At 42.3% G+C, this 144179-nt stretch overlaps 3 protein-coding genes across 3 annotated transcripts; all 3 read left to right on the top strand.

The window, feature by feature from the left end:
- The first annotated feature begins 844 nt into the window (after positions 1 to 844).
- LOC140724504 (extracellular calcium-sensing receptor-like) lies at positions 845 to 9976 on the top strand. Its single transcript, XM_073038948.1, has 5 exons — positions 845 to 1129; positions 3488 to 4324; positions 5295 to 5519; positions 8834 to 8957; positions 9063 to 9976. Exons 1-5 carry the CDS (start codon positions 878 to 880, stop codon positions 9974 to 9976), a joined length of 2352 nt encoding a protein of 783 aa, XP_072895049.1. The 5' UTR covers positions 845 to 877.
- Positions 9977 to 58546: 48570 nt separating this feature from the next.
- Positions 58547 to 74387, top strand: LOC140724609 (extracellular calcium-sensing receptor-like). The gene is made up of 5 exons (XM_073039032.1): positions 58547 to 58819; positions 64793 to 65629; positions 66480 to 66704; positions 73251 to 73374; positions 73480 to 74387. The coding sequence occupies exons 1-5, from the start codon at positions 58562 to 58564 to the stop codon at positions 74385 to 74387; spliced, it is 2352 nt and encodes a 783-aa protein (XP_072895133.1). The 5' UTR covers positions 58547 to 58561.
- Positions 74388 to 96736: 22349 nt separating this feature from the next.
- On the top strand, positions 96737 to 117022 carry LOC140724502 (extracellular calcium-sensing receptor-like). Its single transcript, XM_073038947.1, has 5 exons — positions 96737 to 97009; positions 97789 to 98625; positions 100265 to 100489; positions 115882 to 116005; positions 116109 to 117022. The coding sequence occupies exons 1-5, from the start codon at positions 96758 to 96760 to the stop codon at positions 117020 to 117022; spliced, it is 2352 nt and encodes a 783-aa protein (XP_072895048.1). The 5' UTR covers positions 96737 to 96757.
- The last annotated feature ends 27157 nt before the right edge of the window (positions 117023 to 144179 follow it).

Genomic DNA, 144179 nt, shown 5'->3' with positions numbered 1-144179 from the left:
CGAAGTGACACTTTGCAAAATCTTTACGTGCATGGATATGTTTTAGTCAAGGCTTTTCATTTGCTGTTCCTCCATAAATACCCTTTTCTTTGAAACGCCTTACAGACTGCAGACGTCATCGTCATTTGCAGCCATTGACTTCGGAGGCTCACTCAGAGTGATTGTTGACATCACAGTATTAGCCCTTACAAGTACCACTGTCCACTGGCCTCTAAGTTTAGAGAGACCCCGTGACCTATTCAATTTTGCTGTGTTTGCACATTTGTTCCACTTTCCTATGAGAAACTACACTGAGATCGGTGTTATGCTCAGTAACTTTGATATGATCTTGTACCTATTCCGAGATTAATGCTTCTCTGGTATAATATCCCTAGGTTGTCTTGAATACTCTCTTGCGTTCATTTTCTTTTGGTCTGTTGACAATTTACCACACTGTTTGATCTTACATAGAGAGCGTATATTCATTTAGGTAATCCTCCAATTTTCTAGATCAGCAAAATTGGGTAAGTTGCTAAGGTAATAATTATCTTATACCCGAGGAAAGATAATGTAGTAATTACAAGGGGGGGGGGGTGGACATCACATTTGCATCCCAATTTTAGTTTTCCAACTTTCATCAACTAGTAAACTGCTGACATGTTTTATATTTCTTTTTTGTTTTGATTTGGCATGATGCGCAGTTTTGCAGGAAAAAAAGAATGTAGTGAATGCAGTGAATGTAGTCGAGGGGTCTGAATTCTTTTTCAATGTAAGGTATACGTGGCGTGTTGTAGTTCTCATATTTTGCAAAACTAGCAATATTGAGAAGTTCTTTGTAGATACACAATTTTTTTTTTCCTGCAGCTTCCGGTACAGACTTTTCCGTTTCGCAATAACGATGATCTTTGCGATTGAGGAGATTAACAACAATACGGAAATTCTTCCAAACGTTACGTTGGGTTACTCAATTTACGATTCTTGTGGCAAGCCTGATGTATCCTTAAAAGCAGTCTTTGAGTTTTTAAACAGACTGGACACAACGAACTCCAACTGTATAAGAGCTCCCATGGTTCCCGCTATCGTCGGGGATTCTAGATCGTCATTGACTTTAGGGATCGCGTCATTAATTGGTCCCTTTAGGATCCCTGTGGTAAGTCAGTTGTTTAAGCACTATTGGCTGGCTGATGCGTAACACTGTGCACCTGTTTCGTAAACCTGAACAGACTTCCAGAAATAATGTCTGGAACAATTCCTGATTTGGAACATTTGCGCAGGGTTTTTTGGAAATATAAATTAAATTGTTATTTTCACTTCAACTAGGCTGCTTTCTCATGTTTTTTGGTTCAGATACGAATGTGAATCGGAATTAAGTTTAATGTGGCCAACATAGAGCAACGAATGTGTTATTTTGCTGCAGTAATAGAGTGTAATACATAAAACAAACTATGAATTTGAATAAAACATAGTTAAAATAGAGAGTAGAACAGTGGCTAGTGTCCACATGTTGGTTCATTTTCTGTTCAAAAATGTGATGGTCGTGGGGAAGTAACTGTTTCTAAAACTTTGTGTGTCTTCGGGCTGCTGTACCTCTTCCCTGATGGTAGGAAGGAGGCAGGGCATGTCCTGAGTGATTGGAAACCTTTATGATGAACGCATCCTTATTTATGGGAGGCGACGTTTCCAGATGTCCTCGATGCTGGGGATGGATCTGGCTGTTTACAACCTTCTGCAGCTTTTTTCGATCCAATACAGTGTCCCTTCCATACAAAACGGTGATGCAACCATTTCTAATGCTCCTTACGATAGATCTTCAGAAACTTGCTTGAGTTTTTTTGTGATATGCTAAATCTTGACAAAACTGTCATCGATGAAATATATAGCCAGAGCTTGGATCGTGGTGATCCTTATGGTCTGGTCGTTTTCTGCTTTTGGAAAAACCCATTGCACTACTGATCCCTCGTCGAGGTCAGGTGTGTGTTCGCTTGACTTCCTCTTCCTCAAGTCTGCAATCAATTACTTTGTCACGCTGACGTTAAGTGCAATGTTTCTGTTACGACACCACTCACCAAGCTAAAAAGTCTCACTCAATTGCACCTCCCCGTCACCACTGAGAATCTGCCAACAAGCGTTGCGTCATGGGGAAATTGATACATGGCGTAAAATATATGTCTGGATGGTATATTTAGGCAAACCACCGATCATTATTACAAGGAGTAGTTATATCTATGTTTGCGTTTTTCACTAAAAGTTACCAAAGGGATGGGTGATGTGGGTTGTGGTGGCTAATAAAATTGAAGTAAACATTTGGTGCCTCTCAAGGTTACTAGCACAAATTTGCAAAGGATATTATTGTAATAAGATCACTACTTACAAGGACGATCATACCCATATAAAATAGTCCTTCGGCCTAACTCTCCCATGCCCACTGTAGGTCCCATTTGCTTGCGTTTGGCCTATAGCACTCTACACCACTCCTATCCAAGCACTTATTCAGATCGGACCAGCTCATTCCAGATATGCACTGCCCTTTCCCAGTCCTACTCTGGGTAAAAAAGGACGGTGTGTTTTCTATCCTGTACAGGGCATTCAGGATCTCACGTACGCTAAACAGGCAGGATACAATCGGTCTCAAATAGCTATGTTTCGATGTCACACACATTGTCAGGGATTAATTAAGTTTATTTTCATGCGGTTCAAACTGTTAGTTTTTTTCCTGTAATTGCGTAAATGATTTCAATCGTTTCAGTAGTTTTGAATTGTCCACTTAATCTCAAGGAATGTATAGTAAACCATGTAAAAGAATTGCTCATCGCAGACATCCACGAAAACTGAAGAGAACACCAAAGAATTTATCATAATAAAAGGACAGAACCGCAAAAGTCTCTTCTCCTCTTTCTGCACAGAAGCAGCAGCAAAGCATCAAGCAAACTCCAAGGAAGCAACAGCACTTCACACCTACCAAGCAAGCAATAGCAAATCCCACCGAGAGATGTCAAGATCTGCCATCCAAGAATTAAAGAAAAGATCGCCCTTCAATTCGGCGTGCTGCAGGTTCTTCCACTTTCTAACAAGGGACAGAGAGATGCCATCACAGCGAGAGAGGAGACGAACAGATTTTCATATTTATATGAAAAGCAAAAGCAACACTGGAGATTCTGGAAAGTAAAAGTGACGAAAACCTCCAGAATTCTCAGGAATCAAAGAACGACAGTCAACGCCGGCTACACAACTCTCCACAACCCCGAACCCGACCCGGTCTCGTCCGGCAAGTCTTCCGTTGTTCCTGTCCCTTTGTCCAACCACAACAATGTCTCAGTCCCTTTTCGTCTTCCATAAGCTGTTGACAAAGATTTTCAGGATTTCCTCTTTCCACTTGTCTAGCGCTTTTCAAATCACTGTCAGGGCTTACCGAAGTATTTTCAATCCTGTGCCAGCGGGCTATGAAGTTACATTGCAGAGCATAAATTAACAATTATAATTTATCGATTGTGAACTTGTCTCCCTCTAGGTTAGCTATATCGCCACGTGTGCCTGTCTGAGCAACAGACGTGAATATCCCTCGTTCTTCAGAACGATCCCGAGCGATTACTTTCAGGTGAGTGCCTTGGCTCAACTCATCAAACATTTCGGATGGACCTGGATCGGAACAATTAGGAGCGACGATGACTATGGTAATTTTGGGATGCAGGCTTTCAATGAAGCGATGGAAGAGATGGGAATTTGCATTGCTTTCTCTGAGGCTTTTCACAGAACGTATCCAAGGGTGAAATTACTGCAAATTATAGACGTCATAAAGAAATCTTCCACAAAGGTAATATTAGCTTTCCTTGCACAAGCGGACATGAGTATATTACTACAAGAAGTTGTACGGCAGAATGTCACTGGTATACAATGGATAGGAAGTGAGGCTTGGATCACCGTGCCGGTTCTACACCCCAAGGAGAGTAAACTGTTTGTAGTCGGTTCAATTGGAATAGCGATCCGAAAAGTGCGAATACCAGGGTTGAAAGAATTCCTCATGAACACTCACCCGTCTCTTTATCCCGGAAACCCCCTGATACAAGAGTTTTGGGAAAAAGCTTTCAGTTGCAAGTTAAGGAACGCCGCAAGTAACACAGTGGACTCCAATCGGGATTTGGGGATTCGGGAATGCACAGGGAATGAATCTCTACTTACAGCCCACAACGAGTTCAGTGATGTGTCTGAGTACCGAGTGACGTACAACGTATATAAATCGACGTACGCTATCGCCCACGCTCTCCATAATATGCTCAGCTGTCAAGATGGGAATGGACCATTTGCCGACCAGAGTTGTGCCAATATTTCAAGTTTTGAACCGTGGCAGGTAAGCACTAAATAGACTGGCACAATAAGATCGATTCTTGACTTTAAAATCTACCATATGACGGCCTTGCACCTTGGGTTTTTTGGCATCACGGCAGCTTTGCTGTCAGCGCAGCGCTATTGTAGCTCAAGGCTCGAAGCTTTAAGTTCAATTCCGGGGCCATCTGAAAGGTTTCTTTACATTCTCCAGTGACTGCGCGGCGTTTCTCTCGGTTCTCCAGTTTTGTTACACAGTTCAGTGGTGACGCGTTTAGAAAGTTAGGCGGTCATTGTAAATTGTCCTCTGCATAAGCTAGTGTTTAATAGGCTGATGTTAGGGTCAGTTCTGTCCCACAACTCTAAATAAGGTAAACCCAACCTCCACTGCAGATGCTCTGCAACTGTAACTTTTTTTTTGCATCTGTTACTGTTTTCCGTTCAACGCACTGACGTGGTGTAATAATCTATTTGTATAGCACGCAAAGCGAAGTTCTATGTGACAGCAATAAACTAATTTGCCCCTTACCCTAATGTTAAAGTATGAATCTGAATGACACGTTCAAAGGCAAGTATTTGATTGATTTCTGAGCATGTTTTTGCAATGAAATCTGCATATAAAAACAATAGAAAAACTGCAGTTGCTGGAGGAACTCAGCAGGTTTTGTCCTGCATTTTTGTGCCGCTTTTCAAAATTAGTACATTTTCTGCCTTGCCTTTTCAATTGTCCTTCTCACTCACTACCTGGACCCAAATATCTGCTGCTAGTTCTAGCTCCACTCCTCTCTTTACACCGCCCTTCGCTCCTCTATCTTTTATCTCAGATTAAAAATCTCGACCAATTAGTGCCTGTGTGTCAACTATTTTCTGCCGAGTCCCTCCAGCAACATGATCATTTTTTGTTCATTCAGCGAACTTGATTGAGAGATTACTTGTTCATCTTGAAGCCAGTGACTATGCATTAATTCTCACTGCACTTTAAATTTCTGATTTAGCTTCTACATTACATGAATACAGTAAATTTCACTACAAAGATTGGAGAAAGGATCTACTTCGATAGCAACGGTGATCCGGTCCCAATATATGACATCGTAAACTGGCAGCCGACAGATAGCGGCGCTGTGACTGTAACAGTGGGACAGTATGATGGAGCGGCGCCCAATGGACATAAATTTATATTAGACGAAGAGTTAATCATATGGACGGGAGGACAATCCACGGTAAGATGTGTGTGCAAAGACCAAGGATGTTACCGGTGATTTTTCGGCTCAGTCGATCACTCTGACGTGAGCTTATATTAAAAACTGTGTGTCATCACGGGAGTGACGGATTCAAAATGAAAAAGTCAATATCTGTACAATTCTTTCTTCAGACAATAATCACGGACATGTTACAGCTAGAGGTGCGGTGGCAGCAAAAGTCCTTCACCTCGATTAGATTGATTCCTAGAGTGAGAGAATTGGCAGATCGGTATTTTTTTTCCAGTTTAGAAAACATCCCGAGAGGACACAACGGCAGTGTAGCTCTTAGCACAACGCTATCAAACCTCCATATATTCTGGAGATCTAAGTTCACCGGTATGCTATATTTTCCACCTGACTAGATATTCCACCTCACTTGTCACCCATGGATCCTTCATCCTACCATTCCTTATCTTCCTCACCGGGACACATTTATCCCTAACATCCTGCAAGGAATCCTTAAACATCGACCATATGTCCATAGTACATTTCCCTGCAAAAATATCATCCCAATTCACACCCGCTAGTTCTAGCCTTATATCCTCATAATTTTCCGTTCAGCAATTAAAAAAAAATATTGTCCTCTCTGGTTCTATCCTTTTCCATGATAATGCCAAAGGCCAGGGAGCGGTGATCACTGTCCCCAGATGCTCTTCCCACTGAGAGATCTGTGACCTGACCCGATTCGTTACCTAATACTGGATCTAGTATGGCATCCCCCCTCAGTCGGCCTGTTAACATACTGTGACAGGAATCCGTCCTGGACACACTTAACAAACTCTGCCCCATCTAAACGCTTGGAACTAATCAGGTGCCAATCAATATTAGGGAAGTTAAAGTCACTCATGATAACAACCGTGTTATTTCTGCACCTTTCCAAAATCTGTCTCCCAATCTGTTCCACGATATCTGTGCTGCTACCAGGGAGCCTATAGAATACCCCCAATAGAGTAACTGATCGCTTCCTGTTCCTGACTTCCATCCATACTGACTCAAAAGAGGATCCTGCTACATTACCTACCCTTTCTGTAGCTGTAATAGTATCCCTGACCAGTAATGCCAGCCCTCCTCCCCTTCCCCCCATTCCTTTTAAAACACTGAAATCCAGGAATATTGAGAATCCATTCCTGCCCTGGTGCCAGCCAAGACTCTGTAATGGTCACGACATCATAATTCCATGTATGTATCCAAGCTCTCCGTTCATCACCTTTGTTCTTGATGCTTCTTGCATGGAAGTGCACACACTTTAGCCTTTCTACCTTTCTACATTTTCATCCATTTTTTCTGCTTCTCTTTCCCCAAAGCCTCTCTATATGTTAGATCTGATTTTACTCTATGTGCTTCTTTCACTGCTCTATCGCTCCTGCTCCCATCCCCCCTGAAAATGAGTTTAAACCACCCCCCCCCCCCGAACCATGCTAGCAAACGCACCTGCAAGGATATTGCTCCCCCTCGAGTTCAGTTGCAACCCATCCAATCTGTACAGGTCCCACCTTCCCCAGCAGAGATCCCAATGATCCAAAAGTCTGAAACCCTGCGCCTTGCACCAAATCCTCAGCCACGAATTCAATTGCCATCTCCTCCAGTTCTTCACATCACTATCACGTAGCAATGGCAGCAATCCTGATAACGCCACCCATAAGGTCCTGTTCTTCAGCCTTCTGCCTAGTTCCAGAAACTCACACTGCAGGACCTCATCCCTCTTCCTGCCTATGTCGTTGGTACCAACATGTATCACAACCTCTGGTTGCTTTCCCTCTCGTACCAGGATGTCATGCACCCGGTCAGAGACTTCCCGGACCCTGGCACCCGGAAGGCAACAAACCATAAGGGTATCCTTCTCACGTCCACAAAATCTCCTGTCTGCTCCCCTGATAATAGAGTCTCCAATAACTACAGCTCTCCTCTATTCCATCACACCCTTCTTCACCACAGGGTCAGACTCAGGGCCAGAGACCCTGCCACCGTGGCTCACACCTGGTCTGTCGTCCCCGCCAACAGTATCCAGGACAGTAAACTTATTATTCAGGGAAATGGCTACAGGGGTGCTCTGCACTACCTGTCTACTCACCTTCGCATTCCCCCCTCTGACTGTCACCCAACGACCTGTTTCCGGCAGCCTAGGTGTGACTACCTCCCTGTAGCTCTCATCAATGGCTGCCTTATTCTCCCTTATGAGTCGAAGGTCATCCAGCTGCTGCTCCAGATTCCTCACACGGTCTTCGAGATCGCCCAGCCGCATTAACCTTGCAGATGTGACTCTGCGGGAGAGCAGAGTTCCCCCAAGACTGCCACATCTCACAGGAGAGGCACATCACCGTCTCAGGAGGCATTATAAAGACTAACTGGGAAGAAACTCGTCTTCTGCCTCTTCTCGTCGAAGCCTCAAATTTTCACTCCTTCACTGGCCCACTCACTCACTGGCCTCTTTTCACAGACCGTTCCGTTTGAGCTACTTCCCAAAGCATCCTCTTCTACTTTGGTGAGGCCTAACGTAAATTTGAGCAGCTCCCAAAAGCGTCATTTTTCGGTGGCCTCCTCTTTCGCCACGATGATGGTTAAGGAGCAACATCTCATATTCTGTCTAGTTGGCCTGAAGCCGAATGGCACGAACATCGATTTCTCCTCCTGGTAATGCTTTCTCTTCCTGTTCTCTCTTTCTGTTTTCCCAATCCTTATGCCTTATCTCTCTCACCGACCTATCACCTCCCCTTAAGCCCGTGTTTTCAACCTTTCCCCCTGATGCACCATCAATAACTCACACTGAGACGCAAAGACGAGGTATCGGCTTTTCTTGACTGGAGAAGGAACAAGCAGTGATTGACCACCATACTACATCCTGGAGACAGAGAGGCCGGGCTCAGACCTCAATCACCTTTATACAGGGGTCTATGGGAGGAGCCACAGGAGCAGTCAGCAGGGGGCATGTCCAGACAGGTATATGTAGTTCACCACACCCCCATTTTGCCTTCTCCTTTCCTAACATATTCTTCTTCTCTAGTCCTTTACATTTCCCACTAATCTAGCTTCACCTATCTGGTGACTCCCCATTTTTTTTTCCATTTTCGAAGTGACATCGGTGCCCGAAACACCGACTATTTATACAGATTGCATAGATGCTGCCGGATCTGTTGAGTTCCTCCAGCATTCTCTTTGTTGTCCTGAGAACCTGACTTGCAGTGCTCTTTAAAGTAAGTCCATGGGTTGTGGAATGAATTCATATTTGGTTCAGTAAACCATTTCCTCCTATTTCTACTTGTAATGGGCAGGTCCCGTGTTTAAACTCTCCATAGGTTCCCCGAGCGGTCTGCTCTGAAAGCTGTGATCCCGGAACACGAAAAGCTCTCAGAAAAGGACAGCCTAAGTGTTGCTTTGATTGTATACAATGCCCCCAAGGAGAAATTAGCAACACCACCGGTAAGTTATCTCCCGGAAATTCCATCAGTTAAATGCCAGTACAATAGCATTTTGAAATATGGACTTGTGCCCCTCCCTGCCCAATATTAATTTGTTTCGTTTTAGATTCAACCGGTTGCCTTAAATGCCCACGAGAGTACAAGTCCAATGAGAAACGAGTGGAGTGCATACCAAAAGAGATTGAATTTCTATCATTCAATGAAAGTTTGGGGATTATCCTGGTGACGCTGGCATTAGTTGGATTCTGTATAACAATGCTAGTATTTGCAACGTTCTATACTCACAGGGAGACGCCGATTGTTAAAGCTAATAACTCAGAACTAAGTTTCCTTCTTCTTGTTGCTTTAATGCTTTGCTTTCTCTGTTCAGTTACATTCATCGGAGAACCGTCAGCATGGTCTTGCAAACTTCGGCACACGTCATTCGGTATTATATTTGCTCTCTGTGTTTCTTGTGTTTTGGGTAAAACGATAGTTGTTGTCTTGGCTTTCAAAGCAACTCTACCCAACAGTTATATAATGAAGTGGTTTGGCCCAACCCAACAGCGACTCACTGTCTTGAGCCTTACTTCGCTACAATGCTTAATATGTACCGTCTGGCTCGCTACGTCGCCGCCATACCCTCGGAAGAGTACTGAACATTTTACCGATATAATATTTTTTGAATGCAACCTTGGGTCTGAACTTGCCTATCACTGCGTACTGGGTTACATTGGATTTCTGTCCTGTGTGTGCTTTGTGGTCGCCTTTCTAGTTCGGCAACTTCCTGACAACTTCAACGAAGCGAAACACATCACATTTAGCATGCTTATCTTTTGTGCAGTTTGGATTACCTTCATCCCTGCCTACGTGAGTTCTCCTGGGATGTACACGGTGGCGGTGGAAGTGTTTGCCATTTTAGCGTCCGGTTATGCGTTGTTGTTCTGTATTTTTGCTCCCAAATGTTACATTATACTCTTTAAGCGTGAACAGAACACAAAGAGACATGTCCTGGGCAAAATGCCTAGCGGAAATATTTAAGGATAAATACGGAAGTAGCTATATTGTATTGTTGAGTGCTTACTTGCTTAAATTGTCAGTGTGCATTGTTTTCATAAATTTTATAAGTCTCCCTTTATATCAAAGCAATGCTCGTTGGTTTAACCATATATAACGTAAAACACTACAGCTCTGGAATGGGCCGTTTAGACCACAATGTTGTGCCGAACAAATTAAGTTAGTTATCAGATGGTTAACTAAACTAATCTCTTCTGCGTAAACAATATCCTTTCAGTTTGCTGACATGCGTGCGGCTATCTAAACATCACCTCAACGTTTCTAATCTTTCTGCCTCTACCACAATCCCAAGCAACGCATTCCAGACACGCACCGCTTTGTGTAAAAAACTTGATCCTGCGACAACGTCTGACGTGCATGCGGATACTGGTTCGTTGATTACTGTGTCTAAAGTGGAATTCTATATTAATAAAGAACAAGCTGAGAAAATATAGCAAGCGCTAAACTGGTCATAAGTGTGCCAGAGGAATTGACACCAGAGTGGAAATTGTTGACCCAAGTACTACCTCAAGTAAGATCCCACCAACGACAAAATTATAGAAATGTCAATATAGCCATAGTAACAAATAATTCCACAGAATCCCTCAAAGCTGGACTGCTGAAACAGATTTATCCACCGTTTGAATGAACAGTCTTCACACAGTCTAAGTGCTTCACAGTCTCTGGCATACTGGTACCACTCTTTTCTTAACGCTCTGCTCACCACCCTCTAATGACAAATCCCAAATACACCATCCAACCTGCAGACACAGGCAAAAATGTTGCATTCTGGAGGACTGAGTCCTACTTTAAAGCCACTAGCGGTAGTTCCTGGGCGCTTCTTCCTACCCCTGGACTGAAACCCCAACCACAAACGTTAGGTCAACGTCCCCCATACCAGTAGAGATCCTATCAATTCTGTAGCTCTGACTTCCATATTCACCAAGCTGATCAGTCCGCAGTCCTGCACCCCTCCTTTCGCACTGCCCACTTTGAAGTCCTTTCATACAAACATCCCCTGCAGGTCCATTGTCTCTTTCTTCTCCTTCTTCACTGAGCTTATCTTGCTATCTTTTTCCTTCACCCGCAAATCCAGTCTATTCCCTCGCACATCCGGCACTCAGAGTCAGTAATTAAAGCTCTTGACGGTGGCATGTACGATAATCTGTCCTGGGGCAAGAAGACCATCATAAATAAGACATGATCGCATTTTTTTAGAGCTATGTCTAGATTCGGCATGCCATATAAAGCTGACGAACTGTTACAGATATGCATTGGAGAATGTCGTCACTGGTTGCAACATCATCTGGAATGGAAACACTTATGACCAGGACTGGAATGTTCATATTTTTTCACCTTCAAGGTGTCTGCAATTCTTATTCTCCGATTTGTTACTTACATTTTTTAAGCAGGATTTGTCTTTTTTAATTGCACACTGGTAGTTCGTCAGTCCTTGTTTTCCAGTAAATGCCTGCAGGAAAATGAATCTCCTTGTAGTATAAGCTGCCATGTATGTAGCTGGATATTAAATTTAGTTGAACTTTGAACTTTCAAGGCCGCATGGCCAAAGGCACTTCAACAACCTTCAATTCCCCTGTTCCTCATCATTTACTTTCTGCATGGACGTCCAGTATTCATTTATTATCCTTTTAGAGATCCCCCAGCCCACTCTACTTATTTCTGGGACACAGACTCAACCGGCACCCCTCCACAAACGTCCTTATTAACGTAGCAGCTCTCAGGAACATGGTGAAAACTTTGCAAACGTACATAAACCCAGATATGAAAGTTTCGCTTGTTACGTGAAGCAAACCATATGTGCGCTTGTGCCATGCTGGTTAGTGTCATCTTCGTAGCTACCAACTTCAAACACGCTCACAAATTCTCTGGATCTATATCTCTCCACTCTATGCCTATTCCTGATCTCACTGATCCCTAATGAAAACTCACCGATTCACACAGACAGCTTGGCAACAAATTCTACTCCCTCACATTTTTAAGGATTCATTCCTTTTCCTTAGTTATTACATGTTCAAACCTCAATGTGAATATTTTATTAAACAACATTTCTATCACCAGTTTCATTGTCTTGCGATCATACTCAAGAAATCCGTAGAATAATACTAATAATCCACTACATCTACCAGAATTTTATCTTCAAGGGCTTTGTTGTTTTCATACTAGGTCATAATGCAGTCAGACAACATGTTTACCACTACACATCCATAAACGATTGCCAAAGGTTTAGGTGTCCTTCAGACCATAAGACATAGGAGCAGGATTAGATCACCAGCCAATCGAGTCTGCGCGCACAATCCATCATGACTGATGCTAGATCGCACTCAATCCCATACACCTGTCTTCTCGACGAATCCTAGATTCCCTGACCGATCGGAAATCTATAAAATTCCTCCGTAAATATACCCACGGACTTAGTATCCTCCACATTCTTTGGCAGAGCATTACAAGATTCACCACACTTTGGCTAAACAAAAAATAAATGCCTTCTTACTTCCTTCCTAAAAGATTGTCCTTCTAGATCTGGACACCCTCACCTGAGGGAACATCCTCTCCACATCCACCTAATTCAGTGCTTTCAACATTCTGCTAAATTTCAGTGAGAACAGGTCGAAAAGTTCCAAAAGCTCCTCGTGTGAAATCCTTCATTACTAGAATCATCCTCGTGATCCTTCTATGGTGTCTCTCCAATGGCAACATGTCCTTTCTGAAATATGAGTCCCAGAACTATTGGTCATACTCCCTGCGGCATAACAAGTTCCTTATAAAGCCTCAGAAGTATCACCTTGCTTTTATTTTCTATTACCCTTGACTAAAAGTCAACATTGCATTTTCTTTTTTTTTTCCCCACAGATTCAACATCTAAATTAGAGTTCTGGGAGTCTTGTATGAGTCTACACCTCTGATGTTTGAAACTTCTCCCTATTTAGATAATAGTCTACATTGGCGTTCCTTTTGCCAAAAATTGTACATTTCCCAACAATGTACTCCTTCTACCACTTTTTTAAGATTCTGCATGGAGGTTTTAGAACCTTAATGTCCCGCAGGGATCTTTCCTGTGACCGCTCTTCTTTGTGATTTTTTAAAATATAAATGACCTAGATCATAAATTGGAATGCTGGTTTGGTAAGTTTGCTGATGACATAATGGCTGTGGCGCTGGTGTGTTCTGAATAGTTTGTATGGTTGTCAAAGATTACAGTGGGACATCAACAGAATTCAGAACTGGTCTAAGAAGTCGCAGATTGGTATCAACCCAGACAAATGTTAAGTGGTTCATTTTGTGTGGGTTAATTTTGACGACGGAATATAGTATTAATGGTAAGAGTGTGGAGTATCAGAGAGATCTTGGAGTGTGCTGTGTACGTTGACGGTGTTGCTAAGGTGAATAATGTGTTGGCGTTCATTAACCGTGGGATTGAATTCAAGAGCCTTGAGTTAGAATAGAAACTAGAAAAACTACAGCACAATAGAGTCCCTTCGGCCGACAGAGCTTTGCCGAACATGCCCTTAATGTTACTGCTGTGAGTAATGCTACATGTAGACCCCACTTGTAGTACTATCTTCAGTTCCGGTCACCTTACTACAGCAAGGATGTTGGTACGATAGAATGAATCCAAAGAAGATTTATAAGGATGTTGCCTAGATGGGAGACCGTGTCTTATGTAACTAGGTAGAGTAAACTTGGCCTTTTCTCCTTTGAGAGACGGAGGATGAGAGGTGACCTGACAGAGATGTATAAGATGATGAGAGGCATTGATCGCGTGGAGAGTCAGAGCATTTTTACTAGGACTAAAATGGCTAACACAAGGGCGCAAAGATTTTCGTTGGAAGTAGATACGGAGGAGATATCAGGGTACACTTTTCACACAGAGAGTTGTTGGTGCGTGGATTGCAGCCAGCTAGAAAAGTCCCCTTTAGTCCCATTCGTTACTTCCTGCCTGTCAGTCATTTCTCTATTCATGCCAGCATCTATCCTCTAAAACCCAAGGATTTTATCTTGCTAAGGAGCCTTATGTTTGGCACTTAATGAAATGCCTTCTGGAAGTCCAAGTACATGACATCCATTGCCTCCCTTTTTTCCACCCGGCTTGTTACATCTTCGAAGAATTCTAACAGATCTGTCAGTCAAGATTTTCCATCGCAGACTTTAACTAATGTTAACTTTAATCTCCAAGTACCCCAAAACTTCGTCCATGATAATGAACTCCAACACTTTCCAAACCACAGAGGTTCAGCCAACTCGCCTAAAATATCCTTTCTTTTGTCTTCCCTCCCTTCCTGAGGAGTGGAGTGGTATTTGCAGTTTTCAGTCCTCAGAGACCATGACTGAATCAAACGATTCTTGTAAGATCATGACAAAAGTATACGTTGTGTCTTTAGCAACAATTTTCAGGCCACCGGGATGTAGTCCATCTGCTCAAGGTGATTTGTTCACCTTAAGACCTTTGAGTTTATCTGTCATATTTTATTTCGTGATAACAATGACACTCACCCCTGCTCGTTGACACTGATGTGCCTCTGGCACTCTGCTAGGGTCTGCCACAATGAGCCATGATGCCAGGTACGCATTAAATTCAACTGTCACTTCTTTGTCCCTCATTACTCTCTCACCTGTATCATTTTCAGTGCACTAATATCAACGCCGACCTCCTTTTTTTCTGTTCATATAACTGAAAATAAATAGTATCGTGCTTTATGCTTGTTACGCAAACTCCAAAGGAAGCAGAGACGTGTCGACGGTTTCTTTGTACCTGTACTGACGTGCCGTCAAAATAATAACACCGCGGAATTTAAATTTGCTAACCCCACCCACCTCTGATACTCCGATGCGGATTGATTCAAGGTCCTCTTGATTCCTTCTCCGGAATTCTATAATGACATCCTTCGTCATGCTGACATTGAGTAAGTGGATGTTATCGTATTACTGAGCTAGATTTGCCTGACTATTTGTCTGAAAATGCACTATTCACAAAGCCTTTGCTTTCCTCGTTCTCCTCCTCTGCCAAGATGGGGCTAAATTAAGGGATCATCACCAAATTATCTTCGTTAGTGGTCTATAGCCAACAGGCGTTAATACTAAAATCTCCAGTTTCTGGTGGACTGCCCAATTTCTGTGCATTCGCATTCGCCTTCTTACTGGTCTACCCAACACCATTACACTGTCTCGCTTTCCTCCTTTATCGTGTCCGTCTTTCCAACACCCACACACAGGAACCTCTATTCCTGTTTCCCCACCGTCCCCAACTGCTCTCCCCCACCTCTCTCCTTGAATCTATTAACCGCCTTCCTCTCATGTCAGAATCTATCTTCCTCACATCAGCTCCGAAATTATGATGTTAGTCTGCATCCATCGTCTTCCTATCGCTTCTCCTTATCGTTTGTTCTACCAGCTTCAGTTTTGCTTCAGGCAGGTTTTTTGAATATAGAAGCTGGAAGATACTTATCGGCTCGCGATATTTCCAGGTATTCAATTGTTTAAACTGCTTTACTGCTCCGACATGTACCATGGTAGAGTGAAACACTTACTTTTGTCTGAATTCCCCACCGATCATTTCATCAGATCAGAACATGGAGGTAGTTTAAAGATCCAAAAATAACAGAATACAGAATGCGAAACAGCTGCAATCTAAATGCAGTCCAGGCTGAAAATTAAGTGCAAAGGCTGCTTCGGGTTAGATTGTGAGATCAAGGAAACAAGATATTCAACTTGAATTATCCAACTTGAGACTCGTTTCATATTCTACTTGTACTGGGATAGCAGCTGCCTGGCATACTCCTTCAGCGTGATGCGAAATGGAAGTGAATTTCCGCTGTGGGAAGTAATATTATTCTCGCTTATATATTCAGTCAAATAAAAGATAAATTTGACTACTTATTTATTCCAGCGGGTTAGATGACACTCCTATGTTAATCCTGCGGGTCTGTATCCTCTTGCTCAGCAGTTTGAAGTCTATCCGGTTTATATATCACTGCACATAATATGTGCAAACTGTTATCTAAAGGGCATACGTCCGTCTATACTAGCTCTTCCCACAGGCTCTTGACTCTTGGCTCTTCACTGACAATGGAATTTTAAGCATAAGTCAAAATTCTAGCAAAAATCAACGAGTCAGGCAGCATCTGCGGGCAGTCGACCTTTAAGGACGAAATCCTTCATTTGAACTAAAACACTGAGGGTGAAATAAAGGAATTTTAACGATGTTGAGGGAGGTGCCACAGCAGGATCTGGCGGATGATTGGCGGACTCAGTGAGGAGTCAAAGTCAAAGTCAAAATAAGTTTCTTTACTCCTTGCAAATATGCTCAATAGTGGGGAAGTCTTTGCCTGAGAGAAATGGACGACATGCATCACTTTCTGCAGAATAAAGAACTTAAAATTTTATAAAGCGAACAGTCTTTTCTGCCCACAATGTGTGCCGATCGTTTGTTCCTTATCAAGGATTAATCCAACATTCTCACGTACTTATCCCTCTGTCAAACAGGTGCCTATCTAACAGTTTCTTTAACCACCGAAATTTCTTAAATTCCCCAAAAGTATATACCTCTGCAAGACCCGCTGGAGGCTGTTCCACGCGCACACCAGAATTTGTGTACATAACATACGTTTCTTTATATTCCCCTCTATGCTTTTCAGCAAGCATCTAAAAACTATGCCCTGACTCAAAGGCCAATTGCTATCCATTTCATCTGCACGTGATATCATATTATTCACCTCTACCATGTGACCTCTTTTCCTCCTTCTCTAAAAAAGAAAGAGTCCTAGTTCGCTCGATCTGCCTCCATAAGACATGCCCACTAATCCAGAAAACATCCGGGTGAACCTCTTCTGAATCCTCTCGAAAGCTTCCACAACGAGGCGAGCAATTCTGAACACAGTTTTTTTTAAAAAATATATTGGCAAAATCACTGTACGATTTCTTAAAAAGAAAACCCTATTTGCGCGCGGTAACCTTTACGAATCTATGGTCGTGGGTTACAACTCGCTTTAGTTGATTCTCACTTTCAGGAACCCCAACACTAACCCTGCATTTCAAATTAAAATACAATCTTCCAAAGTGAATAACTTCCCACTCTTCTGGCTAGAACACCCTCTGCCACATATAGACAATAGACAATAGGTGCAGGAGTAGGCCATTCGGCCCTTCGAGCCAGCACCGCCGTTCAATGTGATCATGGCTGATCATCCACAATCAGTAACCCGTTCCTGCCTTCTCCCAAGAGCCCTTGAATCCGCTATCTTTAAAAGCTCTATCTAACTCTTTCTTGAAAGCATCCAGAGTATTGGACTCCACTGGCTTCTGAGGCAGAGCATTCCATAGATCCAGAACTCTCTGGGTGAAAAAGTTTTGCCTCAACTCTGTTCTAAATGGCCTACGCCTTATTCTCAAACTGTGACCACTGGTTCCGGACTCCCCCAACATCAGGTACATGTTTCCTGCCTCTTGCGTATCCAATCTCTTAATAATCTTATATGTTTCAATCAGATCCCCTCTCATCCTTCCAAATTCCAGTGTATATAAGCCCAGTCGCTCCAATCTTTCAACATATGACGGTCCAGCCATCCCGGGAATCAACCTCGTGAACCTACGCTGCACTCCCTCAATGGCAAGAATATCCTTCCATAAATTTTGAGACCAAAAGTGAACACAATACTCCAGCTATGGTCTCACCAGGGCCTTGTACAACTGCAGAAGGACTTCTTTAGTCATATACTCAGCTCCTTTTGTTATGAAGGTCAACATGCTGTTAGCTTTCTTCACTGCCTGCTGTACCTGCATGCTTACTTTCAGTGAAAGATGAACAAGGACAACTAGAGCTTGTTGTACTTCCTATTTTCCTAACTTGACACCATTCCGATATTAATCTGCCTTCCTGTTCTTGCCACCAAAGTGGATAACCTCACATTTATCCACATTAAACTGCATCTGCCCACTTAGCCAACCCGTCCAAGTCACCCTGCATTCTCCGAACATCCTCCTCATATTTCACACTGCCACCCAGCTTTGTGTCATCTGCAAATTTGCTAATGTAACTTGTAATCCTTTCATCAAAATCATTAATGTATATTCTAAACAGCTGCTGCCCCAGCACCGAGTCTTACGGTACCCCACTAGTCATTGTCTGCCATTCTGAAAATGGCAGGGACCCGTTAATCCCTACTCTTTGTTTCCTGTCTGTCAACCAATTTTCTATCCATGTTTGCCACAAGTGGGCGTTGGGAGTGGACCCAAATGCAAGAGACAGTCACTGAACTAACAGGAACAGGACTTGACGTGAGAAGGAGGCAAGGAAAGTGGGGAACAAATGACGTTGAACAATACACAGACCCGGGACGAGAGAAGGATTCCAGGACTGGGCTAGAACTTGACTAGGATAGCGGAACCAGGACATGGAACTGGGAAGTAGGAGCCTGGACTTGGACTCTGAATCAGAAACTGGGCAAGGATCCGAAACCTGGGTCTTGACTTGGGTTCGGACTACAGAACGAGGCGAGGGTAAGACGTGGCCACAAGACGAGGAGAGGCAACAGGACTGGGCGTGAGACTCCTGGACAGGACAAGGGAACCACAGCACAGGACGAGGGAACCCCAGCACCGGGCTAGACAATGCACTCCTGGGCTGGGCCAGGCACATGGACAACATGAGATCAAAAAGCCGTGGCTTGAACAGGACAAGGTTCTTGGACGTGGCTAGAACTGGATGTGAACCCGGACCCTTGACTTGGTCGAGGAAGAGACAGGAACGCAGAGCTTTGGTCGAGGAAGAGACATGAACATGGAACACAGAGCCGGGACCCCTCCTTGGGTACAGGACGTAGGGCCGGGACTCGTTATACAGAATGCAGAATACGACGAGACAGTACCCAGCACAAGGTAGCGGCAAACGGCCGGGTCTACCTATCGAAGGCGTGGGCACAGACAGTTCCTAATACTAGGTAGCAGCAAACGGCCGGACCTACCTAGCTAAGGGGTGGACACAAAGGCAGTTCAAAACAACAAAATATATTTCCTTATCTTGCTCCGGTGGTTGAACTTGACAGCAGAAAAGGCAAGGGTTACAGGCGAGGCAAGGCTCCATGCGAGGCAAGACTCCAGGCGAGGCTCCAGGCGAGGCGAGGCGAGGCGAGGCGAGGCGAGGCAAGGCAAGTCTCCAGGAGGAAGGTGAAAGGAAGGGGTACAGACAGGGGGTTTGGACAGGAACAATTCAGCAGCCAAGTGTTAAATCCTGAAGCTATTTATGAAGTCAGCACGAAAGGGAATCAGCTGCCTCAACAGAAACTGGGGAAAACCAGAAAGCCTGGAATAAGGAACTGGACCGGACCGTGAACAGGAATGCGGATATCACGGACCGGATCATGACCATGTTAGTACCCTATCCCCAATACCATGTGCTCTAATTTTGCCCACTGATCTCCTTTGTGGGACCTTATCAAAGGCTTTCCGAAAGTCCAGGTGCACTACATCCACTGGCGCTCCCTTGTCCATTTTCATATCAGCCCAGTTCTTTATCCTATCGATTCCCCGTTGTAACCTGCAACAACTCTTTAAACTATGTACAACTCTGCCAAACTTCGTATGATCTGCATAATTACTAACCGTCCTTTTAACTTCCTCAGCCAATTAATTTATTAAAGCCACAGAGAACAGAGATTGCTTAACAGCTTGCTGTGGTCTCCGAACTCAAGGCAGAGCACTTCCCGTCTAAAACAACCTCCTGCCTTCAATAGGCAAGGCAATCGTTAATCCACACGGTCACGTTTCTCAGTATCCCATCCGCACAACCTGCTGAATGAGCCTCACATATGAAAACCTGTCAATAGCCTTACACCATAGTATACCATATGTGCTGCACTATATACATCAATGTGCTTTCTCTTATCCTCAAATAACTTAATCAAGCTCACGAGGCATACGATGCTTCTTAGATGGCTGTACTGACTAGCCTAAATGAACTATGTTTCTCTAAATGCTCGCAGTTTTTGCCTCTAAAATATTTTGCAATAACCTCAGCACCATTGAAGTAAAAACTTCTGATCTCAATTTCCGGGGTATCCCCACCCAATTTCTTGAGCAAAGGAAGAGCATCTGCAGCCAGCAATAATCTTCTCCAACACCCGTAGCCAATGAGGACGCAAAGATCATCAGTGTAGCCAAAAGGAAACGTTTCCCTTCCTTGACATTGGTGTTTCCAAACAATACCGGCATATAACCAGCCTGGATACTCTGCACCTTGCATCTATATGAATCTGTTAATCTTTTTAGATGACATATCAAATCTAAGCAAACCTTTAAGAAAGTACAGGTGATGTACATTATTTGTGATGCTACTTGCGTGCTACTGCCAAGATAGATCCTCCGATATGTTAAGGCCAAGTAATCAGCATTTACTGATCTTCTCCGCGTCCCATTCCTGAACGATAATAATTAACCTGCGGATAATTTGTCTTGTTGTTAATCAGCTCTTTGGTATTGCTGACGGTGAGTGACAGCTTGTTGTTGAGGCACAATTGAACCAAGTTTTCAGGATCCCTCCTATATGCGCATTCATCACCAACTTGTATTCGCCCGACAATATTAGTATCGTCATCAAATTTGTATGATCATAAATAGAACGCGACCAGAGCGCGGAACTAAGCATGTAGCCTTGCTGTGCTAAAAGGGAAGGAAATACTGTTCTTAATCCGTGCTTACTGGAATCGGCAATTGAGGAAATCGAGAATTCATTTGCACCGCGTGGTATTGTGCCCTTGGTCTAAGAACACAGTGATTAGATTCCAGTGCGGAATTGTAGCTAATGAAGATCATACTGATGTATTGATGTTCATTGCCCATATGGTCCAAATATGAGTGAAAGACGAAAGGAACTCCAACTGGCCGATCGAATTCACTGCCCAAGAAAGAGCTGAGACGCCTCAGTGCCTAATGTCTGACCTGTATAATCTTTCACCATGTCTCAGGTTCTCAAGTCCTACAGCAGTTCTGCACTCTTTCCCGGAGGTAGGTGACCAAAATTGGATACTGTCCTCCAAATTAGGCATTCAGAATGTATTATAGAACTTGAATATAATATGCCAACTCCTGTTCTCAATACTTTGATTTATGACAGCGGTATATCAAAAGCTGTCTTCACAATCTTATCTACTCGGGTGCCACTTTCAAGGGGACATGCATATGTATTCTCAGATCGCTGTGCTGCACTGCACATCCCAGAGTCTTGCCATTCACTCCCGAAACTGGAAACAACCTTTCCGTATCCACCTTAGCAAGACCTTGCTTCATTGGATAGTTTTCAGTTAGGTATCATTCATTATTCTAAATTTCAGTGAGAAAATGCGCAGAGAATTCAAACGCTCTTCATACGACACGGCTATTCATTCTGCCGACATTCTCTTAAACCACCCTTAATCGGACATAGTTTCAGCACATCCTTTAAAGAAAGGGGGCCCAAAAGTGCACACAACACTGCAAGCGAAGCGACAACATTCTTACATCCTGGCTTTTAAATATCAGTTCTCGTGAAATGAATGATAGCATAGTATTTAGTTTTCTCACAACAGACTCAACCTGTTTTAACCCTTAGGGAATCAGGAACAAGGAAACACAAACCCTTTTGCACCTCAGATCCTTGGATTGCTGTCCATGTAGAAAATAGTCAATCCATTTATTTTTCTACCAAACTGCACGACCACACACTTCCCGAAACTACATTCCATCTTCAAATTTTTGCTCATTGCCCTAACATGTTTAAATCCATGCTTACGTTCCATATTTCCCCAAAACGTTCTATCCCTTCACCTATCATTGTATTGCCTCCTAACTTTTCAAAGCCATCAACTTCATCATTCACATCATTGACATATAACATAAAAATAATCGGACACAACGTAGGTCCACTGTGGAATATCAATAAACACCAGCAGCCAAAAAAAATGCTCCCTTTATTCCCACGCTTTTTCTGCTATCCATCAGCCACATCTTTATCCATGCTAGCATCTTTCAAGCAATATCCTGGGCTCGTAGCTTGTTAAGAAGCCTCATTCGTGGCACCTTGTCAAAGGACTTTAGAAAATCCAGGTTCTTAACATCGACTGACCTTCTCTTGTTTATCCTGCTTGTTAATTCCCCAAAGAATTCCAACCGTTTTGTCAGGCAAGATTTTCCCTTGAGAAATACATGACGACAGCGGCCAATTATATTACGTGCCTCAAAGTAGCCCGAAACCGCACCCTTAACAATCGACTACAACATCTTCCCAACCACTACCTCTCCCTCTTCTTGAGTAGTGCAATGTCAATCGCAATTGTCCAATCTTTCGGAATTATTCCTGAATATAGTGATCCCTGAAAGAACATTACTCATGCCCCCGCAATCTCTTTAGCCACCTCTGTTTGACACCAGGTGTCTGGGTATTTCCAAAAATACTCAATTTAGTAATGGTGACTTCACACATTTCATGATTCCTGACACCAGGAAATTCTACTCGTGTCTTCCAGAGTGAAGACTGAGTAGAGTAGGTATTCAGTTGATCCAACCGTTCCTTGACCCCATTACTTCCGCTCGATGATCGTTTGCCAACGGTCCATGATCCACTCTAGCTTCTCATTTACACTTCATCTATCTCAGGAAACCTTTGTTATCCTCTTTAGTATGATTGGATATCCTACTTCCGTATTCGATCTTTACCTTCTTACTGACCGTTTTAGTTGTCTTCTGCTTGCATCTAAAATCTGCTCATACCCCTGACCTTCCACTTTTTTTTTCTTCTTTTTTTCTCATTATATTGCCTCTCTTTGACTTTTTGTTGGCTGTGAGTTCCCTCGTTCACAATAGTTGTGTCGCCTTGCCTTAAGAAAAAAAGATTTTTTTAAATTCAGAAATAAAAAAAAGATGCACTGTTATGAGAGAGAATCAAGAGGCGGCTCTCGAGAAGGATTCCTGGAATGAAGGGGTAAAGCGTTTAACTGCTTTGGGTCTGCACTCATAGAAATTTAGAAGATTGCGGTGTAATCTCATTGAAACCTACGGAATGTTGAAAGGATCAAATAGTGTGCATGTATTGAGGATGCTTCCTATGGTAGGCGCACCCGAACTAGAGTGTACTGCCTCAGAATTGGGGGGCGATCCTTTACAGCCGAAGTAAGAAGGATTTTAATCACCATAAAATAGTATATCTGTCGAAGACTCTGCCACAGACTGCGGTGATGGGTAAGTCAGTGGCTAATTTTAAGGCGGAAGTTAACTGTTTACTGCTTGGTCAATACATCAAAGAATATGGCGAGAAGGTAGGTATATGGGGTTCAGTGAGGTTTGGTATTAGCCGTGATGGAACAACGGAGCAGACCTGAATGAGCTGAATGGCCTAATTCTGCTTATATGTCTAACGGTCTTATCTTCGGTGAATAAAACAAACGACAATGTAGACGAAAGGACCAGGTATTTCAATACTGGACCCGAAAATTTAACTGTCCATTTGCCTTCATAGATGCTGCCTGATCCGTTGACTTATCCCAGCATTTTATTTGTTCCTCCAAATTAAAATATGTACATTCGTTTGTGTTTGCATTAAAGGGTATGACAGACGCTGTCATATTTGGTTTAAAAATGGTTTTGGGGCAAGATATAGGATACACCGCTTGTATTGCACAACTAATTGGATAGAACGACGAAAAAATAAAACTTACCAAAAATAGTCTGGCATCACAGTCCATGGGTTGCTATCTGTACAAGTGTACAGTATATATGCACAGGTTCAATGGAAACTCTCCGTATAGCAACATCGCATTGAGATAGCGCTTGAAACAAAGCATCAAGCTTAAAAGAAAACAAAAAAATACATACATATATATATATATATATATATATATATATATATATTTATTATTCACAGTTTTGTGTTGGTGCATGACCATGTGGTTAAGGCGTTCGTCTAGTGATCAGAAGGTCGCGAGTTCGAGTCTTGGCTGCGGCTGCGTGCGTCCTTGAGAAAGGCACTTAACCACACATTGCTCTGCGACGACACTGGTGCCAAGCTGTATGGGTTCTACTGCCCTTCCCTTGGACAACATTGGAAGCGTGGAGAGGGGAGACGCAGCTTGGGCAAATGCCGGTCTTCCATTAAAAAAAAATATGTTGCCCAGGATTGCGCCCTGGAAACATTCCAAGGTGCAAATCCATGGTCTAACGAGATTAATGGAGGCATACATTTACAGTTTTACAAGAATTTTAATTATTTCCTATTCATGTAATATGAGTTGTTATAAATGGGGGAACTATCGGTCTGCTGGCCAAATTTAATCCATCAAGGCACACTGCTAAAGGAATCTGGCTTAAAATACTTACTGTCTGTGAGAGGTTGGTACCGAGGCCCGTACACCTACAGAGAGCTTGCGTTTAGTTGACCATTACGCAATATATGGCTGTATTAGATACAGATAATCATACATGGCTCAGAAATGGGGTGCAGGAATAGTCTATGTTGCTGCTGCGCCCTTGTTCTGCAGACGGATACATGGGTAATTTCACTTTGTCTTCTTATAGATCAAAGCTCGAAACTCCGTATAGCAAGGTCACTCAGCAGACATCTGAAATCAAAAATAGAAAACATTAACATCACACAAATAAACATCGAACATAGAACATAGAACAATACTGCCGAGTACAGGCCATTCGGCCCACAAAGTTGTGCCGACCCTTAAACCCTGCCTCCCATATAACTCTGCACCTTAAATTCCTCCATATGCATATCTAGTATTCTCTTAAAAGTGGTAATTGTCCCTTGACCCTAAAAGTATCCCTGGATTCACTTTCTGTTTGCCTGACCTTGAACTGATTCCCTCAATCTTGCACAAAGCCAAGATATTATCAGTATGGAGCTTCCCCATGTCCTCCCCCCCCCCCCCTCCCACAGAGTGGGAGAATCAAGAATTAGAGAACATCAGTTTCAGATAGGAAGGAAACAAATTAAATGGAATATTGGAGGAGTTTTCACACAGAGTGCAGAGGATATCTGGAGATATAAACCATAAGACCATAAGAATTAGGCCACTCGGCTCACTGAGTCCATTCCGCCATTCAATTTCAGGTTGATCCAATTCTTCCAGTCATCCCTGGTCCCTTGCTTTCACTCAATACCCTTTGATGCCCTGATTAACCAAGAGCAAATCTATCCCTAGCTTAAATGCACCCAATGACTTGGCTTCCTCAGACGCTCGTGGCAACAAATTACCCAGGATTACTATCCTCTGACTAAAGTAATTTCTCCGCACCTCAGTTCTAAAAGGACGTCCTTCAATCTAAAAGTGGAGTCCTCTTGTCCTATAATCCCTTACCTTTGGAAATCACTTCTCCATATCTAATCCGTTCATGCATTTTAACGTTAGGAATGCGTCTAAGGGATATCCCTTCATTCTCCTGAACTCAATGGAATATAGCTGAAGATCTGCCGGATATTCCTCATACGGTAACCCTTAGCCCTGGAGCCATTCTCGTGAATCTTCTCTGAACACTCTCCAGTGTTAGTGTATCCTTTCTAAAATAAGGAGAACAAAAACTGCACACAATACTCCAAACGTTGTCGCACGAGTACCTTATACAGCCTTAACATAACATCCCTTCTCTTGTGTTCTATACCTCTAGATTAGAATGCCGACATTGCATTCGGATTCTTCACAACCGTCTCCACCTGGCGGTTAAGTTTTAGGGTATATTGCTCAAGAACCCCAAGCCCCTTTGCATCTGTGCATTTTGAATTCCCTTCCCATCTAAATAATAGACTGCCCGTTTATTTCTTCCAGCTAAGTGCACGACCATACACTTTCCCATACTGCATTTCATTTGCCACTTATTTGCCCATTCCCCTAAATTTCCTGTCTCTCCGCAGGCTGTCTGCTTCCTCAACACTACCCGCTCCTCCACCTATCTTTATATCATCGGCAAATGTAGCCACAAATCCATTAATACCGTAGTCCAAATCATTGACAAACATCGTAAAAAAAGCTGTGTTCCCAACACCTAACCCTGTGAACTCTACTGATAACCGGCTGTTAGCTTCAATAGGGTCCGTTTACTCCCACTCTCTGTTTTCTGCCGACCAGACAATGCTCCACCCACGCTAGTAATTTTCCTGTAATTCCATTGGCTTGCCAAGACCTTCTGAAATTCCAAGTATATCATGTCTACTGCATCTCCTTTATCTAACCTGCTTGTAATTTCCTCAAATAATTGCAGGAAGCTTTTCAGGCAGGATTTTCCATTTAGGAAACCATGCTGGCTTTCGCTTATCTGTCATGTGCCTCCAGTTACTCCGTAATCTCACACATTACAATCGATTCCAACAACATCCCATCCACTGATGTCAGGCGAATAGGTCTACATTTACCTTTTTTGGTTCCTTCGACCTTTCTTAATAATCGGAGTAACAATTTCAATTTTCATGTCATCCAGTACAATTCCAGAATATATGAATTCTCGAAAGATCATTGTTACTTCCTCTGTAATCGCTCCAGCTACTTCCTTCAGAGCTACTTCCTTCAGATCCCAAGGGTGCATTCCATCAATTTCAGGAGATTTATCCACCATCAGGCCATTAAGCATCCTGAGCACCTTTCCAGTCATAATTTGCACTGTACAAACTTTACTTCACTGACACTCTTGAATGTACGGAACAACGTGGACGTCTTCCACTGTGAATACTGATGCAAAATATGCATTCAGTTCCCCTGAAAGCTCTGCATCTCTGATTACAATATCTCCAGCGTCAATTTTGATTGGTCCAATATCTACCCTCGACTATCCTTTGCCATTTATTTGCTTAAACAAGCTTTTATTATCTCCTTTGATATTTGTCGCAACCTTCCTCACATCACCCATCTTTTCCTTCTGAATGGCTTTCTTACTTTCCTTTTGCAAGTTTTTAAAAGCTGCCCAATCCTCAATCTTCCCACTAGCTCTGGTTTCCTTGTATGCTATCTCTTTTGCTTTTACTTTTGCTTTGACTTCACTTGACATCCACTGTAGTGTTCTTCCTCCTTTGACAATTTCTTCTTATTTGAAATAATTTTTTCTTGCACTTCCCTCATTTTTCGCAGAAACTCCAGCCATTGCTGCTCTGTTGTCCTTTCTTGAAATATTCCTTTCCAGTCAACTTCAGCCAGTTCCGACCTCCGGACATTGTAATATCCTTTATTCCACTGAAATAACGACACATTGTATTTTTCCCTCTCAAATTTCAGAATGATCTGGATCATATTGTAATCACTGTTCCCTAACCTTAATCTTTAACCTTAATATGTTTTATCGCTTCCGGATCAGCGCACAACCCCCAATCCAACACAGCCGATCATCTACTCAGCTCAACAACAAGTTATTCTAGAAAGCCATCCCTCAGACATTCTACTAATTTATCTCTTGGTGTCTAGTACTGACCCGGTTTTCTCAATCCACTTTCATGTTAAAATCCCTAACAATTATCATGACGTTGTCTTTCTGACGCACCTTTTCTATCTCCTGCTGTAACTAGTAAATTATATCCCGGCTACTGTTTGGAGGCCTGTATACAACTGCTATTAGGGTCATTTTTACCTCTGCTATTTCTTCACTCAACCCATAGATATTCCATACTTTCCAATCCTATGTCTTCTCATTCCAATTATTTAATATTGTTTCGTATACACAGAGCGACACCACCCCCTCCGCCAACTAACCTATATCTCCAATACACCGTTTATCCTTCGCCGTTCAGCTTCCAATAGCAGCCATCCTTTAGCCAAGTTTGAGATGACCACAACATCATATTTCCCAATATGTCGCTGAATTTCAAGATCATCCATGTTGTTCCTTATGCTGTATGCATTCAAATATAACATTTTCAGTTCAGTATTTTTTGCTTTATGTTTAAACTGTATCACTCATCTGTTGCCCTGTAACTCATGCCATTGGTTTTGATTAAGCCGCATCTGCTGCCTGTCCTTTCTATAATCTCTGTAGATTTATTTCTGTTTTCCTCTTCCTCAGCTAGATGCGAGATGAAGTGTTTGAGCCAGGTAAAATTAAAACGTCTAAAAGTAAATTCGACAGGTACAACGGTTTAGGCAGATAGAAGCTAAAAACAAGTAAGTGGGACTACTTAGTCGATATATAAGTTTGCATACTGGAACGGGACCTAGAAGCCATGGCCCTATAACTTCATGGAATAGGCTAGTTGTAGCACTCGTTACATTAAGGTCTTTCACCGGACTTTATAACCTAAGATCAAAATATTTTTTCTGTTTTCTTTTTATTTTTTTCAGTGTAGTTTTTAAGCAGATTAGCCTATTTCAGTTACTGACGAGACTCCCCCCCCCCCATACTTTCATTCGAACGTTCCCAAGCGATTACCCCAAGGCCAAAGCGTTGGCCTACTTGTTAAGAACTTTGGATTGACTCAGATTGGAACGGTAATAAGCGACACGCATTCCGGTAACTTTCGGGTGCATGCCTTTACTGATTCGGTTCTACATCTTGGAGCTTTTAAGTTGCCTTCTCTAGTCTTTCCACAGGACTTTTTCGGAGAAAGGTTCACACCCGCGTTATACGGGCAGCGTCCACAAAAGCCGTGTTGTTTTTTTTTCTCGCTCAACGCAATATGAATTTCATTCAAGGAATTAGATCGAAAAAAAATATATTTGACAACTAGTGGGTCTGGAGTCTTCGCTTCTGTCTCCAGAGATGAATAGAATATTCGTTAGATGTACGTCAGGGTTGCCATACGTGAATATTCCGGAGATCAACGACTTCTTACTCCGTCTTCATTTGTCTGTCTCTCACGTGAAACCATTAGTTCAAGAATGTGAGAAAAGAATTCCGACTATGGTCTGAAAGAATACACAGTAACACAGATAGCAAAACGTTTGTCACGCAGCGTAATCAATGTACAGGAGCCGAGATAGTAAAGACTGTCTAATACCAACACAATTTCTGAGGTTAGGTACGCCTTTGCTCATACACCTCATATCTGGTTTCGGTGTTAAAGCGGCTAAAGTCTATTTGTCAAGCAGTATTGCGCAAATATTTCAAATTTTCCGCCTGTTTACACCGCACCATCCTCTGCGACCAGCCTGTAATTCTCCAAACTTCTGCTACCTCCAGTTGGATCCTATCATCAACGACATCCTTCCTTCAACACCCACACACCCCTCCACACTTTCGGCTTTCCACTGGGATCGTTCCCTACGTGACTCCTTTGTCCATTTACCCTTCCACGCAGATCTCCCTCCTAACACTTATCGCTACAAGTGGAACAAGTGCGACATCTGCCGCTACATCTCCGCCCTCACGACCATTAGTGACCAGAAACCGTCCTTCCAGGTGAGACGAAATTTCACCTGCGAGTCCACTGGGGGTCATATACGGTGGACGTTGCTCCCGGTGTGCTCTCCTGTAAATCAGTGAGACACAACGTGGATTGGAAGATCGCTTCACCGAGCATATACGCTCCGTTCGCCAGAACATGCGACATCTCGCAGTGGCCACCCAGTTTATTTCCACGTCCTATTTACTCTGAGGTATAGCCATCTAAGGCCTCCTCCACAACCGTTATGCGACATACTTAAGTTGGGAAAACAATTTATAGTTGTTAAAGTTGTTATATAAACACCTTATATTCCGGTTGGGTAGTCTCCAACCTGATATCACAGACGTTAATTTCTCAAACTCGCAGTAATGCCCCCATCTACTTCACCATTTCCCTATCTATCATCTGATGCTCCTTCCACTTTTTTTTTCTTTCGTCCATGATCTGCTATCACTTTCACCAATCGACTTCTCAGCACTTCACTTGATACTTCCCACTCCTGGGTTCACCCAGGTGTTTCCCACACCTGGTGTTTCTCACAGTCCCCTTTTTGTTCAGTCCTGCTGAAAGGTTTCGGCCCCCAAAAGTCGACTATAGATTTATTTTCCTCTCATTGATGCTCTCTGGCCTGCTGAGTTCCTTGAACATTTTGTGTGTTTTCCTCATGTTTCGTCGTTTTTGTCTTTAGGTTTTTCATTATATCATCGCTAAATTTCACAAAACGCCTACCCGGTGGCTACGTACAATGTTGTGAAGAGGCAGGTGAATAGCGAGGGTAATGGCACTGTTTTAGCAGATGGACATTATGACCGATCAACACCTTCACGGCAACAAATCATGATTAATGAAGGGGTCGATTTGACTATCAACACAAGGGGTGCGTTAATCACGACAAGCATCGCAGCAGTTTTTCTTCTCTTTCCAAGTTTATGTGCGATTAACCAGCAAGCGGCAAAGCCTAGAAATAGCTAATTTTCAGTTAAGTCTGAATTCAAGATTGATAAGCACAGTTCCTAATCAGTTTTCTCTGAGTAGAGCAATCTACACCAGGGGCGGGTGAAGAGAATTCCTCTTTAATCAGGGCTGCGTCAAGATTTTAAAAGAAGTGTTTCGCAACAGTGCTTCTGAGTTGAAGAGGGATCAATGAGAAAGAGCCCATAACAACACTTCGAGAGCAAGTGGAGCGTCGTGTGTTTGTGCAGCCATTCTTCGGAAGTGTCCTTGTCTTTACTTTAGAGTTGCTTTGGTTCATCTGGCTTAGTCCAAGTCAGGCTTGGTTGAGGTAGATTGCTTGTGAGTTACTCTCTCTCTCTCTCTCTCTCTCTCTCTCTCTCTCTCTCTCTCTCTCTCTCTCTCTCTCTCTCTCTCTCTCTTCTCTCTCTCTCTTCTCTCTCCTCTCTCTCTCGCTCTCTCTCTCTCTCTCTCTTTCTCTCTCTCGCTCTCTCTCTCTCTTTCTCTCTCTCTCTCTCTCTCTCCTCTCTCTCTCTCTCTCGCTCTCTCTCTCTCTCCTCTCTCTTTCTCTCTCTTTCTCTGTGTTTATTACTTGTTCATATCTTCATTTATTTTTGCATAGTATAGTGTGAATGGCTGCAACAAGACAGTTTCCTGGACTGTCTGTGGTGTATGAGAAGTCGGGAGACGTTCAGTCTCCCAGATAAACACATTTGCACCAGGTGAACCGAGCTCCAGGTCCTGAAGAAAGGTTTTCGAGAACTGAAGCTGCAGCTCGATGACTCCTGACTCCTCGACTCATACAGGAGTCTGGGGAGGTGATAGACAGGAGCTACAGGGAGGCAGTCACCCAGAGATTGCAGGAGACAGGTAAATAGATTGCTATCAGGGGAAAGAGTGGAAATGCACAGTCAGTGCAGAGTACACCTGCGGCCGATCCTTAAATAATAAGTATACAGATTTAGGTACTATCGAGGGGAACAAACTGCCGAGGCAGGAGTGGGGGAATGGTGCACACTGATCTTGGCTCTGGCGCTGAATGTGGCGCGGTGGCACACAAATGAAGACAGGCATAGACGTCTGTAGTGTTAATAGGAAATTCCTTCGTTAGAGGAACGGAGAATAGGTTCCCTGGCCTCATTACTGACAGCCCGTTGGAATGCTTCCTCGTTACTCCCAGCATTAGGCATGCTTCGGATCCTGTCCATGGCATTCTCAAGTGCAAATGTGAGTACTCTACTCTTAGTAAGTATAGCAACAATGACATTGGTAGATAAGGTGAGTCGATCCTGAAGAGAGATTTGTCTACGACTTGACTTTTAGGAGCAGCTTCTGGATGAGCCACTAAGGGATCACTTATTCTGGAATGGGTGTTGTGCAATGACACTTCAATGTAAAAGAAATGTTAGGGGAAAGTGATCATAATGTAATGTTATTCATCATAAAATTGAGAAAGATAAATTAAATTCGATGTATCTGTGTTAAGGTGCAGTATATGAAATTTCACTGGCCTGACAGAGAATCTTGCCAGAAATAATTGGAAAGTAATAGTGGCAGTGACGACGGCAGAGCAGCAATGGCTGGGCATCAGGAAGCAGTTCGGAAGTCACAAGATATATACATCCCAAAGTGTAAGACGTATTTCGAAGCAAAGATGGCACATCCTTGGCTATTAAGAGAAGCCAAAGCCAACATAATAACCTAAAAGAGAGCATATGATAAGGCAAAAAATAGTGGGTAGTTATGGGATTGGGAGACGTTTTAAATGCCAACAGAAGGCTACTGAAAGTCATTAAGTATGCAAAGATGGAATACGAAATTAAGAGATGTAATAATATTAAAGGGCATATCAAACGGTTCTTCTGATACAATAAAGCATAAACGAGAGGCGAGAGTAGAAATCAGACTGCTGAGAAATGATGCTGGAGATGTAGTAATGGGGTCGAGGAAATGGTGGAAGAACTGAATATGTGTTTTACAACCGTTTTTACTGTGAAAGACACCAGACATATGGTGGAAGATACAGTTGTCAAAGATCATGACGCGTATGACGTTACGGTTACTAGACAGAAGGTTCTTGAGAAACTAAAAGGTGTTCAGTTAGATCAGTCACCTGTACCAAACGTTGTACGCAGCATGGTTAAGAATGGGGTGGCTGAAAATACCGTGGAGGCATTTGTTATGATCCTTCATGTATCTCTAGATTCTGGAATTTTTCCAGCGGACTGGAAAATTGCACGTATGTCTGCACTCATCAAGAAGGGAAAGAGGCAGTAGAAAGTAAACTATAGGCTAGATAGTAAAACGTCAGATAGGAAGATGTTGGAGTCGGTTATTAAGGATGAGGTCTCAGGATACTTGGAGGCACATGGTAAAATAGGCAGTAGTAAGAATGACTTCCTCATGGAAGAACTTGCCCGACAGATGTATCGGAATAATTTGAAGAAATGCTTGAGAAAGAATCTGCTGGAATTGATGAAGGTCCAATGGATGTTCACAAAAGTAACTCGAGGTTTGCATCGCTTTTCATATGAAGATCGTGTGATCGCTCCCGGGCTGTATTCATAAGAATTCAGAAGAATGAGTGATGGTCTCTTTGAAACGGATCGAATGGTGAAAGACGTTGAGAGATTAGATGTGTAGAGTATATTTCCTGTGCTGGAAGAGTCTAAGACCTGATGACGCAGCCTCAGAATAGAGAGGCGAACTTTTAGAACAGACGGTATCAGCTGGTGAGTGGGGAATCTGTGGATTTCGTTATTACAGGCAGCTTTGGTGGACACGTATTTGTGTATTTAAGGCAGAAGTTGATAGATTCCTGATTGATCAGGGAATCAAACGATTCGAGCAGAAGGCAGGAGATCGGGGCTCAGAGGAAAATTTGATCAAACCATGATGAAATAGCGATGGAGACTCATTGGACCAAATGGGCTGATTGTGCTTCGATGTGTTACAGTTTGGTCTCACGATCACAGAGGTAATGTATGAAAATATGGTTGCACTTCTAAGAAAATAATTTTGGGGCATACTGTATTATATGAAAGTGTTTGATGAAACAATTTTACAACAGAATTAGGGCTTATCCCCAGCTTCTAACGACCAGGCTATTGACAGACCTACGCAAAAGCTCTGTTAACAATTTTTATAGATAAACATCCAACATGTACAAATGTGCTGTTTGAAGGTCTTTCTATCTGTCTGACGGTCTATCTATCCATGGATCTCTCTCTCTCTCCTCCCCCCCCCCCCCTCTCTCTCTCTCTCTCTCTCTCTCTCTCTCTCTCTCTCTCTCTCTCTCTCTCTCTCTCTCTCTCTCTCTCTCTCTCTCTCTCTCTCTCTCTCACTCTGTTTCCACTTTAGAACTTCCTTTTATCAGTCAAGTGTTTTCGACGCCATCTGCTATTGACCCTGACGCGATGAGTTTCTGCCGGATAATTCAGGACACATGAGTTAATGATTTCCCTGAATACCACCGAACATTTAACGTCAGATATGGTAGAGAGCTTCATAGTCGTAGAGCCAGAAAACTTCAAAATAGGGCTTTTAGCCCATCAGCCCACTTTTGACAGATATCCCTCTGATCCATTTTCCGCTATATATGCGTTCAGGTACCTTTAAATATTGTTATTGCATCTGCTTAAATCACTTACTTCTGTAGGCACAGTATATCTGTATATCCAGCATTCTCTGTATGAACAGATTCTCTCCCTAGTCCTTTCTTGAAACCATTTCCTTCTCGCCCTCCAGTGTTTGCTTCCACCCAAGTGAAATATCCTCAAATTGAAAAGATGCAAAAAAGTTATCGTTCTTTACTATAGAGTCGACCACGCAGTTTGTTCCAACTGGAAAAAAAAAGTAGTTCGCAAGGGACTGCCGATCTGTTGCTTTGCTTGCATTCCGTGCGGGCAACGGGCTGTAACACCACAGGTTTGGGGAGCAATATTTTCATTATCAAAGCGTTCCCGGGCCTCTGGAGCCTGTTTATTACATTAGTATTTCTTTCCCCTTTCAAGATTCAGTAGAGTGCATGGGGTGCCCTAGCGATTCCATGTCCAATGACCGGCAAAACCAAAGCATACAAAAGGAACTCTACTGATTGCTCTGACGACGCTGGTGCTGATCGGAAGTTCTATCAGTGCCACGATAAGTGGCATTTTCGTCCTTCACAAAGATACTCTGATCGAGAAGGTAAACAATTCTGACGTCAGAGTACTGAACCTTTGCTTCCTTTGTTCAGTTACATTCGTTGTCGACCCTCCGGCATGGTCCTGTATGGTACGCCATACCAGGTTTAGCGTTAGTTTCGTCTTTCGTTTCTCTTGCGTTTCCCGCAAGACAATAATGGTATTCAGTCAAAACTACCCAACAGTGACGTGGCGAAGTGGTATGGCGCACCAAAACAACGCCTGATTGTGTTTCTTCTTACACTGTAGTTCGTTTGATATGTACTGTCTGGCTCATCAGATTCCCAGCGATCAGGTTAATCAGCGATCAGCGATCATGGCATACTCGAACGAAGTGATCCTTCTGGAAAATAATGTTGGGTCCGAAGATGCATTTAATTGAGTCCTGGGTTACATAGGCTGCCTGCCATTGGTTTGCTTTGTCGTTGCCTTTATTACGCACAATTTTCCGTCAATGTCAACGAGGCGAAATAGGTCGCACTTAACATGCTAATGTTCTGGGCTGGTATGAATATCTTAAATTGCAGCTTATATCAGTTCTGACCGGAAGTTCACTGTGGCCATCGAAGCGTTTGCCATTTTGGTTTCGAGTTATGGCTTACTCTTCTGTTTCTTAACGTCTGAGTGTTACATTGTATTGTTAAAGCCGGATAGGCAGATCCGGTGGATAATGATAAGAAATTAGACCATAAGATATAGGAGCATAAGCAGGCCATTCGGCCCATCGAGTTTACTTTGCCATTCAACCACGGACTGATCCGATTCCTTCAGCCATCCCCGCTCCCCTACCTTCAACCCAAACGCTTTTCATGCATTGGCTAATAAAGAACCTATATATCTCTGCCTTAAATTCACCCAGTGACCTGGCCTCCCCAGCCGCTCGTGGCAACAAATTCCATAGATTTACCACTCTTTGACTGAAGTAATTTCTACGCATCTCAGTTCTAAATGAACGTCCTTCAACCCTGAAGCCGTGCCCTCTTGTCCTAGCACCCCCTAACATGTCTAATCTGTTCAGGTCTTTTAACATTAGAATGTTTCTATGAGATTCCCCACCAGCCCCATTCTCCTGAACTCCAGGGAATACAGCCCAAGAGCTACAATACTTATCTCATACAGTAACCCCTCATTCCTGGAATCATTCTTCTTAATCTTCTCTGAACCAATGTAAGTATATCTTTTCTACAATAAAGAGCCCAAACCTGCACACAATACTTCAGATTTGGTCTCACGGGTGCTTCATAGAGCCTCAACATCACATCTCTGCTCTTATATAATATACCTCTAGACATGAATGCCAACATTGCATTCGCCTTCTTCACAACCGACTAAACCTAGAAGTTAACGTTTAAGGTACCTTGCACAACGACTCCCAACTATCATGCCTGCATTTTGAATTATCTCCCCATCTAAATAATAGTCTGCCCGTTTATTTCTTCCACCTAAGTACATGATTATATATTTTCCAACATTGTATTTAATTTGCCAATTCATTTCCCATTACCCTAAACTATCTATTCTCTTTGTAGCTCTCTGTTTCCTCAAAACAACCCAGACCTCTGCCAATCTTTGAATCATCGGCAAATTTACCCACAAATCCATTAACACCGTAGTCCATATCATTGACACAAATGATAAAAAGCAGCTGTCCCAACCACTCTGTAATTTCACTGGTGACCGGTTTCCGGCCAGACTAGGATCTCTTAATTCCCACTCTCTGTATTCCGAAGACCAGCCAATATACCACCCATGCTGGTAACCTCCCTGTAATTCCTTAGTCCCTTATCTTACTAAGGAGCCTTACATGCGGCAGCTTGTCAAAGTCCTTCTGCAAACCCAAATGCACCACGTGTACTACGTCTCTTTGTGTACCCTGGCTGTAATTTCTTCAAGGCATTGCAGTCGATTTGGCAGGCAGGGTATTCCCTTCAAGAAGCCATGCTGGCTGTGGCCTATCTTGCCATGTGCCTCCGGGTACTCCGTAATATCATCCCTAAAAATCGATTCCAAGTATCTCCCAACCACTGATGATCTCCATAGTCCTGCCTAGCGAAATGTTGTCATGGCTTTGCCTCAGCTGGCTTCGACGCAAACAAGCGGACGCGAGCAATGCTGCTAAGTTTATTTCATAGTTATGTTCCTTATCTGAACCTTGAAAGAATGGGACGTATGTCTGCTGGGTCATTGTCCATTTTTGGTGTCAGATTTGGGATTTCCAGGAGGTTTTCAGCCTACCCGAACTCACATCTACACCAGGAGAATCGAGACGCAGGTCTTTGGGACAGTGGTAGTTAGACCGTGGTGGGGCAGCTCGATGACCTTCCGCTTGTTAGGGATAGTGAGGAGTTGATAGGTAGGAGCTACAGGGAGGTAGTCAATACAGCGCTATCGGAGACAGATAAACTTGTAACTGTCAATAGTAACAAGGGAAACCGTCATATAGTGGAGAACATCTCTGCGGCCTGACCCATCAGCAATTCATTACTGTTAGGGCGACGACCTATCTGGGCTAAGCAACAGAGTCCGTGCCCCTGACATTCAGTCTGGCACCGTTTTGTTCAGAAAGGTTTGGAACTGAAGAGGATGCTGGCTGTAATACGAGTCTCTCTTATCAGGGGACAGATGGGCGACACGTTGGACGCGAAAATAGAACACGGATGTTTTTTTTTTTCTTTTTGCTTGCCAAGTGCATCAACATTATCCTGCAAAAGGAGAGTGGGCAGCCAGATGTCGTGATACATATTTTTCTTGCGACATAAATTGAAAAAAAAGAAGAAAGTTCAGGAAACAGAATTCAGGGAGTTAGGAAGCAAGTTTAAAAGCAAGACCTCAAAGGTACTAACCTTGGGATTGCTGCGTATGAAATGCGACAGTGAATAACACAATGAGAAGGCAGATAAATGAGTGGCTGATGATATGGTGCAGCGAGTAGGGTTTCATATTGCTGGGTCATTGAGAACTCCTGGGACATGTCCACTCTATACAAAAGTGACGTATTGCACTTGAATCCCATGTGATAACAATCCTTGTAGGCAGGATTGCTAAAGCTGTTGGGAGTGGTTTAAACAAATATGGAGTGTGGAGGGAACCAGAATAATAGAATGAAGGATGACGCAGTAGATTTACAAGTAGATGATGGGTGTAATATGAATGTCAGGAAGGACAGGTCAATAATTGCGTGCAAATGCAGACGGTGCAAAAAACACAACAAAGGCAAAATAGCCAGGACTGAATGCGCTACAGATAAATCCACATCGTATTCGGAATACGTTGGATGAATTCCTGGCACAGTTTGAGATTGGTTGGTGTGGCGCTGTGGGCATCACTGAGTCGTAGCTAAGAGATGATCATCGATAGGAACTTCACGCAAAAGGATATACTTTGTATCAAAACGACAGGCAGGAAAGCATATGTTAGTTAGAGATCGAATTATATCTTTAGAGAGAGCCGACATTCGGTCAGAGAATGTCAATCGTTGTGGGTGAAGTAAAGAAACTGCAAAAAAAAAAAAGTGGGACTCGTATATAGGCCTCCAAACTGTAGCCAGGATGTGGCATTGAGATTGAAAGGGATCTGAAACGGGCATGTAATAAGAGTAATGACACGTACTGTAATCGGTGACTTCACTATGTAAGGGTATTGGGGAAATTATGCTGGTGTCAGATAACAAGGGAGAAAATTTGCTGAATGCCTACGAGGTCGAATCATAGAGTAATTTCTTTTTGAGCCTACCAAGTGAAAGGATAATCTCTATTGGGTGCTCTGTAATAATCCAGATTTTATCGGGGAGCTTCAGTTCAACGAACCCTTAGGAGCAGGTGATAACAATATGATGGAAAAATACTGCAAATTAAGAGGGTGAAGTTTAAGTCAGATGCATCAATATCGCAATGGTATAAAGGGAATTATAGAGGCTTGGTAGAAGAGCTTGCCAAGCTGGATTGTAGAGTGATACTGGCGGGGATGTCGGCATACCTTAGGTGGCTGAAGATAATGGGAAAAGTTTAGAAGGCGGAGGATAGACACGCTGCACAAAAAGTAGTTGTCATGTGGCACGCTAGTCAAATGACGTTGACAAGTGAAATTAACGACTGCATAAAAGCCATTGAAAAGCGGATATAATGCAAGATAAGTGAGCGAAAAGTTAGACGATTGGGATTCTTATAATATCGAACAAAAGGCACCAAATACTGGAAGGGGGCAAAGATTAAATTTCAGAGCATAAGAACCAATAATATAATGAGGATAGCCAGTTATTTTCAGTTACATGACGAGTCAAGGTGAGATGAGATTTGAAATTGGACCATTGGAAATTATGCCGTTGAGGTCGAAATGGGTGATGAACATAAGAAGTACTTTGCATCGGTCTTCACTGAGAAATACACAAGCAGTGTGCGAGGTGTCCGTGAATGTCAGGGTTCAGGAGAGAGTGTCATTGCTACTACAGCACAAAAACTGATCGGCTAATAGTGAATGGCACCTGATTAGTTCCAATGGTTTAGATGGCGCAGAGTTTGTTAAGTGTGTCCAGGACGCAATCCTGACATAGCATGTTGACAGGCCCGCTAGGGGAATACCATATTGGATCCAGTATTAGGTAACGAACCGGGTTAGGTCACAGATCTCTCAGTGGGTGAGCATCTGGGAGACAGTGACCACCGCTCCATGGCATTTAGCATTAGCATGGAAAAGGATAGAATCAGAGAGGACAGGATTTTTTTTTAAATTGGAGAATGCCAAATTCTGAGGCTATAATCCTAGAACTTGCTGGTGTGAATTGGAATGATGATTTTGAAGGGAAATGTACTACAGACATGTGGTCGATATTTAGGGATATCTTGCAGGATGTTAGGGATAAATTCGTCCCGGTGAGGAAGATAAAGAATGGTAGGTTGAAGGAACCATGGATGACAAGTGAAGTGGAACATCTAGTCAGGTGGAAAAAAGCAGTATACATGAGGTTCGGGAAGCAAGGATCAGATGGGGCTATTGGGGAATATAGGGTAACTAGAAAGAAGATTAAGAAGGGGCTGAGGTGAGCAAGAAGGGGGCATGAGAAGGCCTTGGCCAGAAGGGTAAAGGAAAACCCAAAGGAATTCTTCAATTATGTGAGGAGCAAAAGGATGAGAGGAGTGAAGGTAGGACCGATTAAAGGTAAAGGTGGGAAGATGTGCCTGGAAGCTGTGGAAGTGATCGAGGTCCTCAATTAATACTTCTCTTCGGTATTCCGCACTGAGAGGGAACTTGATGGCGGTGAGGACAATATGAGTGAGGTTGAAGTTCGGGAGCATGTTGATATTAAGGGAGAGGCGGTGTTAGAGTTGTTAAAATACATTAGGATGGATACGTCCCGGGGGCCTGACGGAATATTCCCCAGGCTGCTCCAGGAGGCAAGGGAAGAGATTGCAGAGCCTCTGACAAGGATCTTTCTGTCTGGTTGTCCACGGGAATGGTACTGGAGGATTGGAGAGAGGAGAATTTTGTTCCCTTGATCAACAAAGGAAGTTGGGATAGTCCGGTAATCAAAGATCTGTGCGCCCTATGTCTGTGGTGGGAAAGCTGTTGGAAAATATTCTTATATATGTGATCTATGGGCATTTAGAGAATCATGGTCCGATCAGGGACAGTCAGCATGGTTTTGTGAAGGGCAGATCGTGTCTCACCAGCCTGTTAGAGTACTTTGAGGAGGTAACCAGGCATACGGATGAGGGTAGTGCAGTGGATGTGATCTACATGGATTTTACTAAGGCATTTGACAAGGTTCCACACTGTAGGCTTATTCAGAAAATCAGAATGCAGGGGATCCAGGGAAGTTTGGCCAGGTGGGCTCAGAATTGCCTTGCCTGCAGAAAGCAGAGTGTCATAGTGAACGGAGTACATTCCGATTGGAGGGTTGTGACTAGTGGTGTCCCACATGAATCGGTTCTTGAACCGCTACTTTTCGTGATTTCTATTAACGACCTGGATGTGTTGTTAGAAGGGTGGGTTGGCAAGTTTGCAGACGACACAAAGGTTGCTGGCGTTGGAGGATTGTCGAGCATTGCAGAGACACATTGATAGGATTTAGGCTTGGGCGGAGAAGTGGCAGATGGAGTTCAACCCGTAAAACTGTGAGGTTGTACACTTTTGAAGGACAAACTCCAAGGCAGTGTACAAAGTAAATGGCAGGATACTTGGTAGTGTAGAGAGGCAGTGGGATCTGGGGTACATGTCCACAGATCCCTAAGTATTGCCCCACAAGCAGATAGGATAGTTAAGAAAGCTTATGGGGTGTTAGCTTTCATAAGTCGAGGGATAGAGTTTAAGAGTCGCGAGGTAATGATGCAACTCTATAAAATTCTGGTTAGTCCACACTTGGAGTATAGTGTCCAGTTATGTTCACCTCACTATAGGAAGGATGTGCAGGTATTCGAAAAGGTAGATGGGAGAATTAACAGTGCGCTGCCTGGTTTAGAGAGTATGCATTATGATCAGAGATTAAGGTCTTTAATCTTTGGAGAGAAGGAGGATGAGAGAAGACATGATAGAGATATACAAGATATTAAGAGTAATAGATGGAGCTTCCCCAGGGCGCCCCTGCTCAATAGAAGAAGACATGGCTTTAAGGTAAGGATGGGATGTTAAAGGGGGATATTAGAGAAAGGTTTTTTTACTCAGAAAGTAGTTGGTGCGCGGAATGCAGTGTCGGAGTCTTTTCTGGAGGCATATACACAATTAAAACTTTAAAAACTACTAGACAGGTATATGGAGGAATTTAAGGTGGGGAGAAATATGCGAGGCAGGGTTTAAGTGTTGGCACAACATTGTGGGCCGGATGTCCTGTATTGTGCTGTACTATTCTTTGTTCTATGTTCTAAACCGAAATGTCCGGATGTGGACAATCCACTTGCCGCATATAGGCTACATCATAGATGACAGAAAGACGTTTCTAAAGTGATAGCAGATACATTGGTCATGATCCTTAAAGAAACATCGAAGACTGTCATGGTTCCGAAGGAGTAAAACATTGAAAATGTCAATCTACGTTTGAAGGATAGAGGAAGGAAAATGCAAATATTGTAGGTCAGAAAACTATCTTCAGTGGTTGGGAAATGTTACAGTCCATTAATAAGATGAGTACTCTGGGTACCTGAAGACTAAGTGTAAAATAATCAAAGTGAGCACGGATTCTGTGAAGGGAAGTCTTGCCTGAAAAATCTGTTAGGGTTCTTCCAGGAAATAAGAAATATGATTAATAAAGGGGAGGCAGTGGATGTCATTTACTTGTATTTTCAGAAGGCTTTTTGAAACTTCTTAACAAGATAAAATCGCAAGACAATACAATACAGGAAAGATACTTGTACAGATAGACGAATAGCTGACAGGAAGGGGGTAGCATATAGCAATAAATGGGCGCTTTATGTTTAGCTGTCAATGGCTACTGCGTTTCCTCATTGGTCGCTACTGGGACCGCTACTCTTCACATTGTATTTCAATAAAATACATAATCGAATTGATGGCTTTGTGCCAAAGTTTGCAGACGAAAGGAAGGAGGAGGGGTAGTTAGGACAGAGGAAGAAATGCGATTTCAGAAGAAAGAAAAATTGGAAGAATTGGCAAAGAATATGGCAGATGGAATACACTTGCGAGCTGTATGATGATGTATTTTGGTAAAAGGAACAGAAATGCAGAGCATTATGTAAATGGGGAGAAAATTAAAAAAATAAAGTGCAATGAGACTTAACAGTTTTGGGGCTCGTATCTCAAAAGGTATGTGTCGTTAATGGAGAGTCCACAGGACGTTGAGGAGGACGACTCCATGAATAATGGGGTTGACATATGACAACCCATTAGCAGCTTTAGGCATATGTTTACTGGATTTTAGAAGAATGGACAGGGGAAAACCTCCGATTGATGAAAGGTAAAGTAGATGTGGAAAGGATGTTACCTATGTTTACTGTGTCCAGAACTTGATGAGACAGACTCAAAATTGAGGGGCGACTCTACTAAACAGAAGTAAGGAGGTATATTTTTATTAATTTTTTTTTATCCCGAGAGTAGTGAATTTGGGGAATTCTCTACCGCAGACAGTTGTGGACGTCAATACAGTGGGATATTTAAAGCGAAAATAGAAAGTTTCTTCATGATCAGGGCATCATACGTTATGGTGAGAAGACAGATGTCTGGGTTTGACTAGTATTGTGGTCAGCAATGATGGAATGGCGAATCAGACACAATGGACTAAATGGCTTAGTTCTGCTCATATGTCGTCTGGTCATGGTCTAAATACAAAGAAATATTTGTTGGGGAAATGTCTTCGTAAAAGCATTAAGTAGCATTTGTATTGGTTTGCTGCTTCATTATTTTCAATGTCTCGTGTTGCAGAGAAAAACCTCTCTTGCATATCGTTTTATACGGATTACATTATTATGCATTGCCTTCAGGTCGAACAATGGAAAAAATGTAATTGCACAATAAAGTTGAATAGCCGCAGAGAAAATGCAACGCAAGAAAATAATAAAGTCAAGAACATAACGGAATTAAATTTGGAACTGTGATGTTTTTTTTTGTAACAAAGCGTAGTTATACTCTAAAATCGTCCCCTTCTGAGTCATTTTCTTCCTTTTCAAAGTTACTGCCACCAAGGATTGTTACTTGTGAATATTTATATCGTACTTTGGGAGCACTGATGTTATCATTATCTAGTAAATGTATGTTTAAATCGTTTCGAATCATAAAGCTTTGTCGATTTTCTTATTGTTGGATGGATCCCGGATTCAAACATTGAGAATGTACAGCATTTTCGAAACAAGGATGGAGTTATAATGAGCGGCTACTTTCGAAATATATATCAGTATTATCATGTTGCAAAGGAATGTGAAAGGTGACACAACCAAACAGATCAACTATGACAGAAAATAAATAACAGAACAGTTTCCATGGATGTGAAATAATCTCACTTGTTGAATAACGCCCTCCTCTGCTTTTGTTTGCTAATAGTCCATTGTTTAACCATAACCATATAAACATATAACAATCACAGCACGGAAACAGGCCATTCCGGCCCTCCTAGTCCGTGCCGAACTCTTAATCTCACCTAGTCCCACCTACCCGCACTCAGCCCATAACCCTCCACTCCTTTCCTGTCCATATACCTATCCAATTTTACCTTAAATGACACAACTGAACTGGCCTCTACTACTTCTACAGGAAGCTCATTCCACACAGCTATCACTCTCTGAGTAAAGAAATACCCCCTCGTGTTTCCCTTAAACTTTTGCCCCCTAACTCTCAAATCATGTCCTCTCGTTTGAATCTCCCCTACTCTCAATGGAAACAGCCTATTCATGTCAACTCTATCTATCCCTCTCAGCATTTTAAATACCTCGATCAAATCCCCCCTCAACCTTCTACGCTCCAATGAATAGAGACCTAACTTGTTCAACCTTTCTCTGTAACTTAAGTGCTGAAACCCAGGTAACATCCTAGTAAATCGTCTCTGCACTCTCTCTAATTTATTGAAATCTTTCCTATAATTCGGTGACCAGAACTGTACACAATATTCCAAATTTGGCCTTACCAATGCCTTGTACAATTTTAACATTACATCCCAACTTCTGTACTCAATGCTCTGATTTATAAAGGCCAGCGTTCCAAAAGCCTTCTTCACCACCCTATCTACATGAGACTCCACCTTCAGGGAACTATGCACTGTTATTCCTAGATCTCTCTGTTCCACTGCATTCCTCAATGCCCTACCATTTACCCTGTATTTTCTATTTGGATTATTCCTGCCAAAATGTAGAGCCTCACACTTCTCAGCATTAAACTCCATCTGCCAACGTTCAGCCATTCTTCTAACCGGCATAAATCTCCCTGCAAGCTTTGAAAACCCACCTCATTATCCACAACACCTCCTACCTTAGTATCATCAGCATACTTACTAATCCAATTTACCACCCCATCATCCAGATCATTTATGTATATTACAAACAACATTGGGCCCAAAACAGATCCCTGAGGCACCCCGCTAGTCACCGGCCTCCATCCCGATAAACAATTATCCACCACTACTCTCTGGCATCTCCCATCTAGCCACTGTTGAATCCATTTTATTACTCCAGCATTAATACCTAACGACTGAACCTTCTTAACTAACCTTCCATGTGGAACTTTGGCAAAGGCCTTGCTGAAGTCCATATAGACAACATCCACTGCCTTACCCTCGTCAACATTCCTCGTAACTACTTCAAAAAATTCAGTAAGGTTTGTCAAACATGACCTTCCACGCACAAATCCATGCTGGCTACACCTAATCAGATCCTACTCCTATAGTAAACTATAGAAACACGGAAACATAGAAATATAGAAAACCTGCATCACAATACAGGCCCTTCGGCCCACAAAGCTGTGCCGAACTTGTCTTTACGTTAGAAATTACCTAGGATTACTCATAACCTTCTATTTTTCTGAGCTCCATGTACCTATCTAGGAGTCTTTTAAAAGACCCTATCGTATCCGCCTCCACCACGATTGTCGGCAGCCCATTACAGGCACTCACCACTGTCTGCATAAAACACGTACCTCTAACATCTCTGTACCTACTCGGTATAGACTTTTATAAAAGGTCCACTTTATTAAAAAGTAATCGAGATAGGGATTCACTTCCTCCAAGGAAGTAATAGATTCATAGAAAACTGCTGCACAGAGACAGAAAAATTCGCCCAACTAATACCGGTCGAACTATTAATCTGCCTTATCCAGTCGACCTGCTCCCGGAACTCTTCCATTTATGCAAAAATCAACATTTCTATAAAACGCAGCCATCGCTTCTGTTGGCAATATGTTCCATGCTCTCACCAATCACAGAATGAGGAAATACCTCCTCATGCTCTCTTACAATATGTCATCTTTCATCCTTAACTCATGACGTCTAAATCTAGTGTCGGCTTAGCCCCATCGACAAGCAGCCTGATGAAAGCTTTCCATACACATCCCATGCATTTTCCTCTACGAATTTCGCTTAAATATTGAAGTCAAACCGGCATACAGCACGAGCACTACAGCTCCTTGCAAATTCTCATCACACTCTGCGTGAAGAAGTTCCCCCTGGTGCTCCCCTGAAACGTTAAACTTTAACTTTTCACCTTTAAAAGATCATCTATATTTCTAGTCTGAACCAACTTCAGTGGAGAAAAAATCGGATTGCATTTAGTCTGCCTGTACCCTGCATAGTTTTAGATAGATGTATCTGATCTCAAGTAGGAAAATAATTCAATAAGAAAATTAGGAAAGCCATGTAATGTCATTGGGTGGTAGGACTGCAGAAAATCCCAGGGCATTTATAGTTAATTCAGGAACCAGATAATAACAATGGAGACGCTGCGACCACTCAAGCATAGCGATTGTGGTGGGGGACGGGTGCAACCGAACATATGATCGGATTCAGAGGATGTTAGCGAAGTGCATAGTGAATAATTTACATCAGCATTTATAAAGGAGAAGGATTTGAAAATATGGAGATGTGTGCTGAGAGTATTAATATTCTAGGGGTGTTCGAAGTTAAAGACTAAGTAGTATTGGGTCTCTTAAAGAACACAAAGGTTGATAAGCCCCCAAAGCCTAATGCAATATACCCCAGATTGTTGAGAGAGACAATTGAAGAAATTCCTGAACCCTTGCGCAAAATCTCTGTGTCCTGCATAACACATGTCGGGTCCCAGAAGACTGGCGAGTACTTAATGATGCTTCTTTATTCAATAAGGGAACCATGGCTATTCCTGGAAACTGTAGACCGATGAATGTCATGTCACTAGTCGGGAGGTTATTAATAATAATTCATACAGATGTGATATATGAGTATTTAGGGGAAATCCCCTAATTAGGTAGCGGCAGCAGGCTTTGTGTGGGGCAAGCTGAGTTTTACAAAATTGTTTGAGTGCCTTTACGAGTTGGCCAGGGTGGTGACGAAGGTAGAGATGTGCAAGATGCCCACATGCATTTTAGTAAAGCGTTTGACATGATCGCTCGTGGAAGGCTCACAAAGAATATTATGATGCATGAGATCAGTAGTAAATTCACCGATGAATTCAGAACTGCCATTCCATGGAAGACAGAACATCGGGATCGAAAGGATATAATCTTGCTTGGATTTTGTGACTGTTAGTGTTCCGCAGGGATCTGTCCTGGGACCTCTGCTGTCAGCAATATATATCAATGATCTGGATGAAACTGTAGATGGTGGGTTAGTAAATTTGCAGATTACACGAGTTTTGGTAGTGTTGTGGCTAGTGTAAATGACTGGCAAATATATCGGGATGGAGATAGTTGCAGATATAGGCTCAGAACTGACAGATGGAGTTTAATCCAAATAAATATGAGGTGCTGCACCCTTGAAGAGCAAATGCAAGGTGATACTGTACAAGCAAGGTCCTTAACAGTGTTGCAGAGCAGAATAAAAATCTTGGTATCTAAGTACGTACCTTTTTGAAAGTGGCTAAACAGGTCGACAAGTGGTTAACAAGATTTATGCAATGCTGACTTTTGTTCGGCGAAGCATTAAGTTCAAGAGTGAAAAGGATATGTTGCATCTTTATAAAACGCCGACTTGGCCACATCCGAAATGTTGTGCATATTTTTGGTCGCCCATCTATAGATGAGCTTTAAAAAAGGAATATAAATGTTATACCGCGATGTTGCCTGGGTTAGAGGCATGGACTATCACTAGATACCGGATAAGGTTGAGTTGTTCTCTCCGAACCGTCGGAGGTTGAGAGGAGATCTGATGGAGGATCACACGGTTATGAGAGACATAGCAAGAGAGGATATGAAGTACCTGTTGGAGTACTGTGCTCAGTTCTGGTCGCCTCACTACAGGAAGGATGTGGAAGACATAGAAAATGTGCAGAGGAGATTTACAAGGATGTTGCCTGGATTGGGGAGCATGAGTTATAAGAACAGATTGAGTGAATTCTGCCTTTTCTGATTGGAGCTACGGAGGATGAGACGTGATCTGATAGAGGTGTATGAGATGATGAGGCATTGATTGTGTGGATAGTAAGAGGCTTTTTTCCAGGGGTGAAATGGCCAACACGAGAGTGCACGGTTTTAAGGTGCTTGGAAGTAGGTTCAGAGGATATGTCAGCGGTATTTTTTTACACAGAGTGTTGTGAGTGCATGGAATGGGCTGCCAGCCACCCTGATGGATCCGGATATGATTCAGTCGTTTAAGAGACTCTTGGATATGTACATGGATCTTAGAAAAAATAGAGGGATATGGGTAACCCTGAACATATTTGGCACCGCTTTGTGGTCCGAAACGCCTGTATTGTGTTGTATGCTGTCTATGTTTCTGTTTTTCTATTAATGCACGTCTGGTGCGGGGCGGCAGTAGTTTTGTACTATGATTCCTTCCCTTAGGCGTAGGTGTAGTGCTAACCCAGACGAATACCGATAGTAATAAAAAGCCTATCGATTTCACATCATGCACATTTAACCTGACATAAGGAAACAAGCCACAAGCAGACAACGAAGCATTGGCAGTTTTTTTTGGGCTCATGTCTTTTCAATATCCCCTGTACAGGAAAAGTTTCGATACTCATCGGGAATACAATCCATAGGTGGGATTGTTTGGTGAGAGCATGGCTGTGCTGCAGATGTTGGGTATTATACCTGTCTGCTCATCAGTACAAAATATCTAAACACCAAGTACACTGCAGATGCTGTGGTCAAATCAAGACGTACAAAAAAGCTGGATGAACTCAGCAGGTCGGGCAGCATCTGTTGACTGCTTCTTTCAACGGATGCTGCCCGACCTGCTGAGTTCATCCAGCTTTTTAGTACAAAATATCTGATGTTCCCGGTAGAAACAATTACAGAACAGTTGTTTTACGTTGTCTTCAATTACGAGAATATCTTCATGATTCAAAACTTCCAGGCGAAAGCGTACTACTAATGCATTGAGTCAGCATTCCCCAATCATATTTTCTCAGGGGAGAAAAAAGAAGTAACTGAGTGAGAGGTAGCACTTTGACAAGAAAGCATGGTGTCCAACTACTGTGCCCGAAACCGTGCTAGCCTATGCTGGATATCAAACCAGATTAGCATATATGGTGTTTGTCTAATATTCGGAATTTGTATCGCAAATCGTACAAGGTTATGCACCCCCCCCCCCCCATTCTGGAACAGTTACATTGTTCATATCCCAAAATGTCACTTATGAATACACTAGTCAGAATTTGCGTTTGGTGGCCGAAATTTGATTAAGTCACGCAGCAGCTGGTAGTACCTGCGACCCTTGGAAGAATTTTGGAACTTTAAACGCTCCTGTAGACATGGTTCCAAGCGATTGGCAAACCAAACGCTGACGCCGTTGACACGTAGACTACGCTAGTCAATTGGAGGTGATATGCGCTCGATTGCTGTTTATGCAAATTCAGAATGAATGGAAGCCAAAGCGGCAATGATTCCGACCAGCCAGAAGACGATAAACGTTTTACGCACAGTATATTGTACGTATGGAATCCCAAATACCATGATCTGTGATAAAGGGCTGTTGAGTACCTTCAGCATTTTGTGTGTGATAATTTGTAATTACATTATCTGCAGATTGTTTCGTATTTGTGATATGTCCTCTTATCACCCATTATCAATCAGTATGGCTGAAAGCTGCTCATGCTGTAAAACTGGATTACAACAGTTGAAAGGGGATATACATACCAGGATAAACCTGTTTTCATTAGTATACAGAATAACCCAACAAAATATCACAGTTTTTTTTCCATAGGCGCTATTAATGCGTCGCAAGTTGCGTTCCCGATTGGATTTACTGAGCCTCGAGCGGGAAGACGAAGAACGAGATAGACAACAGACAATGAAAGAGCGGTACTTGCAAATAGAGAACATCGAACATTTGAGGTGGCAGATCCAATTAATACTGGCACGTACGCTGAGAGCCAAGTTGAATGAAAGTTGTGTTGAAATAGTGTCGACAGGTTACTTTAGCAATTGAGGATGTTAGTGTATGCCGGGGACATATCTTCCATAACAGTAGACAGCTAAGTGAATCATTCGTCCTAGAAGGAGCTTGTCAACAAATCGGATTAGCAGAGCTACCCACTGAAGCAGAATCTCCAGGTTAAAGCACTGAATCCTGACCAACTCTCGATCCTGGGGGTTTTCATTTGGGCCGAAGTGAAAGGAGCAGAAAACCGGAGGAAATTCTCCAGCTGGTCTCGCCAGCTGTGGATTTAAGCTGTGAATTAAAAATAAATACCAAATATTGATTCATTTAGTTTATTTCATGGAACAGCAAGGGCCAGGCTTTTCCGGCTCAACATGCCACAGGGTTTGCGGCCCACCTGTTTACACCTGCCGAAGTCACAGGACAATTTACGATGATCAATTAACCTACTAACCAAAACGTCTTGGACTGTGGGCGGAAAAAACAAAACTGCTGAAAGTTTTCGAAACCGGGAGGATCAAGCAGTTATGCGCATAATATAAACTTCTCACAAACACCATAGAAATGCTGCGATCTGTAATAGCGTTAGGAGAGCCACTACACTACCGTGGTGCCCAATCCAGAGTAAAATTAGATTTGACCTTTGTAAATGTTTCCAGAAAATCCAGATAGTTAATGAACTTACGAATGTTATGAAGTTATTAAGTAAGTAATGTAATTGCTATTAAATTCGGATAGGAAATGCTTAAAAACATTGCATTTGGTTGCCAGTTTATTTGGTACATTCTGTTGTTTTTCTTCACACAACTGTAGCAAAGCGGTATTTGTCATCTGGAAATAGTCTGGCCATTCTCTTCTGACCTATCTTCTAACACGCCATTTTCACCCAGCTAACTGTGCTGCACTGGATGTTTTTTTTTTTAAACACCTTTCTTCGTAAACTCCAGAAAAATTGAGAGTGTATATCCCTAAAGATTATGATCGAGACACATACATTTTCATCAGCAATCATTTCACGCTCAAAGTCACTAAGATCAGAATTCTAAGTTGAGGTTTTAAACTAAATATACACTGGGATGGGTACCGTACAGACAGAGGGAATGCATTGTCAGACTCAGAGAAAGCAGATAATGATGAAAGGGCAAAATTAGACTGAATATGATTAGTAGCAATGCAAAAGGTAGGAACAATCGAAAATGATGAATACAAGACTGACTTTCCTATATTTAACGTGCGCAGTATGCGGAAGAAGAGAGACAGACATACCACAGTAACAGTTTGGAAAGTGCGATGCTCTCGGCAGCACGGAATCATGGCTAGCAGTTTAATGTACAAGGATAGATATAGTACTGAAAGGACAGGCCGTACGGCAGAGGAAGTGGGTTTGTCCTATTGTTAAAAAAGAAATCGTCTTCAGAGAGAGATGACATAAAGTCGGAAGGTGCAGAGTAATTGTTAATAGAACGAATGATTTGCAAGGGTAGAACGACCCTGATGAGAGTCGTATGTAAACCAAAAAAACAGTAGTAAGTTTGTGGAACAACACACACAAAATGCTGGTGGAACACAGCAGGCCAGGCAGTATCTATAAGGAGAAGCACTGTCGACGTTTCGGGCCGAGACCCTTCGTCAGGAATAACTGAAAGGAAAGATACTAAGAGATTTGAAAGCAGTGGGGGGAGGGGGAAATGCGAAATGATAGGAGAAAACCAGAGGGGGTGGGATTAAGCTAAGAACTGGAAAGGTGATTGGCGAAAGTGATACAGAACTGGAGAAGGGAAAGGATCATGGGACGAGAGGCCTCGGGAGAATGAAAGGGGGAGTGGGAGCACCAGAGGGAGATGTAGAACAGGCAGAGTGATGGGCAGAGAGAGAGAGAAAAAAACAACTAAATGTTGTCAGGAATGGGCTAAGAAGGGGAGGAGGGCCATTAACGGAAGTTCTAGAAGTCAATGTTCATGCCATCAGGTTGGAGGCTACCCAGCCGGTATATAAGGTGTTGTTCCTCCAACCTGAGTGTGGCTTCATCTTGACAGTAGAGAAGGCCATGGATACACATGGATAGACATGGATAGATAGTAAGTTTGTGGTCTACAAATTGCAAAGGAAGATAGACAATACATGCCAAAAATTCAATGTTACAATAATTATTGGAGATTTTAATATGCAGGTAGGATGGGAAAAATGAAACAAGTTTTTGCTGGATACCATACAGGAATTTCAAGAATGTCTACGAGATGTCTCCTGAGCAGCCTTGGTTGAACCCTCCAGGGAATCGTCTATTGTGGACTGAGTGTTGTCGTATGCACAAGAATTGTTAACAGACCATTAAAAAAAAAATAACCCTAACGGGAAAGTATAAATTCACCATAAAATTTTAGGAGCAGCTAAAGTCAGATGTAGCAGTATTACAGAGGAGTAAAGGAAATTACACGTGGCATGAAATCTGTACAGTATCTTAACAAGGAAAAATGTTCTTTTGAAACTGAAAGGTCTGACTGCAGATATGTCATCTGGACTGAATGGTGTACACCTTAGTCTTCTGAGAGAGGTGGCTGAAGAAATTACGAAGGGTTAGTAATTATATTTCAATAATAAGTAGACTCTGAAATTGGTTCTGGAAGACTGGAAAATTGCAAATGTCACCAGTCTTCAAGAAGTCAGAAAAGATAGAAAAGGAAATTATAGGCCAGTTAGCCTGAACTCAGTTTGGAACTTTCACGGAGAGTTGTCCCATTATGAGTCGAAGAGACTGCACGCCAATTTTCTATGTTGTATGGAAACAAGGGTCAATCATTTTCAGCAGTTATCCTAATCATCGGAAGATCAGATGTATTCACATCTATATGAAGCTTCTCCGAATAAGAAACAATCAATCACAAAGAGAAAAAAAATCAAACTTAGGTTGATGAAATGCTCAAGAATTTGTGGCACACAATCAACAGCCACAGACAGCCTCCACCTAAAGAGTAATCTTCTCGCTTCCCTTGATATTTACCAACAAACTACTGCCATCTCTAGGAAAGTGGAAGAGAATCATAAAAGTATAAAACACGAACGCACAGGAACAGGCTCATCGCCTATCTTGCCTGTGACGAACTATTATGCTATCTAGTTCTATCGAAATGTACCGAACTATAGCCCGCCATACATCTGTCATCCATGTACCTGTCAAAAGTTCTGAGTTACAACTAATCTGATTTGCATTTCCTGTATTCCTGAAATCATCCATGCAAAACGTGCCTGTCCCTTCTCCCCATCTCCAAATGCTTTCAATAATATACCGATGAGAAATGTATGCAGTACTCTAAATATAGCTTAACTGAGTTTCTACAAAACTTAAGGGCGACTTCAAATTTTTCAATGGATTAATGGAGTTAGACAGCATGAAAACACAGGCCCTTTTTAGCCCAGCTCGTCAATGCTGACCAAGTTGCGTATACGTGTGTGTCTTGTTTGCCCGTGCCCGAACTATATCCTATTAAACCTAACATCCAAAGTAGGTGTCCGAAAATATTTTAAATTTTGTATTTGGATCCGCTGACAACATATTTATTTACCCCATTGTGAACAGGATTCCCCTACAGGTATCTTTAAATATCCCCATATCATCTTTAATGGAGATTTTGAGGAGGAAGACTGCAGCCAGTGCAAATGAAAGGAGAGAAAAACTGGATAGAAATATGCCATTTGGCCCAACATTTCCCTCTCTCTCCTCTTCCTTTGTAAAACGTTGCACGAACTGGTGCTATTTAGACTATATGGAAGGTTGGTCCCTAACTAACGGTTATCGGATATTTCACGATTCACAAAGCGAAGCAAAAATTCAGCTCGGCAGTCCTGATTAATGTAAAATTTTGCCTTACTGCTTGGAGCAATTAATCCGTTGAGGCTCATCAAGAACTGTCACGCCGTGAGACATTTCAGATTACCCTGGGGAACACAGCCTAATTAGATCTAAGGTAATGTTCTTTGTTACGGAACCCACTGATGTAGAGAGTACTGGGGTTTCAGTTTCACTCGTGGCTGTACCATTAATTGCTTATTTGCAAATAATGCATCAGCCCCTTGAGAAAGAGCCATGAGTTACCTCTGAACGTTTACTTTGTCACGAATCGTCAGCATATAAAGACGAGGTAAGGAGCCGGACGTTAGAATATGATAGCTCCTCTCCGTGACAATGCGTTGTCTACATTGCTGCCTGCTGTTACTGGCTGGCCTTATGCCCGCCCGTTTGACGGAGGAACCAAATTGCAAGCGCAGGAGTGACTTCGGTTTGCTCGGATTTACCAAGGAAGCTGATATTGTCCTCGGCGGAGTTTTCAGTGTCCACGCCGACGTGAAAGTTCAAGACATATCTTTTAAAACTCAGCCTAACGCGGTAAAATGTACACTGTCAGTAAAAGTTTATAATTATTTTGCTTACACATTTATATTTTATATTGATGTAAAGTATTGACGATTTTGGACTAAACGTGTTTTTTTTACTTCGAGATTTTGAATGTTACATTCCACTAACTAACAAAATGAATCATATAAAATGCGTTATCGCTTGTCTTCTTGAACCTTGAATCTTGGACCATATATCGGCTGTTACTGTACCCTAGTCTATCACGTTGGCAACGTTTGACTGATACTCCGTTGTTTTGAGACACTACAGAGTTTCATGATCAAACCTCAAAATCAGAGTCCAGTTCATTGTCAGAAGCAAAAATACATGACTTGCATGGGTGCAACAGAGAACTACAAATAATTATTGCTTTATTGCTTTTTTGTTGACAAACAATTGATTGTAGAGCGTATAATCATCACAGCGATATTTGATTCTGCGCTTCGCGCTCCCTAGAGTACAAAACAATAGTAAATATAATAAAAATTTAAATTATAAATAATAAATGTTTTAAAAAAAACATAGAAAAGGGAAAGTAAGGTAGTGTAGAAAAGAAAACGATGGACAGGTCCGGATATTTGGAAGGTACGGCCCAGATCCAGGTCAGGATATGTTCAGCAGTCTTATCACTGTTGGAGAGAAGCTGTTGCCAAATCTGGTCTTACGAGTCATCAAGCACCTGAATCTTCTCCTGGAAGGAAGAGGGACAAAAAGTGTGTTGGCTGGGTGGGTCGTGTCCTGGCAGCACTGCTCCGACAGCATGCGGTGTAAAGTGAGTTCCAGGACGGAAGATTGGTTTGTGTAATCTGCTGGGCTGTGTTCACAATCTTCTGCAGCTGCTTCCGGTTTTGGACAGGACAACTTCCATACCAGGTTGTGATGCACCCTAGAAATAAGCACAAATGCATTGGGAAAGCAATGGTATGTACAGCTGCAATGCCCTTTTCTCGATCCGTTTGAATTTTCACTCAGAGAAAGGCTCTGAAGGGTTATGTCCCTATCAGGAAAGCACAAGCACAAGATACAAGCTAAAATGTATTTAAAGTTAGTGTAAAAGTAAAGTTTGTTAGTTACCATGTCTAGAGAGACGGTTTCTGTGAAAATGAAAGATTTGAAGATGGAGAACGCAGTTGGAGCAGATAGTGTGCACCACAGGGTTTTAAAAGAAGTGACTGGAAAGATTGTGGAGGCGTCATTAATGATCTTTCAAAAATTAGTTAATTCTTGCATGGTTCTGGAAGACAGGAAAATTGCAAATTTCAATCCAGTCTTCAAGAAGACTATTAGGCCAACTGGTGAATCTTGAAGGGAGAGATACAGAAAAACAAAGAACTTTTGGCCGGTAAAGCTGATCTCAGTGATTGGGAAGATGTTGGTGTCGATTGATAACGGTGTGGTTTTGCGATACTTGGAGGCATCTGATAATATAGATCCTGCTCAGCATGGCTTCCAAAGGAAAAGCTGGGCTGGCCAACATCCTCGAATTCTTTGAAAAAACAACGAGCAGGACGGACAAATGATTATCGGTCGATGTTGTGTACTTGGATTTTCAGAAAGCCTTTGACAAGGTGCAACACACGAGACTTCTTACCAAACTACGAACCCCCGGTATTACAAGAACGTTTCCAGCATGGATAAAGCAGCGGTTGCTTTGCAGGAGAGAAAGGCTGGGAATAAATGAACCTTTTCCAGTTAGCTTCAGATGATTGCAAGTATTCCACAGGAGTCTGTATTGGCGCTGATTCTTTGTACGTTTTTTTTTATCAATGATTTGGATGATGGAATTGAAGTTTTTTCTTTTGCAAGGTATACAAATAGATAGGTGGAGGAGCAGGTTGTTATCAGAATGGAAGGAGGCTTCAGAAGGACAAACAGATCAGGAGAACGTGTAAAATGACAAATGGAATACAGTGTCAGGAAGTGCATGCCCATGCACTTTTTTTTAGTAGAAATTGAATCATAGACTTTTCTAAAGTCTGTGATTTCTAAATGGGAAGAAAAGACTATACACCATCCCATTCCTTCTCTCCAGCGTGAGCCAGCTACCCAGCCGCACAACTTGGGTGGGTGTGACTACATCCGTGTAAATCTCCTCACTCTTCCGTACAGGACGAAGGTCACCCCACTTCTTGTCTTAAAGAAGATTCCCCATCGATTCATGTTGCTGTCGTTCCCTCGGAGAGGCTGAATCTCTCAGGACTCTCAACAGGCGCATGAAGAACATACAACGGTCATTTAAATTACACAACGTACCCCTGGCACAGTAAAAGGAAACTTAACAGAAATATACCCGGACATCATATTCAGTGACAACAGCCTTTCACAGAAGAAGCTTCCTTTGATCCAAAATCCTGAAATCCCCACTCTCATCGTTGGCCCAACCCCAACAATGGCCTATCCATTCTGTATTTTATTTACTATTATCTACGTTATTCCTGTCGCTGATTAGACCGTCACAATGACTCTATACACACGCAAAGCTCTTCTTTCAAACGAGAGCCATCGACCGGTGAAGACGCTCCTTCCTGTTCGCTGCTCCCGTCGTCTATCGGGATACCGGAAGGGACACCGATGGTCCGCGAAAGTAGCGCTGCCGGCCTGACAGAAACCTCCACGCTTTTTGCTGCTTCTGTCGCTGATTGGAACTCCTCTTCGGTTTAAATGTTCGTATAGGCTCGCATGATTTATCCGGGATCTCTAGGTACATAACAGAATTCATCTTCCCCTCAATCATGACCAGATTTCTAGTCCCTGCTCCTGAAAAGCATCCAAAAAACATGCTTCTACTTCCATCCCAACATGCTTCAGAGTAGGGATCGTGTTACCTAGTTGATGTGCAGTATTTGATTTACGCCACACGGAACGTTTAATGTTGAGGTCATAAAACATCCGTTTTAACCTCATAGTACCATAAGAACTTTCACTTTCGTGCAGTATCTTCTAAGTAACATTTTGCATCATCTTTATAGGCAAGGATATGTTTCTGTTGATGTTTTTGGTCAGGGCACTTTCCTTGCACGCGTCCATTAATACCCTTTTTTGAAAAGCCCTCATGATTGTTGATCCATCATTGTCATTTTCAGTGGCAGCAAGTGACTTCTGCAGCTCACTCAGAGTGATTTAAGGCGTCACGCTAGCCTCTCTTACAGGTAACATTATTCTCTGGCGACTAAGTTTAGAGGGTCGCCGTGGTTTATGCAGTGTGGCTATATTTGCATATTTGTTCCACTTTCTTTGGATGAACTGCACTGAGTTCCGGGGTATGTTTAGTACTTTTGATATGATCTTGCACTCTTTCCGAGATTGATGCTTCTCTATTATAATTTTTCTTAATTGTCTTGAATATTCTTTTGCCTTCGTTTTCTTTTGTTCAGTTAAAACTCTACTGTACTGCTGCATCTTACAAAGACAACATGCACTTATTGAGGTGGAGCTCCAATTTTCTAGTGCTGCATACCCCGTCGGTATCTTGTGACTGTCTTATGACCATGATGTAATTGAGTATCTGGTGAGCATGATGTAATGGTCTTGTGATGATGGGGTGATGTAATTTCCCACCAGTATGAGTTCACGTGATGACAGGTTACAACAGGTATAAAACAGGGAAGCCAGCTGTGAGGCAGGAGTCTCAAGCTGAGTCGTCGATTAATTCGCCAGTTACTCTGTTTTGATGCGTATTTGGTCTCATGACGCAGTTTCGTTTTAAAGTGGAGTTTTACTTTCTACTGTAAGATACAGAATCGTTGTGTCAGCAGTTTTGGCCAATCGCTGCCAGTTTTTGTTTGATGTATCTTTGACTTAATTTCAATGTCTGAGTATTGAAAGTGAAGATCTTATCGAAGTACGGGAACCCGAAGGATGGAGTAAAGTTGGTGTCGTCTGCGGTTTACATCAGTATTGACCTTATTGAATCTTCGTTCAGAAATAGTGACCTGATCTGAGATGACCTATACCTGTAAGAGTAGAAAGGGTTGTGCAGTGTTCATTCGCCAAGAGAAAGTTCAGTTCCTTAAAGCCGTCTTTATTACTTTCGTCGTGAATCCTTCAGGCAAAGCATAAATTGGGTAGGATCAATAGGAACGTCACGTTTGGCGAGGAATTCGTTACTTCAGGAAAGTCTGTCCTAATTCACGGTATAAATAATTTGTACTTCCGCATTTACCACTTTAAGTCTGTGTTCGCATTTACCACTTTAAGACTGTGTTACAGAGTTACCGTTTCGCTGTTAACTTCCGGTTAAGTTAGACTTTTGTTTACTTTTCACTTGTTTTGAGCAGAGTTTAATAAATGTTAATTTGTTTATAAACCTCGACTCAATTCTATGTTCATTGTTGTCGGAGACGTATCATAACAAATGAAAATCAAAATGTGTAAGTTCGTAAGATAATAACTATCATGCAGCCAAGGAACGTTAGCCTGGTAATTACAAAGTGGATGAATATTTCGTCTGACTCCCAATTTTAGGTTCCCATTTTTAGGAAACTGTTGACAGGTTTTGGATTTTTATCTTTCCTTTTGGCATGATTCGCAAAGTTTTACAGCTTAGCTCAAAATCCTACTTAAGTAGATTTCAAACTTAAGAAAAAAAAAGACAGAAACCAATGAACAAAGTTGTGGGCTGAATATTTTTCAAGGTATTGTTTGTGTTTTGAGTGTTAATTTTCATATTGTGTGATACGAACAATATTGAGAACCCCTTCATAGATACCCAATTTTTTTTTTCTGCAGCTTCCGGTTCAGACTTTTCCGTTTCGCAATGGCGATGATCTTTGCAATTGACGAGATTAACAAGAACCAGGAACTTCTTCCAAACGTTACGCTGGGTTACTCAATTTACGATTCTTGTGGCAAGCCTGATGTATCCTTAAAAGCAACATTTGAGTTTTTAAATAGGCTGGACACAACAACATCCAACTGTAGAAAAGCTCCCATGGTTCCCGCTATCATCGGGGATTCTAGATCATCAATGACTTTAGGGATCGCATCATTAATTGGTCCATTTAGGATCCCTGTGGTAAACCAGTTGTTGATCTACTACTCGGTGGCTGATGTGTAACTTTCTAAAGCTCTTTCGTAAACATGATCAGATTTTCAGAAATAATGACTTGTACAGCTCCTATATCGCTGCATTTGCACAGGGCTGGCAGGAAATATAAATTAAATCGTTTTTTTTTTAACTTTAGCTAGGCTGCTTGCTCATGTTCTAAGGTCAGAATGAGAATTAGAATCACAAGACACGTGAATATCCCTGAATTATTTCAAAAAATATGTAGTTTTGCCACTGCTGTGATGAGAAAACATAAAACTAAATATGAATTTCAATAAGATATAGTTAAAATAGCGAGCAAGAATAACAGGTAGGGTTCATGGGTTGCTTCATTGACCATTCAAAAATCCGAGGTCGGTAAGGAAGTAGCTGTTCCTAAAATGTCGATTGTGTGACTTCGGGCCCCTCTACCTCCCCGCTGATGATAGCAATGAGACAAGGGCATTTTCTGTGTGATTGGGGTCCTGTATGATGAACGCTGTTTTTTATGAGGAGTCGAATTTTGAAGCTGTCCTCGATGTTGCGGAAAATATTGTTCATGATAGGCCTGGCTGCTTGCAACGTTCTGCAGCATTTTCCGATCCCATTCGGCGGCTCCTTCATATAAGACGGTGATGCATCTGAACAGTACATTCTCCATGATAAATTTGAAGAAATTTGCTTTTTTATTATATAATATACCAAATCTTCTGAAATCCAGCATGGATACAATATATAGCCGTAGCATGAATGGCAGTGCTCGGCATGACAGCTAATTACAGTGGTCATTTTATGCTTTTGGATCAACCCATTACACTGCTGATCCCTCGATGAGGAATAGTATGTGGTCCCTGGATTTCCCTTCATAAAGTCTGCAATCACGTCCTTGGTCTTTGCGTCGTTAGGTCCAACCAGCTAATTCACTCCTTTGCATCTCCACATCACTATTTCAGATTCTGCCAACAAAAGTTGTGTTATTAGCAAATTGACGCATGGCATATTTCGATGGTTTCAATTGTTCCATTTCATGTCAGAGAATGTATACAGTGTACAATCTAAAATTATTACACATTCCAGACATCCAGGTAAACAGAACAGAACTCAGAGCAAGAAGGCTGCAAGAGAACTGCTGATTTTTGGGAGCGAAATTAGTTTTTTTTCACTACTCGGGTTAAAAAAAGGCGAGGCTGCGCATGCCTGTAACATCATCCAGGAAAGAGCAAAAGGTTTAAAAAGAAGGCAGTCATATCCAAAGGGCAGCAGAATGAGGGGCGACCAAGTGATCTGGCCTTGGCTCAACGGGTATAGCCGGTAACGGGACGTGGCCAGGAAGAAATTATTTGTGTGAGGCAAGTTTCTGTGCTCAATGTCAGATGTCGGGGTTCCTGGAGTCTCACAGCCTTCCGGACGGCGACATCTGCACCAGATGTGTCGAGCTGCAGATCGTGAGGGACTGAGTCAGAGAACTGGAAATGCAGCTCAATGACTGTCGCCTGGATAGGGAGAGCGAACGGTTGATAGAGAGGAGCTACAGGCAGGTGGTCGCACTGGGGTCACGAAAGACCAATGGGTCACAGTCAGGAGGTGGAAGGGTAAGAGCCAGGTACTAGAGAGTAGCCCTGTGGCTGTACTCCTTGATAATAAGTACTCCTGATTGAACTGCTGGGGGATGGTGGGGGGCAGCCTACCTGGGGGAATTGGCAGTGGCCGGCCTCTGGCACAGTTTCTGGCCCTGTGGATCCAAAGGGTAGGGAAGGGAAGAGGAAGGCAGTAGAGATAGTGTAATCTGTAGATAGGGGGTCAGACAGGCGATTCTGTGGACGCAGGAAAGAAACTCGGATGGTAGGTTGCTTCCCAGGTGCCAAGTGCGGTATATTTCGAATCGTGTCCAAGATATCCTGCACTGGGAGGGAGAACACCCAGAGGTCGCGGTACATATTGGTACCAATGACATAGGTAGGAAAAGGGAAGAGGCCCTGAAAAAAGACAACAGGGACTTCGGAAGAAAGTTGAGAAGTAGGACCGCAAAGTTAGTTATCTCCGGATTACTGCCTGTGTCACGCGACAGTGTGAGTAGGAATCGGATGAGGTGAAGGATAAACGCGTGGCTGACGGAGTGGAGCAAGTGTGGGATTCAGATTTCTGGATCATTGGGACCTCTTTTGGGAAGGTGTGACCTGTACAAAAAGGACGGGTTGCACTTGAATCCCAGCGGGACCATTATCCTGATGGGGAGGTTTGCTAAGTCTACTGGGGAGAGTTTAAAGTAGAATTGTTGGGGGCTGGGAACTGAACTGAAGAGACTGAGGAAGAGGAGGTTAGCTCACAAATAGAGAACGGTTGTAGACAGTGCGAGAGGGAGAATAGGCAGGCGGTAGAGAACGGATACGCTCAGACCGAAGGCTTCAGATGTGTCTATTTTAATACAAGGAGTGTATTGAACAAAGCGGATGAGCTGAGAGCCAGGATCAGAACTTGGGCATATGAGGTGGTGGCCATGACAGTGAGTTGGATGGCGCAGAACCAGGATTGGTTAATTCAAGTGCCGGGTTTTAGATGTTTCAGAAAGGACAGTGAGGGAGACAAAAGAAGTGGGGTCATGGCACTGTTGATCAGAGGTAGTGTCACGGATGCAGAAAAGGCGGACACCATAGAGGGATTGTCTACCCAGTCTCTGTGGGTGGAGGTTAGGAACAGGAAAAGGTCTATAACTTTACTGGGTGTTTTATTTTAATAGGCCGCCCAATTGTAACAAGGATATCAAGGAGCAGACAGGGAAACAGATCCTTGAAAGTTGTAATAATAACAGAGTTATCGTGATGGGATATTTTATTTTTCTAAATATCGATTGGCATCTCCCAATAGCGATTGGTTTAGATGGAGTGAAGTTTGTTAGGTGTGTTCAGAAAGGTTTCATGACACAGTATCTAGATAGGCCTACAAGAGTAGAGGCTGTACTTGATTTGGTATTGGGAAATGAACCTGGTCAGATGTCAGATCTCTCAGTGGGAGAACATTTTGGAGATAGTGATTATAATTCTCTCTCCTTTACAACAGCATTGGAGAGAGTTAGTAACAGACAATTTAGAAAATATTTTAATTGAAGTAAGGGGAATTATGAGGCTATCAGGTGGGGAATGGGAGACAAATTCGAAAAGATGCTTACAGGAATGAGACAGGGAAGTTAAGGTAGAGTACAGGAACTGCGGTGTACAAAGGCTGTAATAAATCTCGAAAAGAAGGAGAGAAAAGGCTGCACAAGAAGCAGTGAGCTGGGTAATGTTAGAGATCTAGAAGATTGTAAGGGTAATAGGAAGGAGCTTAAGAAGGAAATTGGGCGAGCGAGAAGGGGCCATGAGAAGGCCTTGGCGGGCAGAATTAAGGACAACCCCAAGGCATTCGAGATGTATGTTAAGAGCAACAGGATAAGACGTGAAAGAATAGGACATGTCAAATGAGACAGTCGGAAAGTGTGTATGGAACCGGAAGAAATAGCAGAGGTACTTAATGAATACTTTACTTCAGTATACACTCTGGGAAAGGATCTTAGTGATTGTAGTGATAACTTGCAGTAGACTGAAAAGCTTGAGTATGTAGATATTAAGAAAGAGGATGTGTTGGAGCTTTTGGAAATCATCAAGTTGGATGAGTCGCCGGGACCGGATGAAATATACCCCAGGATACTGTGGGAGCGAGGGAAGCGACTGCTGAGCCTCTACCGATGATCTTTCCAACATCAATGTGGATGGGAGATGTTTCGGAATATTGGAGGGTTGTGGATGTTTTTTCCTTTATTCAAGAAAGCGAGGCGAAAGGCAGTAGAGATAGCACAGAAAAATTATAGACCAGTGAGTCTGACCTCAGTGGTTGGTAAGTTGATGGATAAGATCCTAAGGGGCAGGGTTTATGAACATTTGGAGATGTATAATATGGATAAGGCTTAGTCAGCATGGATTAGTAAAGGGCGGGTCGTGCCTTACGAGCCTGACTGATTTTTCGAGCATGTGACTATACACATTGATGAAGAAAGAGTAGTAGATGTAGCGTACAAAGATTTTATCAAGACTTTTGATAAGGTATCCCATGCAAGTCTTGCTGAGAAAGTAAGGAGGCATGGGACCCAAGGGGACATTGCTATGTGGATCCAGAAATGGTTTTCCCACAGAAGGTAAAGAATGGTTGTAGACGGGTCGTATTCTGCATGGAGGCCGGTCACCAGTGGAGTGCCTCAGGGATCTGTTCTGGACTGTTACTGTTAGTTAATTTTATAAATTACCTGGATGAGGAAGTGGAGGTATGAGTTAGTAAGTTTGCTGATGACACTAAGGTTGGAGGTGTTGTCGATAGTGTGGAGGGTTGCCACAGGTTACAGCGGGAGATTGATAGGATGCAAAATTGGGCTGAGAAGTGGCAGATGTAGCTCAACCCAGATAAGTGTGAAGTGGTTCATTTTGGTAGGTAAAATCTGATGGCAGAATATAGTATTAACGGTAGGACTCTTGGCAGTGTGGAGGATCAGTGGGATCTTAGGGTCCGAGTCCATAGGACGCTCAATGCAGCTGCTCAGGTAGACTCTGTGTTTAAGAAGGCCTTCATAAATCGTGGAATTGAATTGAATTGAATTTAGGAGCCGAGAGGTAATGTTGCAGCTGTATAAGAACTTGGTCAGTTCCCACTTGGAATACTGTGCTGAGTTCTGGTCGCCTCACGGCAGGAAGGACATACAAGCCATAGAAATGGTGCAGAGGAGATTTACAAGGATGTTGCCTTGATTTGGGAGCATGCCTTATGAGAATAGGTTGAGTGAACTCGGCCTTTTCTCCTTGGAGCGAAGGAGGATGAGAGGTGACCTGGTAGAGGGGTACAAGATGATGAGAGCCATTGATCGTATGGATAGTCAGAGGCATTTTCCCAGGGCTGAAATGGTTGCCAAAAGAGGACACAGGTTAGAACTGCTGGGGTGTAGGTACAGAGGAGACGTTAGAGAAAGCTTTTTTTCTCCACACAGAGCGTGGTGCGTGCGTGTAATAGGCTGCCGGAAACGGTGGTGTAGGCAGATACGACAGGGTATTTAAAGAGGCTTTTCGATAGGCACATGGACATAGTAAAATAGAGAGCTATGTGTTCGCCTTGTATATCTAAGATAGCGATATGTTCGGCACAACTTTGTCGGCCAAAGGGTTTGTATTGTGCTCTATGTTTTCTATGTTTCTATGTTTCTAAACCTAACTCCACAGAATTAGTTACACTAAAGCGTTGGGACCCCAAAGCTCCTTTACGCTTTCCACGCACAAGCATCAACCACCTTCCCCCACCACATCCTTCCACACCGCTCCCTGTCATTTCAGCCGGAGGTATGAACACTCACCACCCACTGAGTAGCAATAGCAAAGCCGAGAAAGAGAGATCATGACCTGCAGTCTAAAAAAAAACATAAACAAAAACAAAAAAAATCACCCTGCAATTTGGCATCCTACAAGCGTTCTCTACCTCCCTAACAAGATGCAGAAATCTATCACTACAGTGAAAAGTTACACTAGTATTAAAACCGAAGAATTTTAGAATCTAGAATCTAGAATCTAGAATTCTAGAATCTAGAAAATAAAGAGAAAATCTCACGAAATCCGCAGGCGTCTCTGGGAAGAGAAAAACACTTAATAACAGTCTAGCGACCAGATGTCCTCCGGTGAGATTTCGATATGTTCATCAGGCTTTCTCCATCCTCAACAGCCTGCCAGTGCCATCTAGTCATCCATAAAGTGTTGTCGAAGTGTTTACAGATCTCGACATTGATTTTTCCTCTGTACAATTATACAGTGACGTTCACAACTCTGTCATGATTTACCAATGTCCTTTCAAACAGGTGTGGGCAGATGTGCCAGCACGCCAGGCAATACAGTTAGAATGTTGAGATTACATGAATAATTGTACAATATGAATTATAACCCTGTCTCCCTCTAGGTAAGCTATGTCGCGACCTGTGCCTGTCTGAGCAACAGACGTGAATATCCCTCCTTCTTTAGAACGATCCCGAGCGATTATTATCAGGTGAGGGCGTTGGCGCAACTCATTAAGCATTTCGGATGGACCTATATTGGAACAATTAGGAGCGACGATGACTATGGTAATTTTGGGATGCAGGCTTTCAATGAAGCAATGGAAGAGATGGGAATTTGCATTGCTTTCTCTGAAGCTTTCCACATAACTTATCCAAGGGAGAAATTACTTCAGACTATAGACATCATAAAGAAATCTTCCACAAAGGTAATCTTAGCTTTCCTTGTGCAAGTAGACATGACCATTTTACTACAAGAAGTTGTGCGGCAGAATGTCAGCGGTATACAATGGATTGGAAGTGAGGCTTGGATCACCACGCCGGTTCTACCCTCAGAGGAGAGTAAACTATACGTAGTTGGTACAATTGGAATCGCGATCAGAAAAGTGCGAGTTCCAGGGTTGAAAAAATTCCTCATGAACACTCACCCGTCTCTTTATCCGGGAAACCCTTTAATGCAAGAGTTTTGGGAAAAAGCTTTCAGTTGCAAGTTAAATAACATAGAAAGTAACACAGTCGACTACCACCCAGATTCCGGGCTTCGAGAATGCACGGGGAATGAAAATCTACTTACAGCGCACAACGAGTTCACTGATGTATCTGAGTACAGAGTGACCTACAATGTTTATAAATCGACCTACGCTATAGCCCACGCTCTCCATGATATGCTTAGCTGTCAAGATGGGAACGGACCATTTGCCAACCACAGTTGTGCCAATATTTCAAATTTCCAACCATGGCAGGTGAGCACAATTAAGACTATTCAACAGGCCAGTGGTACAGTAAAATGGACTCATGAGCTCACAATCTGTCTTATAATAGCCTTGCACCTGTTTTGGACATATGTTAAAAAAAAGTTGTCAGTGTAACTTAGTATATGTGACTGCAATAACCAGTTTATTAATTTACCACTTAACCTAGTGTGGAAGGCTATTATATGAATGTTAATGTCACGTTCAAAAGTAAGTATACAAATAATTTCTGAGAATGTTTGCCAAACAATTCTTACATTCATGTCAGTAACAAGAGAAAGTCTGCAGCTGTTAGAAATTCAAGCAACACAGAACAATTGCTGCAGAAAATTAGCAGGCCAGACGGCATCAATGGGAAATAAAAATATAGACGACGTTTCGGGCCGAAACCCTTTATCAGAAACATTACTGGGTGCTGCTGAATGGTGTCAGTATGAAACGTCGACGGTATTCTTTTCCGGCAATACTCTCTGACCTGCTGAGTTCCTCCAGAATGCTGTGTGTGTTTCTGCATTCATTGGGCGCTTTTCAAAAAATTAGGACATGTCCTGCCTTCCCTCCTCAATGTTCCTCTCTCCCCGTGCCTGGGTGTAACTATCCGCTACTGGCTTCTCTTCCGCAGATCTCTTTATACTTCCTGTCGCCTCGCTGTCTTTCAATCCAGGTGTAACTTATCGACCAGGATCTTCAATTGTCCATTTCCTGCCGAGTTCTCCCAGCAGTGTATTAATTTGTTGTTTTTTTTTTACATTAGCGAACTTGATACAGAGTTTTTTTTTTCTTTATCTTGGAGCTGGAGACTAGACATTGCATCTCACTATGGTATGGATTTCTGATTTAGCTTCTACATTATATGAAGACAGTGAACTTCACGACAAAGATTGGGGAAAGGATTCATTTCGATTTTAACGGTGATCCGGTCCCAATATATGATATCGTAAACTGGCAGCCGACAGACACCGGCGCTGTTACTGTAACAGTGGGGCAGTATGATGGAGCGGCGCCCGACGGACAGAAATTCATATTAGACGAAGAATCAATCATATGGACTGGAGGACAATCCACGGTGAGTGGTATATGATGTTACACGTGATTTTTCCTTTCACTCGATCATTCTGAAGTGAGTTTAAATTCAGAAAAGTGTGTAATCACGACAGTACCAAATTCAAGATGATAAAACCAATAGTTTAACATTTCTTTCTTCAGGTAATAATAATAATAATAATAATAATAATAATAATAATAATAATAATAATAATAATAATAATAATAATAATAATAATAATAATAATAATAATAATAATAATAATAATAGGGGCTGGCGGTATTGTAGCAGCAACGGCCCTAACCTGCCCGAGGCTAAATCCTGGGATGAGAGCAACGACCAGTCTCAAAATAGTTCGCTATTTTATTTAAGTTTAGTAAAATCTTCTGTGGGCTCCACGGCAGCGCAGCGATCCGCACGACGCTATTACACCTCGGATATTCTGAAGATCAATGTTCAATTACAGCGCGATCAGCAAGAATTTGTATCTACTCCTCATGACTTCCTTGGGTTCCCTGGGATGATCCATTTTCCTGCGTAGTCCAAAGATCTAACTGTTCGTAGCTTATTTGGTAAAATAAAAAAATCACTAAAGACTGAATTTTTTAAATATCTTTAATATCTATTTATTAAAAGATATAAGATCCTAAGGGGTCATTACAGCACTGATATAATTCCACTGGTGGCAGAACTCCTAACAGAGTTATATCCATTCTGTGGCCTCTTTTTTCTAGTTACTTCATGAGATCAATAAAGCCCCCCTGACGTGAGAGTTCTCCACCTGGACCGAGGAAGGCTTTATAAATGGACAACATGTTTGTTGCTTTGACTGCATCTAATGTGCTTCATGTGATGTCAGAAATGCAACAGGTTATTGAACAGCATTAAATGAAGAGATTTTTGGAACCTACAGAGAAGGCCCACTGCATTAGGTACCGCATTTCCCTAATAAAGTAACCACTGAGTGTACGTTCGTTCTCCTTTGATGCTGATGCCGATCCAATTTAAGACACGAAAATTTGTGCATTCAGAATATGCTCATCTGTGCGTAGTTGTTGCAATGCGCGTTATTTTGCATTACAGTCGCGTTCCTGTTAACTTGAACCAGTCTATTTATTCAAGAAAGCAAAGAAAAATAGAAAACCTACAACAGAACCGAGGTTTTACGGCCCACAATGTTGTGCCTAAGATGTACTTACTTTAGAAATTACGTAGGGTACACAAAGCCCACTATTTTTCTAAGCTCCATGTACCTATCCAAGAGCTTCTAAAAAGACCCTATTGTATCCGCCTCCATCACTCCATCATCAATCTTTGAGTAAAATATTTACCCCTGACATTTACTCGGTACCTACTTCCAAGCACCCTAAAAATGTGTCCTCTCGTGTTAGCAATTTCAGCCTTAGGAAAAAGCCTCTCAATATCCGCAAATCAATGCCTCTCATCAGCTCTATCAGGACTTCTCTCAACCACCGTCACTCCAAGGAGAAAAATCTAAGTACACACAAACTATTTCACAGGGTGTGTTTCCTAATCTACGAAACATCCTTGCAAATCTCCTCTGCACCCTGTTCTATAGTTTCCACATATTTCATGTAGTGCGTTGACTGGAACTGAGCGCAGTATTCCAAGTGGGGGTTGACCAGCGTCTTATATAGCTGTAACATTACTTCTCGTCTCTTGAACTCAATTCCTCCGCTAAGTCCTTCGGTTCCATACACACTTTTCGCTGTCACACTTAATTGGTCGTATTCTCTCACGCCTTATCCTCTTGCTCTTCACATACTTGTAGAATGCCCTTGGGTTTTCCTTAATCCTACTCGCCAAGACTTTCTCATGGACACTTCTGGCTCTCCTTATTTCAATATTCAGCTCCTTCCTGCTTGCCTTACTATATTCTAGATATCTATCATTACCCAGATTTTTGAACCTTTCGTAAGCATTTCTTTTTTTTCATGACTAAATTTTCTACAGCCTTTGTACACATGCTTCCTGTACTCTTCCGTGCTTCTTCTGTCTTATTCGAACTGCTCTCCCACTGAGAGACCTGACACCTGACTCAGGATCATTTCCCAATACAAGATCAAGTACAAACTCTTCCTGTTGTAGGCTTATTGACATATGTTGTCACAAAACTTGCTGAACACACCTAACAAACTCTATGGAAAAGCCAAAAATATTTGGCAAAGTAAAATATCCCATCACGTCAATTTTTTATTATTGTACCGTTCCAGAATCTGTTTCCCTGTCTGTCCTCGATATCCCCGTTACTATTGGGTGGTCTATAACAACATCCAGTAGAGTTATTAAACCTTTCCTGTTTTTAATTTCCACCCATAGAGACTCAGTGGACATTTCCTCCACGACTTTCTCCTTTTCTGCAGCCAAAGACACTATATCTGATCAGCAGTGCCACGTCCTCACTGCTTTTTCCTCCCTCCCTGTGTTTCTGAAACATCTAAAGCCTGGCACTCTAAGTAGCCATTCTTGCCTCTGAGCCATCCAAGTCTCTGTAATGGCCACAACACCACAGCTCCAAGTGCTGCTCCACGCCCTAAAGTCATCCGCTTGTTCATGATACTACTTGCTTTAAAACAGACACATCTCAGAACATTAGTCTTAACGCATCCTTCTCTATCACCTGCCAATTCTCCCTCTCGCAGTACCTACATTCTTTTTCTATTTGTGAGCCAATTGTCCGTTCCTCCGTCTTCTCCGTCTTCTCTCATTAGCATGGTAGTTTGGCCCACCGAACCACCACAAACTGAACGCTTTATTTACGTGTTTTTCACCATTCTCTGTAAATTCTAGAGTATGTTCTATATGGAAACCCAAGGATATCAGAGCTTTCAGAGACATCAAATCGAAGTCTGACACCAACTAGTATTCTACTGTTGACGACTCTTTGATGACATTTTTCTGCATTCTGATATTTAATCTGGACAACAATATTGATCATGTCTGCATGCCTTTTATGCATTAACGTGCTGCCAGATGATTGGCCGATCAGATATTTGCATTAACGATCAGATGTACGGGCCTAACTGTTAAAGTAGCCATTGAGATTAGCTGCAACTTCAGGCGGCAATCATTGAAATAAAAAATGCCAGGAATTACTAGTCATAGGGAGTAGTGAAGCTCCGAAATTCTCTACACCAGAGGGCTATGAAAGCTGCACCTTTGGTGGAGGAGGACAGATTTTGTTTTCAATAGGCCAGACAGCTGAGGGCTATGTGAAATGCCACAACCGATTAGATAAATGTGGAAGATAAAGCATGACTCTATGTTTGTTGAGGTATGGCTTTGGGATTGACTATCCAGGCCAGCTGCTATTTCATTGTCTCTTAGTTTTCAACAATTAAGTTCATTCACCTTGCTTCACCTCTGAAGTTTCCTTTAAGTTTACTTTTGCTTACCAGTTAACGGTTTTGCAATTCAATTGCAAATGAATAAGTCAAAGGGAGGTCTTGGCTGATGGTATTAATGTTTTGTTTCTAAGCTCGCCGATGAATATACGTAGAGGATAAGAGAGTGCTGCAGAAGCGGTGAATCTGCAGATGGACGTAGAGAGATGGAATTTACATTTGGAAGTGTCCTTTGAAAAAGGAATAAAGCCGTTGACTATATTGTAAACTGGGAGTAAAATCAAAAATGCATTGTACAAACGTTGTAAGCCTGTAGTCGTTGCAGTTTAGAAAAATGGAAGTGATCGTGGTGGATCTCTTTGAAACCGCTCGAATATTGAAATTCCTGGAGAGAGTGGATGTGGATTGGAAGTTGCCATAATAGGGAAGAGTGGGCTGGGGGCAGCTAGGGAGCTTCTAAGACCAGAGAGCACAGCATCAGAATAGAAAAACGTCCCTTTGGAACTGAGATGAGTAAGTATCTCTTCAGATGGGCTCTCAAAGCTGCTGTGCAGTTTGACCCTATGGTTAAGAAAGCATACGGTGCGTTGGCCTTCATCAATTCCGGGACTGAGTTTAAGAGCCGGCAGGTAATGTTGTAGCTATATAGGACCCCGGTCAGACCCCACTTGGAGTACTGTGTTCAGTTCTGTTCGCCTCACTATAAGAACGTCGTGGAAATCATAGAAAGAGTGCAGAGGAGATTTACAAGGATGTTGCCTGGTTTGGGGAGCAAGCCTTATGTGAACAGGTTGAGTGAACTCGGCCTTTTTTCCTTGGAGCAACGGAAGATGAGAGGATCACGTTTTCGGACCACTTTCTCTTCAATATATCTAAATCTAAATGGTCACAGTTTGAGAAAAATCTATATATTAGGGATAAAATGGCAGAGTTGCATATTCTGTGCCTTATCTATGAGTTTAACAGGGGCAACACCGCTGCTTCACAGAGTCAGACGCTGGAGTTCAATTCTGTTCTCCCTTGCTAGCTTTATAGACTTTGAATGTCCTCCCCGTCCGACGCCGGCTGCTCTGCTCCCCTCTCACACGCGAAAGACACGTGCGTTGATAGATTAACTAGTCATTGTAAATAGCCCCCAATGATTCGGCGAGTGTGAAATCTATGGGGACTTCTTTAGAATATGGTGATACGCATAAAACGATCATTTTGCCATTGGTGTATGCGGGTGGCTGCTGGTCGGCACAGACTCGGTGAGTTGAAGGGTATTTTTCCGTGCTGTATCTTTCAATGACTGCCTGCATGTTTGCTCGTTCTTACTGGAAGCAAATTGGCTAAAGCGCTAAAGGTATCGGGAAAAAATACGCTGTGTCTGTGGGCAGTATTTGGAAGTAGTCCATAAACAGTAAAGTTATTGAAAATGCATTCTGAAGACGACTCCTAATATTAGCTCACTATGGGATAGTCACCGTAAAAGCCCGAGAATATAAGTACAGCCTTCAAGAATACAGTTACATTTGACGTTGTCCCGAGATATATTAGACATCTTTTCAGGTTCACCTTCGTTATTCAATTTGGCACAATATAAATCGCTCAATCTTTCCAAATTCAAAGTAAACATTATTAAAGTACATGCATGTTATCGAATACTACCGTGAGATTGATTTTCCTGTACTCATACACCGTAAAATAAAGAAATAATGTAGAAGCAATGAAAACTACGCATTAAATACAACCTGTCGCAAAGAACAGTAGTTGAAGAAGAAGAAATAGAAAAAAGATACTCATAATAACTAAATAAACAAATAATGCTGAACCAAGTATTACTGCTTTATGCGTCCAAGCTAAGTTAGCCAATTTCATCAACTTTGCCTCTAACTTCCAGACTGCCCTTAAGTTCACTTGATGCATTTCTGAGACCTCCCACGCCTTTCCCGATATTTATGTCTCCATCTTTGAAGAAAAATGCCAACCGACAGCTATTATAAACCTACGAATTTCCACGGTTATCTTGACAATACTTCCATCCCTGTCTCTTATAAAATGCTATTGCATTTTCTCAGTTCCTTCGCCATCTGTTCCTAGGATGACTCTTTACTTTCTAGATGTCCATCTTCAAAGGCCGGAATTTCCTTTCCTCCAGCATTGATGATACCATCACCCGCATCTTCTCCATTTCCCAGACATTCACACTCACCCCATCTCCCTGCCGCCTTTAAGGGATAGAGTTCATCTTGACCCATCTACTACTCCAGGAACGTGAGTACTCAACGCGACATTTTCTGCACATTCGGCCCTCTTCCATAGGACCCTGCACACAAATATATCTCCACACAGTCTCCGTTTTCAATGGGGATCACTTCCTTTGTGATTCCCTTGTGCTTTTCTCCCGCCTCATTAACCATCCTCCTGGCATATATCCGTGCAAGCGACAGATACAAGTATGCTGCGGTTGCCTATTTATCTCATCCCTTACCTTCATTCCGAGTTCAAATCAACCGCTCAATCTGAGGCAAAACTTCACTTGCGAATAGTTGGAGTCGTTTATGGCATTCAGTACTCCCAAAGCATTCTTCCCTATATTGGTGAGTCCTGGCGTGCATTTGTCCATTTGCTAAAAAAGCAATTTCCCGGTGGCCGGCCATTTTAAATCGTATCCACATTCCCGTTCCGACATGTCGCTCCATGGCCTCGTCCACTTTCGTGGTTGTGGAGAACCACCTCATACTCTTTGTAGGTGGCCTGCAACCTTATGACATGAACGTCGATTTCTCATTCTGGTAATTTTCCTTCCCGATTCTTTAATACTAAAACTGAACTCGTATTTATACTTCTAAACTACCCATCAACTCCCCTGTTTTGACTAAATTTTTCTGCTTTTCCCATGGCTTCCACCGCTATCAGACTCCTTCCTGTCCATTACTTTACCTTTCCCACTCACCTGGTTCTTCTCTCCCATCTGCTTCAACCTCCTTTTTATACTGGCGTCCCTGCTATATTTTCCAGAAGAGGAGTCGCGGCCCGAAACGCTGACTGTCTCACCTGTTGAGTTCCTACAGGATTCTGTGAGTGATACTGAGACCATAACTTGTAGAGTCCTATAACTGAGACCAGAGGTTGTGGATTGAGTAATGTTGTGGTAAGTGAACTGCGTCCTTCCATTTTTACTTATGATTATCACATCACGCGTTTAATCTTTCCGTAGGTTCCAAAAGCGGTTTGTTCAGAAAGCTGTGATCCCGGAACCCGGAAGGCACAGAGAAAAGGACAACCTAAGTGTTGCTATGATTGTATAAAATGTCCACAAGGAGAAATTAGCAATACAACAGGTCAGACATCTCTCTGAAATTCCATAAATTATAGTCTGTACATAATTAGTTTTGAAATATAAACTTGTCCCCCTCTCTGTCCAATATTGATTTGTTACGTTTCAGATTCAACCGGTTGCCTTAAATGCTCAGCAGAGTACAAGTCCAATGAGAACCGGGTTGAGTGCATACCAAAAGAAATCGAATTTCTATCATTTAATGAAATGATGGGCATTATCTTGGTGACGCTGGCATTCGTTGGATTTTGTATGACAATGCTGGTATTTGCAACGTTCTACACTCATAGAGAGACGCCGATTGTTAAAGCTAATAACTCAGAACTAAGTTTCATACTTCTTGTTGCTTTAATGCTCTGCTTTCTTTGTTCAGTTACATTTATCGGAGAACCATCAACATGGTCTTGCACGCTTCGCCACACGTCATTCGGTATTATATTTGTTCTCTGTGTGTCTTGTGTTTTGGGTAAAACGATAGTTGTTGTCTTGGCGTTCAAAGCGACTCTGCCCAACAATAGCATATTGAAGTGGTTTGGCCCAACACAGCAGCGACTGACCGTCTTAATTCTTACTTCGCTACAGTGCTTAATATGTACTATCTGGCTCGCCACATCGCCGCCATACCCTCGGAAGAGTACGGAACATTTTACTGAGATAATAGTTTTTGAATGCAACCTTGGGTCTGAACTTGCCTTTCAGTGCGTGCTCGGTTACATTGGATTCCTCTCCTGTGTGTGTTTTGTGGTCGCCTTTCTAGTTCGACAACTTCCTGACAACTTCAATGAAGCCAAACACATCACATTCAGCATGCTTATCTTTTGTGCCGTTTGGATTACCTTTATCCCAGCCTACGTGAGTTCTCCTGGGAAATATACAGTGGCAGTAGAAGTATTTGCCATATTAGCGTCTAGCTATGCGTTGCTCTTCTGTATTTTTGCTCCCAAATGCTACATTATACTCTTTAAGAGAGAACAGAACACAAAGAGACATGTCATGGGCAAAATGCCAAAAAATTAAGTATGTATAAGGAAGTATCTAGATTGTACGATTGAGTCGTTACTTCCTTAAATTTTCAGTGTGCATTGTTTCATTTAACGTTGTAAGTATCCCATTATACCGTAACAATGTTCGTTGGGTGAACCATACATAGCGCAGTAAAAAAAAAACACAGCGGAGAAATAGGCCCGGCGGCCCACGAAGTTTTATTTCGAACCATTAACATAGTTATCAAATGGCTAACTAAACTAATCCCTTCTGCCTACAAATATCCATATCCTTCCATTCTCCACCCATGCATGTGCCTATCTCAATCTCTCTTAAAATTTTCTAATATTTCCTGCCTCCTCCCGCTCACCCCCCAACCAAGGTAACACATTCCAGGCACCCACCAACTTGTGTTGCCCGGACCAGAACCGGATGTAATACTTGATGTTCGCAATTCATTTGAAATTACCCTCCCTCATCTTAAATACTTTTTCTCTGACATTTCCACGCTTGGAACCATGCACTGCTTGTCCACGGAATCATCGTCTTATAAACTAAAATACCACTCCTCAGCCACCGCAGATCTGGAGAAAGAATCCAAGTTTGTCCAACCTCTCATTACGACACATGACCTCTAATCCAGGAAGCATCCTGGTAAAGCTTTTCTGCATAATTTCTAATTGTCCACATCCTTGCTATAATGGGGCGACCAGAGCGGTATGCAAAACTCCTGAGGTAACATAAGTAAAGTTTTCTGAAGCTGCAAGCAATTAACACATTTTTCAGGTCTCTTAGTAGTTTTCGCATTGTTAACTTTCGCCTGAGAACTGATATAACCATAAACCCATATGACAATTACAGCACGGAAACAGGCCATCTCGGACCTTCTAGTCCGCGCCGAAGGCTTACTCTCACCTAGTCCCACCGATCTGCATTCAGCCCATAACACTCCATTGCTTTCCTGTCTATATTCCTATCCATTTTTAAAAAAATGACAATATCGAACCTGCCTCTACCACTTCTGCTGGAAGCTCTATTTGATTTATAGAATGGCATAGCATATAAACAGGCCATTTGGCAGGCTATGTCTGTACCAGCCACCATGTCAAATTAAACTGATTTAATAATCTACCTGCCTGAAAATGACCCATACCTATGCATTTCATGCATGTTCCTGTGGCTGTCTAAATGCCTCTTTAACGACACTATTACGACCGCTACCACCACTACCCCTGCGAGCACTTACCGCGAATCATATTATTCCGTATGAAAAAAGTGCGAAACTGCTCCTTTAAACTTTCCCGCTTTCACCTTTAAAGCAATGTCCTTTAAACTTCGTCATTGTTACTCGAGGGGTTTGGGAAAGGGGTAGCACCTATCTCCTACGTACGTAATTATCTTACAAAGCTGCATCAGATCTCCACTTAACGTGGAATCCCATTTTTCCCAGCTTTACAGTCGGTGTTAAATCCTAACGGGTTACATATCTAATGAACCTTGCTGAGACACGTCTCCCATCAGATCTACTCTGTGGTTTGCTCAGTGAGAAGAGATCCAGCTTTACCGTGAATGGAAAATTTAATGCAAAGTTTCTTCAAAGTCGTCTTAATTTTCAAAAGGAACTTTACTGAACCATATTCAGAAGTTCTGTACAATGCCTGCAAGAAAGCGGCACAACTCGCCTTCTTAACACAAGGGTGCAGTAACTGTCCGAAACAACGTATTATTCGCATCCATTCCCTCGTCAATCTGCTTTGATTCTCCTCAATGAATTTCTCGGTTTCAAACTATTAATAACACGCTAATATTATAAATATTATTATCGTTGAGTAATAATTTTATTAATGGAATGCTGAACTTTCTGCAAGTTAGGCGTCCTGCAATCAACAGAGAGGGGGTGCATTAAAAGGACGACAGCTTTTTTTCAAATAGGTTCGCCATCAAGGTATAAAAGGCAAAGCTTCGCGTCAGTTTCTTCAAGTTGGTCAGCGATCAATCAACAAAAGGGATTCTTTAGAACGGGTGAATGGAAAATTGCATTTGAGTATGCAAGTTTGTAGGGTAGTGTTGACTCTTCAGGCTTAGGCGAGAGCATTCTCCGGCGAGGTACAGTATCTGGAAACGTGCTCTTTTTTGAAACATAGAACATAAAAAAACCTACAGCACAACACAGGCCATATGGCCCACGTTACTGTACCGAACAGGTACGTACATTATAAATTACCTAGGGTTACCCCTAGCTCTCTATTTCTGTAAGCTCCACGCATGTATCGAGAAGACCCCAAAAAAGAATTTATTGCATCCACCTCCACCACAACAGCCGGCAGCCCATTCCACGCATTCACTACACTCTGCGTAAAAAAAAAAACAACTCACACCTGACCTTCCATCTGTACATATTCCCAAACACCTTAAAATTACGCCCTCTCGTGTTAGCCATTTCAGCCCTGGAAAAAAAAAGAAACAACGGATTATCCACACAATCATACAACTCTATCAGGTCACCTCTCATGCTCAATAGCTCCGTGTTCACTTAACCTAATCTCTTAAGGCACGCTCCCCAAATCCAGGCAACATTCTTGTGAATCTACTGTACACACTTTGTAGAGCTTCCACATCCTTCCTGCAGTTAGGTGGTCACAATTGAGCACGGTACTCCACGTTCATCATTCTTTATTCCTCGTCTATTACAGTATATTGATGTAGTGGGAATGTTCCAAGGGCAGTGTTTTGTACTGGCTGCAGGAAATACGAATACTGGGAGACTTCCAGTCTCCAGCATAAACACCTCTGCACCGGTGTGATGCTGCAGCTCATGAGAGAACATGTTAAAGAACGGGAGCTGCAACTTGATAACCTCAACTTATTGGGGAGAAAGGGGATGTAATAGATACGAGCTAAACTGAGGTAGGCAAGCCTAGGTCAGAGGTGACAGGAAACTGGTTGTCAGCCAATTGAAGGAAGAGAAGTGCACGATCAGTGCAGAATACACCTGCGGCCATTATCCTTAATAATAAGGATACAACTTTAGAATTTTTTGAGGGGTCACTGGGGGCAGTCACAGTGACCGAGTGCCTCTCGTTGAGTTGTTGCTCGGAACAGTGGAGAACTAAAGAGGAGAAAAGGTAATCGGTGCATGGTTTAGAGATCTTGCCAACGAAATAAGCACAGAGGCGGAGTCGGCAGAAGAAGAGCTCAGCGTCATGGTGTGCACAGATCTCACAGAGCGGACGCAGTTGTCTAAGATCTCCCAGTGGCCAGCAATTTTAATTCCACTTCTCATTCCCATTTTGCCATGTTGGTCCATAGTCTCCTATACTGTTGTGATGACGCCACACTGAGGTTGAAGAAGTAACACTTAGATTCCATCAGGGTAGGCTGCAACCAGTTTATTGTCCTTAATTATTCGGGGGAATAGGTTCATTAGTTGAGAGTTAGTGTTGCAACTCTACGATACCCTGTCCTGGGCCTAGCCAATAGTGAGGCTTTATTGGTAAGAGACTGAATTACTTCATTAGAAGGAAGTGACATAGGGTTAGAGAATGTTTTGAATCTTGGTGGGTGGAGTTATGGAATTGTTGGGTGAAAAATACGTTATTGGAATTATATATAGGCCTCCACATAGTAGCCAAGATGAGTTTTGAGATTGCAAAGGGAGCTGGAAATGGCATATAATAAGTGTGGTGTTTCAACTTTAATGGAGGACTGCAATATGCAATGGGAGTGGAAAAATCAGCTTGATGTCGGATCGCAAGAGGGGGAATTTGCTGAATGTCTTGGAGATAGCTTTTCAGAGCTGCTTATGCTCAAGACTACTCAGGGAAATGTTATCTTAAATAGGGTATTGGTGTAAGAACACGGATCTTGTTAAGGAGCTTAACGTGATGCATCCCTTAGTGAGAGTGTTCATAATATGATTGAATTCCTACTGCAATTTGAGAAAGAGAAGCATACGTCATATATATCAGCATCACACTCGAATAACGGGAATTACAGACATGGGAGAGGAGCTTACCCAGGTGGATTGGAGAAGGAGACTCTTGAGGATGAAGGCAAGTAAGAAATGGCTGAATTTTCTGAGAATGGTTCATAAAGCGAGGAGGAAAGCAATGAGCAATCCAGAGACACCACACACCCCGGCCACTCCCTGTTTGACCCGCTGCCGTCCAGCAAAAGTTCAGGACACTAAAATCCAGAAGAAATAGACTGAGGAACAGCTTCTACCCCAGAGCTGTAGCCTCCATCACACCACTCCCACAGAACAATGACTGAAACTGTGAGCACCCACATGAAGTTGCAGCATTACTGTGATATTCTGGTGCTGCAACTTCTTTTCTGCTACTTATCTATTTAATACTGCTTTACTATTACTGTCTTGGTTTTATCTACTTCTTTAGTTAATTGCCTGAGAGGAATCCAAACAGAGTTTCATTGTATCTATGTATAATGACAATAAAGATCATTCAATCATTCATTCATTCATTCATTCATTCATTCATTCGAATGATAGATATGTCCCACAGATGAAGAATTTCTCAAATGGCAGGGGTCGTCAGTCGTGACGAGCAGAAGAAGTTAATGATAGCATAAAAACCAAGAAAAGGGCATAACGTTGAGAAAGGTGTGGGTAGTTAGATGATAAAGAAACTTTTAAAATCCAACAAAAAGGAAACTAAACAAGCTAAAAGACAAAAGAACATGAAATACGAGGGCAGACTAGCCATTTGTCAGTTACATAAAGAGTAAAAAGGGAGGTGAGAGTGGATATTGGACCACCAGGAAATTATGCTGTAGATGTAATAATGGGGGACAAAGCATTGGAAGAGGAAGTAACTGCTGACTTTGCATCTGTCCTCATGGTGGAAGGCACACGCCGTCTGCCAGAGTTCTCTGAGTGTTAGGGAGCAGGAGTGAGTGTCATTGCTATTACAAAGAAAAAAAGCCCGAGGCAAACTCAAAATGTCTTAAAATGCATAAGTCACGGCCTGACAGTATACATCTCGTGGTTCTGAGAGATGTTGCTGAAGAGATAACGTATGCATTGTGCATGATCTTTCAAGAACCACTTGATTCTGGCATGTTTTAGAAGAACTGGAAGATTCCGACCGTTCAGAAGAGAGGTAGATAAATTATATGAAATTAGTGGCCAGTTAGCCTATCCTCCGTGATTGGGAATGTGTAGGAGTCTTTTATTAAGGATGAAGTTTCGACGTACTTGGAGTCTAATGGTAAAATATGTCAAAGTCAACATCGTGTCTGTGAATGAAAACCTTGCGTGTCCAATCTAATAAAGTTCTAGCAGGGCATCAAGGTATTTTGGGAGAGTGCAGGTGCGTGAGGTTGAGTAGGACCGGGATCAACCATCAAGGAATTACAGAACAGCCTCAATGGGCTGAATGTTCTAATTCTGCTCCTATGTCTTATCATCCTATGATCCTTTTTGGTAAGTACTGCGCTGCACCATACTATGTTGTATCCATGGCCACAAAATGTTCCGTGAATGCTGGAAATCTTCAGTACACACACCAAATACTTGATAATGGCAGCAGGTCAGTCAGCATCTACGGTGGGGTATAAACGATTGACATTTCGGGCCGACACACTTTATCAGCAGTGGCCAAGCTGGAATAAGAAGGCTAGAGGAATATAAGTTGGTGGATGGTAGATTACACAAAATTAGACTGGAGCCCAGTGATTGTATATATGTGTGCTGGGGGTTGGTGATATTAGAAATTGTCTGGCTTTAGGTGGATGAGGCAAAGAACTGCAAAGAGGGAATATCGTATGAGAGTGTAGTGGAATATGAAATAAAAGGAACGATATTTGGATCTTGTTAGCTGCCCTGCACCACCTTCACGTGCTCACTTCGTTCCCTTTATTTTTTGATCTTTCTGCCTTATCTATTGAGTTCCTCTGGCGTTTTCTATGCGCTTCACACCTCCAGCATCTGCCGTTATGATCTGCAAACTAGTGTAATGATGTTCACGCATTCTCACTCCCTGACTGTCTTGAATGTTCGGTATACAACAGATGCCATTCACTGTGAAGGATGATGCAAAATACACATTTGGTTCCTCTGCCATGTCTGCATCTACCATTACGATATCTCCATTTTGTACTGCTCCTATATCTACCTTCGATTCTCTTTTACCATTTACATACCATGTAAACAGCTTTTATTATCGTCTTTGATATTAGTCGACAGCTTCCTCTCATAATTCAGCTTTTCCTTCCGAATGACGTTCTTAGTTTCCTTCTGCAAGTTGCTAAAATCTCCTCAATCCTTTATCTCCCGCTAGTTCTGGCTTCCTTGTATGACCTCTCTTTTGGTTTTACTTTGGCTCTGACTTCGCTTGTCACCCACGTTATTGTCCTTCTTCCCTTTGAAAACTTGTTCCTTTTTCGGGTCGCCTGGAGTGTGCTGGCTGGGATGGGGGTGGAGGAGAAGTAAGTTCTAAAGTAGCATTTTACCTTGTCCTGTGTTACATTGTGTGCCTGTGATTGGTTTGCTGTGCAGTGTCCTTTTCGTTACGAAATTTGTCGGGCAATTTCAACGAGGAGAAATACATGATATTTAACATGATAATTTTCTGCGCTGTTTCGATAATCTTTCATTCCAGCTTGTATCAATTCTCGCTAAAAATTCACTGTGGCTGTAGAGGTGTTTGCAATTTGGCTTCCAGTTTTCGCTTACTTTTTTGTATCTTTGCGCCTAACTGTTCTGTCGTCTTGTTAAAGCCGGAGAGAAATACAGAAAGAAACATTTGTTCGTTTAAGTGTCCTTATAAGAGCATTATGTAGCATTTGTTTTGCGTGGTCTATTTGGTGACAGATTATTATCGTTGAACGAGGCGATTTACAGTCTGAAACTTGTTTTGCAAACTGTGCATTCAGTCACAGCGAGTTACAACAAAGTAAGCAAAGTAAAACCTTTACAATTCAGAATAAAGTGTAAAATTTACAGAGAAAATGCGGTTCGGATAATCAATAAAGTGCACAACAATAATGATTTGGATTGTCCCGTTGTGTCCACTTTGGTTCTTTGTTCTCCTTCATGGAAAGTATCCATCGAGGATTATAGATGGGTGGATCTCTCTATCATTGAGAATAATTGACAATACACTCAGTGACCAAGTTAATCCTTGCACATGTCTTCTTGCACGTTGATGTAAATATCTAATCTGCGAATCATGTGGCAGTACCTGAATGCATATAAGCATTCAGACATGGTCAGGAGGTTCGTTGTTTTTCATACCAAACATCAGGAAGGCAAATGTAATCTCAGCGACTTTAAACTGTGGAATGTATGTTCGTGTTGGACTGGTGGTTTGAGTATAACTGGAACTGTTGATTTCCGTGCACAACAGTGTGAAATCGAAAAAAAAAACAGTTCAACAGTGTCTCTTTATCCTCAGAAATTTGTGGAGATTCAACAAGTCATCAACATCCTTGGCAAACTTCTCTCAGTGTGATGCGAAAAGTGTGCTGACTGGCTGCATTAGATCCTGGTGTAGGAATACCAATGCCGTTGACCAGAAAATGCTAACAAATTGTATTAATACGGCTTAGTATCTCACGGGTAAAATGCTAAGAACCATTGAGCAAATGTGCACATCTAAGTGAGACGTTGCCGTAGGAACGGAGCATCCATTATCAAAGATCATCACCACTCAGGTCATGCCTTCTACTTGCTGTTGCCTTCAGGTTGAAGGTACAAGGGCCTCAAGACTCACACCATCCGGTTCAAGAATAGTTACTACCATCAATCAGCATGTCCTTGAACAAACTGGGATAACTACACTCTTTTAAGGAATCCTTTAACTTGTTATTCCCTCCTCGTTATTTATTTCTATTCATTTACATATTCATATGCAAAGTTTGTTATCCATTGATCCTCTGTACAAGGACTGCTCTATAGATTTGCTACGAATGCCCGCAGAAAACAATCGCAGATTAGCATCCATGCACTCCGATAATAAATTTTACTTTGACTTTGAATTAGACATCCAGTGATCAGTAGACCAGTGGGTTAAATGCCCTGTTGATGAGAGAGATCAAAGGAGAACGGCCAGAATAGTTCGAGATTACAGGAAGGTAATATTAACTCATAGCAGGTTCAGGAGGTAATCTGACAGAGGCGTAGACGGGTGAGAGATCTTAACTTTTATTCCAGGGAAGGTGGCCAATTATAAGAGCGTACAGGTTTAATATCAGAAGCGAACGAGTTAAAAGGCATTAGGGGCGGCTTTTTCACACAAAGTGTGGTGCGCATTTGGAATCAACTGCCAGAAATAGGATTAAGGCGAGAAGAACAGCAGCAATTAAATGCCAACTAGATAGGAGCATGAAGAGAGAAATATACTTCCTTATGTGTTTGCAAAGGATCGGAAGTGCATCTAAAGATCATGTCAAATTAAGGAACGTTTATTGCAATTTAACGACATATGCGTATAACTCTATATGTATATGTATATGGAAACGAGATAAGGTTTCTCTGAGCTAAGGTGGAAAGCACATAGTATATTTAGCATTCATATCGCACAATAACTTATGAAGCCATGTTTAAAATCTGTAGATGAATCACATATAATGACAAGCTAAATAAAGTACATTAATATTAAATATTGTAAGATACAGAACAGATTAACCAGTGACACTTCGAATATGACGTGGCATGGAGTTTAGCAGCCTAACGTCTTTGCGGAAGACATTGATTCACATCTTGACGTTCCTTGCTTTCATGCATTGGAGTATTCTACCTAATGATACAAAGTCAAAAAGGATGCCGGATGGATGGGTGGGATTCGTATTCAGATCAAGGGCCCTGCGTGAGCAACACTGCTGCTAAATGTTCCCGGTGGATGGCAGGAGACCGCTCTGATCCTCTTGGTTGTTTGCACATTCCTTTGTAGATCGCGATCCCACCTGTCAGGATATTTTCAACAGTGCTTCAATATTTCACTGTAAAACACATCTAAGATGTGGTGGACCATGCTTGGCTCAATATTCTTGGGAAGTGAAAGCTCTGCTGTGTGAATGTGTGGTGCAGAGTAGATTTAAAGCTGCATCACAGCCTGCAAATACCAAACCATTTGAACGGAAAATCCTACCAAAAATTAGTGGATACTTCCGATCCATGATGGGTAAAGCCTTCCCCACTATTCACAACATTTACTCGAAACGTTGACGGAGGAAAACAGCATCCATCATGAGAGACTCTCAGCACCCACGACATGCTCTCTTATAGCTGTTGCCATAGGAAGATAGTACAAGAATCTCTGAAAATACAACACTAGGTTTAGGAACAGTTAGTACCCCTCAACAATCAGGATTTTGAAGCACAAGGGTTAACTTCAGTCAACTTCACTGCAATGTCTCTTTAAACTACGGACACACTTTCAAGGACTCTTCATTTTATGTTCTCGATATTATTGCTTATTTACTTAGTATTATGATTTCTCTATTTTTGTAGTGGCACACTTATTGTCATTTCAACACCGGTCAAGCGCCCACATTGGTGATGCCATTAATGGATCTGTAGTGGTTATTATTTTATTAAGGCATTATTAAGTATGCCCGCAGGAAATGAATGCCAGGGCTGTATACGGAGACATATAGTGTATGAAATGTGATAGTAAATTTAAGTTAAACTTTGAAATGCGAGGAAATGAAACCTGCTCACATGGCAACAGAGCTGGCGTGGACGAGTTAGGCTGAAGGCCTCTTTCTGTAAGACACAATCAGTCAGGAAATCGTCTTTCCCCAATATGAGTCAGTGATACTGCTACAATGAAGACATAGCACTAAGTTCCTAATAATTCAAACGACCAGCATCCAGAAATATTATAATTAAAACTCTAAGCAGGGATGAACCAATAGTCTCTAATCTAAATTGAGAGCACTGACAGAGAACTCATTGCATACGGACAATTTAGGCGGCAAACTTAACCTCTATTACAGTGCGAGGAACAATGGTTTAGTTCTGATGGTTTCTTTAAGGAGTTTGTACGTTCTTCCCGTGACCACATGGACACCCTCCCGGTGCCTCGATTTCGTCCACATTCCAAAGACATACAGTTGGGTTTAATGGGTTGTGGGCATGCTACGATGATTTCACAAGGGTGGCGTCACTTGGCCAGCACAAACCTCGCTAACTTGACAGAAACGACGCATTACACTGTAGTTTTTAAACGTACATATGATAAGTAAGGCTAATCTCATATCTTTTAAAACTTATTTTGTCTGTCCATTTCTGAAGAAGGGGATCACAACCGTTTTTATTCCATGGACCGTTAAGCAAGGGGCCCGTGGATCCTAGGTTGGAAAATCCTGTCTGAATGGATCTTCGAACTGAAAGGTGTGCCACGTCTCCTCCCACACATGCAGCCTGACCTGCTGACCTCCGATTTTCACCCACATTCCAAAGTTGTAGGTGTTTGAATTTCAAAGGACAAAATAAACTTACTGTCATAGTATACCTTAATCATAGAGTCATTTAAAAGTACACACATAAATAGACCCTGCAGCCCAACTAGTACGTGCGGAACTATTTAAACTGATCTATCCCACACATTTGCACCCAGACAATAACACACACACCCATACGCTTCTCATCAGTATACCTTTCAAAACTTCTCATCAACGCTGAAATTGAACACGCATCCATGACTTGCGTGCACAGCGGGTTCCACGTTCTCAGGATATATACCATGTACATCCTTGAGGCTCATTTTCTTGCAGACATCTACAGAAAATTAAAGGAATACAACGGAATTCATGAAAAAACAGACATTGTAAATCTAGAATCCCTGAACATGAGTCTATACGCAGTGGAGAAATGGATATAGGGCAACAAATGTTCATGGACCCGCAGGTTGGGACCCAAGACTCCTGAACCTCAACCAGACTGTAGTAGCGAGAAGTGAGGGAGACGTGTCAGACGCAGGCAGACGGGACGGGTTCAGGTTGTGATTTTGGCAGTCACGGAATACTGGGGCTGTTTACTGCTTCTTTTCCTCACTCCGTCCTCGACGTTTTAATCTAGCTTGAAGTCCACTTCGACGCTTTCATTCACCGATAGCCGATCTGTGTCTGCTTCAAGGCGCGGCATTTGTATTCCTGCGAGTTAAGTTCGTCGAATCGTTCAGGAAATCATAAGAACACCAGTCTACACTGTCTACAGTTCAGAAGTAGGTTGCTCAGTGAAATTACAGGCTGCCGATTATATCAACCGTAGGTGAGAGGAAGTATGTATAGTGGCATATCTAATATTTTTGTGATTTGCCCGCGTCAGTGCTCCCGTCTAACGCTAGCACTATTTGTAAGTAGGATTAGTAGTTAAATGGGTGTAATTACGCGGCTTGGGCTCGTTGGATTGAAAGTGCCTATTAGTACGCCATATATCTAAATAAATAATAAAACATGGCCAATATGAAATAGAGAAGAATCATATGAAGTCTAACCTAACAGAAGATGATTGCTGGAGACATGTCAGATCAGAGCACCGCTGAGCACTTCTGTGGATCGAAGGGCCGGTACAGTGATCCACTGTTCCTTGTTGTTATCAACCGAGAGTCAATCATTTTTTCAGCAGTTTCCCAATCATCGTAAGATCAGAATTGTCATTGTAGTATGCCCTGTGTTCAGATTTAAATGAAGCTACTCCGAATAAGAAGCAATCCATCACAAAGAAATAAAAGGATAATATTCAAAGTTAGATTGATAAAATGTATAAATACCTGCGGCACATAATCAACCTCCACAAACAACCTTCAGCACGTGAATCTGTTCGCTTCTCTTGATACTTACCAACAAACCATTCTCATCTCTAGGAAAGTGGAGCAGAGTCAGAGAACAGGCGTCAGACACTAATGCACGGAAACAGGCCATTTGGTCTTACTAGTCTGTGGCAAACTGTTAGGCTGTGTCTTTCTGTCGAGCTGCACCCGAACCATAGCCTTGCATACCTTGAATTCCACGATCCTGTCCAAATTATTGATATGCATCTGCTGTGATTTGCATAGCTTGTATTGCTGAAATTATCCATGCTCACACACCCTGCACCTTCTTCTCGTCTCCAGATGCTTTCAATAATAAACTGATGAGAAATGCATGCTAAGTGTAGCACAACCAAGGTTGTAGAAAGCATCAGGGTGACTTCAAATTCAGGGCCGAATTTGTACCAGGTTGTACTTCAGGGTACCACACGGTAGGCTTATTCAGAAAGTCAGAAAAATTTGGATCCAGGGAAATTTGGCCAGGTGGATGCAGAACTGGCTTGCCTGCAGAAAGCAGAGCGTCGTGGTGGAAGGAGTTCAATCGGATTGGAGGGTTGTGACTAGTGGTTTTCCACAACAATTGGTTCTGGGACCTCTTCTTTTCGGGAACCTTATTAACGATCTGGATGTGGGGGTAGAAGGATGGGTTGGCAAGTTTGCAGACGACACAAAGGTTGGTGTTGTTGTGGATAGTGTAGAGGATTGCCGAAGATTGCAGAGAGACCTTGATAAGATGCAGAAATGGGCTGAGAAGTGGCAGATGGAGTTCAACCCAGAGAAGTATGAGGTGGTAAACTTTAGAAGGACAAACTCCAAGGCAGAGTACAAAGTAAGTGGCAGGATACTTGGAAGCGTGGAGGAACAGAGGGATCTGGGGGTACATGTCCACAGATCCCTGAAAATTGCCTCACAGGTAGATAGGGTAGTTAAGAAAGCTTACGGAGTGTTCGCTTTCATAGGTCAAGGGATGGAGTTTAAGAGTCGCGGGATAATGATGCAGCTCTATAAAACTCTGGTTAGTCCACATTTGGAGTACTGGGTCTAGTTCTGGTCGCCTCACTATAGGAAGGATGTGGAAGCATTGGAAAAGGTACAGAGGAGATTTACCTGGACGCTGCCCTGTTTAAAGAGTATGCATTATGATCAGAGATTAAAGGAGCTAGGGCTTTACCGTTTGGAGTGAAGGAGGATGAGAGGAGACATGATAAAGTTATACAAGATATTAAGAAGAATAGATAGAGCGGGCAGTCTGCGCCTCTTCTTCAAGGCGCCATTGCTCAATACAAGAGAACGTGGCTTTAAGGTAAGGGGTGGAAAGTTCAAGGGGTATATTAGAGGAAGGTATTTTACTCAGAGAGTGGTTGGTGCATGGAATGCACTGCCTGAGTCAATGGTGGAGGCAGACACACTAGTGAAATTTAAGATACTATTAGACAGGTATATGGAAGAATTTAAGGTGGGGAGATATATGGGAGACAGGGTTTAAAGGTCGGCAAAACATTGTGGGCCCAGGGGCCTGTACTGTGCTGTATCGTTCTATGTTCCACGTTCTAAATTCCTCAATAGACAGTGTTATGCAGCATGGGGTCAGGCCCCTTCAGCCCAATTCGTCAACGCCGACCAAATTGGATATGTACTCGTGAACCCTTTGCCTGTGTCCGGCCAGTATCCCTTTAAACCATCCTATCAATGTATCTGTCCGAAACAAATCTAAATGTTGTACTTGTACCAGCCGGCATCATGTTCATATACTCAACAATGCCCTTCAGACCCCTTGAAGTATCATGATCTCACCTTTAACCTAATTTTAGTCTTGAAAAGATGTGATCAATATCAGCGAACATAGAATGAAATGAATGGGCCGACGCCAACCCTTTGGCCCAACGTTTCGGTCTCCCGTCTGCTCCCGCCCAACCTTGCACTAACTAGTGCTGTTTAAACCACATGGAGCTTTGCTTCCAATCGAAAGGATATAGTTCAATCCGCGATTTACAAACCTAAACAAAAAAAAATCCGCTCCACGATTCGGATTAATCTAAAATTTTGCATTACTGATTGGATCAGTTAGTTCGTAAATAGTCACCAAGAAGAGTGCACGCCGTGAGGCATTTTAGATTACAATAGGGAAGACGGCTTAATTAGATCTATGATGCTGCGCTTTGTTACGGAACCCGGTGATTTAGAGTGTACTGAGGATTCTTTTTTTAAAACTTGAACTTGAAACTGTGCCATTAATCCTCTCTGGAAATTACGCGTTTGTCCCTCGAGGACGAAAGAAATGGTGTCTCTTAATCGTTTACTTTCTCATAAACCATGAGTATATAAAGACGAGGAAAGGAGCGGGGTGTTAGAATGAGAATAGCTCCTCTCCGTGACGATGCGTTGTCTATATTGCTACCTCGTGTTACTGTCCGGCCTTTTGCCCGTCAGATTGACGGAGGAACCAAATTGCAAGCCCTGGGGTGACTTTGGTTTGCTCGGCCTTACTAAGGAAGCTGATATAGTCCTCGGCGGAGTTATCAGTGTCCACGTCGACGTGGAAGATCAAGACATATCTTTTAGAACGCAGCCGCAAGCGGTACAATGTGCACTGTCAGTATAAGTTTTGTAATGATGTTATTGAGGGGTTTCAATTTTATGTTGATGTAAAGTATTCGTGACTCTGGAAGACGCTTTTTATTTTAAGATTATGAATATTATAGTCTAGTAATTAACAAAATGTATCGTATAATATTTATTTTCGTTTTCTTTTCTATCTTGAACCTTTAACCGAATATGGGCTGTCAATTTACCAAAGGCTAACACCTCAGTAAAATGTGACTAATATTCCGTTATTCTTGGACCATGAACAGCTTCAAGATCAAAGTTAACGAAGTTTTATTGTCATATGCATAAGTAAAAATATTGCATGGTGGAATGAAAAAGTACAGTTTTGCATGGGTGCAAAGAAAAAGTGCAGGTTTGCAAAGAGGAAGAAACAGTATGCAGAGTTGCAATGCCCCTACGAGAGAACATTTTAATTTTGACACGAACTGTTCTCTGCAGTCGGAACAACTGCCCATCCGAAAAGCATAACCAGTACAAACAGACGAAAATCTATTTAAAATTACTGTTAAAATGAAGTGTGTGAAGTTGTCATAACTAGGGAAAAGGTTCTTGGAAACGTAAAAAGCCTGGACCAGATGCTGTAAACCCCGGGGTTTAAAAAGGCGTGGCTGAAACTATTATTGACGTATTTGCAATGATTTTTCAAGAACCAATTGATTCTGGTATGGTTCCGGAACAAGGGAAAAATTCAAATATCACTCCAATCATCAAGAAGACCATAAGACCATAAGACATAGGAGAAGAATTAGGGAGTTAGCTCGTCGACAAACGGGAGAGACAGAAGAAAGGCACGTATAGGCTAGTTAGCCTAATCGCAGTGTTTGTCAGGTTGTTACAGTCGTGTGTTAAGGATGTGGTTTTGGGTATCTTGGACTGACATGATAAGGTAGAGCGTGGTCAGTATTTTATTCTTAAGGAAAAAGTTTGCCTGCCAAATCTGTTGGAATTCTTTGAAGAAACAATGAGAAGGATAGACAAACGAGCATCTTTTGATGTTTTGAGTTTGGATTTTCAGAAGGAATTTGATATTGTGTAGCACATGAGACTGCTTAACAAGCTTCGAGCCAATAGTATTAAAGGAAAGATTCCAGCATGGAAAAGCCGTGATTGCTTGGCAAGTGGGAATAAATGAGCTTTGCCGGTTGTCTATAGGTGATTATTAGTAGAGCATACGGTATTACGACCGATTCTTTTTAAGTTATTTGTCTATGATTAGGAATTGATGCCTTGTTGCAAAGTTGTCAGACGATGTTGAGATTAGGGCAGGGGCAAGTATTTTGAGGATTTACAACGACAACCGAAGGACTTAATCAAAATGTTGAATGTTGAGGAATTATCGGAGATATTAGGAGAGTGAGCAAACAAGTGGCAGATGTAGACGAATATGGTCCTTCGGTGGCAGTTTGGTGGAATAAATAAAAGTGTAGTCTATTTTCGAAATGGAGAGAAAATAAAATAATCCGATCTGCAAAGGGACTTGGGGAGTCCACTTGCAGGATTGCGATAGGTTATTTTGCAGGCTGAGCCGGTGAAGAGGAAGGCAGGTGTGATGTTAACTTTGATTTCGAGAGGAGTAGGATATGAAGAAACAAGGATGTAATATTGTGGTTTATATGACCCTGGCCTCTGTTGGAGCACCGTGAACAGTTTTGGGGCCCATACCTAAGAAAGGAAGTGCAGATTTCGCAAAGATTCAATGGTGGTTCACAACAATATTTCTGATTATGAAGGATATATTGTTTGAGCAGCATTTAATGGTTCTACACCTATATTGACCGGCATTTTGGAATATGGAAAGGGGGATCTCACTGAAACCTATCGAATGTTGAACCTAAAATATAGTGTGAGTGTAGAGGATATTTCCTAGAGTGGGGAAGTCTGAGACCAGATAGTGCATCCTCAGGATAGACTGACATCTGTTTAGAATGGAGATGAGGAGAAATTTATTTAGCCGGAGGGTGGTGTATCTGTGGAATTATTTGCCACTGGTGGCTAGGGAGGACAGGTCACTGACTTCTTGTAAGGCAGATGTTGATAAGTTCTTGAATGTTAACGGCGTGGAAGAGTATGGGAAAAAGCAAGGAAAAATGGGATTGGCAGGCATTATAAATGAATGGCGTAGCAGACTCGAAGTGCCGATTTATTTTCCTATGCCTTATGCTCTCATGGTGTTGTATTTTAACAACAGTAATTTCAGGAAAAACTCAACAGGTTAGCCAGTAGCCACGGAAACTGAAGCATTTTGTGTTTCAGGCCGGATACCTTCCTTACGGAGTGGAGAATCACTCAATGTGCTACCGGGGTAGGAATGGAGATTCCTAGAATAGTGCAGATAATTCGTCATGTTGGTGGGGAGGATTTGTTATTTTATAGTTTGAAGGGAATAGTTTAGAACAGTAATTATTAAGAGTAATTCGTAGAGCAGTAATTTGTGGGCAGAATGGCACGTTCATATGCTGCACTGGTTTACGTCCTTTGTTTTGTCAGCAACCAGAAAGAGTTCAATGCCTAACTATGGGTAAATCACCAGATAATACCCGGAAATTCACTTTCTTTCGGACATTCACAGCAGAACAAAGAAATACAATGCAATCAATTAAAAAGTACACACAAAGACTGATAAGCTACCAAGGTGCAGCTAAAGACAATGTGAAAATAATAATAATAATAATAATAATAATAATAATAATAATAATAATAATAATAATAATAATAATAATAATAATAATAATAATAATAATAATAATAATAATAATAATAATAATAACTATCACATTATCCATAAAACCGTCTGATATAATAATATAAGGTAAACATGCAGGAGCAAAGTATTTAATAGATATAGCTGTCTCAAGCACAGATAACATACGGAAAACAAGATGTGAAAATAAAACAGCAAAATGCTGAATTTAAAGAGAAATTCAAAGACATGACGAAGGCATATATTTTTCCGATATCATTGTCTATAACTGGTGTCATCCCAAATACAGTACACAATAGCTTTAAAGAATTAGTGCTATACAAAAATATCTGTGTGGATAGACATAAAGACACAATATTAATCACTAGAATAGTCCGGAAGTTTCGATCATTTGAAAAATGAGCGTACGTGGATATGCCAGTACCTCAAGTTTTACCATACTGAACTGAAGTAAACATAAAATAAAATATACATAAAATAAATATATATGTGAATTAACCATATCCAATAAACGAGTCATTGAGTCCTTGAAACGAATCCATGGGCTGCAAAATCAGTCCAGTGTTGAGGTGAGAGAAACTATCCCCGCTGGTTCAGGTCTGTTCCAGATCCAGCTGGTATAGTACCTAAGACTCGTGTACTTCTTTCACAATGGCAGCTGCGAGCAAAGTGCTTGGAACGAAAACAATGCTAATCTACATAGATATAGCCAATAATATTCGGTCTGAGAATAAATTTAGTTTCTCTTTCCATAAATTCTGAAGTCTTGCTCCCTTATCATAATTCTTGTTCCATTTTCTTGCTGAGTTTTAAATAGTTTGAAAACCTTCGTTCATATCAGAGTGGCATTAATCTCGATAAAAACATATTAGAAGTAATTTCTTCTTCATTCAGAATCAAGGTATGAGGATTCGATTTATTCCCGTCAGTACCTGAATTAAATATTATTCCCTCTAAATATCTAGGTATCTTAATATTAAGCAACAAACAATAGGCTGTAGGATCTCAGGATCTGTGGGAAGAAAGGAATTATGGAGTACAAACATTGCCTCAGGTTCTGATATGGATGATTCTACACGAAACTTACACAATTACTTTCCTCTCACAGATGCTGAATTCCTTCAGCAGAGTATTATATTTTTTGCTCCGTATTCAAGTATCTGCAATTTGTCGTGTGTCTATCTTGATAGTAATGCTTCTTGGTTTTGCTTTATACATTGCCTTAGAAAAGCATCCAGCTCCCAATATTTTGTTCATGTAAGTGTGTATTACAACCAGCGATTTCAATCAAATTAGATGAGAACTTTTATTTTTAAATCACATGCTCCTTTTCTAACCGTATATGCCACCCAAAAACAGTAAAACTGCAAAGCATGAAGAATGAAAAATTGAAAAACTGAAATTTCCACACTTGAAACATATTCACACCCTTCTCATCAGTACGTAGGACAAATACTTCTCGCAGGTTATACAGTCAGTAGTATTTTTGAAAACGTCTGTATAAGCTTCGCAGAGTGTTATGGATTAAGTTCTTCCCATTCCTTCTTGCCAAAATTGCTCAAGCTTGAGGAACAGAAGTGTACAGCAATTTTGAGGTCTTGCAAGTGAAGACTGATGCAAAATATTCATTTAGTTCATGAGGCACCGCCTTGTCCGGATTATCATTTCTCTTATTTCCTTTTCAAGCGTTCTGTATCGACTTTCATCTCTTTTATTTTTTACATACTTGAAAAAGCTTTTTCTTTCCACCTTGATATTGATTGCTAGCTTACTTTCATTGTTCATCTTTTCCAACTTATGATTCTTTTAGTTGCTCTCTGAAGGTTTTTAAAGTCCTTAAATCCTCTATCATACTGCTAATGTTTACTTTACTGTACCTCCTCTGTTTTGCTTTTACTTTCACTTTGTTTTTACATTCACTTTCATTTTTCTTGCAATCCACGGTTAGACCTTTTTTTTCTCTATTTGAGCATCTCGTTCTTTTTGGAATACATCTGTTCCACAGCTCCCTCATTTTCCCTAGAAACTCAAGCCATTGCTGCTCTGTTGCTATTCTTGTCAGCATGTCATTCCAATTTAATTAGGCCAGCTCCTTTCCCACACCATTGTAATTTCCATTACTCAACGGCAATATTGTTATGTCAGACTTTACTTTTTCCCTACCGAATATCAAGTTGAACGCAAGCATCTTGTCACCATACGTTCCTAAGTGTTCCTTTACTTTAAGTTCCCAAATCGTCTTTGGTTCTATGCATAACACCCAATCCAATATAGTAGATAACCTAGTAGGTTCAACGACAAGTTGCTCTAAAATCCATCCCGTAGTCATTCAACAAATTATCGTTCTTTGGATTCATTAACAACTGATTTTTCCAATTTAACTGTATGTTAAAGATTCACATGACTGTCATAATATTGCCCTTAGGACACGTCTTTTTTTATTTCCCATTGTAATCTGTGTCCAAATTACTGTTTGGATGCCTGGAATAACTGCATTGACGTCCTTTTTGCGCCTGCAGTGTTTAAACACAACTGACAAGGATACAACATCTTCCGACCCTATGCCGTATCTCCCTATTGATTTAAATCTATTTCCTTTTCTTTAATCTACAGAGACATGCCAACCCCACTGCCTATCTTCCTATCCCTCCGATACATTGAGCAGCTTTGGATATTCAGCTCCCAACTACAACTATCCTTCGGTCACGATTCAGTGATAGCCACAAAAACATACCCGACAATCGGTAAAAGTGCAACAAGATCGTCCACCTCAATTATTATACTATCTGCATTGACGTGTAATACTTTGAGTACGGCATTTTCTACATTTATTTTTGCTTCTGCAACCCTAATGCACTACTACCCACGCTGTTGACTGTAGTGTTTTTTTTTACCTATAACCTGCCTGCCATTCCTGACAGTCTTTCTTTCTTTCTTTCTTTCTTTCTTTCTTTCTTTCTTTCTTTCTTTCTTTCTTTCTTTCTTTCTTTCTTTCTTTCTTTCTTTCTTTCTTTCTTTCTTTCTTTCTTTCTTTCCATGCATCCTATTCTGAATCCCTTCAGTCCGGCTCCTACTCCCATGCTAAATGAATTTAAACCATCCCTAACGGGTCTGACAAAGCTGCCCGCGAGAACATTGGTCCCATTCAGATTAGGTGCAACCCTTCCCTTTTGTACAGTTCATGCCTCACCAGAAGAGATCCCAATGATCTAAGAATCTGAATTACTGTCCCCTGTACCAGCTCCTCAGCCATACATCTATTTACACAATCATCCTGTTTTTACACTTACTGGCCCGTGGCACAGTTAACAATGCAATAATTACTACGCTGTACGTCATACCTCTCAGTTTTCTGCCTAACTCTCTATATTCCCTCTTCAGGGTGCTTTGCTTTTCCTTCCTGTGTCATTGTTATCAATGTGTAACAAGACTACTTTCCCTTGCCCTCCAAAGTGCTGTGGACATGATCAAAGTCGGCCCTTACACTGGCACCTGAAAGGCAATATACCATCCGTGTGTTTCGTTCAGGTCCACAGAATCTTCTGTCCGTTCCTTTGATTATTGAGTCCCTTGTCTCGACGGCTCCCCTTTTCTTTCTCTCTCCCTTCTGCATCACGGCCCCATGCTCACTGCCACTAAACTGGTCTCCGTTGCATTCCATTGTGAGGTCACTCCCACAGCAGTATCCAAAACAGCACTCTGATCACTGATGGTAATGGCCACAAGCAGAAACTTAGTGGAACAACTTACCCAGAGCCAATTCCTCTTCCAAGCCAATTCTTACTTTGATGCAAAGCGTGACAATCCAACTCTCATAACTGACGCACTGGCCTACGCCTCTCTGCGTTGCGTCTGCCCCTGAATGGACCGCCGGAATGTCATAGAACGCTCACGATATTGTCCTTTTAAACCACTGCCGCGAACCGGCGAAAATGATCTCCGCTGTGAGCTGCTAGCGCCGTCAACCGGGGCAGCGGTGTGAGACCGAAAGCTCTGAAGCTCTCCCTATAAACGAGCGTCCACGACAACGAGAAAACTCCTCGCTGTCCACTGCTCCCATCTCTGATTGGATCGGATTAAGGCAGGATTCTCACTGGGTCACTGAACGACATCAATGTTCTACAATTCAAACCACTCCACGGTTGCTTTGGCAGTCATTGTCGTTTAAAAGACGAGCTTCTCCCCAGTTTAAGCTCTCTGGCAGTCGGTAGCAGGCCTTATCCAGGATCTCTATGCATTTAGTAGCAGACATCTTCCTCCCAATCCTGTGCGGTTTTCCATTCCCTACTGCTTTAAAGCATCCCTATAGCATGATGCTACCTCCACCGTACTTTACAGTAGTGATGGTGTTACCTGGCTTCTGTGCAGTATTAGATTTATGCAACACATACCGTTTATTGTTGAGGTCAAATCTTACGTTTTAGCCTCAACCGGCAATAAGACGTTCCAAGTCTTTACAGTAACTTTCAGGTGACACTTGGCAATGATTTCCTTTTTTTTTACTCATGGTTTCTTCCTTTGTGAAAGGCTTTCGAGATGGTTGAGCCATGATGTAGGACATCTTCAGTTTCAGCCACTGATCTGCGTAACTTTATCAGAATGAATGTTTGTGTTACGGTATCCCTCTTTCAAGTAACATTTTTCTCTGTCGACTCAGTTAAGAGGAACACAGTCTGGTTGTGGTTTCATATCGTTTACACTTTCTTACGATGGACTGCACTGAGCTCTGGGGTATGTTCAGTACCTTCGATATGATCTTGTACGCATTCCCGGATTTGTGCTCCTCTATTATAATTCTCATGACTTGCCTTGAATGCTGTTTGCCTTCATTTTAGTTTGATTCTTTTTATGAATATCCTACTGTTGATTGATACCGATAGTGGGTGTATTTCTTGAAGTGATCCTCTAATTTTTAAATTGAGTGAGTTGGTAAGGTAATACTTATCCTGCACCGGCAGAATGTTGGCATGGTATTAAAAGAGGAGATAAATATTTCGTCTGCCTCTCAACTTCAGTTTTTCATTTTTCGTAAACTGAAGACAAGTTTTAGATTTGATCGTTTGATTTGACATGACGTGTAATGTTTTATAGCTTAGCTCAAAATCCTACTTTAATATTTTTCACATTTTGGAAGTAAGAGAGCTACACTGAACATAGTTGTGGGCTGAATATGTTTTCAGGGTACTGTATATTGTATATTGACAATTATACTGTAATTGTCATATTTTGTTAAACGGACATTATTGATACCCTCTCCATGAATACATAAGTGCATTTTTTGCAGCTTCCGTTTCAGACTTTTCCGTTTCGCGATAACAATGATCTTTGCTATTGAGGAGATTAACAACAACAAGGAACTGCTTCCAAACGTTACGCTGGGTTACTGGATTTACGATTCTTGTGGCACGCCTGAAGTATCCTTAAAGGCAGCCTTTGAGTTTTTAAACAGGCTGGACGCAAGCAATTCCACCTGCAGAAGAGCTCCCGTGGTTCCCGCTATCGTCGGGGGTTCTGGATCATCACAAACTTTAGGGGTTGCGTCTTTATTTGGTCCCTTTCGGATCCCTGTGGTAAGCCATTTGATAAACTAGATGAACTTCTATGAACTGGCTGATAGTTAACTTTGTGAACTTGTTTCATAAACATCATCAGACTTTCAGAAATAATCATTTAAACAACTGTTATATTGTTGTATTTGCACAGTGCCGGTACCAAATATTAATTAAATCGTTAGTTTCTTTTTTCTTCATGCAGTCTGCCTTCTCATGTTATTTTGTCAGAATCAGAATCAGAGTTCATTTCGCTGGCATTTGTCAATAAATGTGTTGTTTTCTGGCAGCAGTCCAGTGCAATAAATGAAACATACCATGAACTACAATATGATATATTTCAAATAGAGAGTACAAACACAAAGGTAGAATTCTAGTATTGCTGGTTTTGTTTATTGACAGCTCAAAAATCAGATAGCAGTGGTGACGTAGCTGAGACTAGAAACTCCAGAAAACCTCAGGACGTCAGGCGGTACCTGTGTAGGAAGAGAACAGTCAACGCCCCTCCGCCCCCCGCCCACATCTTCCGCGTGAGCTCCGTAATAGCCCGTCGCTTTGTCCGCCCTCAACAACCTCTCAGTCACTTCTAGTCCTTCTTAAAGTGTTGACGAGAGTTACCGACCCCGAACATTAATATTCCTTCTGTACACTTACACAGCGTCGATCACATCTCTCTCATGAGTTACCAAAATCGTTTCAATGCTGTACGGCTGATGTATTGGCTCGCTGGACAATACAATTATAGTGTAGAGATTAAATGAACAATTGTAATATATCGATGAAAACTTGTCTCCCTCTAGGTTAGTTATCTCGCCACGTGTGCCTGTCTGAGCAACAGACGTGAATATCCCTCGTTCTTTAGAACGATCCCGAGCGATTACTTTCAGGTGAGGGCTTTGGCTCAACTCATCAAGCATTTCGGATGGACCTGGATCGGAACAATTAGGAGTGACAATGACTATGGTAATTTTGGGATGCAGACGTTCAATGAAGCGATGGAAGAGATGGGAATTTGCATTGCTTTCTCTGAGGCTTTTCACAAAACGTACCCAAGGGAGAAATTACTTCAAACTATAGACATAGTAAAGAAATCTTCTACAAAGGTAATATTAGCTTTCCTAGCGCACGCGGACATGAGCATTTTACTACAAGAAGTTGTACGGCAGAATATCACCGGTATACAATGGATAGGAAGCGAGGCTTGGATCACCACACCGCTTCTCCCCCCGCAGGAGAGTAAACTGTTTGTTGTCGGTGCACTTGGAATCGCGATACGAAAAGTGCGAATACCAGGGTTGAAAGAATTCCTGATGCACACTCACCCGTCTCTTTATCCCGGAAACCCTTTAGTGCAAGAGTTTTGGGAAAGAGCCTTCAGTTGCAAGTTAAGCAATACAGAAAGTAACACAGTCGACTACAAATCCGATTCGGGGCTTCGAGTGTGCACGGGAAATGAAACTCTACTTACAACGCACAACGAATTTACTGATGTGTCTGAGTACAGAGTGACCTATAATGTTTATAAATCGACTTATGCGATCGCCCACGCTCTCCATGATATGCTCAGCTGTCAAGATGGTAACGGACCATTTCACAAACGGAGCTGTGCCAATATTTCAAACTTCCAACCGTGGCAGGTAAGCACTGATAAGTCTATTGAACTGCGTGCTGGTATGATAAGATGGACCCTTGACCTCACAATTTACCTTACACCTTGTTTTCGTGTGGTCACGGCAGCGCAGCGATCATATCGCGACGCTATTGGAACTCGAGGCTCGGAGTTCAATTCCGGCGCTATCTGTAAGGAGTTTGAACGTTTTCCCATGATTACAAGGGTTTACTCCTGGTGTTCCGGTTCGTTTTCACAATGCAAATATGTGCCGCTTGGTAGCTTATCGTCATTGTAGCTAGTCCTGTGTTTAGGCTGTGTTACATAGGGTGACTCATTCCGCCAGAACAGCCAATTCCGTGCCATATATCTAAATGAAGTAAAACCATCCTCAAATGGAGATGCTATGTATCTGTAACTCTTTGTCTTGTATTTTGTTACTGTTTTTTCCTCAATGCACTAATGTAGTGCATCTCTTTGAATAGCATGCTAAACAAAATTTTCACTGTATCACGGTATATGTGGCAAAAATAAACAAATGTACCAATTTATCACGTACCCCATTGGGGAATGTTATTAGGTAATGCTAATGGCACGATCAATGGTAAGCATTTAATTGATTTCCGAATATGTTTGTGAGATATATCCTGCATTTATTCCATTGCTGCTTTTTGTTCCCCACATGCCTTTAACATAGAACCTTAGAACCAGAGAACATTACAGTACAGAAACAGGCACTTTGTCCCTTCTTGGCTGTGCCGTACCATTATTCTGCCTAATCCCACTGATCTGCACCTGGAACATATCCCTCCAAACCCCTCTCATCGATATACCGGTCCAAGTTTTTCTTAAATTCTAAAAGTGAGCCCGCATTTACCACTTCGCCTGGCAGCTCATTCCAAAATCCCACCACTCTCTGTGTGAGGAAAACCCCCCATGTTCCCTTTAAACTTTTCTCCCTTCACCCTTAACCCATGTCATCAGTATTTTTTTCTCTCCCCTAGCCTCAATGGAAAAAATTATTCAGTCTATCTATACCAATCATAATGGCATATACCTCTATTAAGTCTTCCCTCATTTCTTCTACGCTCCAGCGAATAAGGTCCTATCCTATTCAACCTTTCTCTGTAACTCAGTTTCTCAATTCCCTGCTATATCTTCCTAAACCTTCTCTGCACTCTTTCAACCTTATTAATATCCTTCTTGTAATTAGGTGACCAAAACTGCTCGCAATACTCTAAATTCGGCCTCACCAATGTTTTATACAACCTCACCATAACATTCCAACTCTTATAATTAATACTTCGATTTATAAAGGCCAATGTACCAAAAGCTATTTTACGACCCCATCTACCTGCGACGCCACTTTTAGGGAATTATATCACTGTATTCCCAGAATCCTCTGTCCTACTGCACTCTACAGTGTCCTACCATTTACCTTGCAACGTTTATCAATTTACCATTAATCCTGCATCTCTTCCCTCTGTCTTTCAATCCAGATGAAAAATCTCAATCGGAACTGCAACTGTTGATTTCCTGCCGTGTTCTTTCAGCAGTCTGTTCAGGTTTATTGTAACATTCAGTGAACTTGGTTGAAAGCTATCTAGATCATCTTGAACCCGGACACCATACATTGCTTCTCAATGCACTATTAATTTCTGATTTAGCTTCTACATTACATGAAAACAGTAAACTTCAGCACAAGGATTGGTGAAAGGATCTATTTCGATAGCAATGGTGATCCAGTCCCCATATACGACATCGTAAATTGGCAGCCGACAGACACCGGTGTTGTCACTGTAACAGTGGGACAGTATGATGGAGCAGCGCCCGAAGGACAGAAATTTATTTTAGCCGAGGAGTCAATCATATGGACAGGAGGACAATCCAGGGTAAGTGGTGTGATAAAAGACCTTGGATGTTGCAGCTGATATTTCAGTTGAGTCGATCACTCTGAGAAGAGTTTCGATTTCTTACAGTGTGTAATCACGAGAGTACCAGATTCACAATGATAAAACCAATAGCATTAGAGTGCTTTCTTCATGCAATAGTAAGGGACAAGTTAGGGCTGGGTGTGTGGTTGCAGCAACTGTCCGTCCCCTGCTCTAGGCTAATTTGAGAGCATTCACCTGCCTTAACGCAGATCTGTATTTTGTTTGAAGTTTAGAGTAAACCTTGACTGGACGCCACCGTAGCGTAGCACTACACTATTACAGCTCGGGATATTCTGGAGAGCAAAGTTCAATTATGGTGCCGTCTGTCAGGAGGCTGTACTTTCACCTCGTGAATTGCTTGGATTTCCTCGGGTACTCCAGTTTCCTGCACAGTCCAGGGACGTAACGGTTTGTAGGTTAATTGGAAAAATCACTAAATATTGAGGGAAGATCTTATTAAAAGATGTAAGATCATAAGGGGTCATTAAATTACACGAGATATTTTCTCTGCTGTTAGCGATTCTGACTAAGCAATATACACCCGGGACCAATTAATTAGGTGACTTTCCTGAAATTAATAAAGTTTATCTGCAGTGAGAGCTGCCCACCTGGAACGAGGAAAGCTGTATAAGATGTGCAACCTTCAGGTGCAGTTAACAATGTAACAGTAAATGGCATTTCTTGGAAAGATCTCTGAATCCACTTCATTAGATGCCTAATATAGTGCCCACTGGATATACGTTTGTACTCCTTTGCAACTGTAGCCCATCTAGTTCTAGGTAAGATATTTTATGCGCTTAGAGATGCTGGCCTGTAAACAGTGATAGTGATGGTGAGAATTGGAGGAGATGGCAGTTGAATGCGTGGCTGAGGAGTCGGTGCAGGGCGAAGGGCTTTAGATTTTTAAATCATTGGGATCTCTTCTGGGGAAGGTGGGACCTGTGCAGATTGGATGGGTTGCACCTGAACTCGATGGGGTGCAATCTCCTTGCAGGTAGGTTTGCTAGCATGGTTCGGGAGGGTTTAAACTAATTTGCAAGGGGGCTGGGACCCAGAGCGATAGAGCAGTGAAAGAAGTGCATGGAGTAAAGCCAGATGTAACATATAGAGAGGCTTTGCTGAAAAACAAGCAGAATAAAGGGTGTAAAGGTAGTAAGGTAGAAGGGCTAAAGTGTGTGTACTTCAATGCAAGAAGCATCAGGAACAAAGGTGATGAACTGAGAGCTTGGATGCATACATGGAATTATGATGTAGTGGTCAGTACGGAGACTTGGCTGGCACCAGGGCAGAAATGGATTCTCAATATTCCTGGATTTCAGTGCTTTAAAAGGGATAGAGAGGGGCGATAAAGGGGAGGGTGGTGGTATTACTAGTCAGGGATACTATTGCAGCTGCAGAAAGGGTGGATAATGTAGCAGGATCCTCTTTTGAGTCAGTATGGGTAGAAGTCAGGAAAATGAAAGGAGCAGTTACTCTACTGGGGGTATTCTATAGCCCCCCTGGTAGCGGCAGAGAAAGCGAGGAGCAGATTGGGAGGCAGATTTTGGAAAGGTGCAAAAAGAACAGAGTTGTTACCATGGGTGACTATAACTTCCCTAATATTGATTGGCACTTGTTTACTTCCAAGGGTTTAGATGGGGCAGAGTTTGTTAAGTGTGTCCAGGATGGATTCCTGTCACAGTATGTTGACAGGCTGACTAGGTGGAATGCCATACTAGATCTAGTGTTAGGTAAAGAACAGGGTTAGGTCACAGATCTGTCAACAGGTGAGCATCTGGGGGACAGTGATCACCGCTCCCTGGCCTTTAGCATCATCATGGAAAAGGTTAGAATGACAGAGAACAGCAAAATTTTTAACTGAGGAAGTGCAAATTATGAGGCTATAAGGCTGGAACTTGCGGTGTGAATGGGGATGATGTTTTCACAGGGAAATGTACTATGGACATACGGTCGATGTTTAAGGATCTTTTGCAGGATTTTAGGGATAAATTTGTCCCGGTGAGGAAGATAAAGAATGGTAGGAAGAAGAAACTATGGTTGACAAGTGAAGTGGAAAATCTAGTCAGGTGGAAGAAGGCAGCATAAATGAGGTTTAGGAAGCAAGGATCAGATGGGTCTATTGAGGAATATAAGGTAGCAAGAAAGGAGCTTAAGAAAGGGCTGAGAAGAGCAAGAAGGGGGCATGAGAAGGTCTTGGCGAGTAGGGTAAAGGAAAACCCCAAGACATTCTTCATTTATGTGAAGAACAAAAGGATGACAGGAGTAAAGGTAGGACCGATTAGAGATAAGAGTGGGAAGATGTGCCTGGAGGCTGTGGAAGTGAGCGAGGTCCTCAATGAATACTTCTCTTCGGTATTCACCAATGAGAGGGAACTTGATGATGGTGAGGACAATATCAGTGAGGTTGATGTTCTGGAGCATTTTGACATTAAGGGAGAAGAGGTGTTAGAGTTGTTAAAATACACTAGGACGGATAAATCCCCGGGGCCTGATGGAATATTCCTCAGGCTGCTCCATGAGGCAAGGGAAGAGATTGCTGAGCTTCTGGCTAGGATCTTTATGTCCTCATTGTCCACGGGAATGGTACCGGAGAATTGGAGGGAATCGAATGTTGTCCCCTTGTTCAATTAAGTTAGTAGGGATAGACCGGGTAATTATAGACCAGTGCGCCTTACGTCTGTGGTGGGAAAGCTGTTGGAAACGATTCTTAGAGATAGGATCTATGGACATTTACAGAATCATGGTCTGATCAGGGACAGTCAGCATGGCTTTGTGAAGGGCAGATCGTGGATAACAACCCTGATAGAATTCTTTGAGGAGGTGGCCAGGCATATAGATGAGGGTAGTGCAGTGGATGTGATCTGTATGGATTTTAGTAAGGCATTTGACAAGGTCCCACACGCTTATTCAGAAAGTCAGAAGGCATGGGATCTAGGGAAGTTTGTCCAGGTGGATTCAGAATTGGCTTGCCTGCAGAAGACAGTGGGCTGTGGTGGAGGGAGTACATTCAGATTGGAGGGTTGTGACTAGTGGTATCCCACAAGGATCTGTTCTGGGACCTCTAATTTTCGTGATTTGTATTAACGACCTGGATGTGGGGGTAGAAGGATGGGTTGGCAAGTTTGCAGACGACATAAAGGTTGGTGGAGTTGTAGATAGTGTAGACGATTGTCGAAGATTGCAGAGAGACATTGATAGGATGCAGAAGTTGGCTGAGAAGCGGCAGATGGAGCTCAACCCGGAGAAGTGTGAGGTGGTACACTTTAGAAGGACAAACTCCAAGGCAGAGTACAAAGTAAATGACAGGATACTTGGTAGTGTGGAGGAGCAGAAGGAACTGGGGGTACCTGTCCACAGATCCCGGAAAGTTGCCTCTCAGGTAGATAGGGTAGTTAAGAAACCTTATGGGCTGTTAGCTTTCATAAGTCGAGGGATAGAGTTTAAGAGACGCGATGTAATGATGCAGCTCTGTAAAACTCTAGTTAGGCCACACTTGGAGTACTGTGTCCAGTTCTGGTCGCCTCACTTTTGGGAAGGATGTGGAAGCATTGTAAAGGGTACAGATGAGATTTACCAGGATGCTGCCTGGTTTAGAGAGTATGCATTATGATCAGATCTTAAGGGAGCTAGGACTTTACACTTTGGAGAGGAGGATTAGAGGAGACATGATCGAGGTGTACAAGATATTAAGAGGAATAGACAGAGTGGACAGCCAGCGCCTCTTCCCCAGGGCACCACTGCTCAGTACAAGAGGACATGGCTTTAAGTTAAGGGGAGCAAAATTCAAAGGGGATATTAAGGAAGGTTTTATCACTCAGAGAGTGGTTGGTCCGTGGAATGCACTGCCTGAGTCAGTGGTGGAGGCAGACACACTAGTGAAGTTTAAGAGACTACTAGACAGGTATATGGAGGAATTTAAGGTGGGGGGGGTTTATATGTGAGGCAGGGTTTGAGGGTCAGAACAGCATTGTGGGCCGAAGGGCCTGCAATGTGCTGTACTATTCTATTCTATTCCATTCTAAGTTGTTGTAATGTGCGTTTATTTTTTCAATTACTTCCGCGTTCTTGTCCTCTTGCGCCAGTCTAGCTTGTTGCAATGAGCGACTGAAGCGAACCTGAGTGCAGGACAGCGGGACGGAGATTGAGTTCGGATATTTACACGGGCGTAAACGCCGAACAGCAAACAGGAGGGATCTTGACATGGAGCCCTGATATGGAACCTTGACACAGAGCCTTGACTCAGAGAAACGGTACCTTGAAACTGAAGCTAAACTTAGAATAAATTATTCTAAGCGATCAGGAAACGTAATTTACTCACAGGAGAGAAAAGACCAACGAACTGGCGAATAGTGGCTGTGACTTAGAAGTCCTATACTGAGTCTTTGATGGAGACCAGGTGTGCAATCATTAAAGAGAATTGTAAGCAATTTGGAAAATTAACGATCGTGAACATGGCATAATCGAAGAAAATTTGGAGCAAGATAGGGAATTAACAATCAGGGCCATGACAGTAACCACCCCCACCCCTCAACGGGAGCCTCCTTGCGATTCGCCAGGCTTGTCCGGATGTTCACGAAGGAAATCACGAATGAGGGAAGGGTCCAAGATGAAGGAGAGGGTAATCCAGGAACGTTTCTCCGTGCCGTATCCTTCCCGATAGACCAGGTATTGGAGGCCTCTGCCTCGGCGGCGCACAACCAGTAATCGCCGGACGGTGTAGGTGGGTGGTCGTCAATATCCCGGGCGGGTGAATGGGATTCAGCAGGAAGGCATAATGGCATGACAGATACCGGGCTCAATTGGAAAATGTGGAATGTAGGATGAATGTGCAGATATTTGTGTGGTTTGAGTCGGACCGCCGAGGGGTTGATAATACTCTCAGTCTCGAATGGTCCCAGGAAACTGGCGGCGAGTTTCTTGATTACGTTCTTGAGCGGGGATGTCTTTAGTAGAGGGCGAAACTTCTGCCCAGGTCGATAATCAGCTGCAGACATCCGATGGCGATCGGCAATCCTCCTGTTGCGCTCCGCTGAATGGAGCATGTCCGCGCGCGTGTTTTTCCAGATCTTGCGGCAACGGTGGAGATGGGCTAGAACAGAAGGCAAATCACTATCATCTTCAGGAGTGGATAACAGAGTGGATTAGTAACCGAGGGAGCATTCTAAGGGAGACATTCCGGTGGCGGTGCTGACCAGGGAGTTTTGGGTGTACTCTACCCAAGCAAGTTGGGTGCTCCATGCAGACGGGTTGTTGGCGATTACGCAGTACAGTGTTGCTTCCAGATTCTCGTTGGATCGCTCTGTTTGCCCGTTCAACTGTGGATGAAAGCCGGACGACGAGGTTACAAAGGCTCCAAGGGCTTGATAAAATGATTTCTAAGCTTAAGAAACGGATTTGGGGCCCCGGTCAGAAATGATGCCCGAGGGAATCCAATGAAGGCGGAAGACGTGATGGACACGAAGGTCGGCTGTTTCACGAGCTCTAGGGAGTATGGGGAGAGCTACGAATTGCACAGCTATGGAGAAGCGGTCCGCCGCGGTGAGTACGGAAGTGTTCCCATCTGAAAATCCGCTGCACATCGACGGCTCCTCGGTAGAGATCGTAAACAGCACCAACTTTATTGGTGTTCACCTGACGGAGAATCTCACCTGGTCCCTCAGCACCAGCTCCATAGTAAAGAAAGCCCAGCAGCTTCTCTACTTTTTGCGAAGGCTGAGGAAAGTCCATCTTCCACCCTTCATCCTCATCACATTCTACAAGGGTTGTATTGAGAGCATCCTGAGCAGCTGCATCACTGCCTGGCTCGGAAATTGCAAGGTCGGCATGGCGGCAGGGAAAAGGCCCGTTGTTTGCTGAATTATTCTCCCAGTTCGTGGTACTCTTCTGGATACTTTCATAGGTCGGGGGTTTCACAGGCTAAAGGGCCGATTTAAGACAAGTGGAGTGACAGAACTGGCTCCTGCTGGCTATCATCCCAGTACACCAGTCAAATTGAGGATTATGACGGACCAACGAGGGTTACCCAAGAGCTATAGGGACTTGAACTGATGAAATTAAGTTAAATTGTACCTGCTCCCAATGGTTCCCGGAGAGAATTAGAGACAGGGGTGCTGTGCAGTGTGTGATCCGGACCACAAGTCTGCAGTCCAGTTCCAGGGCCCCAAGAAGGACAGTCAACAGTTCCCGTGGAATTCCACCCCGTGAAGCTATTTCTTCATTCAGAAGCTTTCCCTCAGCACTGGAGTCCACTAGAGCTGACAGAGGTTGGGATAGTTCGTTGTAACATAAATTTGCCGGAATCTGCACCGGGGTTGTGGGAACGGAAGGAATGTTGTTTGTCTCACGAGGGTACCCTTTCTACTGGTGAGCCTTCCTTCTTTGGCCGGAGGGGACAAGTAGCTCGGTACTGGCCGGACTGGCTACAATGTAGACAATCACCCGCTCTCAATCTGCGGAGTCGCTCAACGGGAGAGAGGCTGTTCCGTCCCAGCTGCATGAATTCCACGACCAAGGCGATGGAATTGGTCGGACCGGGCGCTACTCTTGCAGCAGGAGGAGTAGAGGGACTTGTTTCTTGCGGAATGCGGAAACGATTGCCGTGGTGTGGTCAAAGGTCGTGGACGACCAGATCTGTTCCTATAGTGTTCTTGAAGACGGTTGTCCAGCCTGGTGACCAGGGAGATCAATGGATCCGGGCAGTTGGTGTCATCCCTTGCTGCCAACTCGCCCTTCTCCATGTTGACGAGGCCATTCCGGAAAACCCCTTGGAGCGTCTCATCATTCCACCCCGAGTCGACCACTAACGTCCAGAACTCCACAGAATACTCGACGACACCAAGGGACCCTGACGGAGGGTGAGTAGACGCTTAGCAGTATCTTTTCCACGGACGGGATGGTCAAAGATATTTCTCCTCATTGTGGGGAATGACAAGCAGATGTCCGTCTGATTATCCCAGACTGCTGTAGTCCACGCTAATGCACTTGCCCGCAACAACACGATGATGATAAACTACCTTTGACTTGTCCGTTGAGTAAGTGGATAACTGCTGATCGAACATTACAGAAGAAAGGCCCGGAACTGCCCCAAATCCCCAGCGTAGCATTCAAGTTCAGGTATGTGCCGCTCTCCTGGCGGGGGTGTTGCTGACTCGTAGGGGGTTGCCACTACAAACTATCTGGACTGGTTTGACTGAGTTCCAGGAGAGGATTGGGTAAGATTAGTGGATACACGGTGCACCTGGTCTTCGATATTCGTTATGTTAGCAACAGGGAACGGACGTTGTCTACGACATCCCGGAGGAGTTGAGGAGTTGATCGTACAGACCCACTAGGGAGCCTTGCCGGCGAGGACTTCTTTCAGGGCCTTCGTGTCCGCTGGGTCCATAGTGGCCAGTTCGCTCTGTCGCAATGAGTGACTGAAGCGAACTCAGGTGCGGGGCACAGGCAGGGAGATTGAGTTTGGATGCTTACACGGGCGTAAACGCCGAACAGCAAGCTGGAGGGATCTTGACATGGAGCCCTGACTTAGAAGTTTAACCCAGAACTTTGACTCAGAGACTTGAAACGGAGTCTCATAGGTACCTTGAAACTGGAGCTAAATTGAGAACAAACGGTTCTAAGCGATGTGGAAACGTAGTTCACTCAGAGAAAAAAAAGACTAACGAACTGGCGACTAGTGGTTGTGACTTAGAATTCTTAGACTCAGTCTTTGATAGAAACGGGCTGTGCCATCATTAAAGAGAATTGGAAGCAATTTGGGAAATTAACATAGAAACATAGAAAATAGGTGCAGGAGTAGGCCATTCGGCCCTTCGAGCCTGCACCGCAGTTCAGTTTGATCATGGCTGATCATCCAACTCAGAAACCTGTACCTGCTTTCTCTTCACACGCCCTGATCCCCTTTAGGCATAATGACCATATGTAACTCCCTCTTAAATATAGCCAATGAACTGGACTCAACTGTTTCCTATGACAGAGAATTCCACAGATTCACCACTCTCTGTGTGAAGAGGTATTTCCTCATCTCTGTCCTAAAAGGCTTCCCCTTTATCCTTAAACTGTAACCCCTCGTTCTGGACTTCCCCAACATCGGAAACAATCTTCCTGCATCTAGTCTGTCCAATCCCTTGAGAATTTTATACATTTCAATAAGATCCCCCCTCAATCCTCTAAATTCCAGCCAGTATAAGACTAGTCGATCCAGTCTTACTTCATATGAAACTCCTGCCAACCCAGGAGTCAATCTGGTGAACCCTCCTTGTACTCCCTCTATGGCAAGAATGTTATTCCTCAGATTAGGGGACCAAAAATGCACACAATACTCCAGGTGTGGTCTCACCAAGGCCTTGTACAACAACTGCAGTAGAACCTCCCTGCTCCCGTACTCGAATCCTCTTGCTATGAATGCCAACATACTATTCGCCTTTTTCACCGCCTGCTGTACCTGCATGCCCACTTTCAATGACTGGTGTACAATGACACCCAGGTCTCGTTGCACCTCCCCTTTTCCTAATCGGCCACCATTCAGATAATAATCTGTTTTCCTGTTCTTGCCACCACAGTGGATAGCCTCACATTTATACACATTAAATTGCATCTGTCATGAATTTGCTCACACACCGAACCTATCCAAGTCACCCTGTATCCTCTTAGCATTCTCATCACAGCTAACACTGCCGCCCAGCTTCGTGTCATCCGCAAACTTGGAGATGCTGCATTTAATTCCCTCGTCTAAATCATTAATATATATTGTAAACAACTGGGGTCCCAGCACTGAGCCTTGCGGTACCCCACTAGTCACGGCCTGCCATTCTGAAAATGTCCCATTTATTCCCACTCTTTGCTTCCTTTCTGCCAATCAATTCTCTATCCACATCAATGCAATAACCCCAATACCGTTTGCTTTAAGTTTGCACACTAATATCCTGTGGGGGACCTTGTCAAAAGCTTTTTAAAAATCCAAATTTACCACATCTACTGGTTTTGTCCTATCCACTCTACTAGTTACATCCTCAAAAAAGTCTATAAGATTCGTCAGACATGATTTTCCTTTCACAAATCCATGTTGACTTTATCCGATGATTTCACCGCTTTCCAAATGTGCTGTTATCACATCTTGGATAACTGACTCTAGCATTTTCTCCACCACCGATGTCAGGCTAATCGTCCTATAATTCCCCTGTTTCTCTCTTACACTTTTTTTTAAAAAGTGGGGTTACATTAGCCACCCTCCAATCCCCAGGAACTAATCCAGAACCTAAAGAGTTTTGAATAATTATCACTAATGTATCCACTATTTCTTGGGCTACTTCCTTAAGCACTCTGGGACGCAGACCATCTGGACCTGGGGATTTATTTGCCTTTAATCCCTTCAATTTACCTAAAACCACTTCCCTCTAACATGTATTTCCCTCAGTTCCTCCATCTCACTAGACACTCTACATCCTCTATTTCCGGAAGAATATTTATGTCCTCCTTAGTGAAGTTAGCACCAAAGTAGTTATTCAATTGGTCTGCCATGTCCTTGTTCCCCATGATCAATTCACCTGTTTCTGACTGTAAGGGACCTACATTGGTCTTAACCAATCTTTTTCTTTTCAAATATCTATAAAAGCTTTTACAGTCAGTTTTTATGTTCCCTGCCATCTTTCTCTCATAATCTTTTTTTCCCCCCTTTCCTAATTAAATCTTTTTTCCTCCTCTGCTGGACTCTGAATTTCTCCCAGTCCTCAGGTGTACCGTTTTTTTGGCTAATTTGTATGTTTCTTCTTTGGAATTGATACTATCCCTAATTTCCCTTGTCAGCCATGGGTGCACTAACTTCCCTGGTTGATTCTTTTGCCAAACTGGGATGAACAATTGTTGTAGTTCATCCATGCGATCTTTAAATGCCTGTCATTGCTTATCCACCGTCAACCCTTTAAGTATGATTTGCCAGTGTATCTTAGCTAATGCACGTCTCATACCTTCAAAGTTACCCTTCTTTAAGTTCAGAACGTTTGTTTCTGAATTAACTATGTCACTCACCATCTTAATGAATAATAACACCATATTATGGTCACTTTTACCCAAGGGGCCTCGCACGACAAGATTGCTAAGTAACCCTTCCTCATTGCTCAATGCCCAGTCTAGAATGGCCTGCTCTCTAGTTGGGTCCTCGACATGTTAGTTCAGGAAACCATCCCGCATACATTCCAAGAAATCCTCTACCTCAGCACCGTTACCAATTTGGTTCACCCAATCTATATGTAGATTGCAGTCACCCGTTATAACTGCTGTTCCTGTATTGCACGCACTTCTAATTTCCTTTTTAATGCCATCCCCAATCTCACTACTACTGTTAGGTGGCCTGTACACAACTTGCACCAGCGTTTTCTGCCCCTTAGTGTTATGCAGCTCTACCCATATAGATTCCACATCCTCCAGGCTAATGTCCTTCCTTTCTATTGCGTTAGACTCCTCTCTAACCAGCAACGCTACCCCACCTCCTTTTCGTTTCTGTCTATACTCCCTGAATATTTAATATCACTGGATGTTGAACTCCCTTCCTTTGTCACCCTGGAGCCATGTCTCTGTGATCCTAAGTAAATCATATACATTAATAACTATCTGCACATTCAATTCATCCACCTTGTTACGAATGCTCCTCGCATTGACACACAAAGCCTTCAGGCTTGTTTTTACAACACTCTTAGCCCTTATACAATTATGTTGAGGAGTGACCCTTTTTGATTTTTGTCCTGGATTTGCCCGCCTGCCACTTTGACTTTTCACCTTACTATTTTTGCTACTACCCTCATTCTGCACGCCTCTGTCTCTCTGCACTTGTTCCCATCCAGTTTAAATCCACCTGAACAGCAGTAACAACCCCCCCCCCCCAGGGCATTGGTTCCAGTCCAGCCCAGGTGCAGACCGTCCTGTTTGTACCAGTCCAACTTCCCCCAGAACTGGTTCCAATGCCCTAGAAATTTGAATCTCTCTCCCTGCACCATTTCTCAAGCCACGTATTCATATGAAATATCCTCCTATTTCTACTCTGACTAGCACGTGGCACTTGTAGTAATCCAGAGATTATTACCTTTGTGGTCCTACTTTTTAGGTTATCTTCTAACTCCCTAAATTCACCTTGTAGGACCTCATCCCGTTTTTTACCTATATCGTTGGTACCTATGTGCACCACGGCCACTGGCTGTTCACCCTCCCACTCCAGAATGTCCTGCAGCTGCTCAGAGACATCCTTGACCCTTGCACCAGGGAGGCAACATACCCACCTGGAGTCTCGTTTGCGGCCGCGGAAACGCCTATCTATTCCCCTTACAGTCGAATCCCCTATCACTATAGCTCTCCCATTCCTTTTCCTTCCCTCCTGTGCCGCAGAGCCACCCGTGGTGCCACCGGCTGCTGCTGCCTTCCCCTGATGAGACATCTCCACCAACAGTATCCAAAACAGTATATATATCTGTCTAGGAGAGAGATGAGCTCAAGGGACTCCTGCACTACCTGCCACAGCTACGCTGTCTAGTGGCCACCTATTCCCTTCCTGCCTGTGTAGCCTTTACCTGCAGTGTAGCCAACTCACTGAACGTGCTATTCACGACTTTCTCAGCATCGCGGAAGCTCCAGTATGAACCCAATCACAGCTCCAGCCGCTCAATGTGGTCTGCCAGAAGCTGCAGCTGGACACATTTCCTGCATACATAGCCGTCAGCGACACTGGAAGAATCGCTGATTTCCTACATGTTGCAGGATGAACAAACCACGGGGCCGATCTCATCTATCATGACCTACCCAATACGTTGCCTCAACTTTTGAAACGTTCTCCTTTTAAAGGATCTTACCCGGCCTTACCTCACTTGGAGTGAAGCTCGTCCTCAGCCTCTGCTTGCCGAAATGTCTGGAGACAAAGCCTTCCTACTCTGTCTCCCTCTTCTCAGTTGCCCGCTACAACGTCGCCACGACGATCGGGACCATCGCGTAAAAAAGAAAATTAAGAGCAAGATAGGGAATTAATGATTGGGATCATGACATATCTATTGTTCTCTGACCTTTCTCGCTAACGTGGCATTTTGCCCCAGCGAACTACAGTTGAGTGGATAATTTTTTTCGTGTTTCTCACCATTATCCGTAAACTCCAGATGTGGTTCGTCATTAAAATCTCAGTATATCAGCAGATTCTCAGACACAGTACCCACATAGCCTGGAATCAACAATTATTGCACGATCAATGTCAATTTGATCACATTTGTTTCCCATTCTCATATTCGGTCCGAATAGCAATATTCATCATGTCTGCGTGCTTTTTATACATTACGTTGCTGCCACATGATTGGCCGATTAGAGCAGGTGTAGTGGTTTACCTAATAAGGAGGCCACTGAGAGTAGATCATCTTCAGGAGGCAGTCATTCAAAACCGAAATGGCCATGAATGTTGTGTCACATAGAGTAGTGAAGCTGTGAGAATCATTAATTCAGAGGGCCGTGGACGCCGAATTTTTGGTGGGGGAGGATAAATATTGTTTCCAAAAGGCCAGACAGCTGAGGACTATGGGAACTTCCAGAAACTAGGAGGTATATGTGGTAGATCGACTATGAATACATTTAATGTTGGGGTAGGCATCAGAGACTATCTGACCAGCTCCTGCTCCTATTTCATTGTCTTCTTAATGTTTGAGCAATGAAGTTCATTCGTCACCTCACCCTTCTCCATTCTGAAACTTCCTTCACGTCTACCTTTTTCTCCAGTTGCCGGCTTTGGACCTCAATTATTCTGCTTCCACCCTCTCTCTCTGGTGGAGGTAGAAAGAGAGAGAGAGAGAGAAAAGACAAGATCGTTTTAATTTGCAGAATCGGTATCTCAGAAATAAGTCGTACGTAGGGAAGATTTGAATGGCAGAATCGATGGGATTTTTTTTGTTCAAGTTTGCCGACGACTTTAAGTGGAGGATCAGACAGCGTTGAGGAAGAAGGGCGTCTGCAGAAAGACGTAGCCAGATTGAGACAATGGGCAATAAATTGACAGATAGAATGTAATATATGGAAGTGTATTATCCTGCACTTTTTCAGACGAAATAAAGGCGGTGTCTATATTCTACATATTGAAAAAATCAGAAATCAAAGCTACTGTCTGCCTTCCTGCACTCATTGCAGTTCAGACGAATTCGGTGAGGGGGGGGCGGGGTTGTAGTGGTCTCATTGAAACCCATCGAATATTGTAAGGCATGGATAGAGTGGATGTGTATAGAATGTTCCCATCGTGGGGATGTGGGGAGAGTCAAGGACCAGAATACACAACCTCAGGATAGAAGGACTTTCCTTTAGAATTCAGATGCTAGGAATGTCTTCCCACACAAGGTTGTGAATCTGTGGAATTCATCGTCCCAGTCGGCTATGGAAGTGAAGTTATTGGGCATACGTAAAGCGAAATTTATTAGCTTCCGAATTAGTTGTGGCGTCAAAGTTATGCAAGAATGCAGAATAATAGAACTGAGAGGATTTTTTGAAAAAAAACGGCCAAGGTAGAAATGTGGAGCAGAATCGATGGAGCGAATAACTTAATTTTGTCCTTTGGCTCATGTTCGTAATATCACCAGAGGACAGAGATTGCCCGGAAATATGTAGGCGTGGTCAATCGAATGATCTTTTTTAAGTGATTTAAGATTGTTTATTTCGTCATCAGTGGTAACATTGAAATACTATTTACAGATAATGATTAAAAATGCACAGTATCACAAATTTTCAAATGATTCCTGTTTCAGAGAACTCCAAATATTCAAGACAAAGTGCCTAACGACATATTCTGGTCCTCATCAACAAGTTTAAGTAGGGCGGAACTGCTGCTTCGGAGCGCCAGAGACTGGGGTTCAATCCTGACCTCCCGTGCTCTCCTCATAGAGTTTGCATGTTCTACTCTTGACCACACTGGCTGCTCTGGTTTCCACTCACATGCCGAAGATGTGTAGGTTGATAGGTCAATCAGTCATTATCAATAGCCCCCGACGTGTTGGAGAGTGTGAAATCTGTAGTGAGTTCAAGAAAATATGGGGATAATGAAATTGGATAATTTTGTAAGTGGTGTACATGGATAGCTTCTGGTTCGCACAGACTCGGTGGGTTGAAGTGTATGTTTCCCTGTTGTATATTTCATCGACTGCCATAGCAACTGGACGTTTCGCCGTTCTTACTGGAACCGAATCGTCTTAAGGTATATGAAAAAAAATACTCCGTGCCTATGGGCACTGTTATAAGTATTCTATAAACGGATTAGTTATTAAAATGCATTTTCAAGATCATCCTTAATATTAACTCAGTAGGGTATGGTCACCAGGCAAAGGTCTGAAAAAAAAAACACAACGGTATTCAAGTTCACATATGACTCACAGCCGTCCTACCCTCTCATTCCGTTTAACATTGTCCAGCTGAGCTCTTCAGATTCATCAACTTTGCCTACAACTTCCATCCTGCCCTTAAATTCCCTTGATCCACCTCTGATACATCGGAACCCTTTCTCGTTCTCTGTGTCTCCATTTCTAGAGACAAAGTGCAACGGACAACCGTTCCGACTTTGCCGACGGGCAACACTTCACCTGAAAATCGGCTGGTATAGTCTATTGCATCCAGCGCACCCAAAAACCCTCCACTACAACAGTAAGGGCTGACGTATTTTTCTCCATCTGCCAGATGAGCAGATGCCCGGGGGCCAGCCAATTCAATCCAACCCCACTCCCGTACCGATATGTTGGTCCACGGCCTCAACTTTTGCAATGATGAGGCCACTCTCAGGAGTGAGGAGCAACAACTAGAACTTGCCTGCGTAAAAGTAACCTGCAAACTGATGGCACGAACATCGAGTTTCCTCCTGGTATTTTCTCCCATCCCTATTCTCTCTTCTTCAATTCCCATACCGTGCCTCTCATCTCTTCCTCCCTCATACCTATCAACCTCCCCCCCCCCCCCCCGTGTCCCTTCTTTTTTCCGTTTTCCCTATGGTCCAGTTTCCTCTCTTACTATCTTCTCCAGTTCTTTACCTTTCCCACTCACCTGGTTTTACCTCCAAACTGTTAGCTGGTTCTTTCCCTACACTTCCCCCTCTTTTTTATTCTGGCCACTCCTCCGTCATTTCCAGTTCTGAAGGGATGTTGCGACCCGAAACGATGGGGGTTTATATATTTCCCTTAGAGGCTGCCTGATCTGTTGAGTTCCTATATTATTCAATATGTGATTTTGGGAACATGGCAATTAGAGTCCTTGAAAATTACTCCTTAGGTTGTGGAATGAGTTTAAATTTGGGGTGAGTGAACCACTTCTTCCGTTTCTACTTAAAATGGCCAAATCCTAGTTTAAACTTTCCATAGGTTCCAAGAGCGGTCTGTTCTGAAAGCTGTGATCCCGGAACACGAAAGGCTCCGAAAAAAGGACAACCCAAGTGCTGCTATGATTGCGTACAATGTCCCAAAGGAGAAATTAGCAACACCACCGGTGAGACATCTCTGTGAGCTTCTATTAATTAAATGTCAGTACAGAAGCATTCTCAAATATAAACTTGCCCCTCCGTCTCCAACATTGATTTGTTTCGTTTTAGATTCAACCGGTTGCCTTAAGTGCCCAGCAGAATACAAGTCCAATGAGAAACGTGTTGAATGCGTACCAAAAATGATCGAATTTTTATCATTTAGTGAAATCATGGGGATTACCCTGGTGACGCTGGGATTGGTTGGATTTTGTATGACAATGCTGGTATTTGCAACGTTCTATACTCACAGAGACACGCCGATTGTTAAAGCTAATAACTCAGAACTAAGTTTCCTTCTTCTTGTGGCTTTAATGTTCTGCTTTCTCTGTTCAGTTACATTCATCGGAGAACCGTCAACGTGGTCTTGCATGCTTCGCCACACGTCATTCAGTATTATATTTGTTCTCTGTGTGTCTTGCGTTTTGGGTAAAACGGTCGTCGTTGTCTTGGCGTTCAAAGCGACTCTGCCGAACAATAACATAATGAAGTGGTTTGGCCCAAGCCAGCAGCGATTAACCGTCTTAAGCCTTACTTCGCTGCAGTGCTTAATGTGTACCGTCTGGCTCGCAACATCGCCGCCATACCCTCGGAAGAGTACAGAATATTTTACCGAGATAATAGTTTTTGAATGCAACGTTGGGTCTGACCTTGCCTTTTATTGTGTGCTGGGTTACATTGGATTCCTGTCCTGTGTGTGTTTTGTAGTCGCCTTTCTAGTTCGACAACTTCCTGACAACTTCAACGAAGCTAAACACATCACATTTAGTATGCTTATCTTTTGTGCAGTTTGGATTACCTTCATCCCAGCCTACGTGAGTTCTCCTGGGAAGTACACGGTGGCAGTGGAAGTGTTTGCCATTTTAGCATCCAGTTATGCGATGTTGTTCTGTATTTTTGCTCCCAAATGTTATATTATACTCTTTAAGCGAGAACAGAACACAAAGAGACATGTCATGGGTAAAATGTCATCCAGAAAGCTTTAATAATGAACAACTATGTAACTATGTTGTGTGACTGTGTATCACTATCTTAATATTTCAGTGTCCATTGCTTGCTTTAATTTTGTAAGTCTCCCGTTACATCAAATCAATGTTCATTGTAATGAACAGATAAAACGTAGAACTATACAAGTCTGTTGGGGCTGTTATGGGTGCTCTGGAGCATTGTCAAAGTTTGCAGTTACGGCGGGACTCAATAGGATGGCTAACTGTGCTGAGATTTGGCAGATAGAGTTCAACCCAGAAAAGTATGCAGTGGTTCTTTTCTAAATGCACAACATAATATTAATGGCACGACTATGGACAGTTTAGAAGATCAGCGATATTTTAGGTTCTATATCCATAGGCCACTCAAAGCTGCTGCACAGTTTAACAGTGTTGTTAAGACGTTGTATGTTGTTGTGGCCTTCATCAACCGTGGGATGGAGGTCTAGAGCCGTGAGGTAATGTTAAACCTAAAAAAGACCTTAATTAGACCCCACTTGGATTACTTTTTTCACTTCTGGTTACCTCACCACAGAAAGGATGCGGGTTCTATAGAGAGTGCAAAAGAGATGAACAGAGATGTTGCCGGGATTGGAGAGCATGCCGTTAGTGAAGAGGTTGCGTGTACTTTGACTTTTGTCCTTCGAGCTACTTGGGATTAGAGGTGACCTGATTGAGGAGTACACGATAATGAGAGGAATGAATAGTGAGGATACAGAGTCTTTTTCTCCCAGGACTGAAATTGCAAACACGAGGGGGCTAAAGTTCTAAGGTGCTTGGAAGTAGGAAGAAGGTGGATATCGGAGGTAATATTACCTAGGGAGGTGGGTGAGTGGAATCCACTGCCAGCGGCACTGGATAAAATGTGGTCTTTTAAGAGACTCTTAGGTTCACGGAGCTCAGAATAACAAAAGGCTATGCGGTAGGGAAATTGTAAGCAGTTTCTAGAGGAGGTTACATTATCGGCACAACATTGTGGGCCGAAGGGCTTGTAATGTGCTGTGGATTTCAAGGTTCTAGCACAGGCATGGGCTCTTTGGCCCACGATGTTGTGCCGAATCAATTAAATTAGTTATCAAATGGCTAACTAAATTTATCTCATCTGCTTACACCATGCGAATACCAAACCATTACTTTTGCATGCATCTCTTAATGGTTTGTAATGTCTCTGCCCCTACCAGCAAACCAGGCAGAGCGTTCCGGTCATCCATCACTCTGTGTAAAAACTTGGCTCTCACATCTCCTTAGAAATGAACCGACCCTCAATTTAGATGTATGCCCTCTGAAATTTCAACACTGGGAAAAAAATATTTTCTGCCTACTCGATCTATTCTCTCATAAATTTCTAAACCTCTAACACATCTCCGCCCAGCCTTCGCAGCTCCGGAGAAATAACCCAAGCTTGCCCAATCTTTCATTATAACACATGACCTCTTATCCAGCAACATCCTCTTCTGCATACGCCCCAAAGTTTCCACATATTTCCTATCATGGGGTGATCAGAAAGATTTGTAATACTCCTAACTGGAGTTTTTTAAAACTTCAAGTAATTGGCATATTTGGCATTTACGTTAATATTTTGATCTGTATGCTTAACTTTCGCATGAAAACCGATTCATAGAACAGTACATCATAACGTCATTACAAATTAAACTGATGAAACGAATCTATCTCCCTGCATCTGATCCATTTCACGTATGTTCATGTGCCTGTCTAAATGCTTCTTCAACAACACTGTCATGGCTGTAAAATTCACTACCTCTGCTGGCACTATTTATTAATTACCTCACCCCATTTGAAAGAAAACTGTCCCAAACAATTCTTTTAAACTTCTCCCCTTTTACCTTAAAGCAATGTCCTTTAAACTTTGACATTTCTACTGCGGTGGCTTGGGGACAGGTTGGAATCCCTCATAAACAGCAATCCAATTTGTTTTGGAACTTCACAGTCTGCGTTAACTCCTAATGAGTTACAGATCTCATGAACAAGGCTGAGATATCTGTCCCATTATGTCTATTCCGTGTTGCGCATAGTGAGGAGAGTTCCTGCATTAACATGAATGTTAATTTTAACAAAAATTGTCTTCGTAGTCCTGTTAACTTTCAGAAGGGATTTTCCTAAACCAAGTTCAGTATAACGAAACACCCGAGAGAAAGGGGCACTGAACCCCCGTGTAGCAGAAAGGATACTGTAACTCTCCTAAACAGTGGATTATTACCATCTGTTCCTGCGTCAAGCTGAGTTGATGAATCTCATAGAAATGCTTGGTTCAAAACTGATAATAAAACGGTAACACTATCGGTAAGATTTGCATTGGATTGGAACCAGAGAGCACTACACCACAGTAAACAGGCTATTTGGCCCTTCTAGTCTGTGCCAAAATTGGCACCAGTGACTTAGGCAGACAACGCGAAGAGGACCTGACGAAAGATGTTAACGGTGCATTTATAAAGCTGACAACAGGACTTCCAGAGTAGCAATCGCTGGATTTCAGCCTGTGCCAGCGAGGGTAAGAATAGAATAACTTGAGAGGTTAACTTTTGGCTGAGGAGCCTTTACGTCAGCGCTAGTCTGAACAATAACAGAGTCTTTGCCCGGCATAATATCAAACCTCCGAAGCACAATCGTAACATTTCCTACGGCTTTAACCGTTCTTAAAATGTGATTTAACAATTCAACGGGTATCACGAAAGTCTACCCCATTCAACACGCACGGTTGCGTTGCCAGTAACCCAATGGATTCGCACCAACCCTCAACCCCAGCAGCATCCATATCCACGTATCGTAATTACTTTACGTAATTACTTTACGAAAATAGTTTAGCACAGACTTAACCACGCAACCCACTAGCTCAATGCTCAGGGCAATCGCACAGCATCAAATTCCGGACGAGCCCTCACAATTGAAGCACCCCAGTTCCATCTAGGGAAGACAATGTCGGGCTCCGCCAAGCGTGGGAGCTTGAAGCGCAAACCCATCAGAACCACCTGTTTATATGGATGCTGGATGGTTCGTTACCCTGTTATAAATAAAGACCACGAAATAACAGAGTGTACACCGCGTACAATTAAACGCTTCAGCTTTCTAATTCTTAATTTGACTAAAGAGCCCATTAGTAAAAAACAAAGCGAAAAAAAAAGAAAAGGAAAGAGTCCAACTTAATGAAACAGTCTAATGTGCACAGGTTGGAGCTCGCAGTTTCCTGATCAGTTTGTTGATCCTCCTTCGAAGGACACGCTCCTACAACCTCTTCTCTTCGACGTCACACCGGGATCACGCACATAACACGAAAATCGCACTCCCTTCATTAGAGATCTTACATTCCAAAGTACCCGTTATTTGTAACCATAATCCAAACATGGCTTCTAGAGAAAGACAATTACGTTAGCAATGAAACTTTTCCCAGCATGTCACTGAAGATTATAGGTGGCAGTTTTACGTCTATAGAGTTTTACGTCTATAGAAGGGCCAGAAAGGTAGACAGAGGGGATGGCTCGGCTCTGTTGGTTAAAAAAAAAAGAAATAAAATCATGAGAAAGATTTGACGTAAGGTTGGAAGGTATTAAACCGTTGTGGGTACAGCTAAAGAGCTGCAAGGGTAAAATGATCCAGGATAGATAACCCAAACGATTAGAGGGATGTTGTCTACAATTAGCAATAGGAGTTAGGAAATGCATGCCAAAAGGACAATCTTACAATAGTCATTGGGATTCCAGTATGCAGATAGACTGGGAAACTCAGCTTTTGTGGTGTATGCTAAGAGGAAGAACTTAGAGAATGACCACCACATGCCTTTTTCGTGCAGCTCATGGATGAGCGGTGTCTCGGGGAACAGCTGTTCTAGATTGAGTGTAGTGCAATGAAACAGGAAGTGATTAGATAGGGTAGGGTTAAAGAACCACTTTGGGTAGGTAACCATAATGTGATCGAATTCACACTGAAATTTGTGAAGGAGAAACTCATGTCAGTTGTATCAGTATTACGGTGCAGTAAAGACAATTGTATGGGAAAGGAGTGAGCTGAAATAGATCACTCGGAGATGACGGCAGAACGGCAACCGCTGAAATTTCTGAAAGCAATACAGAACGCATAAAACATACATATATCAAAAGGAAATAACTATTCTGATGGAAAAATTACAAAACTGCGGCTAACAAGATAAATCTACGTCAACATAAAAGCAAATGACAGGGTGTATCATAGACCAAAAACAAATGGGTAATTAGAGAGAACCTTTAAGTTCCAACAGAAGACAACTGACGTCATTAAGAAGGAAAATATGAAATACGAACGTAAGCAAGCCAACACAAATTAAGGAGGATACCAAAGATTTATGCAGATGTATAAAGCGTGAAAGAAGCGGGAAATTATATCGGACCAATGTAAAACGATAATTTAGATGCATTAAGATCATACGACCATAAGAGATAGGAGAAGAAATAGGCCTTTTGGCCCATTGAGTCTGTTCCGCCATTTCGTCATGGCTGATCCATTTTTTTTTTTTTACTCTCAGTTTCAATCTTCTTCCTTCTACAGCTCCTGGAATCCAGGAGATCTATAATTATGTCTATCAGCTTCTATTCTGCTGTGGTATGATTGTTGAACAGTCTATTACGAAGAAATAGTCTCCTTGCACAATTGACCTCGCAGTCTGACGCTTAAGTTACCTGAAGCAGATTGGGAAACAGAATTCCACAGGAATAAAAGTAAATGTCATTTCAGTTCGAGATTCTTCATGGCTTCTGATGAAGGATTATGGCACAAAATGTCCACTCCTTATTCCTTTCCATAGTTGCTGCCTGACCTGCGTTTGAATCGTTTTCAATATCCAGCATATGCACAATCTCCTGTATTTTTCTTTATGACTTATACCATGATTGTGTTCCTGCACTGCATGTTCTCTGCTCATTCCTCATTCTGTTATTGGTAAACTTGATACCACTTCCAGGCATTATTGCGATGAAAAAAAATCTGAATGAATGGAATGTAAAAATCAGTATTTGTTTGCACATCAGTGCATTTGAGGACAAGACTCTTTTCTTTTTGTACTAAAATAGTATTTGAGGGCAAGACTTTATTCTTTTAGTTCAATGGTTTCATAAAGGTGGTTTCGTAGTTTATCAAGTGGATTCTCCAACATCTACCTGCAAAAAAATATCCTTCTCAACTAAAAGAACGACCTTGTATTTAAATCAGGACCGGATGGATAACTTCTTCATGCAGAGGATGAGGTATATATGGAACATTCTACCAGAGACAGTAACAAAGAGCCTGATCCCGCAGATAGTGTTGTAAAGAGAGCTTCTGGCCTCTATAAATCAACGTATTGAGTATTAGAGTTGGAATGTTATGGCGAGTTTGTATAACGCATTGGTGAGGCTGAATTTGTAGTATTGTGTGCAGTTTTGGACACTTAATTACAAGAAGGATATCAATAAGGTTGAAAGAGTGCAAAGAACGTTTACAAGGATGTAGCCGGGACTTCAGAAACTGAGTTACAGGGAGAGGTTGAATAGGTTAGGACTTTATTCCCTGGAGCTTCGAAGAATGTGGGGAGATTTGATAGACGTATAAAATTATGATGGGCATAGATAGAGTGAATGCAATCAGGCTTTTGATCCACTGAGCCCAGGGGAGAAAAAAAAAACAGAGGACATGGGTTAATAATAAAAAGGGAAAAGTTTAAAGCGAATATTAGGGGGAGCTTCTACACACAGAGAGTAGTGGGAGTGTGGTATATGCTGCCAGTTGAAGTGGTGAATACAGGCTCGCTTTTAACATTTAAGAAAAACTTGGACATGAATGACAGGGGAATGGAGGTATATGGTCTAGGTGCAGGTCAGTGGGACCTGGCAGAAAAATGGTTCGGCACAGCGAAGAAAAGCCCAAAGGCCTGTTTCTGTGCTGTAATGTTCTATGGTTCTATGGTTCTATGTTCCCTGATCAAAAATGTTTTTACGACAGAATGTCAGCTGATCTGCATTCATCGAGAAGCACAACACAGAAACAGCTGCTTTAACACAGCGTGTCCGTGTCGAAAACACTTATACTGCCTACTCACATCAACCTACATGCCGACCGTATCCTTCCATTCCACTACTATCAATATACCTATCAAAACTTCTATCAATGGTTAAAATTAAGCTCTCATGCACCACTTGTGCTGGCAGCACAGTCCACACTCTCAGTCCTCTGAATGCAGATGTTTCCCTCATGTTACCTTAAACTTAGCACCTTTCAACTTCAACGCATGGCCTCTGGCTGTAGTCCCACCTACCCTCAGTGGAAAACGCCTGGTTGCATTTCCCTTTCTATGCCCCGCATAATTTTGTACACTTCTATCAGAGCTCGTCGCGATGTTCTCTGTTCTCAGGGATACAGTCCTATCCTAGTTATTCTTTCCCTGTAACTCAGTTCCTCCATACCCGGAAACGGTTTTGGAAATGTCTGTATTCTTTCAAACTCATTTCCACCTTTCCTGTAGGTAGATGACCAAAAATGCAAACAATGCTTCGAATTAGGCCTCACCAAACTCTTAAAAACCACAACTATTCCATCACCTGTACTCAATACATTGGTTTATAAAGGACAATATACCAAAAACTTAATTTACGATCCTATCTACTTGTTACGCCACTTTCGCGGAATTAGCTTGCAGTATTCACAGATCACTTTGTTCTACAACACCCTTCCGTGCCCTTTCGTTCAATGTGTACAACCTAGGCTCACCTAACGAACTGCACACCTTATGCATGTCTGCATTAAATTCCATCTGCCATTTTAGCTATTTTTCTAGATAAATCGGATCCCTCTACAAGTCATGATAGCCTTCCCAGTTGTCCACTGAACACCCAGTCTTGGCGTTATCTACAAACTTACTCATCAAGACAAACGGGTTATCGTCCAGATCATCATAATAGACCTAGCAGGGATCCTTATGCCGTACAACTGTTCAAAGGTCTCCAGTCAGAGAGGCAACTATCAACGACCATTCTCTAGCTTCTGCTACAAAGCCAATCTCTATTCCAACGTAATACCTCAACATCCGAAGTGAAGAGAAACTGAATTTTCTTGACAGTCCCTTTGGTTTGCAAGATAACGTCATTGAGACGGATACAATGACAACATTTAAAGGATATTATCGATGTATCGATAATGCATGTCCTTGTGAACGGCAGGCCGTGCCTTAGGAGCCTTATTAATTTTTTTTTTGAGAATGTAACAAAATACACTGATGAAGGTAGAGCAGTAGATGTACTGTACATGTATTTCAGCAAGGCATTTAACGAGGTACCCCATACTAGGCTTATTGAGAAAGTAAGGAGGCATGGGATTCAAAGGGACATTGCTTTGCGGATCCGGAATTAGCTTTCCTACGGAAGAAAAGGAATGGTTCCAGACGGGTCATATTCTGCATGGAGGATGGTCACTCGTGCTGTGCCTCAGGGATCTGTACTGGGATCGTTCTCTTCATGACTATTGCAAATGACCTGGTTGGGGAGGTAGAGGGATGGGTTACTAAATTTGCTGATGACGCAAAGGATGGAGGTAACACACACAAAATGCCGGTGGCACACAACAGACCAGGCAGCATCTATAAGGAGAAGTACTGTCGACGTTTCGGGCCGAGACCCTTCGGCAGAAACGCCGACAGTGTTTCTCCTCATAGATTCTGCCTGGCCTGCTGTGTTCCACCAGCATTGTGTGTGTGTTGCTTGAATTTCCAGCATCTGTAGATTCGCTCGTGTTTGCAAAGTATGGAGGTGTTGTGGATAGTGTGTAGGGCCGTCACAGGTTATACCGGGAGGCTGATAGGATGCAAAACTGGTCTGAGAAATGGCAGATGGAGTTCAATACGGGTAAATTTGAAGCGGTCGTTTTTGAGGGACAAATATAATGACAGAATATAGTATTAATGGTAGGACTCTTGGCAGTATGAGGAATCAGAGGGATCTTGTGGTCTGAGTCCATGCGACATTCAAAGCTGCTGTTCAGGTTGACACTGTGGATAAGAAGGTATATGGTACTTTAGCCTTCATGAATCATGGGATTGAGTTCAGGAGCCGACAGGTAATGTTGCAGCTCTATAGGATCCTGGTCAGACCCCTCTTGGAGTACTATGCTCTGTTCTGGTCGCCTCACTATCAGAAGGATGTGGAAACCATAGAAAACGGGCAGAAAATATTTAGAGTTATGTTCTCTGGATTTGGGAGCACACCGTATGAAAACAGGTTGAGTGAACTCGGCCTTTTTCACTAGAGCGATAGAGGATGAGTGGTGATCTGATATAATTGTATGCGATGATGAGAAGAATTGATCATGTGGATAGTCAGAGGCTTTTTCCCAGGGTTGAAAGAGCTAGCACGAGTGGACACAGTTTTCAGGTGCTTGGTAGTAGGTACAGAGGAGATGGCAGGGGTAAGTTTCTTTACGCAGAGAGTGGCGAATTCGTGGAATGGACTGCTGGCGACGATGGTGAGGCGGATACGATAGGGTATTTTAAGATTCTCCTGGACAGGTTCATGGATCTTGGAAAAATAGAAGACTGTGTTTAAGCCTAGGTAATTTTTCAAGTAAGGACATGTTCGCCACAGCTTTATACTTTATATAACTACAGTATGTTAATTAAGAAAAGTAGCGTTGCAGGCAAGAATTTTCTTTCACTTAACTAATTCTCTGACATGACACCAAATGCTGGAATATTTCAACAGGCCTGAGAGCAATTATGGAAATTAATAGACATTCGAGGATTCGATGCTTGACCCTGAATCAGGACTGGAAAGGGAGGGGAAAGATGCCAGAAGAAGAAGCTGGTGGGAAGACAACTTGCTTCCCCTCTCCCACCATCTCATTCTGTCTTATTCTCCTATCCTTCCTCCAGAATGCATCGACTTTCCCATGAAGAGCACTTCTTACAATATCTCTCCAGACTGTACAGGGATCTACGTGCATCCAGTGCCTTCTGTGAGTTACATAGAATCATAGAAAACCCACAGCACAATACAGGCTCTTCGGTCTACAAAGATGTGCCGAACATGTCCCAAACTTCGAAGTTACAACACAAGCCTGGAGCTGACAGCTGTGCTTGACTTTTTCCGATTTAGATGTTTCACCTTGACTGCTGCTTTCCGTCAAACTGTTTCTGGACCTCAACCTTGCCCTTTACATAATGTTTCTCAGAAGAGCTTAAACATTATTTCTTGAAGCTCCTGTCTGCTGAAGAACTTCTGCTCAGGAGAGACCATGCTGATTTAGGATGGTCACCTTATTGCTACTATGCTCACTCTTGCCAATGTGTGTCAATTATTTGAATACATTTGAAGATTAAGCAGTCACGTTTGGCAAACACACACACTTTTGTTTGGTTGTCATTTAACACATAAAAAATCTTGGAGGATTACAGCCAGCCAGCAGTATCAATGAAAAAGATAAAACAGTCTAGACCCTTTCTTAGTACGGGAGTAAAAGATGAGAAGTCAGAGAAAGAAGGTGGGATGGGTTAGGAGAGGTACTATTTCATAGGTAAAACTGGGATAAATTTGAGGATGAAGTAAACAGCTGCGACGTCATTTGGTGAAAGAGTGAAAGGGCTGGAGAAGGTGGACTCTGATAGCAGAGTACAGAAAGTCAGGGGGGAAAAGGAAGCGGGACGAACAACAGAGGTAGATGATGGGCAGGTAAGGAGATAAGGTGAGAGAGGGAAATGAGAATGTGGAACAGTGAAGGAGGATGTTACATTACTAAAAGTTCGAGGAATGGATATTGATCCCATCAGGTTAGAGGCGAACCAGACGGAATTTTACGTATTGCTCCAGAAGCCTGAGTGTTGCCTAATCGCAGCAGAAGAGGAAGCCATGAAGAGACTGGGAATGGGAAGTGGAATTAAAATATGTGACCACTGGTAAATTCCACTTTTTTTCCAGCGGATGGTCTATAGGTGCTCTACGAAGCGGTCTGCCAATATACTTCAGGTCTCACCGAAAAATAGGCCACTTCGTGTGCACCAAACAGAGTAGATGATATCAAAAGCCTCAGAGGTGATGTGCCGCCTTCCCTGCAAGAAGGACTGTTTGCAACCATGAATAATAGTGAGGGATAAGGTGTAGGGACAAGGGTAGCCTTTGTTCTGCTCATGATTATTCCAGTTGTCTTTCCCCCAGTTTCATTTTTTCTGCATCTCTTTTCAGTAACCCAGTTCAGTGGTTTTTTTTAACTTATTTTGTCATTGATCATTAGCGCGGCTCTGTTATATTTAATAACTCACGCACTGAGATATTTTACGTACAAGTTACTCAAGTTTCTTTTAATTTAAAAGACGGTCTATTGCCTCATATGTTACTCTTTCCAACAGAATACAGAGGTTTCCCTGCAAATTTTCCTTTTGTCAAAATGAATGTTTAGAAATCCAAAATGTGCTCTTCTTTACTGACACACTGATGCAGAACACAAAATAGAAATCTAAATCATCTCTGAACATTTCTGTTCTAACAGATGTCTCTTTCATCTGAGAATGTGCTGTCTGGTCCTAAACCCAAGCACTATAAGGAACATCCTCCCTAAATCCATGTTATTCAAACTTTTCAGTATTCGGTTAATTTCAATCCCAACATATCCTACCATACCCCACCTACCACGCCCAGAATTCTTCTAAACTCCGGCGAATAGAGGCCCAGAGCATCAAACGTTCTTCATATGTTCTTCCTTTCACTTTCGGATCATTTCCGTGACCATCCTTAGTAGATTCGCCAGTAGTTTTGATGTCTGCAAAACTTTTTGCTTTATATTGGATACATTGTATAGATTAATGCGTAGCACACAAAGATATAGCAATCTAGGGACAGTTGCAGGAATAATACTTCAGGAGAGCAGAAAAATACCTTGAAAATCTAGATTTGCACAAAAGTTTGCAAAGATTTTGAAATAGAATGTCTAGTCACAATGTTGTGCATATTCTGAATTGTAATGCGTCCTCGTGCTGACGTTAAGCACCAGCTACAAAATATACACAGCAGCCCTTATTTCGGATAAATACGGCATTATGGGAAATGCAGACAAACTGATTGATACTTCTATCCTTGTGAAGAAATTACATCAAATTGTTTGTTTTTGACCTTACAAGGCATGCACTCTGGGGGCGCATCTGTAGGTACACTTGCTCGTTCATGCAAATATATAAGCAGCAAATTATGCAGCTTACATGCAGACCTCTCGGCCCATGAAGTTATGCCGACATTAAACCTTCTCCAAGATCAAACTAATCTTTCCCAGGTACATAGGCCTCCATTTTGCTATCGTTCATGCACCTTTTAAGATATTCTTAAAGGTTCCTAAAATAAAGTATATGGCCCTGTGGGGGTTTTCAAGTACCCAAAAAGGTGATTAAGAACAAAATTCTCCTTCGCTCCAAACAGAAAAGCCCTAGCTCTAGCTCGCTCAACCTATCCTCATTAGACACGCTTTATCATCCAGGAATAATCCTGGTAAATCTCCTTAGCACTGTATCTAAAACTTTGAATACTCCCTTTAGTTTGAATCATTCCTGCGTGATCTAAGAAGAGTATAATGGAGCTGCAACATTGACTCATTGCTCTTGAACTCAGTCGCCTGAATAATGAAGGAGAATACTCCATACACCTCCTTAAACAGCCTTTCAACTTTAAGTAATCTCTTGATATGGACTTCAAGATCAATAATGCCATTAATAAAAGTGTTATTTATTTTAAAGGAAATGACTTCTTGGTATTTTGGAAAAGGTTAGAAGATTACTTTCTTTCTGAACTGGAATGACCTTCCTGCAAATAACGTCACCTGGACTAGATGCTGTTTTAGTACAGCGTTCTGAAAGAGGTGGGGAGGATGTTTCCTATGGCACGAGCGTCTACGACCGTAGGACACAACCTCAGAATGGAGACATTGCCTTTTAGAATACAGGGAGGGTAAATTTGTTCTGTGGTGAAACTATAGCATTCCTTCCCACAGGCAGCCGTGCAGGCCGGGTGTTTATGTATATTTAAGGCACAGGTTGATAGATTCTTGGTTGGTCAGTGCATGGAGAGATTTTGGGATGTCAGGAGATTGGGGCTGAGACGAAATTTGTATCAACCATGATGAAATTGCGGAGAAAGGCTCAATGGGTTAATTGGCCTAATTCTGCTCCGTTATGCTATGGTATTTAGGACTTATTCCCGATTCCAATGTGTGAACTGAACAACAACTCTTGATCATGTCTGCATGGTTTTATGCATTGAATACTGTCATACAATTGACTGACTAGATATTTGTATTAACAAACAGGTAGACCTGCACAGTGATGCCCAATAAAGTGGTCATTGAGTCTGTACCAGGATATTTCCTGGATTCTGGTGTTTATGTTAGAAGGAGAGGATGTGCAGAATAGAACTTCATTACCAAGAACATATCAGATTAAGGGGCTAATCTGGCAGAGTCGCAGACACGGTGGAAGCTCTTAACGTTTATCCCAGGGAAGGTTGTTAAATACAAGAGGGTACAGGTTTAATATCAGAAGCAAAAGATTTAAGAGTCATTAGGGGCGGCTTGTTCATGCAAAGTGTGGTGCGCATTTGGAATCAACTGCCAGAAATAGGATTGAAGCAGGAAGACAAGCAGTATTTAAATGCCAACTAGATTGGAGAATGGACGGAGAAATTTACTTCCTTAAGTGTTTGCAAAGAATTGGCAAGACATTTAAAGATCATGTCAAATCAAGTAACGTTTATTGTCATTAAACCATATACGTGTCTAACTGCATAAAGTATATAGAAACGAGATAAGGTTTCTCCGAACTAGGGTGTAAAGCACATAATATATTGAACATTCATAACGCACAGTAACTTCTGAAGCGATGGTTAAAACCTATAGTCAATCACACAAGCAAACTGAAGTGTGTTAATATTAAATATTATAAGATACGGAACAGATTAACCAGTGACACTTCGAATATGATGCGCAAGGAGTTCAGAAGCCTAAATACCTCAGGAAAGCGACTGCTTAAATGTTGACCGTTCTTACTTTCATGCATTGTAGTCTACCTGATGATAGAGAGTCAAAGAGGATGCCGGATGGATGGATGGGATCCGTAATCACATCAAGGGTGCCACGTGAGCAACACTCCTGATAAATGTCCCCGATGGATGGCAGGAGACTGCTATGATCCTGTGCGATCGATCATGGGTAAAGCCTTCCACACTACTCAGCACGTTTACACGAAACGTTGACGCAGGAGAGCAGCATCCAGCGTCAGAGACTCTCACCACCTACGGCAATGCTCTCTTATAGCTGTTGCCATAAGGAAGATAGTACAAAAATTTCAGAACATACAACAATAAGTTCACGAGCAGTTAGTATCCTTCAACGCTCAGGCTTTTTAAACACAGGGGTTAACTTCAGTCAACTTCACTGTAATGCTTCCTTAACCTACGGACTCACTTTCAAGTACTCTTCATTTTACTTTCTCGATATTGTTCGTTTACTCAGTATTATGAGTTCTTTATTTTTGTATTTGCACACTTTTTGTCATTTGTACACCGGGTGAGCACCCAGCTTGGAGCTGTCATTAATGGAATCCGTCGAGGTTATTATCCTATTATGGAGTTATTGAGAATGCCCGCAAGAAAATGAATCCTAGCGCTGTATACGGAGACATATAGTATAAGTAATGTTTTAATACATTTAATTTAAACTTTGAAATGCGACGAAATGAGACCTGCTTACTGGGCAACAGTGTTGACGAGGCCGACTTGGGCTGAAGGCCTCTTTCTGTAAGACATGAACAGTCGGGAAATCAACATGAGTCAGTGATACTGCAACAATAAAAACAACGGTGTTTCATTAATAGCACTAAGCTCTTATTACATCAAATGAGTACCAGCTTGAAATATTATATTTAAAATTCTGAGCAGGGACGAAGCAATAGTCTCTAATCTAGGCTGAGAGCACAGACCGAGAAGTCATTGCATACGGACAACTTAGGCGGCAAAATTAGGCGCTATTACTGCGCGAAGAACAAAGGTTCAATTCTGCTGCTATTTTTAAGGAGTTTGTACCTCTTCCCCTGACCATGTGGGCACCCTCCCCGTCCCTCGATTTCTTCCTATATTCCACAGAAGTACAGTTAGGATTAATGAGTCGTGGGCTTGCTACGCTGACTTCATAAGCGTGGCCAGCACATTCCTCGCTGATTTGACGGAAACGACGCATTTTCTGTTTCTTTTTCAACGTACATGTGATAAATAAGGCTAATCTCATATATTTAAAAACTTATTTTGTCTCCCCATTTCTGAAGCAGGAGATCCCAAACATTGTTTATGCCATGGACCAATACTATTAAGCAAGGGGTCCGTGGATCCTAGGTTAGGAACTCCAGTCTGAAAGGATCTTCGAACGGAAAAGTAAGCTACTACTCCTCCCACACATGCAGCCTGACCTGCTGACTTCCGATTTTCTCCCACATTCCAGAGTTGTAGGTGTTTGAATTCAAAGGGAAAGTTTGTTACGTACCCTGTAACTGGGTTTACAGACCAGCAAAGATAGAAGTATCCGTTGGAGTTCGGTAGTACCAAAACTAAAGGTGTCTATTAGTAAACTACACAATACAGTATCAAAAATGCAAATATACATATAAAACAAGTTAGTAGTAATAAACATAGAAGTGTAGGAACAATAATAAGCAATAATAAACAAGCTCTATCGATGTCTAGGGGTAACCGAATTTTCATAGAAGAGTATAAAGTTCAGTTCATGCGTGCTCTGGTAGTTATGGTTGTTGTGTTGTAATCGTTGAAGTGACAGAGAGAGAGAGAGAGAGAGAGAGAGAGAGAGAGAGAGAGAGAGAGAGAGAGAGAGAGAGAGAGAGAGAGAGAGAGAGAGAGAGAGAGAGAGAGAGCGAGTAAGAGATTAGGCAGCTGCAGCAGGCAAACATTCTGTTGCTTTCTTGTTCCATCGTATCGTTGTGGTCATTCAGCTATGACCCCTCTGTTCTTCAGCTAGACTGATCTTCTGTGGTGGACTCGTCACTCTGGCATGAGTGGACGCAAACACAAGTCCCCACCGGCCCTGCCGTCACACTGTGAGCTTTATTGACCGATCTCCTGATTCGGTCCTCGAACACCCCACCTTCCTGTGGGTTCCCAGCACTCAGTCAATGTCCACTGGTGTGTCTGAGGGGTGTCTCACCAGATCTGTCTTTTATCGCTACTAACGGGGTCTCAGCTATCCATCAACTCTGAATGACTGTGTCCATCAATCAGGCCACTCCTGCTGTCTCCTGAGGAAAGTTAACGAGCAAAGTAAAGTCCTTGTAGTGAAAGATAAATAATCCAGGAAGAGTCAAAATACAATAATTCAACAGTCTCTCTCTCCCTCTTATCTGTAGCAGATGTTCTTGCCTCTGCGTTTCATCTCTCTCTCTCATTAGCATCATAGCAAAAGCAATAGTTCCTAGTTCGCAGGAGGGGGGGGGGGGATAGTTAACTCTGCACCCCATTTCCATCAGGTCTGTTCATCACTCATAACAAGGTAAACTTACTATCATAGTATGCCTTAATGATAGAGTAAACCCAACAGCCCACATAGTACGCTTGGAACCATATGAACTGTCCATACCCACATACTTGCACCAAGCCAATAACTCCCCCTTTCCATACTCCTACCATTCATGTACTTTTCGAAACTTCTCATAAATTTTGAAATTCAGCTCGCATTCATCACTTGCGCTCGCAGTGATGTTATCAGGATGTTAACAGTGATGTTCCATGTTATCAGGATGTATATCAGTTACATCCTTGAGATTCAGCTTTTTGAAAAAATAAAAAATAAAGAAAAATAAAGATATAAAGGAATACAACAGTATTCATGAAAAAAAAAACAAATATAGCAAAGCTAGAGTCCCTGAAGACGAGTGGAGAGATGGATATAGAACAACAACTGTTCATGGGCCAGCTGGTTTGGGCCCAGGACTTCTGAACCACACCCCGATGGTAGAAGCGAGAAGAGAGGCCGACGTGTCAGATGCAGGCAGAGGGGACGGGTTCAGGTGGAGATACTGGCAGGCACGGAGTGCTGGAGCTAAACACTGCTTCTTTCCCACTGTCGGTCCTCGACATTTTAATCTGTTTTGAAGTCAGATTTTAACCTGGCTTGAAAGACTGCGATCAATATCAGTGAACATAGAATTAAACTAGACAGACACCACCCCTTTGGCCCAACATTTCAGTCTCTCCTCTGCTCCCGCTCAACCTTGCACGAACTGGTGCTGTTTAGACCACATGGAGCTTTGCTCCCAACCGAAAGGATATCGTTTAATTCGCGAGTTACAAAACTAAATAACAAAATCCGCTTCCCCGCGCGGATTAATGAAAAATATTGTATTACTGATTGAATCGGTTAGTTTGTATATTCACTGGAATTTGGAAGAATGAGGGGTGAACTCATTGAAGCCTATCGCATGTTCAACGTTAAGTATAGTGTGAGTTTCCAGAGGATAGTTCCTACAGTAGGAAACTCTAAGAGCAGATGGTACATTCTCAGGATTCAGTGACAATCACTAAGAAGAGTGCGCGCCGTGAGGCATTTTAGTTTACATTGGGGAAGACGGTTTGATTAGATCTATCGTGCTGCGCTTTGTTATAGATCCTGGTTATTTAGAGAGTACTGGGGATTCTTTTTTTTAAAACCTCTTTGGAAATTACGCCTCAGTCCCCTGAGGAAGAGCTAAATGGTGCCTCTGAACGTTTACTTTCCATAAACCATCGGTATATAAAGACGGGGTAAGGAGCGGGGTGTTAGATGAGAATAGTTTTTCTTGGTGACGATGCACTGTGTACATTGCTGTCTGCTGTTATTGTCTGGCCTTTTGCCCGCCAGATTGACGGAGGAACCAAATTGCAAGCCGTGGGGTGATTTTGGTTTGCTTGGCTTCACCAAGGAAGCTGATATTATCCTCGGCGGAATTTTGAGTGTTCACGTCGACGTGGAAGATCAAGACGTATCTTTTAGAGCGCAGCCTAAAGCGGTAAAATGTACACTGTCAGTATAAGTTTTGTAATGGGGTTATTGAGGGGTTTCGAATTTATGCTGATGTAATATATTGCTGATTTTGGACGAATTTTTTTATTTTGAGATTATGAATATTATATTCTAACAATTAACTAAATATATCGTATAAAATTTATTTTCGTTTTGTTTTATATCTTGAAACTGGAACCGTATGTCGGCTGTCAATTCACCAAAGGCTAATACGTCAGTAAGATTTGACTGATACTCCGTTATACTTGGACCATGCATAACTTCAGGATCAAAGTCAATAACGTTTTTATTGTCATTTGCATAAGTACATATATTGCATAGTGAAATGAAAAAGTACAGATTTGCAGTGGTGCAAAGAATAAGTGCAGGTTTGCAAAGGGAAGCACTCGTATGCAGAGTTGCAAAGCCCTTACCTCAGAACATTTGGATTTTCACTCAGCGTGAGTGGCTCAGACGGAACATCTGCCCATCTGAAAAGCACAACCAATACAGATAGGCGAAAATGTATTTGGCATTAGTGTTAAAATGAAGTGTGTGAAATTGTCATAACTAGAGAGAAAGCTCTTGGGAAACTGAAAAGCCTGGACCAATGGTGTCCACCCCGGGGTTTTGAAAGGCGTGGCTGAAAACTTTGTTGAGGCATTTGTAATGATCGTTCAAGAATCAGTTGATTCTGGTATGGTAGTGAAAGACTGGAAAAAATCCGGTAACACTCCACTCTTCAAGAACATCATAGGACCATAAGACAGGAGAAGAATTAGGCCAGTTAGCCCGTCGAAAAAGGAGAGAGGCAGAAGAAGGGAACGTATAAGACAGTTAGTCTAATCTCAGTGTTTGACAGGATGTTATAATCGTGTGTTAAGGATATGGTTTGGGGTTCTTGGAGTCACATGATAAGGTAGGCGGTGGTCAGCATTTTATTCTCAAAGAAAAAGCTTGCCTGACAAATCTGTTTGAATTCTTTGAAGAAACACTGAGAAGAATAGACAAACGAGGTTGATAATTTGCACCTGGATTTTCAGAACGACTTTGGTAAGGTGCAGCAGATGAGACTGCTTAACAAGCTTCAAGCCAATAGTTTTACAGGAAAGATCGTAGCATCGATAAAGCAGTGGTTGCTTGACAAGTGGGGAAAAAAGGAGCTTTTCCGGTTGTCTGCAGTGGTAATACGCAGCGTAAAACGACCGATTCTTTTATGTTATCTGTCAATAATTTGGAATTGATGTCTTTTTGCAAAGTTTGTAGACGATGTTGACATTGAGAGAGGGGCAAGTCGTTTTCAAGAAGTAGAACGGCAACCGAAGGACTTGCACAAACTGCTGCGGAAGTAATTAGAGATATTAGGAGAATGAGCAATCAAGTGGCAGATGTGGACGAGTGTGGTCCTATGGTAGCAGTTTGATAGAATAAATAAAAGCGCAGTCTATTTTCGAATAGGGAGAATATAAAATAATCCTATCTGCAAAGGGACTTGGGAAGTCCTCTTGCAGGATTTCTATAGTTTTTCTTGCAGGCTGAGCCCGTGAAGAGGAAGGCAGATGTGATGTTAACAATGATTTCGAGAGAAGTAGAATAAAAAAGCAAGGCTGTAATATTCCGGTTTATATGACCCTGGTCTCAGTTGGAGCACCGTGAGCTGTTTGGGTGCCTTTATCTAAGAAAGGAAGTGCAGATATCGCAGAAAAGTCAAAGGTGGTTCACAACAATATTTCTGAGAATGAATGGTTTGTCGTTCGAGGAGAAGTTAATGGTTCTGCTCCTATATTCAATGGAATTTTGAAGAATGAGGGGTGATCTCATTTAAACCTATCGAATATTGAACATTAAATATAGTGTAGGTGTGTAGAGGATATTTCCTACAGCGGGAGAGTCTAAGATCAGATGGTACATCCTCAGGATACAGTGACATTCATTTAGAATGGAGAAGAGGAGGAATTTCTTTCGCCAGAGGGTGGTGTATCTGTGGAATTTGTTGCCACTTGCGGCTGGGAAGGACAAGTCAGTGGACTTTTGTAAGGCAGATGTTGATAAGTTCTTGATTGTTGAGGGCGTTAAGGTTACGGGGAGAAGCCAGGAAAATAGGATTGTCAGGGATTATAAATCAGTCATAATTGAATGGCGAAGGCTCGAATAGCCGAATTATTCCACTATGTCTTATGCTCTTATGGTGTTATGCTTTAACAACAGAAATTGCAGGAAAACTCAATAGTTCAGGCGTCAGACACGGAAACAGAAATATTTTGTGTTTCAGTCGGGATACATTCCTTAGGGAGTGGGGAGTGACTCAATGTGCTACCGGGGTCGGAATGGAGATGTACGGTTAAGAGATTCTGAGAGTGGTGCAGATGAATGTTGTAGATGATTGGTGATGGTGGTGGGGTGGTTATGTGATGTTATAGGTTGAAGAGGATAGTTTAGAAGAGTAATTAGTAAGAGTAATTCGTAAGTCAGTAATGTGTGGGCCGAAGGGCCTGTTCATATGCTGCACTGTTTTACTTCCTGTATTTTGTCAGCAATGGGAAAGAGTGCAATGTCCGAGTACATGTATGTCACCATATAATACCCTGAGATTGACTTTATTTCGGAAATTCATATTTGAACAAAGAAGTACAATGGAATCAATGAAAAAGTACACACAAAGACTGACAAACTACCAAGTTGCCGTAGAAGGCAGTGTGAATATAATAATAATAATAATAATAATAATAATAGCTCCATTAAAGAATTTGAACTGTACGAAAATATCGGTGTACACAAACCCAGAGACACAATACTAACCACAACTAGAAAAGTCCGAAATTTACTTTCATTTCAGATATGAGTGTGCGTGGCTCTGCCCGTACCTTAGGTTTTACCAGCCTGAGCTGAAGTAAACAGAAAAATAAAATATACATAATAAAGCAATATATAAGTGAATTAGAAATATTCAATACACGAGTTGTTGAGTCCTTGAAGGGAGTATATATGCTGGGAAATCAGTCCAGTGTTGAGATGAGTGAAGTTATCCCTAATGTTTCAGGATTGTTCCTGAGCCAGGTGGTATGGCACCTAAGGCTCCTGTACCTCCTCCCCAACGGTAGCTGAGAGCAAAAGGCATGCAGAGAAAACAATGCTAATCTACAAAGACACAGCCAGTAATATTCGATTTGAAAATAAAGTCATTTTCTCTTTCCATATATTCTGAAATCTTGCATCCTTATCATAATTCTTGCTCATTTTATTGCTGAGTTTTAAATAGTTTGAAAACGTTTGTACATATCAGAGCGGCGTTAATCTCTATAAGACATATTGAAAATAATTTCTGCTTCATTCAGAATCAGGGCATGAAGATTCGATTTATTCATCTCAGTACCTGAACTAAATATTATGCTCTCTGTATATCGAGGTATCTTAATATTAAGCAAATAACAATAGGCTGCAGGATCTCAGGATCTGTGGCTGGAAAGGAATTATGAAGTCCAAACGCCTTATCATGTCCTGAATTGTCTCTCTACCCAAAACGTACACAATTCCTTTCCTGTCGCAGACGCTGAGTTCCTCCAGCAGATTATTCCTTGCTTCGTATTCTAGTATCTGTAATTTGTCGTGAGTCTATCTTGGTTGTAAAGCTGCTTGTATTTGCTTCATGCATTACCTTGCACAAGTACTCAGCCCCCAAAAGATGAGGTCAATATTCTCATCCTTATGGCATCACTGTAGAAGTTCCTTTGAGAAGCGTGCTAGGTCGAACCATCTTTCATCAATGACCTTCCTTCCGTCATGAGGTTAGAAGTGAGGACGTTCGCAGACGACTGCACAATGTTCTGCACCATGTGTGATTCGTCAGGTAGTGAAGCAGTTCATACGCAAATGCATCATGACCTGGACAATATCCAGGCTTCGTCTGACAAGTGGCAAGTAACATTTGTGCAACGCAAGTGCCAGGCAATAACCATCTCCAACAAGAGAGGTTCTAACCATCGTCCCTTCACATTCATTTCATGACCATCAATGACTCCTTTACATTAGTATCCTGGGTGTTATCGTTGTCAAGAATCTGAACTGGTCGAGCTATAAAATCAACATGGCTACCAGAAATGGTCAAAGGCTAGGAATCCTACGGCGTATAACTCACCTCCTGAATCCCCAAATACTCTCTACTGTCTGCAAGTCTGTTAGGAGCGTATGGAATACTCGGCTTTCGGCTGTATGAGAACAGCTGCATCAATACGCAAGCATCTTGACAGCATCCTGTACCAGGCTCCCCACATGACTGATACACTTTCCACAGCATTCAATTCCTCCACTATGGACGAACATTTGCAGCAGTGTGTGCAAACTACAAGGTGCACTTCAACAGCACACCAAAGTCTCTAAGGCAGCAGCTTCCAGACCCACAACCATTGCCATTTAAAATGACAAGTACAGGAGAGACCTGGGATCACCACCACCAGGAAAACCATTTTAATTTACTCACCACCCTGACGTGGAAGCATATCACTCTTCTTTCTTTGCCGCCGGGTCAAAATCAAGAAACTCCCTGTTTAACATCACTGAGGGTATACCTACAGCTCGGGGACTGTAGCGGTTCAAGAAGACAGCTCAACACTACCTTCTCAAGGGCAGCTAGGGATGGGCAATAAATGCTAGCTTAGCCCACATGCTGTAAGTGAATATTTTTTTATTTAAAAATAGCCATTTAAATATGCTCTGCCATTCAATCATGGGTAATTAGTTTTCCTTCCCCAACACTAGTACATGGCTCTCTCCCTATAATGTTTAATGTCATGGTCAATGAAGAAGTTACCAATCTCCGCTACATATACAGGTAATGGCATGACCTCCACAACTGTGTGTGGTAATAAATTCAACAAATTTACCACCCACTGGTTAAAGACATTTCTCCACACCTGTTTAAAATGGGTGCCCCTCTGTTCTGAAACTGTGCCCTGTTTTCCTAGACTCCCCCTCTAAGAGCAGCATCCTTTCCACCTCTACTCTATCGAGACCTTTCAGTATTCGAAAGGTTTCAATGAGATCTCCCTTTATCCTTCTAAACTTCAGCGGGTACAGACCCAGAGCAATTAAACGTTCCTCATATAACCCTTTTATTTTTGCAAACAACCCTGTGAACCTCTTTTGAACCCTTTTCAATGCATGCACATATTTTCTTCGACTGGAAGCTATTAACAGTAATCAAGGTGAGGCATCGCCAATGCCTTATAAAATCTCATCATCACGTTCCTGTTTCGAATTATAATCTTGATATTAATATTGACCTTGCATTTGTCTTCATAGCCACAGGCTTAACTTGCAAGTTTACCTTGAGGTGTTCGGTACTACTCCTAAATCCTTTTGCATCTTAGATGTGCGGATTTTCTCCCTGTTTAGAAAAAATATTCTTCACATATATGTTTTCTACAGAAGTGCATGACCTTTCATTTTCTTACATTGCATTTCATTTCCCACTTTCCAGCTCATCCTCCTAATCTGTCTATGTCCTTCTGTGGCGTTCCTGTTTCTACAACGCTATCTTCCCGGCCACCAATCTTCGAAATATCGTCAAACCTGGCAACAAAGCCATATATTCCATCTTCAAAATCATTGAGCATCAGCATTGGGAAGCTCATTCAGTAAAAGGGGTGGATGGTTTAGAGTTTGTGAAATGTGTGCAGGATAGATTTTTGCAAAAATACATAGAAGTACCGACTAGAGATGGGGCAGTGTTGGATCTCCTGTTAGGGAATGCGATAGGTCAGCTGACAGATGTATGTGTTGGGGAGCACTTCGGGTCCAGTGATCACAGTAGCATTAGCTTCAATATAATTATGGAGAAGGACAGGACTGGACCTAGAGTTGAGATTTTTGATTGGAGAAAGGCTAACTTTGAGGAGATGCGAAGGTTTTAGAGAGAGTGGCAATTAAAGAGGTGGAAGTACTGGCGCTTTTAAGAAATTTAAAAGTGGATAAATCTCCAGGTCCTGACAGGATATTTCCCAGGACCTTGAGGGAAGTTTGTGTAGAGATAACAGGAGCTCTGACGGAGATCTTTCAGATGTCATTATAAAAGGGGATTGAGCCGGAGGATTGGCGTATTGCTCATGTGGTTCCATTGTTTAAAAAGGGTTCTAGAAGTAAGCCTAGCAATTATAGACCTGTCAGTTTGACATCAGTGGTGGGTAAATTAATGGAAAGTATTCTTAGAGATAGTATTTATAATTATCTGGATAGACAGGATCTGATTAGGAGTAGCCAGCATGGATTTGTGCGTGGAAGGTCATATTTGACAAACCTTATTGACGTTTTTGAAGAAGTTACGAGAAATGTTAACGAGGGTAAGGCAGTGGATGTAATCTATATGGACTTCAACAAGGCCTTTGACAAAGTTCCACATGGAAGGTTAGTTAAGCAGGTTCAGTCGTTAGGTATTAATGCTGGAGTAATAAAATGGATTCAACATTGGCTAGATGGGAGATGCCAGAGAGTAGTGGCGGATAATTGTTTATCGGGATGGAGGCCGGTGACTAGCGGGGTGCCTCAGGGATCTGTTTTGGGTCCAATGTTGTTTGCAATATACATAAATGATCTGGATGATGGGGTGGTAAATTGGATTAGTAAGTATGCCGATGATACTAAGGTAGGAGGTGTTGTGGATAATGAGGTGGGTTTTCAAAGCTTGCAAGGAGATTTATGCCGGTTAGAAGAATGGGCTGAACGTTGGCAGATGGCGTTTAATGCTGAGAAGTGTGAGATGCTACATTTTGGCAGGAATAATCCAAATAGAACATACAGGGTAAATGGTAGGGCATTGAGGAATGCAGTGGAACAGAGAGATCTAGGAATAACAGTGCATAGTTCCCTGAAGGTGGAGTCTCATGTAGATAGGGTGGTGAAGAAGGCTTTTGGAACGCTGGCCTTTATAATTCAGAGCATTGAGTACAGAAGTTGGGATGTAATGTTAAAATTGTACAAGGCATTGGTAAGGCCAAATTTGGAATATTGTGTACAGTTCTGGTCACCGAATTATAGGAAAGATATCAATAAATTAGAGAGAGTGCAGAGACGATTTACTAGGATGTTACCTGGGTTTCAGCACTTGAGTTACAGAGAAAGGTTGAACAAGTTAGGTCTCTATTCATTGGAGCGTAGAAGGTTGAGCGGGGATTTGATCGAGGTATTTAAAATTTTGAGAGGGATTGATAGAGTTGACGTGAATAGGCTGTTTCCATTGAGAGTAGGGGAGATTCAAACGAGAGGACATGATTTGAGAGTTAGGGGGCAAAAGTTTAAGGGAAACACGAGGGGGTATTTCTTTACTCAGAGAGTGATAGCTGGGTGGAATGAGCTTCCTGTAGAAGTAGTAGAGGCCAGTTCAGTTGTGTCAGTTAAGGTAAAGTTGGATAGGTATATGGTCAGGAAAGGAGTAGAGGGTTATGGGCTGAGAGCGGGTAGGTGGGACTAGGTGAGATTAAGAGTTCGGCACGGACTAGGAGGGCCGAGATGGCCTGTTTCCGTGCTGTGATTGTTATATATGTTATATGTTATATAAAAAAAGTGGTCCCAATATCGACCGCTATGGAACACCACTCGTCACTGCCACCGAATGGCTGAAAAGGATTATTTAATTTCTATTCACTGCATCCTACCAATCTTTCAGTGCTCTAACGGTGCCAATAACTTCCCTACAAAAGCATGGACTGTTAATATGGTCAGCTGCCTCATGTGGGACACTTTTACCTTCTGAAAATTCAAACACACAACATCCACTGAATCTCCTTTATGATTCATACTTGTATTCTCCTCAAAGGATTCCAATAAGTTCATCAGGCAAGATTTTCCCTTAAGGAAACCATACTGACTTTGCTCTGTCTTGTCCTGTGTCACCAAGTACTCCATAAGCGCATCCTTAACAACTGTCTGCAGCATCTTCTCAACCACTACGTCAGGCTAATTGTTCTATAATTTATTTATTTTCTTCCTCCTTTTCTAAAGAGTGTAGTGACATTTGGAATTTTCTGGTCCATTCACACCTTGCAAGAATCCAACGATTTTTGAGAGATCATTACTACTACCTCCACAAACTCTACCGTTCCCTCTTTCAGAACCCTAGGGTACAGTTCATCTGGTTCGGGTGACTTATGTAACCTTATGCCTTTCAGATTTTTGAACACCTTCTCTCCCGTAACAGTATCGGCACTCACTTTTCTTCCCTCACACTCTTCAACTCCTGGCGCACGGCTTGTGTTTTCCACAGTGATGACTGATGCAAAATACTCGCTGAGTTCATGTGCCATCTCCCTGTCCCCATTATTATTTCTCCCGTTTCCTTTTCAATCGTTCTATATCTACCTTCATCTCTCTTTTATTATTTTTATATTCCTGAAAAAGCTTTTTCTATTAACCTTGATATTGATTGCTAGCTTGGTTTCATAGTTCATCTTTTCCCTACTAATAATTGTTTTAGTTGCTTTCTGTAGGGTTTTTAAAGTCTTCAAATCCTCTATCTTCCAGCTATAATATACTTTACTGTATGTCGTCTCTTATGCCTTTACGTTCACTTTGCTTTTACGTTCTCTTTCATTTCCCTTGTAATCCACAGATTCACATTTTTTTGCTCTATTTGAGCATTTCGTTCTTTTTGGAATACATCAGCCCTGCGGCTTCCTCATTTTTCCCAGAACCTCAGACCATTGCTGCTCAGCTGTCATTCCTACCAGCAAGTCTTTCCAATTAACTTTGGCCAACTCCACTCCCATACCCTAGAAATTTCCATTACTCGACTGCAATACTGCTATGTCAGATTTTACTTTTTCCCTATCAAGTTTCAAGCTGAACTCAAACATCTTGTAAGCATACGTTCCTAATGGTTCATTTCCTTTAAGTTCAAATATCGCCTTTGTTTCTATACAAAACACCCAATCCAATATAGCGGATGCTCTCGTAGGCTCACCGACAAATTGCTCTAAAATCCAACTCGAAGGCATTCAACAAATTCTCTCTGTTTAGATTCATTACCAACACAAATTTCACAATTTAACTGATTGTTAAAATCTCTTATGATTGTCATAATGGTGCCCTTAAGACATGCTTTTTTTAATTTTCCATTGTAATCTGTAGTCTACATCCAAGATAGTGTTTGGACGCCTGGAATAACTACCATCAACGTCTTTTTTACTCTTGCAATTTTTAAACTCAACCAACAGGGATTCAACATCTTCTGGTCCTATTTTGTACCTTCCTATTGAGTTAACGCTAATTTATTTTTTTATCAGCAGAGTCATGCCAACTCCTCTACCTACTTTCCTAACCCTCCGATACAATGAGCAACTGTGGGTATCCAGCTCCCAACTACAACTATGCTTCAGTCACCCAACATTCGATTAAAATGCAACAAGATCGTTCAACTCAACTATTATACTTTCTGCATTGAGATGTAATACTTTGAGTACTGCCTTTGCTACGCTTTTTGATTCTTCATCCCTAAAGCACTACTATCCATTCTGTTGGTTGTAGATATCCTACAAATCCTTCAAATCCTCCCATCCTATTCTGAATCTCTTCACTCCGGCTCCAATTCCCCTGCTAAATTAATTTAAACCATTCCTAACAAGTTTAACAAAACTGCCCGCGAGAACATTGGTCTCTCTCAGATTAAGTGCAACCCTTCCATTTTGTGCCAGTCATGCCTCCCCGGGAAGAAATACCAATCATTTAATACTCTGAAGCACTTTCCCCTGCGCCAGCTTCAAATCCACACATATATCTACCTAATCATCCTGTTTTTACCCTTACTGGCTCGTAACGCAGGTAACAATCCAGTAATTACAACGCTGTACGTAATTCCTCTAAGTTTTCCGTCTAACTCTCTATATTCTCTCTTCAGGACCGCTTTGCATTTCCTTCCTATGTCATCGTTACCAATGTGTATCTGGACTACTCCTACTTGCCCTCCAAATGCTGTGGACACGATCCAAGTTGACCCTTACCCTGGCACCTGAAAGGCAATATACCATCCGGGTGTTTCGTTCAGGTCCACAGAATTTCCTGTCTGTTCCTCTGACTACTGAGTCCCCTATCATTATGGCTCACTTTTTCTTCCTCTTTCCGTTCTGCACAACGGGAACATGCTGATTGT

Source organism: Hemitrygon akajei, chromosome 3, assembly GCF_048418815.1.
Source record: "Hemitrygon akajei chromosome 3, sHemAka1.3, whole genome shotgun sequence".
In the NCBI taxonomy this organism is placed as follows: domain Eukaryota; kingdom Metazoa; phylum Chordata; class Chondrichthyes; order Myliobatiformes; family Dasyatidae; genus Hemitrygon; species Hemitrygon akajei.
Note: the sequence above shows the minus strand (reverse complement) of the source record. Positions and strands in the feature narration are given on the sequence as shown.

What these genes read in the sequence shown, in the direction of transcription:
- LOC140724504 (XM_073038948.1), top strand. Translation starts at nt 878, where the DNA reads ATGATCTTTGCGATTGAGGAGATTAACAACAATACGGAAATTCTTCCA. An exon ending in GTCCCTTTAGGATCCCTGTG is followed by an intron (nt 1,130 to 3,487) that starts GTAAGTCAGTTG and finishes GTCTCCCTCTAG; the next exon opens with GTTAGCTATATCGCCACGTG. An exon ending in CAAGTTTTGAACCGTGGCAG is followed by an intron (nt 4,325 to 5,294) that starts GTAAGCACTAAA and finishes TTTCTGATTTAG; the next exon opens with CTTCTACATTACATGAATAC.
- LOC140724609 (XM_073039032.1), top strand. Translation starts at nt 58,562, where the DNA reads ATGGCGATGATCTTTGCAATTGACGAGATTAACAAGAACCAGGAACTT. An exon ending in GTCCATTTAGGATCCCTGTG is followed by an intron (nt 58,820 to 64,792) that starts GTAAACCAGTTG and finishes GTCTCCCTCTAG; the next exon opens with GTAAGCTATGTCGCGACCTG. An exon ending in GGACTGGAGGACAATCCACG is followed by an intron (nt 66,705 to 73,250) that starts GTGAGTGGTATA and finishes ATCTTTCCGTAG; the next exon opens with GTTCCAAAAGCGGTTTGTTC.
- LOC140724502 (XM_073038947.1), top strand. Translation starts at nt 96,758, where the DNA reads ATGATCTTTGCTATTGAGGAGATTAACAACAACAAGGAACTGCTTCCA. An exon ending in GTCCCTTTCGGATCCCTGTG is followed by an intron (nt 97,010 to 97,788) that starts GTAAGCCATTTG and finishes GTCTCCCTCTAG; the next exon opens with GTTAGTTATCTCGCCACGTG. An exon ending in GGACAGGAGGACAATCCAGG is followed by an intron (nt 100,490 to 115,881) that starts GTAAGTGGTGTG and finishes AACTTTCCATAG; the next exon opens with GTTCCAAGAGCGGTCTGTTC.